This window comes from Mastacembelus armatus, chromosome 17, assembly GCF_900324485.2.
Source record: "Mastacembelus armatus chromosome 17, fMasArm1.2, whole genome shotgun sequence".
NCBI lineage: Eukaryota > Metazoa > Chordata > Actinopteri > Synbranchiformes > Mastacembelidae > Mastacembelus > Mastacembelus armatus.
Genome location: NC_046649.1, coordinates 21285838 through 21428911, shown reverse-complemented (window position 1 = coordinate 21428911; position 143074 = coordinate 21285838). Strand labels below are relative to the sequence as shown.

The window sequence follows — 143074 nt, the reverse complement described above, 5'->3', positions numbered from 1 at the left end:
ATTATATACATGTTTTACAGAACACCTTAACAAAGACTTTTCGGCGATTAATGTTTGCGTTTAGAACTCCAGGGACGCTGAAAACTGAATTTTCTGGTTCACCAGTTAACTGGTACCATTAGGGTCCAGATGGTTTCACTCAGACTTGGCCAAAGCAACGCCACGAAAATAGTAAAGCGTTCAGCAATTGAATAAACCGATCAAAACAGGCTTTTATTTGATCGAGCACTCACACAGCCATTGACTCCCAGTGGATCCCTCAGTACCATTCACAACCATTTCCTCTGCTTCTGTCAAAACTGTCCACAGAGGTATTTCTGTTTATGACCTGCCAAGTTAGCTGGTCAAAGCAGCGTCAGAATCCGAACAAGTGACTCCACTGATTCCTGTGGAGAAGCAACATGTTAATTCTGCATCACAAAGTCATCAATGAAGTGTTTTTTCCTTCGGCCTGGCAGCTTCCAAAACAGACGCTGAATGGACTTTTGAAAAACAGAGAAGAATGAGAATGAGCAGAGGGAGACGAGTGGCTGCTTTGGGGTCTCAATAAACTCAGAGTGATATGAGAGTGTGATGATTTTTAATTATGAATTGAATTATGGTTAATTTCTTAATCCCTAATTAGAGTGTCTCCATTTAGTTTGCTCTGATAATGTTCACACACTTGGTACTGTCTTTAACAGCAAATATAGAAACATTTCTACCATCATAATGAAGTAGAGCTGACTGTTCATGCATGAACATGAAGGAAAACACCGACTCAGGATCTGTTAGTAATTCGCTTTGAATCTTTAAATACACACTGTCCCTGCATTCATGGTTCACACTGTTACCGTTCATCTATCAAAGTGCCCCACGACGAAACATTCACCTGTAATGGTGAAATGGTGAAGCTGTGAAAACATTAGTGGTGAAATCAATTAATTCAAACTGCATCGCTGTCAAGTGGATCCACCCACATGGTCAGAAGCACACACACACACACACACACACACACACACACACACACACCCACACACACACACACACACACACACACACACACACACACACACTTTCTGCATAAAGTTTAATTCTGGTGAACTTTGACCAGTGAATTTTGACAGAGCTGACTTCTGAGGGAGCCAATAACTGGAAAGTGCAAAATGGATTAGGTTATTCCAACTTCCATTCAGTGTCCATCGGTATGCACTGTACAGGGTCAACTGCAGACTGAGCTCTCAGCCAAACAGTTATTAGCAGATAATGGAGCAAACCAAGACACTGAAGGCTTAAAAGTACATGATGAGTCAGTGAGCAGCTGAATAACATGGTCTGTACCTGAGCCACAGTCTCATCTTTTTGTCCAGACTTGTGTTCATGTTGAATACCAGATGGAGCGAGCTGCTAATCGATGCTCTCTGACTGTGCTTTATATTCACAGCAGCAGCTGCAGACTGTTGGAGGCCTGCTGCCTGACCGGCCGGCCAATTGGCTGCAACAGAAAAGACACTCAGAGTTTCTCTGAGAGCGGAGCAGAGATCAAGCTGCTGGGAGCCATAACACAGGGAGAGAAATCAATGAGATTCAGAGAGGAGTCAGCTCTTCTGTCCACTGTACACTGATGCTCTACATGGTGGGTAGGAAGGCTTGCTGCTGTAAATTAAAGATCCATTTAAGTCAAACGCCAGAGTTACAGTGTTTTCAGTGCAAAAATGCATCTTTGCTCTGCTTCAGCTCATAAAACACAACGGCTCCTTCTCACATAAGAAACGTTACAGCTCCCTGTGGTTGGGTACCTCTGCTTTTGAGGTAAAGGGCTTATTGAGTGGGTGCAGAGAGCACAGTGGTACTGAACCAAAGTTTAATGTGCCGACTCTCAGTAACTGGACTCTGTGCACCACTCCTGACCACTTGGATGCAGTTTCTTTTGCAAACCAAAGAAGAAGAGATTCGGTGGTTGTTATTCTTTAGGTGTTTCAGTGTGTGAGGAAAATTACCTGACAATGCTGCTGAAAACCAGGTGTGATTTGATGCTGAGAGTTACTTAGTTTGAGTTTCCTGTCTATACGAGGAGTAAAGAGGGGACCGCCCACGTGAACTAGATAATTATGCTTTTTGTAAAAGCAAAAATCTACCAGACATATTTGGTTTTACCAAAAGCAGGACAGTTAAATAAAGTAAATTCTAACTAGAAATCCTTTGTCTAGAAAATGGCACTGACCTTGCAGACCCACAGCTATAATTCTTAGGGGATGATAGCTTGGGCATGTATGGCACAGTGGCATATACTGATGATTTCACTGCTGACAGAAGCATCAGGATGAATGCAGCAGCTCATATTGAGCCAAACGCATCAAAATTCTCAGGATGAAGAGGTGAAACAGCCTTGACTGGCCGAGTCATTCATCCGATCGCAATCCAAGTGAAATGCATCAGTGAAAGTCTGCAAGAGCATCTCCGGGGAAGATATAGCGGCTCAAAGACCACAGGCTGACTGCAAAGACTTTTCTGCATCTGTCCAATTATCCTAAACTTCAGAAACTGTTTTAAAAGGGCAAACTCTCCCACATAGTTCTTTCTATACTGATAAAAACCTGCTCACACTAAACTTGATATTTGGAGCTTTAATGTAGTATCCATTATTTTATTTCAAAGAGAAAATGATGCAGCACAAAACCTGAAAAACCAAAAAAAAAAAAAAAAAAAAGGATCCAAAAACCTTTACATAACATTAGGAAACCCGGCAACCCCAAAGTCCTATCAATAAAACATCAAGGTTAAGGAGCAGGTTGTGTGTGTGTGCTAAATTCTCACAATTTCAGTGCAGTAACGTGTGTTTGATATCAGTGTCCTTGATATTTGAAGACGTGAGAAACATTCCTGCAAAGATCCACATGAAAGACTTTTAGTTTCCGATACTAAACTATGACGGTCAAAAGATTCATGTTGATTAGACAGAGACGGCACTAAACTAAAAATCACTTACTGAAGCATCCTGACATCCTGAAGATGAATTTAAAGCCTGTTTATTCATGTGAAGAAAGACAGATCTGAATATATTTCCATTTGAGCCAATTGATCCATTTTTATTTTTCGTGATTCTCTTTTGAGTTCAGTAATTTATGCATGTAGCACATTTTGTTTTGGCAGACCATCAGAGCAAGTTCCCTGCTGGGTCTCACATCACGTCATGTTGGTGGCTGCCAGCACATTCTGATAAAACCGTGTCTGTCTTCCAATTCAATGCCTTTTTTATTTTGGCGTCATTTATTGTAGCTGAACTGACGAGGTCTTTTTAAAAGGACCGATCAGCAGTTCAATTTCAACTTTCTACACCTTTTCTTTTTGAAAGCTTTTAATTGATTATGTTGCTAATAATGCAACATGTGACATAGTAATGGACTTTCACCTGGTGAAGTTGTGAGTTGAGCAGAAACACTAATATGATTCTTAAACAGCTTGACCTAATCCTTCACTGAAGCTGTGTGCTATTCAGAGAATATATGTTTTTATAGCTGCACCGTCCCATTAAATAGACATGTTCTAAATATCTCCTGCATCATTTTATAAACATTTCCATAAACTCGCCCAGACATATTAGTCTGTAATGGCTTTAGTGTGGAGTCTCAGTTAATAGAAATGTTGACATGCACCATGTAGTCACATTTAAACAGTCTGCTGTATGAAATTCAATTTAAACTGAACAATATCAGCATGAAAAAGGAAACAGTTTAAGTGTTTCACGTTGCCAGTTTCAGAGCGAGAACACAAATCGACTTGAAGGGTTTAAAAAGGGTCAGCATCTGAAATGGGACACAGGTGTATTCGCTGTGCATCATTCATGGTGAAAGGAGCAAACCTGGATTAATGTACGAGAATAAACTCATATGGGTCACAGGATAAAAATACTTAAAGAGCTACAGTGGAATATTCAGGAGACACTGATCAGGAATCAGTTATTAGCTGGTCATAAGTCTATACACTGTAATTAAACTTACTGTAGATGTGATAATATCATACATCCAAGTAAAAATACTAGGAACTTAAACACAACACTTCATTATATATGTGGAAAAAAAGAAAAAAAAGAAACGCACTAACAATTATCTTCAATCCTCTGCTGAGCGATAATTAATCAAGTCCCCATCTCAAGAGATGAAATCTACGAATATGTATTATTAATCAGGGATTGACAAAAACACCTAGCAGCCATGCACTTTACCAACTCATAATTACCACTGCTGTCTGGATTTAATGAACCTCTCTGAGAATTAATGACTGGGAAAAGTGACTCAAAAGTGCAGAAAAAGTCCTCAGCTAAGTAGATCCAGACTCACCTTTCTTCAGTGGATTTTGTGTCAGAAGGTAGAGTGTTAGTGACAGTAAGAGAGTGTCAGGTACGAGTAGTTCTGCGATGTTTAATCCTTAGCTGACAGATGGTGTGAAATACCTGCAGGCTTCCAGTCAAAAACAGCGGCGGGTTTCCTCAAGAGGCCCTTCCTTCCTGTGCTGTGTGGACAACAGGGGAGCTGCTCCTCATCTCAACTCTGAGAAGAGAGAAAAGAGGTTTTTGTTGAGCTGAAGGTTTTCAACTCTCAAGGTATCTATCGGCACCTGGAAAATAAATGAAATCATATATCTGTAACAGTTTTATGTATCTCATGATATTACTTCTTGTCTTCTTGCTCATCTTGTCAAAAGAAAATTCATACTTCGTTTCATTACAAAAACCCAGTTATCCCCTATAAAACAGATACAGACAGAGATCCTGGTCGGAAAATATATTTTAAGGTAAAATCCCGACAGACAAAAATCCATTTCAAACATGCAATCATGCAAACATGCAAAAATGCAATTGGAACAAAACCAGGAACAGCCCAGTTACTGCAGAAGATTAACATCTGAGCCAACACAGACGAAATGCAACCATCTTTTAATTTGTAATTTGTTAATGAATTAGAAAAATTAAGAAAAGCAATTTATGACCAGTGCTTACACACAGATGTGAAATAGCAGCAATGTCCCAATTCACAATCTCAGTTCTGCATGCAACATAGACTACTACTGCGGTAAGTGTATAGATCAACGAATCAGAACCAACAGAAGAGGAAAGCTAACGTTGATACCTCGTGTCTGTGTTTAATATGGGGCTTGTTTATTACTTAGCAGATTAATGTAGTTTAGCATAAAGACTGGACCTCAGAGAAATCAGACTGTTAAAGAGTAAAAACAACAACTACCTGCACCTTCTTTTTCATTTTATCTGTACAGTAATAAAAATGGGAAAATGTGGTTTGTTTTGCAGGGAGTTGTCTTAAAAAAAAATCTGCAGCTGTAAAAATAAACACAACAAAATGTTCCCTAAAAACAAGAAATTACATGAATTACCACGAGAACGTGTGTTTATTGGCAGAGAGGCTTGTTAGTGAGGGAGGCTCTATGGAAACACTGGCCTCTGCAGATCTTTCAATTATCATTAGCATGTAGAAAAATATGCCCAAAGAGTCAGTAAACTCAAGCAAACTGGAGTAGCCTGTGGAACTTCTCAACAACTAAATCCTAAGTTTGCAGACAGCAGCTTCACTAATCCTGTTGGTTTTCAGGGTAACTGGGTTTTTGTTTTCGGACGAAGCTGATCAGACTGATCAGACTGGGGAGTTGTTGGATAGCTCTCCTGACTGATTACACAGCAACAAACTGCAGCTTCGCTCTACCTCCTCTACTGTAACTACCCTCCTCTCAGAAACCATCACGTTAAATGACATATTCAACTGTCCTCTGGGAAGATCAAGGTAATGTTTTAATTAAGCTGAAAGCCAGAAAACTGGAAAGCAATAAGTTAATATTCCTGCTGCAAAACTGTTTGTGGTTAGAGAGTCACAACTTCCCTTTATCCATTTTCTGGTTTAATTTTCAAATTCAACTTTCTGATATTTTTATCTGGTGACTAATACTGAGCAATAAACCATCAGCATCACCAACCGATTCTCAGGACCAGTAGTACTCATTTGATTTATTAATTATACATGTGAGGTGCCGTTTTTACTCCTATTAATGCTTTTACTGTCCCTGACACATAAAACATCCATTTAAAGTAAGACAATATCCTCACGGCTTATACATTGATCAGTAACGGGCAGTTACCGGAGCTCACATGGCTTTAGCTCAACTGAAAATAGAGTTTGGATCTGCAGCTCTCTCTCTACAGAAAACAGAATAAATTAGCTTTTTTATGTAGATGCAAAAATCTAAATATGGAAAGTTCAGGAACTTTGAGACTTTGAAAGGAACATCTGATTGAAAATGTCAACAACACTGGAAAGAAATGAAACCGCTTGTCAATCAGAGGTCTGTGGATGCCTGTGAGGTGGTGAATGGATTCTACCAGAGCTTCACTATTCTTGTGCATTAATAGCTTCATTAAATGAACAGAGGAAAGGGAGTTTCATTAAACCTGAAAATAGCATTTCCATTCACCTCCTTCATTAAAAATATTGTTGAGAGGAAATTTGTCTGAGCCCAAATCATCAGCTCAATTATGGCGAGGAAATTAATCACATACTTCATAAATTACTTATGCAAAAAAAGTTTAATATGGATTCACACTAATTGATTTTTTTGTTGTAATGTGATGTTACTGAATGTGAAAAGGTTTGTCAGCAGCTGTCACTGCTGTCAGTGTGCAGTTCTTCCTCCCTGTCAACTGTGTAGCAGCTGAGAAGAACAGGAGATTTATTCAAAATAGCTCAATTAGCCAAAATACTGGCTGGCTAACAGAGCGCAGACATGCAGGAAGGCAGAAAGGAAGCCAGACAGACTGAACGGCGGATAGTTGGTCAGCCAGCAGAGCCACACAAAGATGAAATTATTCTGCAGGAATTCATTTCAGTGCAGTTTCATTCCCTGCCAAAATCATATTTGACACTGACTGGTTAAAGCAGAATACTTGAGATGGAGAGAGGAAGACAGAAAAATTGCAGAGTGGCTTATTAATGAGAAAGCAGAGTGTCAAAGCTCCTTTCAAATCAGCAGGCTGCTGCAGGGTCAGCAGGATCCCAGGAACCACCAACGCTGTCGGATGTAGGACTCATAAACTAGACACGGTCAGAAGAACATTCAGAAGCTCTGGTCCCACCGACTCTTAAGACCTGTGTGAAACTGATAAGTCAGCCGGGGCGATACATGGGCCAATAGTAGCTACATAAAGGATTTTAAAAAAAGGTGTAACAGTGGAAGATTTGCCCAGAGAGTTGTGTTGGCTGTGGATGAGGGTTACTGGAGGCTCCAGAGATGATGCACTGGGAGGTACCAGGCAGGGACTGGAAATGAAACAGGGCTCAGACGACACTGGGTTTGACCTTACAAGGTGGAATTTGAAAATTTTAGACTCACAGAGCTTAACCAGAGTAAATAAATCAAAACAATCCACAATTTACCCAGGCAGCTAACTAGATTATCACCATTTCTACATTTTACTGCTCAAACACCACTCAGGGCGTTCTCTAATGAATCCCCATGCCATTAGAGTGATCCATGACGTATTCCTGCCTCTTCCTGGTGGCAAAGACAACAATCTGTCATTTCATACGGTGCAGTGTGTCACTGTGCAAGACAACCAGCCCCGACTCTGATCAGAAGAAACCATGGCAGGTGTAGGCACATGTGTATAGACATCTGTCAATACTGTCAGTTTGATCATGGGTTACATTTCATAAAAGGACGATTTCATTAATAAGGACAAGAACTTAACTGATAATTGCAGGTGAGAGTGCTCTTGGTTTCTACCACATCAATGTCAAACTGCTGCCTCTTTAAGAAACCACACCTCCTCTCCCCACAGAATATTGTTCTTTTATTGACTTTCCTCTCTGCTTTTCAGTCAAGTCAGAGTCTTGCACAAAAAAAAAATGTCTCTAAGGCTTGAAATGTCTGTTGTTCTCAAAGTCTATTTTATTTCAAATGTAGATCTTTAGAAAGTGAAACATTCTGTCTCTCTTTGTGAGAGCTGTGATCGCTATTAACTTTCTACAAATTCAATTTCTTCACACAATGTCTGAGAGCAGCAAAAATATGCATGAGCAAAGAACGAATGACCTGGACATAAAAAGCTGTGTTTGCTTTATCTCCTCTGGCACAGTAACAGCCTCAGACGTGGTAATATCTCTTTCCAGATAAGGAACAGCAGATCTGCTTAAGCTTTCTGAAATATAAGAATACACAATTACTGCTAATCTCAGATCAGGTGGTGAGAAGTTGTGACACAGTATCTGGTAAATGCCTCTTGCTTCACATCTCAAGCTGATCTAAGAGCTTATCTCAGTGCGCACATATTCCTTTCATTTCTCCTGGTATATGAAAGAAACACACCCTGAATTGAGTTTAGACCGAGGCAAAGACAACAGAAAGTCGAACTCACTTATATAGTTTTAATATAAAGTAATTTTTTTGCGGCTGAGATAACTGACTTTTGTGGATGTGGAAACACACGATGACACTATCATGTTATTTCTGTTTATTGTCTGTTTTTCAGGTGAATAAATCAAACAACTGTCCTGCTTATTATGAGATGCTGAGAAAGAGCTAAAAAGAGCTGAGGTCAGTGAAGCAGCATTTGCCTGCATATATTTACCAGAGAATAAAAAAGCTGCTGCTGGAGTTTCTCTGAGGACAGTGAGACAGATACTGGTGTCAACAGAGAAGAGTTGACCTGCTGTTAAATCTGAACACCTCTGGCTGTTCAAGCGCAGGAGGAAAAGAAACTAAATGAGGCTGTAATTACATCTGCTCAGATACATTAGTGTGTTTGGTGGAGGAGGGTATGATGTAACTCAAGAAGGCCTACATGAAGGTTGAACCTCAGGAAAAAGCCTGAGGCTGGTGCAGACTGAAAATATGTCTCAGTGGGGAGTCTGTTGTTAGGAAGAATTCCTGCCACAAGCCTGACTACACCTGTTATATTGGGAAACCTGAACGTTCCGGTTATTTTCCACTTACTCTCTAAACCACTGACAGACTGAACTCACAAATGTATTTTTTATTTTATTTTTCTGATACTGAGTTTAGAAAAGGTTGGTCATATGGGATGTTGGTGAACCTGGGGAATAGGAACCAGAGATTATTTTCCCAATCACTTCATCTTAAAATCTTTTTTTTTTCAGGTCACTGTTTAACTGAGAAAGTGAAAACTGTTTGGCATTGTTTTGTTTTAAAATGACCTAAACAATTCATCAGATATTAGAACAATTCATGTTTACTTCTCTGCCAATTGACATCATGTAAGTGTTTCAGCTTTACAGACATGTAAGTCAAAATACAACAGTCCTGACAGGAGCCGGGTTTTAATTTTCCTAATGAAAGTCAAGCTCACTGACACTGTGACATGAAACAGCACAAATGTGCTGCTGTGCAGATGAAGGCACCAGCCCCCAGAGATGTAACGTGTCTGGACAGAGAATAAACATTTGTGGTCTCCACTTGTACAATTCAACAAAAAAAAAAAAAAAAAAAAAAAATCTATGTAATTTCTGAGCACAAAAGCCCAACACGTATGATGTTTTTTTTTTTTTTAGACATTTTCTAATTTGGTCTCATTCGCTCAGACGTCTGTGTTGACACAGACTAAGGCTGTGACTACATTTCATCAGATTACAGATCTCTGTGCCACCACAACAGTGGGAGGGGAAGATAAATTCGTTCTGGCTTGAAGGCAAAACTTTTCATGCAAATGTGCCTCCAACTTTTCAGAATGGTGTAGAATAAAGGCTGCTGTGTTGCATGTGCTGGTCAGGGAGCTTGTCTGCAAATTCAGAAGCGAGCGAGCAAACTTTTTATACAATACTTTTCAAAAAGCCTGAATCCATCCTGCTGAGCACCAAAGACATTTTCAGCAGGGAGAGGCCTGCAGCAAACCACCTGAGGAGGTTGGATCTGCAGCTCTCTACTAAAGGCTTTGTCCAGGGAAGCAACAGCTAATATTTCAAAAACATTTTTTACTATCGATTCAATCAACCCAGGGACCTTTACTACAGCCAGAACACACTCGCACAGTGTAAAAACATCCATATAATACATAGTGAGGAGGCTGTAACACGTATAGCTACACTAGTTCCCGTATGATCTACTGTAGAACCCACAGGTCACAGGTTTTGATCTGCCGGTGGATGTTGCTCTTCACTCTGAAATGCAACATGATGCTAAAATCCCAACAAAACCTTTGTGCTTTGGTATCAACTCCAGCTCTGCCAACAGACACTTGCTGTGCAGAGATTTAGAAGAGTTTGAGCAGGAATGTAGTTTGACGTCTACAGAGATGAAACAGCAGATGAGACCCTGAAGCTGCCATCTGAGCTGTAACATGACAACTGTGCTGCTACTGTTCTGAGATTTATCTGCAACAAACTGCTACAGGAGTTATTCCCTGTTTTGTGCATTTGCCTTGAATGGCAGTTGAATCCCTCCGTGTATGCCCACAGGACAGTGTTAACAATTAAAGATCCCTTTCACGCACGTTTTACTGCATTTAAAATACTCTGCTATAAAATAGATAGTTTTTAACAAAATAAAAGTTTAATAAATGTCTGAAAAGCATCTGAAAATACATGTCTTTCACTGTGCATTCCAATATTATGAATATTCAGAAATGCAAATGATCAGAAGTACAGTCCATTAGTTCTGCTTACCCCAGGTAGCCATATGCATATCTGTTGTGTATGTCCCTGTTTAACATTAGCTGTAGCTGGATAACAGTTTATGCAGTTAATGGGTAGGAATTTGATAGTATGTCTCTTTAGTGTCTCTTTAGGCTGATGCATTAAGACTCAAACTGAGGACTGGCCCAGGAACATCTCTACAGTCAATGACCTCACAGTTTATGTTCTTGAGTCAGTAACTTTGGGGTATTTATTACCTTACAGTAGGTTATTTATAATACTGTAAAGCTTCCTGGGCAGCACGGTGGATGAGTGGCCAGAACTGTTGCCTCATATCAAGAAGGTTCCTGGTTTGAAACCCATCAGGGGCCTTTCTGTGTGGAGTCTGCATGTTCTCCCTGTGCTTGTGTGGGTTTTCTCCAGGTACTCTGGTTTCCTCCCACAGTCCAAAAACATGTATGTCAGGTTGATTGGTGACTCTAAATTGCCCATAGGAGTGAGTGTGAGTGTGTGAGGTTGTTTGTCTCTATGTGGCCCTGTGATGGACTGGGGACCTGTCCAGGGTGGACCCCTGCCTTTCACCCAAAGAGAGCTGGGATAGGCTCCAGCTGATCCCTGTGACCCTGGTTAGGAATAAGTGGGTATAGATGATGGATGGATGTTAAAGCTTCCTGATTTACATTTTAAACCTCAGCAATTTTGGATTTAATGGGTTTGCTGTCACAAAGTGCCTGTGCGGGCAGCACATTACAGTTAGTGTGAAACACTGTGAATGTTGATTTTCACTACATTAAATTCTGTTAATAAGGTATTAATATTATTCATAGAGCAAAGCACGGTCTAAAATAAGCCTCGCATCAGAATTGTCAATCACCTGCAGCAGAAAAAGAGGAATGCAGGCCAAAGGAGAGTATCCAGAGGAAAGCAGTGATTGAACTATCACAGCGAGGCAGGAAAAGCTGCCTCCTCCTGCTGAGACTCTTCTCACAATCTGGAAACACACTGACAAGAGGTCTGATTTGGTGAAATGCAGGCAATCACTCAAAGGAGGAAATTCAACAAATCAGCACTTTTCTACATGTCCAAAAACTTTTCCAGTTTGCTTAATGTCTGTCTTATCATTTTACATTCCTCTTTTAATGCTAATAACTTCACAGGTAAAGATCACAGGACCAAAGAAGACTTGCTATAGTATAAGTACAAATTATGGGTTACTGAGGAAATGTTTTTTTTTTTTAATCTTCTGTAAGAAGATAAAATGTGCTGTGCTTTTTAATGAAATATTTAATTATATCTCTTGGAGCTCAAAAACTTAGCAGAAAAAAATTAATAAACAAAAAAATATTTAGTTATATTAAACATCTTTTTGGCATGTACTGAATCCTAAAAAACTCTGAGCACCTCTGACCTGTCAGCAACAAAACACTGCTCAAAGAGAAAAAGGTAAGCAGTGCTTTTTTAGTGCAAAAATATTGACTAGGTCAGACATAACACTGGCCCAGGACCAGTAATTTCACTATACAATCAGCAGGGAAATCTGTCTGGTCTGAGCTTTTGTATCACAGGATGGTTGGAGTCACTGACTGCTGCACTGGTTTCAGGGCTCAAACCTATAAAAAGGAAATTGCTCACATACACATTTGGACAATTATTCATTTCTAATAACCTGCTTCACACTCCTTGGTAATAACATAATTTCCTGCTCTTCACTAACTCTTACTGCATTTAGTGCTGCCTCAGGCTACGTTCTCCATTTGGCTTAAGTTTCTTCTCGTCCTCTGCTTCTTTTTCCTCGCTGCCTGTTTCTGCTCCGTCCTCTTCCCGTCTGTCTCTCTCCCGTCTGTCTCTCTTCCCATCTGTCTCTCTGTCCGTCTTATCAGCTCGTTCTCCCCCTTCGGTCTCTCGCTCCTCCTCCGTCTTTATTCCCATCAGTGTCTGTCATTTCTCTCTGTCGGGCTCCTTCCTGTCACAGCCGACTCTTGTTTCCCCTCCACCATTCTCCAGCTGACAGCAGCGGGGCTGATCTGAGCAAACTATTACTTCTCTCTGTAAGCATCCATTACCACGGGGACAGTAAAATGAATCGGGTAAAAGCTTTGACTTCAATGCCACAGTGGGTGAGGATTATTCTCCACGCAGCAAACTGAATTCAATATAAAAACCTGAAGCCTCACTACAGGAGCAAACGTCAGCACGTGACACCAAGTGAAGTGAGACGAAGGACCGACTAGAAGGTGTAAGGTCTGTAAGGTCTTCCTGCACTAAGAAACGCAGCAGAGCTTTATAAGAGTGAGGACAATGTCGGTTAAACACCATCTGTCCACCACAACAAACATCTACTCCTAAAAGCCTTTATTTGTCCCGCAATGGGGAAACTGCGTTGTTGCAACAGCAAAGTACAAGAACAGAGCAGAGTGCCATGAGTAGCAACGATGTAAGATAAATAAGAAATTAAAAATATTAAAAGTATGTAAAGGTATACCAGAAAGCTACTAAAACTATAAGTGTGCACATTATGTGCCTATATAGGTATGTACAGTATATAAATACCAGGTAAAGTGACTACAGAATATTGCACTGATGGTGATTCACCTTATAATATAGTAACTTCTGAACACAGACAGTAAATACTGTGTAATCTCTTGAGTGGGTACTATGGAGATGAGTCAGCCTGCACATATTCTCAATTTCATGTTCAACTTTTATTTTTCCCGGCAAAAAAGACAGTTTACATCCTACGTATCATGTTACCTCCCACCAAAGAAGAAGAGTTAATGACGCCTTGGATAATGAAACCTTTTACAGCAGTTTCCTTGAGGAGGAATGTGAAGCTCCTGTAATGTCAACACCCAAGAGTAAAATGAACAGATTTTTAAACCTCATGTCAGATTCCTGCTCAGGGCCATCAAAGGTCAGACTCCATTTACACTGGCACTGGCTCAGACTGGCTCCAAGAATAAGCTATGCACCTCATTTCACATCAGCACTTTCCCACAAAAAGGTCAAGCAATTAGTGAACAATTAAGCATTTTTATGGGCACACTGCACTCAGCGCTCATCATCAAAATGTCACCAATCATCTGTATCATTCAGTATCTAAATGTTTGACCTGCACAGCTTTATCTGAGCTCTGACTTTCTCTCTACGCCGAGTATCTGGGAGACCGATTCCCTCTGCTGTAATGATCTTTTCAGTAACTGTGGACGTGCTTGTTTAGTCTAGGCTGTTAAGGAGCGGTGCAGCAGCGGGTCATTTATTCATAGTTACACTCATTTATGTTCTGCCAGGACTAATTAGCTGCTTAATATTCCATTTTTGCCACGGTAGAATTAATTGATGCCCTGACCCGACCAAAGAAAGAAAAAAAAAAAAAATCTCTCACTACATCATCTGTTTTTTTCTGTAATGAATAAATATTGAAGTGATAACTGACACTGTTCCGCTGACATCCAGCAGTTCACAATCTTAATTGTGATTAAATGAAAACCGTGTACTGTAATTAGAAACTCATTTAGGTGACTTTGAAATAAACTCTGGCCTCTTATGAACCCAGAGCCTCTAGGAAATAAGCACAGTGCCAAGTTGAATTAAACTAAATGTGAATTAATGAACTCATTAGTTTGAAAAGGTCTGAACTCATAATTCTTATGTTAAACTCTTAAGACCAAAGTTTCCTTTTCTAATAAGCCACCACAGCACAGTGTTTCTGACTCTTGACCTGTACCAGGCTCCACTGGTACATTCACATTTGTCAAGCTTTCTATTTTGGAAAAGCAATATATGAAAAACTGCACCCGATTTGCAGTACATGTTATGTTTATACTACAATATTACTATTTTCAAAAAGTGCATTTTACATCTAGAAGAAATAAGTGTTTGAGAATGAATATTAATTCCAGACAATATTGTATATTAAAGTAAAACCTGACACAGCTGATGTTTTTGTACAATCGTTCATACTGAGCGTTAGATGAGAGAATCGATATCTCTCTCATCTCTGTGCATTCAGCGTGAAGCTGTAGCCAGCAGCTGCTACTTTAGTTCAGCATAACGACTGAATGAAGGAAAACAACAGTAAGAAAATCCACCCACCTTATTGAGATCACTAATGAACACATCATATCATCATAACCCTTGAGTGGACTGAAGTAAATGAAAGGATGTCTTACTGTTTGGAATAAAACTTTACTGTCTGACAAGTATGGTGCTGTTAGCAGCTTGTGCAAGAGCAGAAATCACTATCCCACTAGTGCCGCTTGTGTTTTGATGTCGGAAAGGTGGGGGAAAAGGCTCTGCAGCCCAAACTCTTTAGATACAGACTGTCACTCTTACTAAAGCCCCATGATGATAAGCCTACAGCCTGACAGACCTGCTGTGCCAAGGTGGGGTTACTAAACTATGATAAGACTGTCACCAGGAGAGAGAGGGTTCAGCTAATTGACTTTTCAGATCAACAAAAAGGGGGTTCACAGTTGCATCTGGAGAGGCTGCACTAAAACAGAGCGATGGATGGTCATCAGATCTGAACTGGGCTCAGTCACTTCACATCAGCAGTGTGAGAGGGACTCAGCTCTGGGTAATTATCGCCCATTTGACACAGTCTGAGCGTCTCGTCTGGAATACGAATGAGGGAGATAAAAATACTGAGATCACAGTGAACCGGAGTCTTGTACCTGAAAGAATTATCAACGCCTCGACTCCCATCAATGTCCTCGCAGAGGCCTCGCTAACACCCAACAATTATCTCATTTGTGGCTGCATTGCCTCCTCACATCTTCAGGCTGGTAATTTACTTCTTTTGGGAGGTAAAATTCCTGCTGTAAATCCTAAACACGAGCTGAAGTGTTGCAGGTTTGTAGAGGCTGTATGGCTCAAAGCCCAGGTCTGCTATTGATGTGTACTGCTGTTAGTGACGCAGCAAGTAAGAGCTTAACGATTTGTGAGTGTGTGTGAGTGTGTGTGTGTGTTTAGGTCTTTAGTGTGCATTTTATGTGAATGTGTCTCCCAGAGATCACAGGTCAGGTCCAGGCCTGTTGTCATCGCATCCTCTTCACTGACCTTATCCTTGTGTGTCATTCGATTAAGCGTATAGAAATAAATACAAATAAAAATATGTGTATAACTGAATGTAAGGTGCAGCTTGATGCCAACATTATGTCCCTGAGGTGGTTTATTGAAGCTTATGAGTTTAATTCAGGACTTAAATCCCCAGGATGACAACTATATGAATGACCAATAAACCAAAACAGTCTGAAGGGATCTCCCTACAGTATGTTCACTGTGTGTGTGTGTGTGTGTGTGTGTGTGTGTGAGAGCATTTTTAGCAATAACATTTTCTACAATTTCAAATGTGTTGCTGTTACCACAACTTTAAAATATATGTGTCAGAAACAGCGACAGAGGATGTTGTTTTTAGTGTTGCACTAGAAAGGTATTGCAATACCCTGCCGTTAAAAACGGTACAACACCTTGTTTAATAAGTATCAGTACTTCAAAGACCGTGCTGACCATCTTCGGTTTGTAAAAGCAGACCAAAGTGAGATGTGGCATTATTGCACCTATTGTAGCCAACAGTCAGGACAGGGCTGTGAACACAAAGCCAGTTGGTAAAAGACGTTTTAAACCAAACCATCGGAGCCAACAAGTCCAACTTTTCAAAGCACCTTGCCGACAGATGCGCCGACTCGTATCAATAATTTAAAGAGCGACAGGGCGGCGATTAGCGAATGTGATAGATAACCTTTCCCAGGTCAAAGGAGTGTGACGAACGTTTTTCAACATCGGAGTTCGAAGAAATTAAGTTCGTCTAATTAAACTTGTTAGTTGTCATTGGGATAAACAGGACTCACTTGTTTTGGAGCCTCTTATCACATTCTCCACACCAAACTATACAAGGCCTTCTCCTTCTTGTTGAATACTTGCTGGAGTATTCTGGAGGTAGTTCAACACTCAGCTTCTGTCTTCAGGCTCCGCCAGATTAAACACTTTGCTCAATCAAAGCTCTAAATATATTTTAGGCACAAAAAGTTTGTCTGACTCAGAGAGGAGATGTTCTGAGATTCTTCACCATCAGACACTTGTTGGAGAAGATTTCCAATTAAAGTCATCATAATCTCCTGGCAGATTAACACACACACACACACACACACACACACACACACACACACACACACACACACACACACACACGTTTACCCATCAGTCCCTGCCATCCCCCATTATGTGGCTATGAAATGGAAGTTAACAAACTCAGACTGTGAAATGCGACAGTCAGTTATGATACAGAGCTCTGCTGAATCATAACGATACACCCCCTGACCTGACTCTTACACATAAACCAATTATCACTTCAATAAAATCCCTCCCAAACATTTATTTGAAACTATGGTTCAAATTTAATCAAATTTATCAATAATAAATAAATAAATAAATAAATAAATAAATATCAGTGAGACCCAAAAGGAAAACCTACATTTTATTTCTTAAAGTCTATTCCTGAGTGAAAGATTAGTGCATTAAACATTTATACAAGTAATAGACCTGCCACAACTGAGAACATATATAAAATAAGTCATTCAAATGCATTGTATATAGTACATACATCTGATCATACTGGATGGACTGTGGCTAAACAGTAATACAGGAGAGTGAAGGCAACATGTAATGTGACAATGCCATGATGCTGCTGAGGAGGAAGAGAGAAACATTTAAATCAATATTTCCCTGCAAGTATTGTTTCATGTGTTATTCGAGCAAACTAAGAAGCTTTGGGTTTCTTTTAAGATGTCTATTTTGGTCCCTCTGTTGCTAAGTGATGTCTTTTTGCATCCTTCCTGCATCCAGTGATACTGCATGTCTGACAGATCAGTGTAAAATGGGAGCAACAAACCCACGGCACCTTTTAATGTCAGAAAGAGAGAAGCATTACAAAAATCAGTCATGGTATTTTAGAGCAATAGAAATTACAGGAAGTATTAAATGTAAAGTGTTAGACGTTAAACTAAATGTGCACAAGGCAGAAGATACCTCATGGACTTTTACTGAGAATAAAACAAAACAATAAAGCTTCCTACTGAAAGTGAGCTTAAGATTCACATGGGGAGAAACAAAACACGGGCCTGCTCACCGCCTGTGGAGTCTGCTGCTCTTAATAATGTCCTTTATGTGCTTCTGCTTATTCATGTGCATGATAGACTGTGATACTTGTTTACACTTCACATGTAAAGAGCTTATAGTCTTTCTTTTCTGGATTATACACTTTCGTTTTCATAGATCATTAGACATAGAACTGGATTGTTTGAAGTGTTCAACACTATGCTTTAAGAAATATAAACGACCAAGGAAGAAACTAAGATAATCCTGACACAGTAATCCTAAAATGAGCACAGTCACCAGCTCACTCTTTACTATTGATGACAATCTGCATCCCTGAAGAAGCTTTCATTTATTTCCATGACAAGGCACTTAGGCAATAAAAACTTAATGACGTGTCTTCTACAGTATGATGCAAACTTTTCATCTCTGAAACTCTGCACTCAGCAAGTAAATTGCAATCAGTCAAATTATTGCTTGGTGTTCATGCAGACATTGAATCCCTGATGGATTTAATTTAGTGGCAACTCTAATAAAATAAAAACATTTTCCCTGGGGAGAAGTTAATACCACAGAACAATACGATGATTTCTCTTTTTCACACACACAGACACACACACACACACACACACACACACACACACAAACACACACACAAACACACAGGGCTCTCTGGGAGTAGATTTGATGCATGCTTAATTAATGGTTTGATAGCTGCTGAGGCGTTAAGCAGAGCATGGGGAAATGTGAGAATCCCAGATGAAGAGTGAAAGCAGAGGGTTGAATTGTCTGGTAATTCAATGTGAAGGTTTTCTCTCCACCCCCTGAAACATACTCTCTTTCTAGCATCTGTCTCAGATTAGCGCAGCGGGACGCTGCTGGCATTACTGTAAATGTGGAGGAGGAGCACTGTCTCTGTACCGGCTTCATTAGAAAGCAACAGCACTTGTTTTATCCAGACAGAGTCTGACTAAACAAAATGAACTGGGAATCATAATCTCAAAAAATGTCTTTCTCTGTCTTTTCAGAGAAACACATTTATTCTGAAGTTTGTTTTAGCTGCAACTTCAGTCCAGTTTGTTGTCAGGGATCACTGAGGTTAGAGAACTGGTCAGCAGGGCAGCAGCTGTGCTGGTGCTCCATGTGTGTCTTACACAGGAGACCACATTATATATAGTGTTTATATACAGAGTTGATTCAGTGTAATGACTGCTGTAGCACACTAAAGTGTCAGTCCCTCACCAATTTATGTCAACCATCAACAATCACTGAATTTGCAGAGATACAGATTTTTACCCAGCTTCAGCAGAACTGCAAGAAATGCATCTATAAGTCATGTTGCAGTTTAAGTACCTCTATCATTATTAGTCTCTCTGCTGACACATTAAGACTCAGCTAAAACCACACAGGCATGTTCTCTGGAGGTTCTTTAAGGCCTTTCTGAGACATACAGGAATCCTCTAACTGATGCAGAAGCAGATACAGAAAGACGAGGGGAGGTCGGCACCATAAAGTGGGAAGTAAATTACTAGACTACATCACAAAATACCACCTGCCATGATTATATTTTTACATAGCACACGTGTGTGCTGTTCTGTGGCTAAACTATTTGTTTTAATTTGATGCCATGACAGTAGAAGCCTTCACTCACTGAGTACCTGACTGCAGCTCTGTTCTGCTCTCTGAGCCGCAGGCAAAATCAGCCAATAAAGAACCAGGACAATTACACACAATGACTACTGCCAAGAGGAGAAATTAAAATTTAAACTGAGCAAGGTGTGCTGCTGAATGTGAGAGAGAGCCACAGCCAGGTTTATGAAATTAGACAGAAGGACGAGAAGAGAAGGGACTGAATAAATAATCAAACTAAAGCGAGATGAGAATTAGTCAGAGTCCTTAGGGATTTAGATTTCTGGTCTCTTCAGTGCTGTTTTCTAATCAAACATTTGTATAAATCACTTTGGAAACTTTAGGGTTTTGTGCTTCATAAAGGCTCCTCTTGATTAAACATCTTCCATGGTTTTAAAATTGTGGAGCTGCAGACTTTTGCACATCTGACTGAAGATTAAGAACAAACTGTGTTCACTGCAGAGCTGCCTCATAACTCTGTGCCTCTCTCTCTCTCTGATGACCTTATTTTCTCCAAACTAGAATTCAGAGGTCTTGAGTTAAGCAGCCTTTTGATCTAAATGATGTTATTAATCAGCCCCTCTAGCTCCTGCTCTTTTGTCTTCTCCTCTCATTACCTTTCTCTCCCCTAATTTCAACAACTTCTCCAATTCTCTTCTTCCCCTCCTCTCCATATTCTCTTTGTGATTTGAATTTTTTCCTGTTTAAAATCTCCCTATGGGGAAAGCTGAGCAAGAAATGGCCTCAACGGAAAAAAAAAGAAACCCCTTTTTTTCTTTTTAAACACAAAAAGCATTAAGGAATGCTTTCATCCCAAGTAAAGTGGGACTATATGTGATTTGTAGAACATGTAGTCTCAGTAGAAAACAAAGCCCAAAGCCCAGGTGCCTCCCTCAACCTGCTGAACTTCTGTGCAACTGTTCAAAAATGCTGCAGCGAAAAAAAGGCCTGAAACACACAAATGACAAAGCCGCTCCCAGCCGACACAATCGCATCAATGAGGACTCTGTCAGACTGGTTCAGTCCACAAAGAGGGTAAAGCCAGACAGTTTCCATGAGCAGCAGTAAACAAAAACAGTATCCATATAGGTGTGTATGTGTGTAAAGTATAATTATGTCTATAAATAAAGACATGTTCAGTTCAGTCACTAGCATGAAGCTGTAACTACTGAAAATGAATGTGCATATTCACATTGATGTTTTCTAGATGATTTAACTAGAGTCAAAACAAAAGAGAACATGTCAGGTGTCAGAATAAAGCAAGCATTTACTGTATCTCATTAACACACACACACACACACACACACACACACACACACACACACACACACACACACACACACACACACACACACACACACACACACACACACACACACACACACACACACTTAACTATTCATCAGCAGCTTCACTGTCCTTAATCACACTAATCATCCCGCTGGATGTTTGCTTCCTGTTTGTCAGTTTGGCTGGCAGAGTGTGGGAGCATCTGTTTGCAGATGACCTTGTCCTTTAGCTGATTCTGTCTCCGTCTCCAGCAGGTCTTATTCAAATGTTTTTCACAGAACCTACACTGTGCAGACTCAGCTGGGCTGTTTCTATTTACAAATCCAGGAGACACAGAGTGAGTGCACTGTATTGAAGCCTGTGTTGTTCTGGTTCTTCATGCACTCTCTCAAGGCAGGTCATGATGCTCATTAGTTTGCTTGAGTGACAGTGTAACTGCAAGAGTTTGCAGATATAAACTAAACAAGAGATGCTTACTTTCTCAGGACTGCATTGAACACAGATCACAAAACACTATTTTACAGACCCACATTTAAGAAATGAAAATAATGACTACATATTTACATAACGCCTCTTTAATCAGAGCCCACAGTTCATCCTGTCGGTTCAGACACTGAAGGATGCCAATCTTATTCTGCAAGCTCCAGTCACAATAACAAATCCAGCTCCCATGGGACACAAACACGGCCTGTTGTTACTGTTGTTGTGATGAAATGACCTTGCACTTCTTGTGCCAGAAGAATTAGAAACTGAGCTTATGAGGAGTTGTGTTTACCACCATTCAACTGCAGCAGATCACAGGTCCTCAGAGAGCCACGGCAAGTGTGTTTGGAGCTTTTCCCTTCATGTGTAAAGCTGTTGTTTATTATGAAATAGTTTAGTGTACAGATGACTCATTAGTTGCAAGAGTTTCCCTAATGATAATTATGAGGTTAATAAGTAATGAGAGTCTGTCGTGTCTGCAGTAGCTGTGAGTTATAACGCTGGCATGGAACCTTGCTCATATTGTAGCTGAATGCTAAAGCCGCTACATGTTTTCCTGTTCGCTCACTGCAAAACCTCCAAATAATGTAAAATCTATAGCTCCATGTACACAGACCTTACTGACAGTTGTCTGCAGCACCACTCACTCAGACTTTGCAACAGTCCTGAGGAGAAATAATAATCTAAAGTGAGAGCTTTAGATTATTATTTAGTTTCATTAAAACTGCTGATTAAAGTATGCTGGATTAAAATGACTGCATGTGTGAAGAGCAGACTGCGGCTCAGTCAATTTACAAACTGTGAATTAGGCAAAACTGAATATTATTTTCAACAAACGCTCTAAACAAATTGATCTTACAGTGTGTTATTTAACAGTCACTGCTGGTAAGATTTGCTTTTTTAGCCTAAGAGACTAGACTGCACGGTTAAAACATACATTAACCCATCTCCTTTCATTAGGCTGGTGGTTCTGTCAGTGACAAAGATGGATCAGTACACTAACTTCAGCTGGGGGACTGGGTTTCCTCGTGGTATAAGGGTCTCTAGTTCCCACTGTATTCACACATTCATTTGTACAATGCAGAAAGTAGAGCTTCACAGAGTCACTTACTGACCATCACCGCACAGTGAGGCCAGATGGATTTCAGTCTGACTTAACTTAATATGCCTTTGTCACAGTAGTTTAAACTTACAGGACAAAACTGTTCATCTGCAGAAAGATCCACACAAAAGCTATCACACAAAACCTTCAGCTCATGTTTCAAAAGTCAATGAATCAATGAATAAGTCAACCATGTCAAAATGAAATTGCATTAGCATTTTGAAAGTCAAGGTTTTCAATATGCTTGGACAACTTTTGTGAAATCTGTGACAGTTGTGTTCTACATGAATATTAATTATTTCAGTTTGATGAGACAAGATCAAAACTTTTCATTTGATTCTTCCTCTGACATCTGATGTTACGCCCTGTCTAAATAGATGACATATCATTAAGTGACTAGAGAGCAAAGTGTCAGAAAACTATCAGATGTAGCTGCAGACAGCAGAAAGACACACACAAGTCCTGAGGAGCTCCACAAGTGGAGCATCTCGTCCAGTGGGACCATGTGAACTCAGTCTGTGAGCTGCTGCAGTGTCCAGTGAGCACAAATGTACATATGATGACACCGAGGTGTTGAAATCTGTCTTTGTCTGCTGCTTCTGTCTTCTCCTCATAAGCTGCGTCACCTTGTCGCAGCACAAAGAGGAAGAACCACAGCTACCAAAAAAACCCTCCTGGCTGCCTGTTTGAGCCAACACTTCATGTCTGACAACCTCCTGATAGGGTCCAGAGGAGACTGGACTCTTCCAAAGGTTTATCTGCAGCAAACAGCAGCACAACTACACCACAATCTACAATGGGAAAAGATTACTGGAAACTGTGTGTGGAAATTAACATAACTCAGAGTGACAGCCTGTCTCTCCCTCAGCATCTTGGCTTTTCTTTTCTTTGGTCTCTTCCAGTCCTGCAGTATCTCAGCATTATTCTCAGCTCCACAGTTAAACCTGTTGACTTGCATTACACAGACTGAAAGGATTCCCCCACTTTAATTCACACTGTTGTCATTTCCAGGACTGACGTCCTTTTCTGGCAGGCTCCAGTTAAACAACCATCAGTGACAGAAACATGGAGTCCTTAACAAACACCAACACCTCCAGTTTGCAACACAAAGATTGATGTTCTGCTAGAAATGAAGAGGGATGAGGAAAAGAAACTGTACTGCCCCAGATGCTCAGAGTGGCAGAGGGGGCAGCTAGTATGCAAATGAGTCCAGAAACCAAAGCGTGTGATGTTTTCCACTGGAACCTGTTGACAGCAAATGACTGGAGAGGCGGAACTTGTCGGGAGTAATCAGGCAAGACGGTGAAGCTCAAAGCCGACACGGTGGACAAACTTCATGAGCATGTAAAATCACAACGTTCCTTCTGCTTTTGTTCGACAGTGTCCCCATGGAGCAGGAAGCTCGCTGATCTAACCAAGCATGCTGTGTTAACAGATGCTGCAACATCTACAGGATTTATTTAATGATTTCAGATGAAGCTTTAGCTGCTAAAGCAAAACAAAAACAAAACAACCAATCAGCCTTGAAACCCCAAGTTTGACAGAACACGATTTTACTCCACTTATTTAATGCAGTGAATACGTTGACTGCAGACAGTGTGCAGTGGAAGTGTGGCAACAAACCCCTGAGCTGATTCTTGACACTTCATGCTAATCTGCTCTATTATTTGCCCTTGATGGAGACAGCTGCACCCTCAGGCATGTTGGAGAAACAATTTTTTAAATAATGTCTGACACACAAACACAGCTGGTGTTGATCTGACTCTGTGACTTTCATTACTAATCTGTGTCTCCATTACAGCCAGCACACACGATGAGATGTGCTATCCAAAACAAAAGAACAGTTTCTGTTAGTTAGAGAATCTGTTGGGTTTGTGGTATGACGACACCAAACTTTATTGCCATCTACTCAAACAACAAAGCTTCAAAGCTCGCTAAATATTTTCTAAAAGACGAGAGCGACACTGGCTTAAGAAATGTGTAATTACTTTTGTTACCTAATCTTTTAATGTTCCCTGAATACGCAACTTAATTAGTATTTTTGTTTGTTTTCACAACTAAAACCATGAGTTCCCATGTGCAATGTCCAACCTCATGATTTTCATTTGAAAGCAATAGATATGGCTAGAAATCACTTTGGGGCTTTCTGCTAAAGGAGAGACGATTCGGGGAGAAGACCTGGGGAGTGGAGTGTGAAATATATTTCGACAGGTTGAATTTTCAGCTCAGTCTGACACAGAAAATGTGACTATTTGCTACAGAAAGAGAGAGCAGACATTCAAAATAGAGGCTGAGAATGAGAGGCTGAACAGATTATAAGCAGATTCATCATACCAGTTAACTGGTTTTCTCCTAGTAGAGACTGGTTTACACCAGCAAACAGGTACCAAGAACTTTGGCCACTAATCTCCATTTAGATGTCTCTCTCAGCCTGCAGGAACCAGTGAGGCTCAAAGCCATGTGAAGACAAAAGTCAACCACAGGAAGCAATACCAACGGCTGCTGTGGTTGTGCTGTTTTTCAAGCCAACAACTTCACAAATTGAACACTGCCAGCAAGTCTTCATACCACACAGAACTGGATGGTTCACGGCACCTTCAAAAACAACAAATCTGCGTCTTCCAAAAATAATTCCAGTCTACCTAAGGTTCAGTTCTGCACAGCATAAATTTACTTTGTCTCAGTGAAGGAATCCACTGATCACAGCTATTGCAATGCAATGAACTGATTCATAACATATAATTATAGATTTAATGTAAACATTGGGAGTTTTTAATACTGAAAATCTGACAAAAACTGATCCTAGAGAAACCTGTTTTCTGTAGTCAAAGCATCAGTGGAATAAGAAGAGTAAATATGTTGTGGTAAGTCAGCCTTGATGCCAATTTGTCCCACTGGTCATGAGCGGTACAGTGTCCCCTGCAGTCCAAAATGTATTTTCTCCACCAAAGATTATAAAAGATAAAAAACTATCTACCAATACACACAGTCACAAATCTAGCTGTAATATCTAGCTGTCTCCCTCTCTTTCGCTCACTGGTTCCCATTCACTGGAGCCTCTAAAGTGTTGAAACACTCAGCACACCTGGCTGTTAGCATTCAGTTTGGGTTAAGAGCGCAGAGGTGGCAGCTTAAATGACTGTGGGGAACATAATCATCATGCAGAGCTGCTAGCAGGAGTCAGAGAAAAACCCTGTCAGCCTCTAAGTGACTGTGTTTGGGTTTAAATGCAAAGGAGAATGTAATTACCATGCAGGGTTGGTAGCAGCAGTCACAGAGGAGGTCTGTTCTAGATTTACATGTGTGTAGATGGGAAGGGAGTTTCTCTGAGTTGGTCACACACCCTCAAACACTGAAAATATAAATAATGATAAGCGTGTGTGTTGACCTGTCAATGTCCACCATTACTGCCGACTGCTGACGCCAGTGGCATCTCCCCATTTACTGACACCTGTTGGCCCTCAGCTGGTTAAAAAACCTGAATTAAGATGGAAATGTATTAATGAGTAAGACATCTTGTTAAGGAAACAATTAAATGAAACCAAATTGGATGTCAGGGTACAGTAAACATGACCTTAAATGTGCAGCTGTCTGCTATGATTTCTTACCCACAATCACATCACGATAACAATAAAGTGAGTATGAGTCCCTTCAAAATAACCGATAGATTAAACGACAATAAAAAAATCATTTGTTCCAATGCTAATTCTCACTGGAGTCAAGTTTGTAAAACCTATTTTCATACTACAGTTTGACTGTGAACACATCCGACTTGATTCTGCCACATGTCAATTTAACCACGTGATATAGCATTGAAACAAAGACTTAGATAATATCAGAAAAGTGGTTTAGGTAGAACTTAATTGTTCTGAGATCATGTTAATGATTAAATCCATCTACATGAGTAAGTCTAGTTTCCACTTTGTATTGTCCTGATGGAGTGGACAGCAGCACAACCTGTTTATAATTTCACATGCAGCGAGCGACTGAGCACATATTAGCTTGGCCTTATCAGCAGGAGCCACAAAGGACTGAGGGTGAAGTGGAGCGGATGCTGAGTTGGGAGAACAGCTCCTTGGGGAGGCAGCCAATGATAATCCCTGACAGAGCCCGACACCAGGTGTGCGACGCAGCCACGACTGCCTCTCTGTGGAGGGCCAACAGCAGCAGCGACCATGTAATATCAGTGCTAATATCAAAACCTCCTTATTTAAAGCACAAGTTCAGAGTACCACTATTAACTTTTAAAGTTCAGTTAATTGGAATTCAGAGGTAATACTGCAAGGTCAATGTTTGCATCCTCAGCCTGGCTGAAAATTTCAAGTAAAGAATGTAAAGCTCTCCGCATCCTCATCTGCGCCTGAAGCCTGGATTCTTGCTCTACTCCAGAATATATTTACATGAGCCGCATTAATGTGGCAACCTCAGTAGAAACCACTTTCATTGGGTGTGTATATCAGTTTAAAAGCTGTGGGAGTGCGTTGGCTTTACACTGAGAACCCCAACCCTATTGAATTTACCAAATGAAATGTGAGGAACTCCAGCTTTTCTTTTTAAACTAGTTATACATTGAGAATCTTTGTGATATGCATTGCTGGTAGAACTAATCCTCGACCTTTGAAAAAATGTGAATTTTTTTTCAATATTAACTATTATGATAGGATGTAGTAGAACCCTGAGACCCTAAATAGGAATAAGCAGGGATACATAATGGATGGATGGATGGATGGACTATTTTATGTCATTAAATTGAAACATTCAATAATTATTTCAGTTGCAGGCCTAATAACAACATTGCTACTCCTGCATATTCAAACCTATTTCTTCTTCAAGTTGAAAATCTTAACCACCAGTTTATGTAAAAAAATTCAATTCTGGTTTTATACAGGCCCTTCACACAGTTTCTTCAAAGGGCTTCACAAGCTGTACATCATATAGTAGTTATCATATACAGTCACAATACAGTGGTTTTATGAAGTCTGACTGCTGAATGTGTCCAGAAATACATTCGTCATAGACGTGTCAGTTTGATTCAAGTGTGGAAAGCACCACATGCCTGAACTGCATTTGGTTTCTCTGAAAAGGATTTTATTCAGGTTGAAGTAATTAGAAAATACTTCATAAAATTCTAACATTAACTAACTTTCATATCCAGTTTGTGACTACGAGAGGAACGGCTGTTGACCTCAAATCTCTTTGTGTAACTTTGGAAGTGGAGCAACTTAAAGTAGGACAGTCCTGAAAGAGCATGCACGCTTAGCAAAACTCCTTTCCTGGATAAATGATGGTACATTGTTGTGGGACCCTGCAGGTCATGAGATATCAGAAGTTAACTTTAGTTTGCCCTGTTGAAATGTACAAACAGTAGCAGGCTTAATGTTTTTTTTGTGGTTTCAGAAAGACTGATGTCTTGTTCCTCATGCTCCAACACCAAGTAGACTCTCATATGCTTTCAACATAAAGTAGCTTCTGTCTACCGTCTCTGACCCAAAGGGCTGATTAATGGAGTCTTGCTGAGATGATCATCTTTCCGACAGGTCCTCCCATCTCTGAGGAGGACTTTAGAAGTCCTTTTAAAGTGGCCACTGAGTTCTTGGTCGCCTCCCTGTCTGAGGCCCTGTCTGACTAGGTACTTGACCAGACAGCCGCTTAGTTTCTATATCAGTCTGTGATCTCTGTTATTTCACATCTCCCTGCATCCCTGAGTGTAGAGATGGGAGGCGTGACTGCTATTGTACTGCTGAGGAGGTCTGATGCTTTGGCTTTTAGCAGATAACCTCCCCTCAGGCCTGCTGCCATTTGGCGGTTTTCCATTATAAAACTAATCAGCATGTCCTGTCGAGGTAATCCCAAAGCCAGCTGGGAAGCAAAAGCTTATATAGCTAATAGATTAAAGGCAGGCGCCTCCTATTTTTTGGATCTGATGCACCCGAGCAGCCAGATATGAAATCAGAGGTCAAACAGCAGGTTGGGAAGTCAAAATGTTGGCAGAAAGAGATATTTCCACAACAGAATAAAAGAAAACTTTTGCCACCTGCTGAATGTTTCACATTTTTTATTAAGAAATCTTTGATAAAGGAATCTATTACCAAGGTTTAACCCAGACCAGACATCAGAGATCTCATCAAAATCCATGAACCATAGTTCTTTAGCCCTTTCAAACACCTGCATTGCAAACTTTGTGCTTTGCCTTTGCTCAATATCACCTCTTTAATAGAGTTTTGTAATATGTCTTGTGTATGTATTTTATTTTATCCATATTTGGAAATATAATTTTATATAGTTGTTTTTTCATTAATTTTTAGTTTGCTTTTCAGCTTTTCAGCTTCTCAGGGGTATTGTGAGCCTAAGATTTAGAGCTGCTTCACTCCAAATACGGTATCAGGTCCTTAAAAACAACCAGAAAACACCAGATTTAATTACAGTCACAGCTGAACCAACACTTCTATACATTATCAATCAATCTGACAGTTGTCTACTCAATTACTGTTTTGCCTGCAGAGGTCTTGTTTTGTCTGACAAACAGTCCAAGCCTGAAATCTATTCAGTTTACTATCATGTATGACAAAAAGGAAAACATCTGAATCAAGTATTTGTGACGATGGCTTTAAAAATTACTAAAATGATCGATCAGTTAATCAAAATATTGGTCTGTTAAATTCATGTTGATCAACTAATCGACTGTTGCTGCAGCTGAAATTATACTACAGCATGTAAAACCATTTACATTTAGCTCCGTGTGAACTAATTCTGATTTAGTTTTAACATAGAAACATCGAATGAAACGTTAAATCGGCGTTAACTTTGAACAACTAGATTTTAAATTGCAAACAGACGCGTTTTATTAGTAACAGTTCAAAAACGTTTTTCACTTTCTTGCTTTAACACGTAGAACAATAAACAAATACTCACCCCAGGGCCAAAAAGTCTAACAAGTTTGTAGTTTTCCGATGTTGTAGGAAACATTTGTAACTTATAATAATAGCTAATAACCTTAGCTAGCTAATAGCCTTAGCTAGCTAATAGCCTTAGCTAGCTAATAGCGTTAGCTTGGTTTCACAGCCGTAAACGGGAAAATGTTTATATAAACTTCTCAATAGGCTCAGCTACAGCACAGCCCGTTGGAGACAGTAAATATATTCCGATATTGGCTAAAACTACTACTAGTTCTTACCAAAATGTGCCGAAACAAGTCGTATGTCTTTGTGTCGACAACTAGCATTAACTCGGTTAAACTGTTAGCTTAACACATTACGTCACCACAGCCGCCATGTTGGAACGGGCCCGCCCTCTAACGCATGTAGCCATATTTGTATGAAGGCAGGAGGTTTATTTGCCATTAAAATCGTAACACACTCAGTTTACTTCTGATTTACAGCAGTTTGGTGTGATGCAAATGTCAGAACTGTATTTATAGTTTAGGACACCTAGCTACATTTAAAATGTGGATTTTTCTTCCAGAATACTTCATCTTTTGTAAATCAAGGTTCCAAAATGTTAAGTGTTATTGTCCTTGTTGCACTGTAAACAGGCCCCTTTAATAGAATTGCTTATATGTTTTTGAAATATGCAATGATTACATGAATTTCCCCAAGAGGATTAATACATTTTATCTTATTTTGTTCATGACCCCAGCAGCTTTAAGCTAATTTCATTAGCAACAAAGTTTAACCAGTGCTATATCCAGACATGTTTTTGACCCACTGGGAGACATCTCCAATATGTTCTGGTTTCCATACTTCATGATGCCCCATCTATCAGACTTCTTCTTTAGGAAACACATAAGATCACATGTTCATTTTTATATATGCCTTTGTTATAGAAGCTCACTGAAGTGTTTCACATGTCAAATCAATGCAAGCTGCTTTTTGGTTTGTCTGAAAAGGCAGTAAGGCCACTTCATTCTGCCTTTCTTCTCCAAGCTTATATATCTATTCCACTTTATAGGAAGGAGATCACTTTTATAGCTGCAGCTCTTTAGCAGTACCATCACAGGTGGATCTAATAGCCTTAATTAAGGCTGAGGTGCTTCTGTAGAAGGACCAGCCATATATTAAAAATGAAAACCCATCATCATTACAGTTTAGTCACACTCAGTCTTAAAGTCAACTGCCCAGTCTTAGCCTCTAAAAGGTGCTTAAACTATGGCACACAAAAGGATGGCTAATTCAAGCCTAAATGAATACCCACTCAACATTTATACAGCATATGATAGTTTCCATGACATACTACGTGTATTGGTATAATGATATTTCTAGGAAAGGCCTATATATATTTCAGGCATGGTTAGGAAATTTACTACCATGACTTCTGAAAATAAAACATTCTCATGCCTGACATGAAAAGTTTGAGTTGAATTTATGAAATATAGTGCCAGAAACAATCCCCATCTAAATCAAAATTATGGCATGGGAAGATTTACTGTGTCTGTAACTGCACCTTTATTCTTATTGTGACTATATCTTGGAATTTTTCTTTATACAACTCCTAACATTTTATTTGACTTTAAAACAGGGCTCATGGAAGCTCAATATTGAGAAATATTAGTATGCAGAAATACAATACCTGCAGTAATATAAAAAAAAAATCACATTCTTCACATTAAGCTATACCAAAACAAAACAAGTGAAGACTGACAGTATAAATAAGCTTAAGTACAACACAGAGAATATCTCATTTGGAATATCTCATATTTTATGTCTTTATTCCAGTTTTATAAAGCCAACAGCATTTACTCTGCAATGTCACATTCACAATCTTCCATCTAGCTGTACCTGACACACAGGTAAACCACTACATCCCCAGCTCGTTAGTTATTCCTCACATCTGTTGGTTACAGAATGATCACAAAATAGTGATTTCTCCCTTGTATCATATTTTAACACTCCAGGCATATGTAGTTAATATTCACTATTTGTACAATTACATTTTCATTAAATCCATTCATCCATCCCCCACATCCACATGCACACACAAACACTGTACAATGTATCAGTGGAGACATGTTTAAAGACTGTTGCCTTAAATCCATTAGTCAAGGACAGACACAGCTGTGTACCGTTGATGCTCCGACTGCTGGAAGATGATTTGTTCTAAAAGCCAAAGGGAGAAGGTGGCGTGCAGATATAATACAGAGTGGTGATAACCTCTTATGTGTTCAGAGGACCCTGTTCCAGTATTTCAGGTGGAAAATGAGAGGAGAGATGAGAAGCCTATTCCGAGGGTAAAAGAGAATAACACATTTAAAATAAAGAGAAAGTGTCAGTCAGAAAGAACTTAATCAGTAGAGAAACAGCCACAATGTTATTGAACAAGGTATATTCTACTTTCTAAATAATAATAATTAAAAAAAAAAACTTCCATATCCTTTTCTCCTCCTTGTTCAAGCTCCTTGTTTCTTTAAGTGTCTAAACTTTTAAAGCTGAGCCGAGGGTAGAGAGCAGTTTGGTTTCCTCTGTTGATTCACCACTGTGGTTCGTACAGGACTGATGAGTCTGTACAAATGAGATTTACATTACAGTAAACACAGGTTGAATCCAGCATCATAAACCTCCAATACTGACACCTCCTTTGTGATAGAGGCTACTGAGGCTCATTTGTCTGCTGCTCTTTTGGTCTCAGTCCATCTGTGCAGTAGCTGATAGCTTGTTTGGCCTAGGTATTATTAGTTCAAGGAATCCAGTGTCGGGACAGGACGACGTCACCTTTGCAGTAAAGTGGCACAAATGCAGCTGCTGGAGAAAATGAAATTCCGAAAAGTGCAAAGAAGCTAAACTTTTTTGGTCGCTAGTTAGTTACATCTATGTTTTGGTTCATGAAACATATTTGCGTTGGCTCTTGTTCAGAGGTTGCAAGATTTGGAGAAGCCAGTGACCGCAGGTTGGTTTGCGATGAAGAGAAGCTGCCATGGGCCGGGCCAGACTTGAGCCGGGCCGAACTGGGCTGTGTTTGGCAGGGCCTGCTAAGTTAGGAAGAGCTCTGAGTTGGGAAAGAAAAAAAAGATCTTCATCCTCTGGTGTCTCCATCTACCTGCTGAAAATCTTCTCATACTCCTGGAGTATTAGCTCCACTATCTGGTTCTGGTAGACCATGTGCACCGCCATGTTCCAGGTCTCTATTTCAGGCCGCAGCAGTGTGGGGCCAAACACAATTGCCACACTTTGGGTGTTCATACGGTTTTCCTCACCGTGGTCAGTCACCCTGAAGGGAAGAAGAAATGTTAGACAGTTAGATCAAAACCCTAAAGGCTGATCCAAAAAAAAAAAAAAAAAAAAAAAAAAAAAGACTAGAAATCATTTTACAAACAACCAACCAAGAAGATTTACTCCTTTTTTTAAGTATTTTTTTATGTTGAGTATTTTCCTGTTTTTGGCACCTCCAAGTCTGTAATTTTGACCCCTGGTTAAACATCGGTATAACACAATCCAGCAAGTGACAGATTAAGATAAAGATAATTAAAAACCAAAATAATCAATTAACACACAGACTGAACATTCTGTCATGTCTATTCATTGAGTTTGCATTGAAATTCTGAGGGAGTTTTTCTTACTTCCTGAGGTGTTTGAAGAGGGCCTGCATGGTGTCATGGTTGGGCTTCGGCAGCTGTCTGACCAGATCTTTGATGGAATCAACTCGCTGTGTGTGGGCTGAAATCTCTGAAAAACAAACAAAAAAATCATCTGAGTCAGAGTGAACAATCTACAACCATCTCAAAGTTATATGCATTTACATTAAGCTCTTAATTTAATTAAGGTTAATTTTTAGGTTTAGGGGACAGCAAAACATTTGGTATTCACTTTTCTTTGACAAAGTTATTGATGCTAAATAACTATATTAAATGTTTCCTAAGTACAATCAGTTTACAGTGTAAATGAATGTCTGAATAAATACAGATGTTTGTGGTACAGCTGTATGCAGCACATACTGATAGCATTAACAAAGTCGTGGAAGCGAGCGTAGGTGAAGAGAGGCTCTGGCAGCTCCCTGAAGTACATCTTTAAAGCTCCAGTGGTCACGTGGATGTCCTCCCACTTGGCGTCGGCCAGGTTCACCTTCTCATCTGGGCACACACACACAAACCCTTCAGTCAGGGTGCTGTTCATAGACACTTTACACAACACAACCAACAGAAAGCAGCCAGGAAATCAAGTGGGAACTGTTTTAAATAACTTCTTATTCTTCACTGTTCTCCCCATTATTTCAACCTGGATCATTTTAAGGGAACAGACACTCACCATGATTGACAGCAAAGCGTAGTTTCTGTATGACAGCCAGGTTTCCACTAACTCTGTACAACCCATCGACACATAGACCTGCAGGGAATTATGGGAGGAAAATATTTGCTCACTGTATTTGCAAATAATTGTTTTGGTTTGATTTAGTGGCTCTAAATACCAGAATGACAGTACCATGACAGTCATCCAAAACTTATCTGGTGCAGTAAAACCCCACTCTTCTTTACCACAGGTAGCTTAAAACAAATGAGAATCATATTGTCCTAAGTCAGCTCTGGTAAAGTCACGTTTATCCAGACCCACCGCTGTTCTCTACGTGGTCGATGCACATCTTGACAAAGTTCGGCACTGTGCCATTTTCTCTTTGACACAAACTGGACAAACTGCAGCCAAACACCTGATCTGAAAATACAGAAAGACAGAAAAAACTTGGTCCAACGTCAGCACTCAGATCTCACCAGTCTCGAAAATCTCCCTGCACCTTAATTCTTATTAGCCATGGTTTCTACTTCTTATATTGGCTAAACGTTTCATATAATAAACTATAACCTCTGGTGCTAATTACAAAGCTAATGGCTCCTGAAGCCAACAGGAATGTTTACATAATGCTAATGAAGGTAAGAGTCATTTAAGATGATGTGCTAATTGTTCAAACAGAATGCAGATAATATATGACTAATGCAAGAAATGTATGAGGAAAATGAAAAAATGCACAGACTTAAAAATGCAACTCTTTTGCTTCAGAAATTTAAATGTCTTATTTTCAGATTCAATAATTGCTTCTGCAAGCCATGTTTCTCCAAAAGCTTCCTGAAATTAGATACATTTGCACGTAATCAAATAGGTTTTTAAAATGGTTTAACTTAAGAAGTTGGACAATCTTCTCAGTCCTGAAAGCAACACCTTCAGTTTTTCACTAGTGGAAAAACCTGTTTTCTTTCACCAGCTACTTGAAAAATATATGATTCCGTATTGCCCTATTTTCCCGACAAATCAAAGTCCTCGATCTGCTGCTGGAACACAGAAAACAAGACAGCATGTGTTGAACATGGTGTTTTTAATTGCAGCTTGTTGCTCCCCGCTACCTTTGATGTATCCCTTGTCTCTGACAGCCTGCAGGGTCGGGCGGCGAGTGAGGAACTTCTTCAGCTTGTGTTTGGTCTTCTTGTTGTCAGAGGCGTCCATGCTGGTGGAGGTCTTAATGGCTGCAGAGGAAAGATGAGACAGGACAGCATTTTCCAGCACTCGTTTCAGCACACTGATCGCCATTACACATGAGGCTCTTAATCAAGATGACTTTTGTACTTCATGCTTTCACTTTCAGTCTTGTTTATTATGTGTGTATTTTTTTTTTTTTTTTTTTTTTGGGATAAATCACGCCACCACATTTGCCTCTTTCATTCAGCTCTTCAATATTTCACTTGACATGTGTTTAACACTCTCAAAGCACAGACCTCTGCCCTTTTTGGAGTCTCTGTGTTCTTTTTCCTTGTCATGTTTCTCTGTGCCTGGTGACTCGGGCATGTCCTCTTCTATGGCCTCATCAGACTCCCAGGCCTGTAAAACACACACACATAAAAAGGGCTTATAAAAACCTGCTGCACCTTTGGACTCTGAAGGCTGGAAAACAATAAACCCAGTACGCTGATTACAAGTGAAACCAAAGTAATTACAACAAATTGTTTTCGATGTAATTTTTTCACATTTCATTTCTGTTTTAATTTAGTCTTATTTTGACAGCAAGTTGAGCCCTTTGCCCACTCACTCTACCCCAGTGGTTAAAATGCACAGCTGGTGTTCAAAGCAAATATTCCTTATTAGCAGGAAGTAGACGTGCCCACAGCATTAAGTTAACTGTCACACAGTCTGCTCTCTCCCTGTCATTTTATGCTGCAAGTCAAGTATTTTTGTGTGAGAGCTTCATGTTTCCTAAACTAATTTTGGGAGAGGTCCGTGGTAGGTGAAACTGTCGTGCCCTCACATGGGTGCTGATGGTGTCCTGCAGAGCTCGGAGCCAGTCGTTGATGACGCCATCGTTTTCTGACTGGATCAACAGTTCTGTGCCCTGCCGAGTCTTCAGCTGAGAACCAAGAGAGAGACACTAAATCAGTCATAAAAATTTATCATGCTTATCGGTGAATTAACAGTATCAGCCGTTATTCCAACTATACTGCCAAAATCTGCTAATTTTGTTGATGATGGCAACAGAATCTATAGTTTATAGTGATTAGTCATATATATTGTTTTGAAATCAATAAACTTCATGTGAAAGACTGTTTTGCTTGTATGTGAGGGCTTTCATTGCTTACATAGAAGAGCTCATAAACCTGAACTGAGAGCTCCCCCACCTCTATAACGTGCTTCTTGCTGGACTTGTCTTTAGAAGCCCATTCCACTGAGCCACCCCTCAGGTCCACAGTGAACTCTGGTTTGGACTGACCACCTCCAAACTGAACCGATGGAAGAAAAGAGTTGAAAGAAGATTAACACAGGTTAAACAGAAACTACACTCAAATTACATTTGTGAGGATGAAACATTTGAAAAAACGTTTGACCTTACAGCATAGCTATTTAACTGGTAACTCAGTATGATATGATTGCTGTGTCACCTGCATATTGTTGTACTTGATTTTTGATTGTTGGTGATGTTGTGGAGCGTCTGCTGTTTGATGTCAGCAGGTGCTTAATGTTGTATTTGTCTCGCAACTGAAATACAATGAAGTACTAAAAAGATAATAACCAAACCTAACCAAATGAATAATCTGAGATTTTTCTCTCTTACCATTTGTCCTAGATTTAATTTGTCACGGTTAATGAAGATAACATAATCAAACCTCATTACCATTTCTTTTACCTCGAGAGCTCATTAATTGCACAGACGACTTTGCAGAAACTTAAGTTTTACATAAACAAAGGAGTGAAACTAATTCCTACCTGCACGTCACGCACATACTACACAACAGGCCTCCATCTGATGAGCGCCTGAATGACAACTTCATTTCCAGGAAAACAATTCGCTGATTAAGCCTAGTGTTTCATGAACTCTGTCTTTTATGGCATAATATGAGCCAGCTGTGTATAATCCAAAATAATGTGCTCAAAATAATATGCTGTCTAACCAGAGTCTAAAAATAATCAGTCATACTGACCCTAACTTCCGCCTCATGTCAGTGACTTACACAATACAATAAGCAATAAACAACAATACAACACCTTTGTGTAGGTCAGATAAACAACCTGTTTCTAGCAAGAAAAGGTTTCTGTCACTCACCCAGCTGGTCCCACCTCCCTGTCCTTTGGCAAAGAGCAACGTGGATCCTTGTAGGACTGTCCAGGAAGAAGCCCAGTTCTTACTGCAACCGATAGTTCATAAACTCAGTAAGCCTGAATGAACCCTAATAAAACACAACCTTAATGTGATGCTATTAAAGATAACTTTCGTTTATAGTTTAAAATGTTCGCTTCTAGTGACAGTACAGTATATAACAGTGCAAAATGTCATGCAGAGTACAAATATTGGTCACAACACTTAACCCATTCTAAGGGACCCAATAAAAATGTGTGGTTGCTTTTATTAGTATTAGAAAACAAACAACCAGCTTATACATTCTCAAATAATAAAATCAGTATCAGACTGAAGCACTGTGTTATCTGTCAAGCTCTACTAACTACTGTGTAATGCTGCATAAAGTAAACATTCATTAGTCTCAGCCAAACAGCCTGTACCACTCACCGTACTTTCTTGCCATTCTCAGTGATTTTTGTCACATTCAGGACTCCACACTTTTCAGAGGGCTGCACAGAAAAACAAGCATTAATGTAAACTATTAAAAAAAAATCATGTCCTAGGCTCTTTAATCACACAAACTATGACTGACAAGCACAGCAGGATCACGAAGAGAGAAAGCTGCTGTCAAAACAAAATAGGAGTAAACAAAAGGCATGTGTCACTCCACTGTAAAACCCCAACACCGCAAAATTCCCCACCACCAAAACAATCTCCTACTTTGGGTTGGAGGCAAAAAAGACCCACGACTGATTATTACCATACTTCCAGCTCAGGAAAGTGTCTAAATAATACAAAGTGTGCATTGTGCTGCTTAACTAGTATTATTTCTTTTTGGATTAAGACACACACAGCAAATTGGGGGGAAATGTGATTAATCCAGCTTGACAACAAACAATCAGTGACTCTTAGCAGCGCTTCTACACAGGCTCAAGTTTAAATGTCTTCTTTTTCTGCAGCTTTATTTCTGCTGTCACAGAATTCTCTGAACCGATTCTAATTTTCTATCTATTCACAAATCAGATTTTTCAACCTGTGTAGGAACCCTGCAATAAGATGCAACCTTCTGTTGCTGTCTACAATCAGGAACCAAGTTAATCCCCTGCAGGGCAGAGCCTGGCGGGTGGTGAGGAGGAGAGGTTAGGGGTGAGTACTAACAGAGGCAGGGGGCTTGGGAGACGAAGGGCAGGAGTCAGAGTCAGGAGAGGGGGGCCTGTGGCCCAGAGGAGCGTCCTAGTGAGGAGACAGGATGACAAAAAACACTGTCAATGAGCTAACAACAGAAGGTTAATGAGAGGATGATGTGAGGTTAAGAAGACAGACAGCTAAAAGAGTGTGATGGCAATTAGTGAGATTATGATGCTGCCAAGTGTGTCGAGTACCTGTGTGATGTCCACAAGGCACAGATGGATTACTAATTGGATGTGGGTGGAGAAACAAACTACTGAATACTTCATCTTTCGGGTAATCAGTATTTTTTAAAGAAAATTCATTGTTGTGGTCATAGAGGCCAAACTGGAATGCTTCATGCTTCATCTGGTTTGTGACTGGACAGAGTTTCTTGGAGAAATGATTTAGACCCAATCAAGTCAAACAATCAAGTGAAAACAGGTGAATTTAAAATTAAAATGGGGATTTATTTGTTACTCCTGTGTGATTATCATCATGCAACCTGATTGTCTGCACAGACTATGGGGCTATGCGCTGCCTGGACGGTCCGACATGCGACTGACTTGTTGTTTGTACGGGTGGAGGCGAGCAGAGCCTGCACGGAAACACCTGGTTTTTAACAGCTGCTGCAATGTGACAAGTCTACAACTGAACCTCTGGACTCATCAAACATCTTATCAGTGAACATGACACATTCTGAAACAATCTAATTATGTATAGTAAGTCGATACAAGTTAAATTGAACTGGAAGGTGATGATAAATAATTTACCTCTTTGTTGAAATTTTCCATGGAAACTTTTTTTTTTTAGTAGCAGTGAAATTAAAAGCGAAGCTACTCTTTAATGTGTAGCATAAAGATTTGGGGGTCAGACCTTGTCATTGGGCTCTTGGACGTGGGCGCTGTGTCTCCACTTGGTCAGGACGATTGGCTCCACATGTTTTCTGTCCAAACTCTGACTTTTCTGGGAGTCTCCAGATGGTTGAGGAGGGGAGAGGTTGTACTGGCAGGAGAATCATACAACTCAAATAAACATTTCATGTTACTGAATGCAAGCACACACACTGATTTTTCCAGTAATAACTGAATATGTGTGCTTTTTCTCTCTCGTATGTTTACATGAAGAGACAACTGAACGAACACTGCCTATATTAGGTCAAATCAAACTACAAAGACTCCTGAAATGTAGAGACCGATCTCTTCATCTTCAAAATGCTGCATTTTCGTGATAAAAATATGTAGCTGATAAGTTGATTTAGTAAGGTCAGCAAAATGCCAAACACTGACAAGTTCCAGCTTCTACAAGGTCACGGTTTTTCTTTCTCGTCTCATTTTGTATTGTGAGGAAAGTCCTATAAAGAAAGTTTAAATTTTAATCCTGATTTGTTGGGCTGGACTGAAAGCACACCTCATCTTCATGGCTACAAACACACATGCAGTCAATGCAGCTCATATTTTCAGAAATGTGCACAAAACAGTCATGTAGTGCTCAGACTTTCATTTCACAAACGAACATCAGGTTAATCACTGCAGCACTCGCTCTGTTTTATATCATTCCCAGTCTCTTTATGATTCCTCTGTAAAATAACCGGGCTGAAAATCGAGCACGAGGGTGGTATATTAATTTTTACAAATTTTAAGTCGCATTATTTTTATGTATAGATGTTAAAATTGTAGTGTTACGTTTTGTGTTTTACACATGCTCAGCTGCCCAGCATTAACCTTATTTTATGGCTTACTACAGTGTCTTACCTTTGGCAGCTCCCATTCTGACCTGGAGCCGTCTGCACTGTAGTAATAAGGCCTGCCCTGGTCATCAACATGTTTCAACCACTGGAGGTGCACACAGACAGACACACAGTCCTAACATTATCCAAAAATATGTGGAATAACAACCTACTGATAAACCTACATTTCAGTGTTCCTCATAATTTGAAATGTTACAAATAGTTGGTGGCAAGTTTTAAATCTTTTTCTTTTTACACGTCATTTCCAACTATTTGATTCTTTCTTTTAAAGAAAGAACTAAATTGCTTTGATTCCTTAATGAGAAAAACTGCAGAAAACAGTTAATTATTTCATCCTTTATCTTGTAGTGGTAATTATTCTCAAGCTGTGGTGTTACAACACTGCCTAATCAGCGTGGAGGAAACATTTACATATTGCACTATAGATGGAAAATTCACCACAATCAACCCAAAATCCGTTCTCCCATGCATCCCCAGAAACCAGCAGAGTAAAGAGACAGCAGCCCATACCTTCTCATTAGTATAGTCACTGACGTACAGCGTGTGGCCATGCTCATCCATCTCCTCTGACCAACCACGCGGCGGAGAGCCATACTGGCTGTCTGACTGGCTAGAGTAGGTACTGAAGCAGGTGTCCTCAGATGACAGAGGCTGGAGTCGACCGATGGAGAGCGAGAGGTAGGGAAGGAAAGAAGGCGACAGCGAGAGAGGAGTGGTCTACCATTAATGGAAGGGAGGGAGGGGGGAGATTGAAGAGGAAGAAGTCACCATATAGTTACAGAGAAGAAAAGACAGTCATGCACCAAGAACCACTAATCCATCAGAAACAGCCCTGCAGCACTTTAACAGCACAGAGAACCAGAAGACCCATCAAACAATAGAAAGAAAATCACTAAAGGTCATGCTTGATTTTGGATCTAAAGGTGGCCACTGCAGTGTCAGAGAATAAATGACAGTGAATGCTTTTCACCTGTAGGTGGCACTGTGGTACAGCCATTTAAAGAAATCATTGCTGGTTCAGAATCAGAGATGACCTGTACATGATTCAGAGTAATCTGGCATGTCACAGTGTGTGTTTTTGTCTGAGACTTTATAATACTCGCTGCAATTTCCAAACGATAAAAGTCTAAATGTGTTTTAATCATAGTTAGTCACAGGCAAATTATCCTGTGTGGGTGTTCAGTATAATCAAGATTGTCAGAGAAAAAAAAAAAAAAATCCTGACATTTCAAATCTGACAGGTGCATATATGTGTGTCTGTCTGTGTGCAGTATTGTTGATGCCAAGGCACTCATAATATAAAGTGAATTCTGACTTGTATGATGTGTCATTATCTATTTGCTACCCATCTTTACTGTTGCAGCTCTGACTAATTGCAATGTCAGGTCATTCTGACTGGACCTGGGTTGGCTCCACTGGCTATGTTCAGTTGTTTAATTAAGTGAAGTGTTGTCTATGTCACATTTTGTATTGCATCTCCTATGATTTTCATTCACTGATAATTTTTATTTTTATTTTTTTCTTTAATTTTGATCCTGGAGATCTATACACAGTATACTCCATCTCATACTGTTTTTATTACTGACGCTAAGATTGTCTCAAGTGTTTGTGATTTGTTCCCCATTCACTGTATGTTGCTGGCTTTAGCATAAAGACATGATTTCATATTGTGAATCTGATGCCTAATGAAGGTCTATGTTCAATGCATCTCTGCTAAACTCATTAAGCTACTTCAAAATTAGGATTCTGAACTAATTAAGGCTAAATGTTGATGTTTGTAACACAAGTTAAGAGCCAATGTACACCCTCTAAAAATAGCAGCTGAGACATCCTGAAAGTAATGACAACCTTGTTTCAGTCTGTGTCAAACAGCTTTCAGTCAGACCTGCAGTGATTGACCAGATGTTCATACAATTTCTGTAGCTTTTTAAAAAAAATCTCATTCCTGCGACTACCTATAGCATCATAATTTGTCTTTGTTTCTGACCTAACCTCTAAAACAGCCGCTTTTAAAACGTTTTTCGATCTGAACTTACTATGAGCGAGTCTATCCTCTCATATGCTTTTTATTTCTATATTTTTATTATATATTGTTTTTAGTTCTAATGCCAGAATTAGCTATGATACAAATCGCATTTTAAGAGTTTTTTTCTTTACTCGTGTTCTATTTGTTTTGCATGTTTTACTTGTTCATTTGTTTTCATATTATAAATAGTGTTAATCAAAGTAAAGCACTGGAGTCGTCAAGCTTCTCATTATCACTGTTACCAAAAGTTACCAGCCATTTTGAGTTTTTTGCCAAAGACGTTTTGTTTTAGTAACTGGTGCTTCTATAGCATTGTCCCGGAAGGTCTTCATATAGATACACGTAAATGTATTTTGTACATATGTTTTGTTGAACCCTCAGTACAGTACTTTGGCTATACCTCAGAGCTCTCTCCAGCGCTGTGGCTCTCTCCTCTGGAGTTCCCACTGCCGACGTCCCTGGTCCGAGGTGGCTTCCAAGTCCTCTCCTGGGTGGAGCGGTTGAAGTAAAAGTGTCTGCCAGCCTGGTCCTTATAGGTCTCCCAGTCACCCAGCACATAGAGGGGGGAGCCAGAGGGAAGAGGGGGCAGGTTGGTCTGGGTGATCTTCAGTTCCTGGAGATTGGTGTAAACAGGCGACTCAGAGCGGCCGTGGCCTGACGAAGACACAGTCTGATGGAGGGAGAGAAGGACAGAGGAAGAAATAGAACAGTGACTCATATGTGAGTGGATACAAGTCAGTTATATAATTGGAAAATGTTCCTGGACAGCCAGTGAAGGCCCATGATGTAAGAACTCCTCAGCTCTCAGGGCAGTATATGCAACCTTTCATCTACAACACCTTATAAACCCCTCGGCACTTACACCCAACACCTCACCCCCCAACAAAGATAATGATATGTTCCTTCAATCACCTAATCTTTGCAGTGGATGCACTGAACATGGTGTGGTACTGGAGCGTAAGGAAAACAGCTGAAGATCAAATAACAATCTGACAGAAGCGGAGCATTAAGTGAACTCACAGGATAAGGAGAGGAGAAGGAAGCGCTGTTTTATATAACAGAGTGGCAGGGACCCATATCAGGTAGAAATAAGGAAGTAAAACTGACTATGAAGACACATCCTGAATAATGGCACAACAGTTTGTCCAGGCTCATCCTTACAACTGTGAACAGAGAGGAACTGGAAATCCTTCCTGCAAAAAAACTGAAAGCTATACAAGCACATGGGCAAAAATGCTTCCTCTAATTTGTATGTCAAATTGCATAATTGCTCGTATTGGACTCCAACTGTACGTTCTCAATTTGTTTCATAAACATTAACTGTGAGAAAACGAGACCACACAAAATAAAAAGCAAACATGAAGAACAAGAGTTTTTAAGCAAAATGATAAAATAATCCTACAGGTCTCTGTAATCTATTAAATATTTTCTTGAATAACTAATAACTAATGATAGCTTATAAACCCTGAAACCCAAAGTGGCACCACATGACATTTTAATAAAATTCTAAATAGATATCAAAAGTTTCATATTTGTTGTTAAAAAAAGAATAAACAGCTGCCAATTAATTCTCTGTCAATAGAGATAATGTGCCTTAAGTCATGTGTAATAATGAGCATGACCAAAATAAATGCCCTTATGTTGATCTGTGAATCCAAGACTAGAGTAGATTTTCTACCAAAAGAAGAAGTTTATGCAGACAGTAATGACTGATACTGAACATAACAAAAAAAAATAATGAATTACGTTTCAGGTCCTGTTTTTACTTTAGCATGTGGCTAATGTCAGAGGTTGACAACACACTGCAGAAATGTGGAAGAGGATGGGAAGCCAGACGAACTCCTAACTAAATATTTTATGTTGCTTCTGGTAACACAGGACTTTGTCAGGTGATCAAACATGAAATATCATAGGCGAGCATGGAGTCAAGCAGGACAGCTAAGGCAAACCAAAAAGTTCGTTCATGTCCAGCTGAACATCTCCACAGCCACAGAACAACCACGATGGTGCCTCTAATGACAGAGCATCCTTCTTTAGAACCGTGATGCACAACTCATCTTGTCAATGTGCTTGTCATGATTATTTCATGCTGGTATTACAAAGAAGCTGCCTGGGTATACAGCGACAGGACAAAGAGAGTCATAAATAATGCCCGTGCCCCGAGGCCTCCTAACACTGGGCTCTGTGATGGTTTTATTGTATGAGGATCAATAGGGATGAAATATACAGTGGCTGAGGAAACAGCTGTAGGAAGCCAGAAGAATCGAATATTTAGTAGACTAGGAGTGCCCTGGTAAATAAAGTGCTACTGCATGACAAAATTATTGTGGGGAGTGTATATTTTATAGAAGTCACTGGTTGGAAATCTGTTTGTTTTGTTTTGTTTTTTTGAATAAATAACACCACGGAGCGTTTATGCTAAATACTTGATTTCCAAATACTGCTTTAACTAAAAACTCTGTACTTTAGAGATTGAGGCAAGGTTAACCTTAAAAGATAACCTGTGCTCCATAACAAAAATAAATAAAATATTACCTCTGGTGGTGAGCAGCTAATAAACACGTCTTCATCCTCATGTAAAGAGATTGCTCGCCAAAAACTTCTCAAACGGACTAATGCCATCGTCTCCTGCTTAGGATTTTGAGACTGAATAAAGCTGCCAGTCTCCTTTACTGCATGCAGCATGCAGCCCTGGTGCCACTGTTTTGTAGTCTTCCTGTATATGAACATGTGATTTAGTGCATGGATCTGTCAAAGGGGGAAGTCCTGGTAGTCAATCGACCGTTAAGCCAGTTACTGTAGGTAGTAACCCATTTAGGTGTCAGCCACAAAACCACATTTTTCTCTCAAGGATGTTATGAAATGCAGCTTCTCTAATAACACTGCAGTTATTTTTATTTTTATCATCACTGGATTTGAAATGAGGGAGAGTGTAAAAGCATCTCGGCATCACGAAAGTGCTGTTAGATCTTCCAATGAAAGCATTAATATGGGTAATTTCAAATAATAGCACTCATTATATAACTAAAGGCAGAACTGCCACATTGCTTCATTATAAATGCAGGGGGAGTCTCTTAACTCCATTAGAGCAGCAGTATATTCCAGAGCAGCTGGTGCTGGACATCTGGTGTGAACAGACTGACCACCTAATCAATACTAAACTCTAAAACCACTGAACCATAGTGGGACATTAGGATGTTGACCTCTCTTACGAGGAAGCTGCTCTACATTGACAGTACACTGATTTAAGTAAAGGCTGCCAGGTGGACAAGTGGGATGAATCATTTTTGTGTTTCTGATCTCTGTTCTGTTCATCTTCAGCGAAGGCATTAAGCTCAGATGGAAACAGAACTATCCAGTAATTGCATTAAAAATTTTAAAATATAACAGTAAATCTGTCTGAGGATATTATTAAAGTCTCTCCATCTCCATTTTCAACTTTATGATAATAAACAACCAACAGTGAGCATTTTATTAACAGACAGCACACATCTAAACATACTGGATCATCCAACTACAACCACAACACCTACTGTGCAGTCCCTGCTGTCAGGAGCCCTGAGCCTGAGGTCACACTGCACTGCAGCAGCCAATTAGCTGCTCTGATTGCAGTTCAGTATACTCTTAATTTCCTATTTCAAGCTAGAACTGGGGTTAATGTGTAGCGAATAGGAATGGATGAAGAGTGACACTGCCAATTCTAGATAGGAGACCTCTGTAGTCTTATCTGTGCCGCCTGCAGCTCTGCAGTGGAATAATAATCAACTGGTGCAGTGTCTTCAGCGGGAGATAAACCACATCAGAGCCAGAAAGAAACAAAGATAGAGAGAAACAGGAGAAGACTTAAGACTCTCCTTGAGGCACTGAACGCATCAGAGCTTATATCAGAAACGGCTGCAGATGCTTTGGCATCACTAAGTTTATATTCTGAAGTTCAGCCTGACGGGAGATTCAGAACACTGTTGATTTTATGCAAAGATGCTGAACCTATTCACATCGAGCTGGGGTCACTCTACAACGGCCGGGTTGCTTTTCAAAAACAAATACCAGCTGAAGCCTGCTGGGTCTTTTTGGTGTCTGTTTCAGTTGTGGTTTCAGTGGCTCTTTCAGTGGTTTTGAGTCATTTGATTTGACTTCTTGTCTTCAGACTGCTTATTTTGTCTGACCCCAAATATACAACATCTACCGTGATCTGAGACAGACAAGTGGTAAATCTCTTCACTGTAGTGAACTACTTAATTTGTAGTTTAGCCACAAGGTAAATGAGATAGAAAATTATTATTAATTGGATCTTACTCTTCAATTAATAAAGTGAGTGATTTACCAACATATTTCATCATTAGCCTGAAAAGTGATTTTAATACTCAGCATGCACAGAAACAAAAACTAAGGGGAACATTTTACCTCGAAACACCCATTTCTGTAAATTATTGTTTTGTGCTGAAATTAATCAGGCACACAAACCCAAACAGTTATGATAAATGATTCCTCTTTTAAGTTTTTCATAAAAGGAAAAATGCCAAACAGTTGTTGTGTGCAGGTTCTCTGTAATGAGGATTTGTTGAGCATTGATTTTTTTTTGTATCTTTGTATACTGATCAGGGCTGCAACCATTAATCAATTAAATGAATAGTTTACTGCCAGAAAATTAGAATCAGCTTTTATCAGCACTTTAGGCCTCTTCTGAGAAAAATTATGAACTGGTGGTTCCAGCTGCTAAACACATGAAGATTATATTATTTCATGGTCATGCATGAATAGTAAACTGAATATCAATAATGAGTATAACTTTAAGTTGCAAGCCGAGGAAACATGATCAAGCTGTCTGGTCATTCTTCGATAATCGCCAAACAGCTGAATCAATAAATCCCACAAACTATGCAGCATTTTTAAAGTTCCCTGACTCCATGACTGTAAGCGGAGGACCAGCTGCTGTTTTCTCAGCAGCAGAAACAGCAGAGTCAAAGGTTAGCAAAGAAGCAGGCAGTAGTGTCCTTTAGGTGGCAGCATGACAACAAAGTTTGTGAATTTTTGGAGCGCTGGAGGAGGTGTGGTTCCACATGTTCAACTCCTCTCTCCTCCCCTTTTCTGTTTGACACAGATGAACCTGCTCTGCTGCATACCTCAAGGAGCTGGGCCACGCAAACGTTTAACACACTTGTAAACATTCACACTGTGCAGTACTTTGATGCCAACCTTTAGGTGTGTGGGTTAGACTAATATACACACAGGCACATGTTTAAACATGCCCACAAACACACAGACGGCAGGTACTTCTCTTCTACTTCCTTGGTCCATTCAGTTTTTAGTTTCAATAGGACACAGTGCCACTGCAGTGGTGCACGTTAAAGACTGACGTAGTCAACTGCTATACTGCATAACACAAGTAGGAAATGTTTCTCAGTATTTCCTTCTCTTACTACACACACAATGGAGCTGATGGAGGCAGAAATTCAGACCTTTTCCTTAACAGAGCCCGGTTTGCCGAGTCAGCAAAAACCCACACTGAGCTAATTACCTCTGAATCAGGACCCTAAGTATACAAAGGACAAAATTAGATCCTGAGACAGGCAGTTCACCTACACCTATACAGTTTTTTTTTCTTTGCTGGCCAATGTTAGAATAATGAACAACATAAACCACTGCATAGAAGGTAGAGAATTAGAGAACAATTAGTTGATTAATTGATTAGTGGAATGTGGATTTAAAGTATTTTTTTTTGGGAAAACTAACTCCGAGTTCCTTCTTGTAGATCAAAGGTGCAAAACGTAGTTTCAAACACAGATGTGATGCTTTGTTTTTGCTAATAACTGGTATGACAGGGCTATTTGTTCTACCAGCAGGTAGATGTGGAACAAATGACCAATGAAACCAGTCTGAAGGCGTGATGGTGCCTGATAGAAACAGGAAGAAAGACTGAGGACTTGTGCACATGGAAAATACCCAGGCTGTCTTTCCTGACAAGATTACATCACCGATACTATAATACACTGAAAGACTAAGAACTATTATTAGCAGTTTTGCACAGTATTAGATGCATGACTTCTATATTTTGTTGTGTTGACTGGTGATCAGCAAACTCCTATTTAGTTTAAGTGTTTATTTTGTCCCTAAAAATATTTTCCATGTTGTAAAATATTATGGGTGAAGGGCTGGGTCCATAAGAAACTTGCAGAGGAAAACAAATGTAATAAACCAAGAGCCTAAAGGATGACTGAACAGCTCAGATGCAAAAAATCCTCAAGAAACCCTGAAAATCCTAAAGCCTGTAAAACACATGTCCATCACAGCTCGGTGGTTCTTTCCCTCTGGCATGAGGTCACATCAGTAAATCTGACTGAAATGAAATACAGCAAAGAAAAGCAACCCGTGGACACACTGCATGTCAACACAAAAAAGCCTCAAAACAGTGGCACCACCCAAGGCAATTACATAACTCTAGTGCAATGGCATTGAGCAGGAGAAAAAAAGAAGACAATGCAGCGCTGTGAAAATACAGTGAATAGCCTGAGGTGCGTTTTTGCTCTCAGCGACCTTACGAAGCTGTATTTTGGAAGCAGTCAGGCTGCACCAACCCAACATGCCACAGGACAGTTCACAGGCAGCTAGATCCATATTTAACCAACCATCAGCTGAACTCTGAACACACACACACACGCACGCACGCGCTCACACACACACACACGCACGCACGCACGCACACACACGCGCGCACACACACACACACACACACACACACACACACACACACACTTCAACGTGTTTGCCTTGGGACAGCATCCGTTTGTTCACACATTCCTTCACAGCACAAAAAGTGCAACAAGAGCATTACAAACTGAGAAGGTGCTTCTGAAGGATGCAGAAAAGGGCTATTATAAACTTTTGCATAAAATCTCAAGAAAAGAAAAAACAAAAACTGTTTTCCATTATTAAAATTATTGTCAATATTGCTAGTCCAGAAAATATATGTGTACATATCATTGCAGCACTAAGTTCATTACTGACCACCATTGTTTGCTGCTGTAATGAACCACTGCACAGATTATCAGGTGCATCAACCTGCCTGTATCTGATATTAAGTACACGATGTTTACCCTAACAGAGTTGCAGTGTTTGGTACAGCACGATCAGTCCCTGTGTGATATTTTGTGACATAAGCAGTGAGATCTGTCTGCTGTGTACTTTGACAAGAAGAAAAAAGGTTCTTTGTTCTTTGAGGAACAAAAGGGTCTACACAGTTACAGATCTGAAAGACGGGACGTGCATTGCCCTCTTTTGCATAACCCCGCCCAAGAGGAGCACCACTGAAATCTGTCAGGGGAGGAGGTCCAATGAGGAATCCTGGTCTTGTTCTGAATCTAACTCTGACCTGCACATGTCTCTACATGAGCTGCAAATGGGTCAAATGTAAGAAGCAGCAGGAGAGAAACTCGTGAAGAAAGTGATGGAGCCGGAAGGCAAAGAAGCTTGTTCTGGATACTTGCAGTAGAAGTCATTCATATCCTAACTTTAACAAACTGAAAACAAGGTCCAGATCCCACACAGTGAAATTTAAAAGTCTGAGACTTACTGCTGAACAATTACAGTATTTTGTGAAAGAGTTTAGAAGCACCACCTCTCTAAAGATAAATAAAAGACACCTACCAGCTCATATTTACTTCAACCCCCCGTTCCAACAAGGCACCACACTGGAGCGCTACGTGTTTTAGTGGATGGCTCAAAGCAAAAACAGCCATTTAGTATAAAAACAGGGCTGTATGGTGGGGCCATGCTGTGTTAAGTACCACTGAGACAATTTAGTACAATCAGGGAAGAAGAGCTGGAATAATAAATCTATATATTTAAAGGTTTAGCAGGTGCCATAACACAGCGCAGTAAATATTACTAATCTGGAAAGCTGTCAGTCTTTCATTGTGACATGGAGGTAAATGGTAAAAATGTGGTCATTCATGTTACAATGTACTGTTATCTACCATAAACATGTTGTTTATCGTGTCTTTGATTGGCCGGTGCAGCCGGTTGACGTTGCATTTGCTATGGTGAAAGTTGAGTTTTTTGCCAAAGCTCAGCACAGGAAATCATTCAAATGAACAACTGGGCTCAGTTTTTCATGCATCGCTAAAGTTGGTCCGATGCCCCTTTATAAACTGAAACAAAATCAGACTGAGTAACGCTGTATTGCGTGACTAAAGCTGGAGTGACACAGAAAGTAAAAAGTGATTAGTGTTGGCACTGCCCAATCGCAGGAGGAAACAAACTTTTCCAGATGTGTGTGTGTTTTTTTTAAACTGCAGCATGTATGACCATATGCTTGAGAGTCTGGAACAGCAGATGTCTGGGTGCTGCTCTGCCTTCACCACAGGGAATGGGGGGTATTCCCTGAAGGATGGGACATGAACCCACAGTCACCTTTTCTGGGAATGCACACTCACCTTACGTAACATTTCTAACCAGAGACATTTAAAACACAAAATGTCACTTCCCGGTTTTTCAGTGACATATATTCACTCTCTGGGCCTGACGCTTTTCAAAATAAATACTAAAAATAGCTTGTATAATATTCTCGGAGTTGATTCAACCATGCATATATGAACAGTCCTGTGGTGATGCAGTGAGTCAAGCTGCTGATTAATCCTCTAATTCCATCTACCTGCCTGGTCGAAGCTAATGACGCTAATTCTCCAGCGCAGGCATTGGCTTGGGGGGGGGGTTATGTAAGAAGATAGGAGGGGGCCAAGTGTGGTCACTGCTCAGGACACATAATGCAAAAGGATGTGACGTAGGAAGATGCATGCTGTGTTTATCTTTCACCTCTAATTTGAGCTCTGAGGAGGATTTAATGTTGCTCTCTAATGCGTGGACAATAAGCTTGCCAGGTCGAAAACGCACCTTTGAAATGGCAAATCTTTTTAAAGCCTTTCAAAATGAATGAATTTAGATGTTCACGTTGAGACAACGGGCTCTAATCCTAAATTAGAAAAGATTTTTGCTTACAAAATAGGAAACGCTATAACTCAGTCGGGATTATTTGTGTGCCCTGTATTTGTGTCTTTTAGAAGTAACTTCTCGACCACATCACAACAGGCTTTAAGGACACTATCTAAATCACCAGATGTTTGCATCTTTACACTTATCTCAGTCTAGCTCTGTTGGCTTAACAGAGCTGAGGAGGATGAAGATAGCAGAGATACAGACTCTTCAAATCCGTCCTGTCCTGCTACTCAGTTAATGCCAGTCTCAACACCCTCCAGTGAGATTATACATCAGTTATCTCAGTCTGTCTATACTGTGCTACAACATTTTTATTATGACAGTCCTGAGGGAAAACACCCAACTCACTCTGTGTGTTTGTTTAAACTGTCTATATATCTTGGGATAGTGTGGCTCAGCGCACAAGCTGCTTTTTCAGCAGTGCCCTATTTTACATTTATGAAGTTATAAACTCTCAACCTGAAGGAGGCGAAGTTTTTATTTTCTGATGCTAGGAAACTTCATTGGGGCAGCTGCGTGGTAGATGTCCATCTCAACATTTATGTGATCAGCCTCAGAAATAAAGTACATTTCCTTTACAGCCCCGGGTTCTCGCAGATGTGAACCACAGACTCTCTGGTCACAAGCCCACCAATGCACAGCTGATCTCTAGTGCCTGCAACTGAGCCAGCAAACTGACCCAAAAACCCAAAGCAGCAGCAGCAGCTATGTAAGGCCGAGAAACTAAAGATATTACACTTATTTCCCAAGCTGACAGAATAATTGTTAGTGCAATAGTAAGCAATTACAGATTGAATTTATAGAATTACCAGACAAATTAAATATAATGTTGTGTCTGTGTGTTAATGTTAACACTCAGCAGATAAACCCCTGAAGTACCAAAATCAAATCAAAAAAATATTTGACTCCAACATGCTGTTTAGAAATTAATTTGTAATTTGAGCAACTTCATCAATATTCTGAGGGCATAAGCTTTCACCTGCAGAAAAATCTGTGGCAACTGTGACCTTCAAATGTATATATGAAACAACAGTTTCAACTAATTTTCCACACAGTTGTCCGTCATTTAAGGTTTGACTGGCGCTCTCTTAATTCTGTCCTCTAGATGTGTAGTCTTCTGTTGTTACATGCACCTGCTCAAACTTAAGCTGACATTTACATAACACTAGAAGATGGAAATGCAGATTAACTTGCATTTCTTTGACCTACTTTCTGGTAAAAAAAAAAAAAAACCTGTCCATTGTCACTGGATAGTGAATAAGTTAAATCTGCTTAAAACAGTCTAATGCTACAAATCTGAACTGGCGACAGGAAGAGGGTAGAAGTAGCTCGCCAGTGAATTCTGGAGGCCTTACACAGTATTGAGGCGCTCAACACATTAGTTTCCTCCTCTGCTAATCTTGTCAGATCACATTACAACAAACACAGCTTCACTGTTGAGCAGCCTGACCCAGCTGGGTCCAGTCAATGAGTTAAGACCAAATCCAGCAGGGCAGAACAGGACTTTACTATTCCTTCAAACACACACACACACAAGTCCTTTAGGACCATAAGTCCAAATGTGTTGGATGTCCATTCATAGACATGAATGAGACTATATGCCCATTAACTTGGAGAACAGGGACACAACACAACCATAATGCAATGAACTCAGCCTGGTGTAACTGAAAGAGATAAAAGGAGGCTCAGTGGTGAGCTGTATTCATCAAAGTAGATTTTATTTATCTGAAAATACCAGACAGCATGAGACCACCAGCTGCAACACGGTCTGTCAAGAAATCTCCTAAGACCACTGTTAATTTTGGCACATGATTCAGATTTACTTTTAGTCTTTCAATATTTTAACGTATTTAGTCTAGTTTTCCTCAGAAACATTTAAATCTCATTTTCCATTCCCCTTCATTTAATTTTTCTATAAAAGTGAACAGAGTACAAGGGGCAAACTTCAAATGAATGAAAAACCTAACCATACACCAACAATTCAGGGCTAGGACAAAAGATGAGGACTAAACGTGAAAGGAGGAAGTTAAGGAGATGTAAACAAAAAGATAAAACGCAACCAGAGGATACAGTTTGAACTGGATTTCTATTATATATGCAAAAATAATGCTTTGGCTGCACAAACAATGGAAACATTTAGACCAACTGTGAGCTTCATAAATGAGTGGGCACTGGAAAAGAGTGAGTCACAGCTGAGACATGACACAAGTGGCCTTTTTACTGACAGCACAAACCAATGACAGAACCCAGGAATTAGAGGATTACTGTAAGTGAGAAGAATATATTACATAAGATGGAGAATAATCCTAGCACTAACCCTTACGGCTACTGGGATACAGATTTGGACCAGTTCACAAACGTACACAAGAAATTTCCATTTAAAAAAAAAAAAAAGACACACAAGTACTTGTTCATCTATAAACCATGGTATCTGGCCAATCACAACCAATTCAGCACCAACTGAAACCAGTTCACAGCTAAAACCAGCTTCAGAAACAGCTAAAATAAATGTTTTATTCCACCAGTCTCTGCCTGTAAACCAAAGTATGTGGAGATTTGTTTTGATATCACAGTTTAAAACAGAAGTTATATTTTAATATAACAGGTCTTTAGTTAGAAAGCTAACAGACAAATATGGGATGACATATGGCAATTCATCATTGTATATACTGTAAAGAAGCCGTGCAGACTACTGATGTCTTGATAACTCTCTAAAAATGCAAAGATTTAGCAAAATGACTATGACAACTGCATCACTTGATGTACCTAAGAAGTCTGACCAAGTGTTGTGACGAATCTTTCAAAAATCCCACATTTCTGCCTGCACTATCAAACCAAGCTGCCCTTTATAACTAAGTGCATTCTTTATACTTAAAAATGTTACCTCACTGACCTGCTTTAACAGGATGTGTATCAAATTTAAGAATCAATGACGTTTCTTGGGTTGTTTCACAGCAGCAGTTCTGTCACACTTCACCTTTGGCATGAAGTTTTCATGCTGGTATGCATTGCCCTTTTAGCAGCTGACATCGTGCTGCGTGTTCTCCCCCAACAATTCCACGGTAGCCAACAAAACATTTTTCCCAGTACTGTTGTGGAGCGTCACTCTGCTATTTGGCAAATTTGAGGCATGTAGTGACATTTCACAGAGAAAAGCAGGTTCCTGTGCAGTGTCCTGCCATGAACACCATGAACAGAGATATTAACCAGCTTTGATGATTACTTTAAGCCTTTAGCTGCTACACTGGGTTTCTTTTTAACCTTTCTTCAGGTGAGGCATAGCTCACTATGCCCACACTTCTCATGAACAGCGAACTCAAAATGTCTAGGTCTTTCATAGGTCACAGTAGCTCTAACCCAAACATCCACTCTGATTTCATTTGACTGGACCCCAGGTCTGTTCACTCCTGACTCCAATTAGCTTTGGTTGATGTCATTAGCCTAGGGATTCACATTCACTCTTTCCAGTCTACACTGTGAATGCATTTAATAGTCTAGAACAGATTGGAAAACACCAGCAGAGCACTACATGTCTACAGCAAGAGGGGAGGCCAATAACTGTGATACAGAAAAGTTAAACAGCAGCTTGCAACGACAAAATGACACAGCAATAAGAAAAGCTCAGTGTAATTAAGGTTGACACTGTGCCCAAATACTCCATCCAAAGCCAGTCCCCAGGTCAACAACAGTGCAGCAGAGTAACTGGCACTAAGCGATGAGAAAATTATGTATAACTAGAGCAATCCCAAAAAAATACATCATCCCTTCAAATTTGATGAAGGGGCAGAAAGAGCAAATTGCTCACTATACTCAAATCTCCATCTCTTTCAGTCCATGTAGGTAGGCCTGCTGTGTTTGCTGCCAGAGCCACATTGATCATCACATATCCCAGTTATACCACAGGACACTGCACAGAACTGCATCAAGAAAATAGGACAATGCTACAGTATTTTCTCTTAAAGAGAAACCCACAACAGGCAGATCACTTGCAGGTGTTTTACTGTCTGTTTAGTAACTTCCAAAAGCTGCATTTTATTTCATTGCGGTTTGTTTGACAAAAAAAAGTGGAGTGGTCCAGCACTGTTGTGTGCAATTGCTGGTGTGAAAATTTGAGTAGTAATATCTGCTAGTCAAATGGCAGAATCTCACTTGTCCCTTGTCCTGAAATATCTTCTTTCTCATCATCTAGATATCAGCTACACTCTCCTTCTTGGTCCATCTTCTCTTAAATGTTCATTGTGCACAGTTTTTTTTGTTCACCAGAGAATCGTGTATCAACCTGTCTCTGCACACCTTAAGGAATGTGTTAGGACACAGGAAAAAAAGAAAATGTACTCAGATACTTTTTGCCTCCTCCAGCTACAGAGAAAAGGCCACGTGTTCCAGTTTCCTTACCACCACATGCCTCAACAACTCACCTCTACATGGAATAGGAGGAGAGAAGAGGGAAGGTATGTGGAAGACAGAAAGGCAGGAAGAGAGATGCCCCTGGCTAAGGATGATCCTACAATCAGCTTGAAGCATGTCAGGACTTTTCCTTTTAAATGACTTTATGGGCTCAAGTCGAGAGACATTTTATAAAACAAAAAAAAAAAAAAAAAAAAAAAAAAAAGGAATAAGTGCATGCAAAGATTGTGTTTAACAGATTTTACACTGTTAGATTTAAGTACTATTAAACACTCTAAAAACCACACATGAGCTATCTAACTATTATCACCTTGACGTATTATCTGTTATCACTGATTAAATATTAATTATTAAATATTTATGTGACAAAAGAAGCTACTGGTTCTCTAAACCTTTGTCTCTGTGGAGCAAATATTTGTTGTTAAAGCTCTGAGTGTGTTAAACTCACAGCCTATTAGCCTAGTCCAGTATTAGCTACTGTGGCACACAAAAACCTAACACAGAAAGTCAGTCTTTTGTCAATGTTTAATAATTATTACCCATTATTTGTTGATTACAGACAACAAAAGGGGAATTGTTACTATTTGATGTTACTGTTACCCCATCCCAGCCGTGTGACTAACTACAAATCAGGAAGGGGCTGCTAAAAGTGTGCATTCAGAAAAATCATCCAAGAATGTGGAGAATGCAGCAAAAGCTGTACAAAATAGAAAAGAGCGGAAACTGCATTGACACAGATGTTGTAGCTTTTTTCCCCCAAAATGACTCTTGGCAGTTTTTGCTCCATGGAGAAAGTAATGTGGAAAGTGATAGAAAGACAGAATCTGCTGGCCGTGATTATTTCAACAACTATGTGAATGCTGCAAGGTCATTCTCAAAGGCACACAGTGAGACAGAGAGCTAGAGGTAACACAAAACGGTGCCACAGCTATGTGCTAGTGAGAACAAATCAACAGGAAGCTCAGGAAAAAAAAAAATCCTGTGGCACACCACTTTTTCGCCCAAAACATGTTTTAACCTGAACCAAAAAGTCAGAATCTGTTCACGAAGCACTCAGGGGCACTAAGGTGAAAAAAGTCCCGATTTTGTGAGTGATGACTGAGGGGAAAAAAAAAAAAAAAAAAAAATCTTCAGAAACTGAACTTGAAACTACCAACGTCTGTGAATCTATGAGTGCTACAAAAAGGTAGAAAGGTTGATATGGACAGAAACCACACATCTTCCCATTCTCACGATTTCATTTTGTCTATATAAACATCCATGTTAAGGGTGAAATGATAATTTGAAGGTCATATTCATTCTTTCATTAAAATATGAAATGATGAAATTTGGGATTTGGTCAAGTAGCAGGATCATAAAATGTTCAGAGCATTAAAAAAAAAAATTAAATGTTTGTCAGTCAATAAGCCCACCAATCATTTCAATGATGACCCTCTTGATGCCTATGGTTTTTAGGAACCTTTTATCATATCATGAACAATAAAAATAAAATCTCCTCAGCCACAGCAGGGCTACAGAGTTTTGCATATTGGTGAGATCTAATGCTTCAGTCTTAATGGGTCACTGATACATTTAATCATTATAGTGAGAAGCAGAGCAGCAAGGAGTCATATCAGACACAGCTTGCACTTTAATAAATACAAATTACCAGACTCCAGTGAGTAGAAGGCCCAGCACAGAGAGGGTTTTGTGAGAATGAGTCATAAAAACCTCAGTGATTTGACTTTGTATTCACCAAAAAGGCACACCAAAATTGTCCTTGGAAGGAATAAAACACAAAAAACAAAAAAACTTGCATCTCTCTATTCAGCATACCATCCATTCACTGGGTCTGAACCTGTAATTCTGGTCTTGAATGCAAATAAAGAAGTGTGTATCATGAATGTGGCTTCTGAAACAGCAAACCTGAACAAGGCACAGAAACAGGTTCATGTCAAACCAGTGCAATGAGGCAAAGGGGTTTAAGGGGTTCACCAGGTAGGTTTTCTTTGTGGGATTTAGGTGTATATTACTTATTAATGTGGGATGATAGTTTACATCTGCTTAACACTTACTGGTGACAGCAGGAACAGAGGAAGAGGAAAAGGAAGAAGAAAAGGGAGGCTTGTCGCCAAGAATAATCTACTAATTTAATCTGAAATGGAATTATCCCAGGGGTACAGTCCAAACCGGAAATGAAGAAGCTTTTATCCTGCAAGAGAGAAACTGCCATTAAACCTGAGGGAGCTGACTGTGTGCAGCCAATTTCCCAGCATGACTCTGCAGGTCTGTTTACTCATGCTGTAACCTTTGTTCTATCAAAAGCTATTTAATCACTGTGTCCCAGACTGTGTATTTGAAAGCTTTTTTTTTTCAGATTGCACTGAAATGTGCAATTGTTCAACAATTCCAACAGTGTAGGAGCTGGCAGACATTCAAGGTTGGACAATTGGCGGCGGTTTGACAAATATACACAAAAACTGCAGAGCTAAGTTTAAATGTGTAGCTATGCAGTTAAAGGGTGAACTATATTACACTACACTGCAAGCCGCTACCATTATGCAGAGAAGTGAATATTTATTCAAGTACATCTAATACTCGTCTAAACATGTCTTAACTCCAAATAAAGAGGCCTTGAGCTACGAAAAATAATACTGCCCTGTTCATTTCAAGAACATCAAAAGCCAGAAAAGGATCAGATAAAACCATTAAGCGGGCTCAGATGTTCAAACCGGTAGAGCTGTGTGATTTAGCTATAGCTTTAGCTTCTTCTTAATGAAAAATGTCCCTTAGAACATAAAGAGTGACACATTACTGTGAGAGATGTATGTGAATTAGCTTGGCAGGGCTTTATTCTTTATTCCTCAACCTATACTCAAGAGTCCACCACACAACTGACATAAAGAAAACTTGAAGACGCAAGGACCCAATGACATCAATGCTTCGACCTCAAATAAGAAACCAACTAAAAGCTCTGGAGAGGGAGAGACAGAGAGAGACAGAGAGAGAGAGAGAGAGAGAGAGAGAGAGAGAGAGAGACAGAGAGAGAGAGACAGAGAGAGAGAGACAGAGAGAGACAGAGAGAGGTCTTTGTTAGTGAAGAATAACTGAGCTTAAGCTTAAGCTGCAGAAATCAATCTATACAGGCACCCCTGGTTCCAGTGAATTATACAAAGCTTTCTGAATCCAACGCGTTATTCTGCATTTTTGTGGGAATGCTGCTAAACGTTCTTTGCAAAACTGCTACAGCAACTTTTGTGTCAACGAAGAATGACGTCACTTTCACCACACCTCTCCCAAACAGAAATTAGCTGGCTTGAACACAATGTCAGACTGAATAATTAAGTGAAATGAGACGTGACCTACATCTTGTCCATAATAAACTGTTCTTTCGAGCTTGAAAATCTTTTAAGATCATGTGTTTAATATTCTTCTAATTTGTGAATGATTTATTTTCAAGAAATGCTGTGCTTTCTATAAAGAAGTATGTCACAGAAAAAGAGAGAGGAGCTAGGCTTCATGTAGAAGAAGAAAAAAAACACCTCATTCCCATATTGCCAAGTACCTTTGACTCTGAGCTTCACTGGGGGTGAAGTGCACACAATCCAACACACTGGAAAGTGAGAAATTATAGTGCACACTGTCGTCAGTCACACAAGTGTAAGTACACATGGGCAGGGCCACAAGCAAACCTTTATTTATACTGGACAAGAGATTATATGGTGCAAATAGTTGTCTGTTATTTAGTGGCTGCTCACGTACCCATGGTGGTTTAGAGGGTTTGGATCTCATCACTTTAGAGAGAGCAGTCTGCAGCTGCATTAAAAAGAGTCCTCTTCCCCTGACTGTATCATGTTACCATAAGAAATGTAAGAAATCAAATGCTCAACTGCTTCTTTAGATGCTAAAGTGGAAACTGTTGAGGTTTTTTTCTGTGTCTACTGTGTTTATAATGTCTAATGTTTTCACAGAATATTTTTTTCTGTCTGCCACTCCTCCTCCTCATTCTCTGCCATCATCACTGCTGCCCTGAGCTCGTCTCACCAGCCAGCTGTCCAAACAAATATTACGTAGCCGGTGCTTATGTAATGAAGCATGGCCAGTACTTAGCACATCCTCTTAGCTACCTTGTCGCATGCTATCAGCGGTTCTCAGGATACAAACGAATCTCTCTGTTCCTTCTGGCTACTGATTTCATGGATTCAGTTTAGAAGCAGTTGGGGTTTCAACAATCAATGAAATGGATCGGAGCGAGTGCTCACGGAGAGTGAATTGTTTGTATTGAAGAAAAGCTGCAAGATCAGCTACTTTGTGTGTTCAACAGAGAACACACGAGAAGAGGCAGCAACCATGACATGAGGAAAAAAAAAATATGTGTGCATGACTTTTGTTGGTAACTTTAGGGACCAACACTCTCCGCTTGTATGATTGGGATTACTGCAATTAACCACAGCATAATTCAGTTTAAGAGACATTCTCTTTCAGCAAACACTAAATGCAACTGGGTCTATTTGCATGTGTTCACCTGTATGTTATCTGCAACACCAACAGCCTGGTGCTTTGTAATAAGCTGTATAGTGTTAGAAATACTCACAAGCGTTAGTCACTATGCAGTAAATTACTTGCGTACAGTAGAACCCCAAAAAAACTAAAGGTTTTGCTGATATGGCAAAAATGTGGGTGTAGGTGTATGAACAGATCCACTTAAAGCATCTGAAGTTGACAGTTTCTCCATTTCTGAGTGTCCCTGCTGTCTCTACACATGCACATAAAGAAGCTGTCTTACCGTCTCATTCTCATCTGGGTACATATTGTCCTTTAGCTGAGTTGCCACTGCAGAAGAATAAGTCTTGTAGCAGGCAGTGCTGACGAGGACACTGATGATGCAGAGAAACACAGCAGCCTCTGCCTATTCACAAACTCTCTCTCTCTCTCTCTCTCTCTCTGACAGACATGTCACTGTGGCAAACCAGATAATGTCACTCTGAGGCCCTACATACACTCAAACACACACACTGACTCTTATTCACACACACATTCCTTACATAAACAGAGAGAGAGCGGGAGGGAGGGAGGGAGGGAGGGAGGGAGAGAGAGAACAGATCTCAGTGGTGCTCGCTCTCCCACACATTACTTGACCTGCCCTCCCATAATGCTATAATACCAGTCAGCTCAGCACACAACACAGCTGACATGATAATCAACATCCCTACGCACTGCACTGAAGTTGTGAGGACTAGACAAAATGTCTCTATTAAAACATCATACAGACCACAGTGACACCTTCCACACAATTATTCCTCAAACTCAGTGCCAAGGATATTTAATATACTGCCAATAATTGTGTTTTTTAACCTTCCTGCTCATCAGAAGTCCAACTTCCACCTATCAGGGTAAAGCCTTCTGCTCACCCTAATAAGTTTTTTTGTGTATTAGTGTGAAAGATGTTTCATAAATCTCCCACAATCTTGTCCAAATGCAAATTAATTTAGATGCTGTCACATAACTGGAAAACAACTTATTCATAAATTAGGGGGATGATATAAATTGAGATGCACCAGACTGATCAGACCGAAACCAACCTTGACTTGACTGATCCACATGAAATACATGGTCAAAAATAAGATGAAATTTCACTATTACTTACATTTATTCACTCTCAGTGGACTGATAAGTCAGTTTATAGCAACACAGCGATCTCTGGCCTTATGTTAAAAACAACTGCAGTGAGTTTGTTTTCTGAAATCATAAAGGGTTGTATCTGAGTAAATATATTTGTCTGTAAATGTGGCAGTTTTCTTCAAAGTAAAGCTGATGATGGCAAACGATCAACAAAGGAGCAAGAAGCCATCTACAAACCATTTCTGACCTGAGTTGTCAGAACATGTGCTATATTGAGCTGCAAGAGGAATTTCAAATAAAGGCAGAAGAATAAGGAAAGGAGAGCGTGATAAACAGGCATAGAGACGGTGAGGATGTCCAACCTGGCCTTACCCCTTCCTCTGTTACACAACAGCCAAAGCCACTGCAGAGGAGTGGGTCAGCCCAACTCCCTGAAGCTCTGTGTGTCCCAGCACAGTACTATAAACACCTCAGGGCTGCTTCATAATAGTGGTGGTGAGCAAACAAACCGGCACTGCCACAGTCTGCAAACTCCATTGAGAATTTCCTGCTTTCTCCCAAATGAACCGCTGTTTGCCGACAGTGATATTCCTGAAATGATGTGTGGTGTAATTTTGAGGCTCAAATCCCAGAACACATCAGAGTCCACAACAGAACCAGAGCAATATGAGTACCTACGATTTTGCTTCACCGAAACAATCTATTAATCAAGAAAACACTGCACAGTAATGATAACAAAACAACTGCTGCAATCCTAAACACACAGCATTTGGACGGCTAAACATTAAGTCAGATGTAAAAGAAGTGGGTTTGTAACAAAAGGTCACCAGTTGTAATCCACAAACAATCTGGCAGGAAATATGACAGAGCAGGATAAGATGCAAAAAAAGAAAGAATATAAACATACAGACAGAAAAACAATCGTACGACAAGTAATTTCGGCAAATGTTAAGAAGACAGTAGGCAGCAAGTCTAGGTAAAAAATATGGCTTACTTAATTCATGTTGATGTTACACTCCTTCTGTCAACAGTCAATGTCACAATGCCCTTAAGCAAGATATCAGGTATTATTATCCTGCCAGTCATAGGCTAATATGTAAACAATGCTAAGACCAACAATTAAAAAATTGTTGCAGTTATTTGCGGCAGATAATTCATGCTTTATTTAAACGCTTCACAATTGGGAGCCCATGGTTTATTATGTTTCCATCAGCGGGTCCTCGGCATGTAAACATTTAGAACGAGCTGAAAAGAGAGGAAGGGCTAGCATCTAAATAACCCTGCAGTGAGTTCAGATCCTCCCTGCCAATATGTGATATAATAAGCCTTTTTAATAAGGCACAGAAAGAACAGTAGTGCAGATGGCCAGGCTCCCATTAACAGATCCCGGTCTGGGTGTGTGTCTGTACAAAAGTGTACGTATGTGTGTCCTCATTTGTGTCTCTGCGTAAGTGAACAGAAACGAGCACTGTTACACACACACAGACGCTACAGAATGGATCAGTTGTTGGATTAATTAATTACCCGTTTTATGTGGATGTACATTAATATGCATGGGTGTGTTCAACCACTTACTGTACAAGTGTCACAGTGCAAAGACAATAATGCCAATCCAACTTCCTGCTACACTAAGTAATCAAAGGAATGAGGAAGTGCTTCCTCTAATCAATCATCCTGCAGTGATTACAGGTTTTTTGTTGATTAGTGTTGTCAGAAAGGAAGTCTGGATGGTGTTACTGGCTCTAACAAACTTAGGGGAGTGGGTGACTCAAGAGTATTTTTGAAAGTGAGAGAGTATGATCAAATTATCTTTTTTTGTAATTACAGACCTCTGAGGCCTTTAAAAACTGTTTCTAAATTTAAGACTTAATTCTCTTGACTTGCAGACACACAGCAAACATGTAAAAAATATATACATTACACTATCAAAACCCAAGCAATAATTAGTTTGTTTTTAATATTAAATTTGTGTTAAATGTCTGTGCCAATACAATTCTAAATCATCTTTCTAAGAGATGTCACATGCACCATCTGAAGATTGTCAAACTGTGATGAGCATTTTGCATCAACTTTTCCCTCTTTTGTGCACACACTAACGTTAGGCTCGTAGCACACTCGGTGTTTCTTACAAGTGCTTATGATCCTGAAGGAAGAGAGATGATGAAAAGCAGAATGGATGAGGCAGCGCAGTGGAGCAGCAAATTAAAACACACTGAGACCTTGGCAGCAATTACATTTAGTGGCTTTAGGGAAACATCTGCTTCAGTGGACACAATGTCCAATCCAGTTTGGCCAGAGGGTTTAAAAGGTATAGCTCAGTTGGTAACTTAAACATTTTCCAACTAAGGATCAATGAACTGATGCATTAAAAGAAATAAATACAAATAACAGAAAATGCAGTTTTGTGCTGTTTTTCAAAACATGCACCATTTGTTTTATTACATTTTAGTTGTGTTGCAGGAACTGCTTTCTGCTTTGATTTCAATGGGCAGTACTCAGTGGGGTAGGTGGTAGGAACAACCGTACAACAGGCAACTTGATTCTGTTGACATTATCAAATGCCTGATGGTTTTTGTTTTTTGTTTGTTTGTTTTGTTTTTTTTTACCAACCCGTCCCCTTGCATACTGGTGCACCAGTAAGATCCAAATGCAACTTCTAACTTCCTCTCAACAGATGCTGACGTTTTAAACATGAAAACCCTAATGGGAAGTCACATGTGATGCTTTGTACAGTTCAGTGGCACAGAAAACAGCAGCAACAGGATGAAATATGATGTGTCAGCCACACAAGCTCTGTGACGGACAGTTAACTTTAATTTGCGCACAACCAAAGCTCACAAGGAAAGCTGGATATACAAAGAAAACGAGATGTGCACTTGAACAGCAAGTTTTTAAATTTCAACAAAGTTTGCCTGCATGCCTTTAAACAGCAGACAACACTACACAGCATGGCTGCATAATGTCTTTTATTTCTCAGCTCTTTGTCTCCTCACAGAGCAGCACCCGTCACAACAGCTTGCTATTAGTCCGTGGCATGGTCTATTGTGTGTGATGAGCTCGATACAAAAAGATCTGTGCAGCATTCATGCCGATGGTAACCGCATTAAAAAGAAGAGTTTGTCTTTAAATGGTAGTGTTTTAAATCTCAGTGAAACACAGACTTCAGAAAGAGAAGAAAAACCAAATGGAGATAAAATAACTCAATAAAAAGCCCATTTTCCAAATCAATCTCTAAGAGCTCATCAAAATTCAATCACCAGTGTCTGAGATACTGCCAGCGACAAAGAGATGAATGCCCATTTTGGAAGACTGAAAATACTTTGAAAAGACTAGATACAACATCGCCAAAATGTCTGAGATAACAAGAAATTGATGATACAATCACAGCCACACAATCTGCCTCACTAAAAGGGTCCAGTAGGGTAGACTGTTGAAAGTGGCCTAGTCACACAAGTACTGACAAAGTACTTCCACAATGTCAAGTCCAGCACAGCAGATAAGAGTGGGGGGTAAGGAGTCGTGAAGCTCTGCAGACACTCATCACAGCCTAAATAAGCAACTTATCAGAAGGCGCTGCATAAGCAGGCATCAAGGAACAACAGACTGAAGCTGGAGACAGAAACACATCGTTCATTTTCCATTAACACTTTTATTTTAGTTTTACAGCCAGTAAATATTTTCTGTTTCGCTTTAAAACTTATGCCGTAAGAAAGGAAACGGTCTGAGAAAATACTTTAGAAGGACCTATTTTAGAAGTTTTGACACCTGTGGAGTTGTGAACAGCAGCATTGTGCCAGAACAAAAAACAAACAGGCAAAACAAACCTGCTGAAACTGCAATAGCTTCAACATCAACAGGCTTTTTCAGGAAACACCCACCTTCTAGTTTACTCACTTCAGTGGGACCAGGCTGGGTCCACGTGACTAAATAATAATAAATCAACAAAGGAACAGCACCGTGTTAACAATTTCATTGTTTACATATCCTGATACGGGAAAACACTGGAAGAGTCAGGGGGATAATCATTTCTCCTACAGCAGGGCAGCTGACAAGTGCAATAACACCTTAGGGCTGCTTAAAATTAAAACCATTATCTGGGTTTTAAACATAACTATTTATTCTTGTGTTGACAGATAACTTTTTCAACAAAAAAAAACTAATAACTTGGATTTAATTATCTACCTAACTGTGTATCTAAAGAAAAAAAAAAAAACCTCAGACATGGCAGCAGGTATAAAACTGTTAATCATATATTTGTTTGTCCAGAAATCTAATTTTAAACAGCCAATGAAAAATTCATATTTGGTGAGAAAGTGGTTTACCAATTAAGTGGAAAAGTTCCTTTGACAGAGGAGACTTTGTAGTTGTTGTTATATCTGCATTTACCTGCAGACAAAGCTGCAGTTTGTTTTGTCCATAACCAAAACAAGCTCAACTAATCTGACCTTCCTCCTGCCATTTAAATGGCAAAGGAAGGAAGGAACACCACTGTGAATTGGACTGCTTTCAGCTTGTGTGTGTTCACCTTTAGATAACCTTTAACAAACGCATCAGCACCACATTAAGTCATTGTGTGATATATCACTGTGAAATCAGTACATTCAGGAATATCACTAAAAAAACTGAATGTGGTATTTAGCCTGACCACCTGTGGTATTGATTCTCAAAGTCCATTTCAGACACACCTTAATCTCCTACTCCCTCCTCCTCACAGACACAATAAGAGGTTTACAGCCATAGGTAAAGGTTTTCTCACTGGCTTCTGTTCCACAGCACACTGATCTAATGATTTCAGAAATCACCACTGACCAAACTCCCAAGCAAGCAGCTGCATAATCTCACACTGAGGCTTTGAGTCTGCTAACTGGCAGTGATGGATCATTCTTCCAAAACTTTCTTTATTAGGTCAAGAGGTCAGATTACCTGAAAGTGTAGAACAGGTCTGCACAGATTTAAAGGAACAACAGGGGGAAAATACTGCCTACAGCATCAAACCTGGAGTCATAGTTTTAGTGTAAAGTACCATCTAAAACTCTCACTTCTACTATTAAATATTGGGGGCACCAACAGCCAACTGCCATTATTATAATAATAATAATAGGCACAAAATGAACTGTTTGTACATTATAAGCACATACTTTATATCATATAACACCTCACGGATCGAACTGATCCTACAGTGGGCCCAGCTGTGAAACTGCTTAGAAACAAAATGAAATGTGTGACTTTACCTGCAGATGTTCGGTGGAAGAGCTGCTCAGTTCATCGCCAGACTCTGAGTCGTTGGTGTGCCTCTCTTCACCTGCAGAGTCACAGTGTTGGGTGCTGTCCACATCCAACGGGGCCCTGACCAGCTCTGGGGATCGAGCTCGGTTACGGGGAAGAGTGCCTGACCCTCCTTTCTGGGCAGGATGGGGGCCACCACCGTGGACTAGAATCTCAGCCACAGCTCTGTCGTGTTCTGCGGGGGTGCTGGGGGTGTGATGGTGGTTGATTTCCCTGTGCTGACTTGGGGGACTGAAGTGCCCTGAGGAGGCAGTTTGTGCAGAGGGCGAGCGCCGATATTTGGACTCATGTCTTTGAAGGTTCTCAGCGGAGCGATCCGGGAGTCCCAGCTCTAGATTGGTTGGCTTTACCCAGAGTGATCCTCCACTTTGTGGCGGTATGTTGCCGCTGATAGCAGGACCGTGTGATATGGGTTTCGGCGGTGGCATGAGGGCTTTGCGGACTTCTCGGACATACTGAGCAGGTACATAAAAAGCCTTAGACCTCTCATCTTTCTTCACCTGCCACCAGTCCTCATTGGTTTTCTTCACCAGCATATAGCATTCACCCTGCCGGATGGTGATGATGCGGTCCTTGGAGTTGTACTCATAGTCATACTCCACCTCAATGTAGACCTGTCCCGGGGCAATAGGCAGTTCCGCCATGGCACCGTTGACTGTCCACCAGGCAGTTCACCACAACAGGAAGAGGTTTCTTAGCATGGCTTCATGGGTTGAGCTGGAGAAAAAACAAACAAGGCTAAAAGTTAACACCCATAATATTTCCATATAAATAGCTTTTCATTATTTGGCTTTCTAATGTAATTTTATATTCACTAATGATGAGTCAACATGAGCCTTTGGTGCCATGGTTTCCTGTTGCTCTAATGCATTTATCACTTAACTGTCATGTCCACATGGGGGAATCAGGCCAGGACACTACAAACTGTGACAATCCCTGGGCACAAAGAAAGTTTCTCACAGCAAAAACTGCAGATTGGAGTAAAAAGAAACTGGGACTAAGCATTAGCTACAATATCAGCCATCAGAGAAAACGGTGTCACCTAAAAAGACTATAACATTCACTGAAAAATCCAAGGAAAATGCACTATACTAATAGAAAAGCTGCAAATTGTTATTCCCCTCCAAAGATTTAAACTCTTACACAAGACATACGGCACACGAGATATACAACAAAGACACACAACCCTGTCTTTTAATGCCTAACACCCCCCCAACCCAAGCAGAACAAATGAGAATGATAAATACTGAAGAGCTTTAATCCTCTTCAGAGGCTGAATGCACAGCCTGCTCAGGGCTCCAGGGCAGCACGTAAGATTAGACAGAGGGAGGGGACACATTAATGTGACTCACATGATGTTCATGATGTTCTTCCACTACTCTACCTCGGCTGGAGCTAACCATTTCTTTCTCCCTCTCAGTCTGCTAATGACAGCAACTGAGGCACGCTGCCGCTGAGCGGAGCGTTTTGCTGAATCACATACATAGTTTCCTGCTGAAGTCACAGTGTGCACCGAGGAGATGCTGCAGCCCACCTTGAGCAACCTCATCTTCGAAGTGTTGATTTTTTTGCAGCCATTTAAAAATAAATGCTCATAACAAACTGACAGTGACAACAAGAGGCATACGATGAAGCTTTAGTTGGAAATCAACATATTATCTGTAGTGAACACTTAATAATCCAAAGGCAAAATAATGACAAAAACAGAAGCCAAAGCTAGTGTTTCATTAAAACTAAGTAAGCAGATAAGAGTAAATAACCAAGGTAAACAACTTAAAACAATCAACACTGAAAATAACCTTTACTTGCAGTACTGAAAGTGTTGTAATTGAGTCTCATCAGGCTTAGATGAGGTGGCAGGACATTATAGCATCAGTAGCAGTTGCAGCAGGATATTGCAGTGACAGTCGTAATTGCAATGGTACAAAGTCATTGGTGAGTCACACCCACTAAGACCTTTGCCCTAAAATCATGACTTTAATGGACAATCAAGAATTGAAATCTGCCTTTCTGAGTTTATACTCACCAAGCAGCTCATGTTGACTTCTTTAATCAGAGTTCATAGTCACATCTATTTTCCAACCCAGCACCACTGCTGCTGCCAAGTCTATGTGGCCGTCACACAAACAAAATCCTGATGGATCTATTTGGGGAACATATTTACAGAGTCCAGCCTGTTCTTACCCAGCGTGTGTCCAAAGAATTAGCACAACAAGGGACGTATTACACACACATAAAGCAATGTGAACTAGAAGCCCTGAATTGTTGTCATTTTAGTGTGTCCACCATAAAGTGGCAGCAAAACTGTAAATGTGGGTTTGGCGGTTGTTATATACAATTAATTCCTATGGCATCTCAGTTTATTATCAGTGGTGCATTAGCCTAATAAAGATCTGTGATTAGGTGTGATTAGACCAGCACCACCTGCATTACTCCTGATATAGAGACTGCAGGGATAAATATCACCATGGATTACCACACTGGTTCAGACTAACAGGCTCTCACCAAATCTATCAGCTGCACAGACCATCCATTAGCTAAATGAAACAAAATCTGCCAACGATGCCAATTTATAGCTCACACATAACACAGAGGACCAGCGAAGTTTTGAATGGGTGATAGGCATATCATGACAGGAACTGGCAGCCCTCTACATGAACTCGAACTCGTGGCCTCGTAATTCAGGTGGCTGGCCTTACAGGATAAAGACTGTTTCTTCTATTTCTATCTAATCCCTGTACCCACGACATTTGGACTCCAGCAGACACAGAATCTGCCTGCTTACAACTGTCTCAATTCTCAATCAACTGCCTGATTGTTTAGTAAATACATTGTCAGAAAATAATGAAAAATGTCCACCCCAGATTTTCAGAGTCCAAGGTAATGTGGTCAAATATCTTATTTATCCAAAAGACAGTTCAAAAGCAAAGATATTAAACAGAAATAGAAAATCTGACAGCATGTTTGCTTCTGGCAATTAATTGACTCTGAGGTCTAGTAATATTTATTCAATAAAACATAAAAACAATGAGGCAGAGCAATGATACAAACACACAAAAATTAAAATCAAAGATATAACTGAAGCCTGTTGAAACAACAAAACAAAACTCAAGTGCAAAAACATTTAAGGGCAGGGAAATAATTCAAGTCCTGATAAATGCTGGAACAATAATCTAATTTCAGTCCAAACAATCAGAATTTGCATTTTTAATTAAAAATTTCAAGCGGCGTGCACTCACATCATCCACAGTAGGGGTGAGATATCTGTGCACTCAGCTGTAGCTGTAGTACTGGAGTTTCCTAACGTGGGTTTGTTCTGTAATTCTGGAAATAATAGCTAAGAGTAAACAGTGGGTCTACCTGCTCATTCTGCAAAGGCTTTAGAAGTTTTACTTGGCTGTTAAATTATTCAAAGTGGCTGAGAACATGTGAATTTCCCGTTTTCCTTGCACAACATTTCCCTGGGTTGTTTTCCTATCACTCATCTTTAACATCCTGCCAAGGTTTTTAGGTCAATAACCAACCTGTCTGACAGCTGCCGATTAACAGAAACTCTCATAATTTACCACATCTAATATCAACAACAAAAGGAGTTAAATACAGTCTTCACAAAATTTTCACTACCCTACTGTTTTAATGCGAAATAAATAAATAAATAAACAGAATTTCATAGAAAAACTGTTTTTGATATTTTCAGGTCAAAATCTAATTATGGATTTTGGACAAAACAAGACAGAAGATGGGGGCTGTCATGTCTTTCACTTATCCTGTTGAGATTAAGCTCCAGCATCACCCCTGTTATTTAGCAGACAGTACAAATCGTCTCAGAGTCCAATCAGCAAAATCAGAGGAAGCAGCGTAATTTGATGTGATAGTAATACGATTTACAGGGTGATTGTGGGGTGGATGAGTCGGTAGGAAGAATAAAACCATGTGGAGCTACAAGACATGACGGCAGGGTCTCAGCTGAAATGTTGGGAGTAATGGGAGGAGAGAGGAGATGCGTGTAGGACTGTTTGAAATATGTTGGAAAATTTCCCACTGTCGACACAAATAGAAAACACACCCTCCTATTTTCTCCTGCCTGGGCGAAACAGAAGGCACTACCTGTGAAAGGGCTTGTCCTCACCAACACGTCAACCGTTTTCACTGAAAAGTGGATAAATGAGGCAGAGGGGTAACTGCTCAGCATCGAATCTGACATGACTCTACTTAGCCGAGTTCACACTGCTTCCTTCCCGACTTCACCTTTTCAAAAGCACATCAAGGTGAATTATCAGCTGTTTTCTCGGTAAATACAATTACGCCTTAGAAAACTGTTGGGGGTGGGTTTTGTTTAACCATGACATGTGCCTTTAAAGACACCTCACCTTTAAAGTGGCTATAATCAATATCTTTCTAATACCAAAATCAAATGGCATTGTGAGAAAAGTCACTCAGTGACAAATCTACAGAGATTTAACATTTGAATTGGCAGCTTCCCTCAGCTTTAAGGAGCTTTACAGCGAGTTTCAGCTCATTGTTTCGCTGTCCAGCTGCAGTTTTATTGCTCTGGTTCACAGTGCTCATGGTGTTGCTTTTGGCAGCAGCCAGCAGCTTTTTCCAGCAAATAAGCTCTAAAAACCAACTGTAGATTACCTGCTGTCCACCGAACAGCAGAAGGATATAGTTAGAAACTAGCTGGTGACCAAAGTGGAGCATTTAGCAGCTAAACAGATATTTCCCATAGGAGTTGGAGGAGGCCAAGCACAGAGCTAAAACAAACTGGACTAATATTCACCAGGTGGCTAGAACTATTACTCCCACTGAATGATAAATAAGCTACTGTTTCACCATATCAATTTAACAGTTGATGATCTGCCAGTCTTATATATATATATATATATATATATATATATATATGTATTTATTTTAGCAGCAAAGCACACATCTCAGGGAACAAGAAATCTCACAGCACATAAAACAAAGACTCAGCACTGCTCAACAAATCCAGGCATATGAGAGAAAATGTGATTTTCTTTTTTGGGTGAATTACCTGACACTGTAATATGGAAACATTTGGAGCTATTTGCAACACTGGGAACAAGCAGAAACAGTCAAACACTGCACTGTGGCTTTTGCACGTAGCCACACCAAATATAGATCCACGTTGCCCTACACAGCTTGGATTCAGCACAGGCTGTCCCAGTTAGGCACCTCTCTACACGACTTTCTTTGAATCTCAGCTCCCTGTGGTCCCCTGTGACCACCATGAACACAATCTGTCACACTTCAACAAGCCACAGCTGCAGCTCACGTTATGTGGGCATCTTCAGAGAGGACCAAAATGTCATCACACAATGTAACTAATACACAAAAAAAGGAAATGTTTCATGACAGGTAGGTCACTTGACGAAGTGCACACTTGTCAAATCAAATTCAATAGGATTTCATTCTCTACATACAGTAAATCTACAAAATGATTTAAGACAATCAAACTATGAGAAAATTGCTTTATCGATAATATAATTATTTCAATTAACTTGTGATTATTATTATTGTAATTAATACAAAATGTGAGCAAAAAGCCCAAAGAAATAAATCTTCACAGCTCTTATGCAAATGTTTATTCCTTCATAAATCAAAAACGGATCAAAATTTATATCCAAACATATTTTTTCTGTGATTTACATTTACCTCAAGGCTGTGACCAAACGCCTGATGAAGATAGAAATACACCCTGTTATAAACAACAAATCAACTGCTGCATCCTGATACCTTAATTTTTCAGCTAATGAAGTGAACCCCTAATAGAGATTTTTTTTTTTCTGAATTTGCAGATGGACGGCGATACAAATGGTTCTCATGGGAATATAAATAACGTTACACATGCCTTTATTGTTAAAGCTCTGCAGAGCCCCAAGGCTAGTACCCCTAAAGCGATTAACTTAACAGCTCCAGGTATTTGTAAAGCGTTTCTCTGGACTTTCCTAGACAGATACCCGAGCACTTCGGTGCACTTTGAGTAAAGGTGTAAAAGTTTGGACGTTGCCTTATATCCTTGTTTTGTAATCCGAGCATTAAGCAACAGCTCCTGGCAGGGCGTACTGTTTCTGAGCTAATCTGCGGCTAACGTTAGCTGTGGCTAATTAGCTAACTGGCTAAAACAGAGTCCCAAACACCTTCACGTACCTTCTCTGCGGGTCTGGGACTGTCCTCGGGGGGACAGGAGACACTCGCCAAAGGTCCTGGCTCAGGTTAAATTCCCGTAAACCTTCCTGTCGACGGACCACCGTGTGAAGTTAGCTCTTTATTTATCACGTTTGTCAGAGAGCAGCGCTCCCGTGTCTCCTGGTCTTCCCGGGCCGGTGTGCTCGTTCCCGTGGACTCCCGCACAACTTCGGCTACCAACTCCAGCCAAAGATCGTCTAGTATCCTGACATATCACTCTACTGTTTTTTTTTTCTAAAAACAAACTTCTTCCGGCCTGCGGATACCCCCGAGTAAACTTCGGCGTTACCATAGTGACCGGAGCACGGTCTGAATCCCCATATTTAACAAAGCAAACATATTGTTTTAATTTACTTTTGTGAAAGTAACCGAAAGATAATTACCACAAAAACGCTTGTCTATAGAAACTAGCTAAGTTTAGGTAGTGTTTCCACTAATCCATTAAAAGTGGAGCGATGTTTGCAAGCGAAAAGAAAATGCTCAGAGTGAGAGCTCCCGTCTAATTTGTGCTCTATGGTCCGAGCCCTCAGGTGTTCGCGACGCAAATTGGAATTAACGCCACCTGGCGGCAATGAGACAAACCACAACTGCACCGCGCGATCCAAACTCCGCACAAACTTTAGAAATTAGATCCGTAGGTGCACATTGGTACAGACACTGCTTCTGTACAACACTCGGGTAAAAATACTATTATCACTATGTAGAAACACCCAATGAGCCTACATGTAAAAAGTACATGTTTCAAATTCTACTAAAATAAATTACAAAAGTATTTGCATCAAAATATACTTGAAGTACCAAAGTGAAATGGCCTACTTTACATCAGATTTTTATTTTTTTGCATTAATGCACATTTGCTTGTAAAGTGTTTTCAGTGATTTCTGGTTATTCCCACACAAATATCACCTCAGCAATATCTGCATAAACTGTAAACAAGGTGCAGTCACTAAACAAATCTCATTTTAATCTGTTGCTGCAGTTTTGGCTCATTCACTGTGAGAATATATAGTTTTTCTGGCTCTACAATCATGAAGTCACATGTAAGGGAGGAATCAGTGAAGCCAGTGACCTGTAAATGGAGAAATAACCTAAAATAGGATTTGGTTACAGTTTTTGTTTTATCCTAACTGTGTGTCTGGGCTGTTTGTCTTTTGGATTAGATTAGCTTTACATTAGATGACACAAATTAAGGTATTTATTATATATAATACTCATTTTTGCTGTTTGCACAAGTTATTTACTAATTTACTTGTTTTTGGAAAATCCACCTCCAGTATGAGGAGCTATAACAAACAAATGGTAAAATTTTGTCACCTATAAATGTTCATTTACAATATGACATCAAGACTACAGCTGTAATAAACTAGCCCTTTCCTGAGGGCGAGTGTCTGATGAATTATAACTGATGTATTAGTAAATATTTATTAACCAGTAAAATCACCTTTAACTATAGCTCATAAACTCCATGTGAAATCGGAAGCAGACTGCAGTTAAGTGGAAATTATGGGTTAAACCAAAGAACAGTCCCAGATCAAAAGTATACATTATATAGCCCATATACTGTATATTCATCATATAAAATCATTTTTCCATAAAAGTAACAGCTTCAGAGGCCAAAAACAAAAATTATAATCCATAATTGAGCAGCGCTATGGTATGGGATTTGAATACAAAGCCATTAGGAACCTAAACCCAACACAAAAAGGACAGAAAGATTGAGGTGTTTTCTCATAATTATTTAATCACACATACATTTACATCATGCAGTCAATTTGAAACTGATCTCATTAACTTCCCATCTCTGTCCATATCAGAGCCCTGCTATTTGTGCCCCAGTTCTCCAGGAATGATCCAGTACCTTGTCAATTAATGGATCCTCAAAACTGTCCTTTAAAAATTGACCAACTATTACACAGTAATAAAAAAGTGGATACACTTTTTTGAAAAATTTAGAGTGAATGGAAAATTCAATTAAACACCACAAGTATTCTTTGCTGTTTTTATTCACGGTTTTCCGTTACCCATTTTACATCCAGTTTTGGTGGAAGGTCAAAGAATAAACATTTTGAGGTCCATGCTGTAAAGTCTTAACTAATCTAGAAGATTACACAGAGGGAATAAATCATTTCGATAGACACTCAACACTGTCCTGTCATAGATACATGGGAGCGACTCCTCCCAGCAGCTTGTAGAAAGTAGTTATTACTACTTAACTTATTTGCTGTCAAAAGTTTCTGTTACAGGGCTTTGGAAACTTGTTTTTCCTCTAGACAAAAACAGCCACATATGGAGTGTTGCAGATATTATGAAGAAGTGCTATAAAACCCAACTTTCCTGTTACAAGTTGATTAGCCTTAGTATAATATCTTAGTAGAGAAAGACAAACTCCTGACCCCTTCCTGAAGCACATTAGTTCCACTAGTCTTAGTGAAAAATGGTTTTCCCAGTAGAGGTTTCTTTTAATCTATCTGTCTAAAAAGCTAAAACATGATGCTAAAAACCTTATTTTTTATTCTAATTTAAATATTCACCTCTATCTTGTCATCAACAGGGAGTTTACTGCCTGATACGGTAAAAGATGCCTTTTCAGATCATTTCGGTATTGGTAGAAAAACTCCCAATTTATGTTTCGGGTTTTTAGAAAGAGTGATGAAAGAATCCTTCAATGAGAAAACACATAAAATGTTAGTGAAACTGAAGAGGCAGAACTTTGGACTCTGGACTTCATACTACAGCCTGGACACCTGATCACTCCTGCCAGTCAACATCTATACAGTGTATTTTACAGTATATTGCACTTGCATGAGATATTAGTGTTCTCATGCTGGGCTTGCAATCACAACACACTCTGTCCTTGCACTGGGGCTGTATGGGATGGGAAACAAACAAAACTAAACTGTGTTGGGAATTACAAAAAAAAACAACAAAAAAACTAGAAAATACAACAAACAACAAAAATACAAAATAAATCCCACAGCCCTGACTAGATTCAGTTAAATAAACCGTTCCTCCAGATGATGACAGAAGATTGTTGTGCAATTAGTGACCCGGCTCTCCTGATTGGCTGATCAGTGGCAAGGGTCTGACCCACTGACTGACTGACACCCCTTCTCCGCTACTCCCCTTCAAATAAGCATCTACACAATCTATGAACATTGTAGGAGATACAGTACATAGAACCCAACAAAAGACACCACTTTCTGCAAATAGAACCAAAGGGGCACATACAGTAACAGGTCCTAAACCAATAACAAACGAAGAAGGAGTGGGAGGGAAGACAAAAAGTACACAGAAGAGAGGCACCCTTGAAAAGAAATCATGATCAAACAAACAGTTTCTGATGAGTCTGAATTACAACTACAAAACAAAAAAACCCAAAAGGTCCTGAATATGTGAGTGAAGAGGGATGAATGAGTGACAGCAACCCAGCTAGGACAGGACGAGCATTGCGTGTGCTATCTCAGCCTCTATACCTGCAGTCTATGTGCTCCAATGTACAGAGAGATATAAATAGCATCCATTAACACAGTATTAACCACTGAGGGGAGTGAAGACACTACGTTTAGCTACTTAGCATAGACTATGCTGGAAGGTGGAAGTTTGTTGTGTTAGCAGGATCATTCTCTTCCTCTCTGCCTTCCTTCTACATTCTTTACCACCGTCTAACGAAGTCACCAATAACGAGTATAGGTTTTATTTTAATTTAATGATAAAAACAATTGGCCTCCACAGGTATTTAGTTAAATACATCTACAGTACACTGTCGCACGTCTTGGCTTTTTGTTTTTTAATCCTTCTTTTTAGCCATTCCCAGATTATCATTCAGCTCTTGCTCCAGCAGCGAGGCGTGTGCAGTGGTGCCAATTTTACATCTGTACAACAAGATCGGACAGAACAGTAGTGCTCGACGCCATCTACTCAATTCAAAACCATACAGTTGTTTTTTTTTGTAGTTTTTTCCTTAAAGAAGCATGTAAAATCTATCCAAAGAAAAATGTGGTTAACAACCAGTAATTGTGATGAAATGTACAGAGGTTAGCCTATAGGGTCAAGCTATTTCTCGTGGTAGGGTGTCCTTTTTTTGGTCTTTTTATTTTTAGGGTTTATGCTTTTTTTTTTTTTTTTAAATCATTTTCAGGTCTTGCTACCATTACATTCAGCTTGGCACAGTGCAGAACTACTCGCACGACAACGATCGATGACAACAGACTGTGCAAAACAAAATCCAAACCAAAGCTACACATTTGAGTCTCATGTGGTTTCGCCTGCCGAGACTGCGCTCAAGACTGCGTTTGGTTCGGTGGGTAAGAAAATTATCTTGCCTTTCAGAAATGAAATTTGTTGACTCTTTTGTTACTATATCCAGTAAGAGAAAAGAGAAAATGTATGATGACAATTGGGGCCAATGGGAGATGGGTGGAGGTGATGCGGGGCTGGAGCTGTACACGCCAGGAATATTTATATATATTTATAATTCAGAAACTCCTCTGTGACTCCAAAGGAGCGACGGGGAGCCTGTGTGCTGTAATGGAATGACGGGTTGTCAGGTGAGTGGGGGGTATTGTTGGCTTCTTCTGTGGTGTCAACCTTTATGCCGCTGCTCTTTAGCTGCACGTGAAGAGAAAGAAATGGCGTTATTAGTTAAAAGGTATCCTTTCTGCTGTTGCACAAAAGCAAACATATCTATGAATCTGCTTTTTCCACTGTAGTCAGATGAAGAAACATGGAAGGGATGCATCAGTGCATCATACAGAAACCAAACATGACAAATGCTCTTAAATACAGAATCTTGCATCTTTCCCGTCACTAAAAAAAACAAGGCATCTCCTAACTGTCTTGTTAGCTACCACAAACAATGGTGGTCTACTCACTTCTTGTCTGGCTTTACACTGCCTCCTCCCCTGATGGACACCGTCTGGCTGTTCTGGTAGAAGCCGCCTCCACTGCGGTTGATGTTGGGGTGGGTGGGAGATGCCACTGGCTGCTGCCCAGGCCGGATGGGTTTGGCTGAGGACAGGATGAAGAAGGGATTTAGGATTTTTTTTTTTTTTTTTTTAACCATGTGATTCATTATAACCTTAATGTAAATAAAGCCACCTCTATATCTGGTTTGAAGACTAATGTGTGTGTAATGTATTGGTTTTTACTGCAGCTAAAAAGCAGTCTACAAAGATCCCACTAACCGATCTGGGCTGAATGTCCCCTCCTGGCCATGTTCTTGGCCCTGACTGCCTCTTTAATGCGGTCCACCTCCTGCTGGTAGCGCTTTCGGTCACGAGCGGCATTCTCCTTGGCCTCCTTCAGAGCAGATTCCAGGGCCTTGACCCGCTCAGCCGTAGCACGAAGACGCTTTTCCAGTTTTGGAAGCTCACAGCGCAGGTCTGCATTATCACGCACCAGCTGCACGACAAGTTGACATCATTTTTAATCTTTCTTGCATTTTTAAACGTCTACCATTGGACAAATACAGAACATCCACTTTAAACAATGGCTGAGAAATGAAGAGAATGAAATGAAGGAAAAAGCTAAACTGAACACAGTAAGAACATCCGTCACATGTGGTTTATATGATCCTAGAGAGCACCAGTCATCTATGAAATGTTCCTGCATGTGAATGTTCAACTCCTACCTGTTTGTGAACCTTGGTGAGTTGCTCAAGATTGTTCTCAAGAAAGGAGATCTTCTGTTTCTGTGCAGCACTACCACCGGTGTCATCAGAGTCCATCTCAGCACTCTGCACAATACAATCATTAAAAAGGGATTAGATTAAAAAGTAGGAGGACTTGATTATTCAGCTGATCAATTAAAACAAAGTTAACCTTTTTCACTCTGGTGGCCAGGTCCTGGACAAAGAGTTTCCTCAGGTTGTGTAGGGTCTGTAGCTCCTTGGCCTGGAGTGGGAAAGGGCAACTCATTTATGTATACATTTATTTATAGATATGAGCATTTAAACGACTTTAACATAAACACACTCTTAAGCAAAGGAATGTAACCCCACAGTTTAAACGCTTATAAAACGAGGTCTTTGCCCTTTACAGTTGTTCACATTTCAGTGTATTATCAGTTAATTTTGATGAACTCACCACAGTCTCTTCAAGACCCTTCAGGTCCTGTCTGGCCTGTTCCCTTCTGTCCTGCATCACCCTGAATATCAACAATAAGACAGTTAACTGGCTGCCTGTTGATTGTCTCCAGCCAGTAAATTAAACCAAGCTCCATCAACAAATGTGTATTAGTGTGCGTGAGTGCGTGCGTGCGTGCGTGAGCGTGCGGGAGAGGAACATACGTGAGCTCATGCAGCTTGCGGCTCTTCTCCTGGTCAGTGGATTTGAGTTTCTCATGTTCCACTCGGAGCCTCTCCTGCTCCAGCATGATCTTCTGGTTCAGACTGGAAGAAACCAAATAACAATGTTCATATAAATCTACTAACTGAATCTGTCTCAGTCAGCATTTCTTTATTAGACATGATGGACTATTTTCTTTTTACCTAGCTATGTTTCCATTTTGTTCCTTCTAATTTATGCATTAAAAAAAATCCATGTCTTCATGAGAAGGAGTGTGGTAACTATATATAAATCAATTCAACATAACACATTCTAGCCTCACATTTGTTCTGTCCCAAAAAACATTTTAAATTGAAAACAGGTAATGAGTAAGCATTACTTCCTTCTAATTTTAAATGTCACTGTCTATTTTGAGATGTGTCCCTGCTGCATTTATTCCTTTAGTGCTAAGGCAGAACTGACTGCCAACAACAGCAGTAACATAAAACTACAGACAGACACTTGTCTTACTCCTGCAGCTCAGTGATGAGTTTCTCCTTGTTGTCCAGTTCATCTCTCAGGCTGCTGATCTGCTTCTGGTGAGCTTCACGGTGCGAGTGGATCTGTTTCTCCACCGCCTCCTGAACACATACACAGAAGCACAATTCACATACTCATCAATGACAAGAGTAAAAGTATAAAAACACAATGAAGGTAGAGCTAAGCAAAGTTCTTTTTAGGATGTACATTTTTCTGTCAGAGTTTTTAAACTGTTAACGGCAACAATCAGATGTAAAAAGCACTTGAATAAAAATGTGTCTACTGTTTAATGTGTCTGAGGAACACACCTTGACTTCATTGGCAGTTTGGATCTCATTCTCCTTCTCCATAGCATGGACTTTCTCTGTAAAACAGAAAAACAGGATTCACTGTAATGAGACTGCAGCAGAGAAATAAACAGTGATATAAACTGTATCTCCTGCTCTGTCCTAGAGTAGTGACATACCCTGAGCGCTGAGCTTCACAAGTTCTTCATTGAGAGAGTCCACATTCTCCTCCAGCTGCCTCTTCTTCTGTTCCACGTTCTGCAGGTACTCAGTCAGGGACTTGATCTTAGCCTCGTGCTGGAGACACAAGATATAATTATAGAAGGTTTTGTGTGTAGCTGTGGTTCGTACCTTGAAATAAAACAACTAGCACTCAATGTTTTCTGGTCATGAACCATTTGAGCTTAGGTTCTGCATACCTGGGAGATGCGCAGCTGGCAAGCAGCCAGCTCCTTTTCATTCTCATCCATCTTCTTGTTGCTCTCTGACTGGGTGCTCTCCAGCTGTTTACAGCGTTTCACCATGCTCTTCACCTCTGACTTCATCTTACTGATGTAGAGACGAGCCACCGTGAACTCCTCGTCTATCAGACCACTGCCGCCCTCGTGTTGCTAGAAGGACCAAAGTGGAAAACCCAACACGGGAGGAGGAGGAGGGGAAAGAGGAAGAGCAACAAACACCAATAACATGGTCAACTTAGACAGAAATGTGGGTTCTGTGGTGATAGTGTTGCTATGAAAACAGGACAGAAATGAATCCTAACAGGAGCTGTTATGTAAAAGCTACCTTGATGTCATTGCTGCCCATGGCGATGCCAATCTCAGCTAAATCTTTGAGCAGTGACGACATCATCTCTGTCACCCTCTTCCTCTGGTGGTTGGACATCTCCTTCAGCTTCTGGAGCTCAGAGTCCAGAGACGACAGGATGGACTGCAAAAAAAAAAAAAATTAAAAAACAAGATCATTCGTTTACCCTTTATTTTACTCCTACTGGTTTCACACAGGCACAGTGTTCATCTAATTACATGTTTCTCCTTTGTCTTGTCACTTGTATTAATTAATGACTGAAGCTACAAGTGGTGTTGGTTTACACAATCCCTTATTACTGTGTTACTAATGCAAATGCTTTCAAATATCACATATTGTACTTAAGGCACTTCCTGAGAGAGAAATTAAAATGAAGCCTTGGACATGCTGATATCTGTGCCCAACTCACTGATTTCTGACTGAGCTCCTCGCTGATGCTCTCAAACTCCTTGGTCTTATCCTCCACCTCCTGACTCTTCTGGTCATAGTTCACGGCCAGCTCCTCCAGAGCCTGCAGCACCTCCTTCACTTCCTCTTTGGAGGCCTCATTCTCAGCCTGCAGGCGGTTCAGCTCTGCCTGGAGATTCTCATGATCACGACGGGAAGAGGCAAGAAGCTGCAGCATGCAGAGGAGAGAGATGTAGTTTCTAATTATTCTCAAATGTATTAGAGCAGCAGCAGTTTAGTGACACCTTATCCAACACATAATTTGTTGACTTTCCTGTGGTGTTTTTAGATGCATGCAGCACTTCTAAAGCTCAATTATCAATCATGTTTTGAAACAAGGGCTTCAGTACATTGTAGGAATTCAAGAGGCACGTATTGACATGTAAAGATTAGTTGTTATATGACAGAAAGAGCAAACTCCATTTTTATAGTAATTATTGTCTGTAATTCTGGAGGAGACAAAAGGACAGAAAGAAGTAAAACAGAAATACGACTCTCATCCCACACCTCTGACACTACAAAGGTCAAAGGTTTACGCTCTACCTGTGACCCTTCGCCCCTCATGTTGGACTCACCTCCTCCTGGTCCAGCATCTGCTGCTTCAGCTTCTCTGCCAGCTGGCTCTGCTGGTTGATCTCCTCATCCTGTAAAGTGCAAAGACACACTGCAACATTAGCATTCACAGAGAGAACACAGGTCTCACTGTAGACAGACGGTACAAAATAAAAACACCATATTTGTATCATCCAGGCTGCTATGTCACCTTATCATCCAGCTGTTTGTAAAGCTTGGCCAGCTCAGCCTCACACTTATCCTTCTCCACGTCGGTGAGGCGGACACCGGGCACGTTGGGCGTGGAAGCCGGCTTGTCGTTGAGGATGTTGTCCAGGGCCAGAACCTCAGCGTTGGCCTTCTCCTTGTCAAACTGCTCCTCCACAGGCACACTCTCACCTGAGGTGGGAGAACATGTTCAGTAATGTTAGCGTGAGTTAGTGTAAGTGTGTATGACTAAGATGAAGAGACAGTCTGCTGCCTCACCACTCCTCCATCGGTTGAGCTCGTTCTCCAACCAGGTGACGGTGTTCCTCAGGGTCTTATTCTTTTCTTTCTCCCTCTCATACTTCTGTTTCCACTGTTCTGCTGTCAGTTCGATGTTCACTGTAACAGTGTTCTTAATAGTCTTTGCTCTGGATGCAGGAAAAAAAAAAAAAAGGTTTTATTTCACTAAAACAACTTTAAGGCTATTTTATGCTCCATTGTTTCACCAAAAAGTACCTAAAAGTACCAATAAACAGGTTCACTGGCCAACAATGATTATGAAAACATTCCCATTCTTTCATAACTTTTCTACACTTATACATAAAGTTCTGACATTTTAAATCATTTTCTAAAATAAGCATTTCCGACAAGCTAAAGAAATTACACAGAGCAGTACAACTTGTTTTTCTGCTACTGGCCTACCAACCTTTGTCCAAACATGAGAGTGGATTTGGTTTCAGCCTCATTAAAGGAGGAAGGTGAGCAGCAGATAACAATGGTGGTTCGACAGTTACCACCCAGTGAGTCTTGCAGGATACGGGTCATCTTACTGTCTCGGTAGGGGATGTAAGCCTGGTAAAAACACAAAGAAAAAACTGAAAATGGAACAGGAAGAATGCATACTTCATACAATTAAACATAATAAGCTGAACTAAAGCAGAATATAAAATAGGGAATTTGCCAGAAACTCTTGACTTTCTATATTCATCATTAAAACACATGTACTGAATGTAAAATCCATGATCAAGATGAAAAATATGAGGGTTTTGCACAGTTTTATAGTGGGGGTGGGCCATAATTAGAAAAGCAGAGGTGCTATTATACACAACAAACACCATATATTTAGACAAATAGATGTATTATTTAATACGTGTGGCCCCTGTTGTGATGGCTTACGTTACAATTTTAATAGATGCCAGTTAAACAGCTTAAGTTGTTATTCATATAAATGAATGAGCTGCAGCAGTCTGCTATAATTCTTCACACAGCACTATGCTCTGTCAGGAGGAAGACATCCCTGGACAATAGCTCATTTGTTTTAGATCATCACAGATATAAGAGAAGCTGTCTGCCCCAGGTTGTTTACAGAGTGAAGGGGCACTAGAACAAACCAGTGGTTGATCAAAGTGAAAAATGTATGAACCAGCTCAAGACAAACATTGCTTGAAGGAAAGTTTTTATCTCTTAGTTATTTCTGCAGTACAAAGGACCTGTAGATGACTGAAAATTGTACTTTCACGGTGAGACTGCAGAAAAGCACACCGATTTTCCAGATGCACACCTCTGGGCTGTGCAGCTGGTACACAGTACAGACTTCCCTTCTCTCTGGTACATTAACAGTAATGTCTATAATTTCAAAACGTTATAAAAACATCACCTGAGGTTATAACGGATCTAAAAACTGTTCTGCTGAGAAAGCTAATTGATGATGCCCCAAACTATATTAGGCCTCATTATGTTCTCTAGTACTGATTAAATCTTAACTGTGATAGTAACCTTAATTAGGAAGCACATTTACCTGAATACACAACTCACTTTTACTTAGAACAAATCAAATGGCTAAAACCAACATAAAAACACCATAATGTATTCAATAAATCAATTTCCATAGGAAACAAAAAAGCCTTCAGTCGATAAAGCTGGAGTAGAGTTACTGACCGATCCTTCAGCCAAAGCAGAGATGACATTTCCCAGAGACGACAGAGACTTGTTAATGTTCTTGGCTTCATCCAGCACAGCTCCTTCTGCTCCTGTCTTACTGACCTGAGAATCACAGAGCCAGCAACCTCAGCAAGCACAAAGAATGGGCTGTACTTTGAGCCTAAATTACAAGCAGCCAAGGAAATAAACTGACCAACATTACAAAAATTAACATGCTAAATTAAAGAATTCAGCTGATGTGTTTAACAGATGGTTGAGTCCCTGTACCTTTTCACTACCAGCCAGATCCACCAGGTAGAGTTTGCCGCTGAGTTTTTGCTCTGTCTGAGTGTTCTCTTGCTTGACGTTTATCAGGAAGATACTGTGACTCCTGGAGCTGTGTTCGTTCATGTCTGTGGAAGAAATAACACCCATGTGATGACAAACAGCCTGACAAACGCAGGAACCCTGTGAGTTTTTGACACCGATTGCAGGATAACAATAAGACAGTATCTTACTTGTGACTGCTACATGTCTGTTGGATTTGCCTTCATCAATTGTATCCATGACCTCTTCCGGGCTGCAGACAAATCTCTCAGTGCAACCCTTAAAAAAAGAAGGTTGAGGTTGGATTATCAGCCTGCTCTAACAGGTTTTACCAGACCTTTGACATGCGACAGGATGTTAGGTCTCACCTTGACATAGGGTACTCTGTTTTTGTCTTCATGAACGGACAAATTGGTCTTTGACACTAAAGATGAGAGGAAAATGGATGAGAGGCAAATTTACTTTTTAATATAAAATACTCTTTTGAGCTTTTGATGATCATTAGTTAACATGTCAAATGGACTTGGACTCGAGTGGCTCCCATTAGAAAATAACTTCTAAAATCCTTTCACTCCAGCCAGTTTTGAGTTTTTTAACTTTTCCTTTAAATGCATTTTAGCTGCAAGCAAATGCAGGACAATGTTCTTTGAAAATAAATAGTGGGAACTGGGTGATGTAGGAACTTTTCAAAATAAACTGCAATGACAAGATAACCATTTGTACTTTCCTGTAGCTAATTCTGGCACCAGTCTACTCTAGATGATAATCACTGTTAAGTAAACTCAGTTTAGATTATCAGGTGCTTTAATGTTTCCATGCAGAAATTTATAATCAGTGTGTACACAGCACCAGCATCCACAGTGTTCCTGACAAAGACGCTCATTAATTTTCTGCATGTCTCACAGGCTTTAATAGCTTGTTCTATCATGCCTGCTAATACTGCGTAGTACAATTTAGACAGATGAGAGGTCCAGTGTTTGCTCCATCACAGCCACTTACCATCCAAAAGGTCCCGGATCTTATCTAGGTAAATTTCAAAATACGAAACCTGTGAAAAGATAAAGAATCTCAGTTTTTGTCAATGCAGATCAAAAAAATAAATGTTTTATTCTTCTCTTGATTGACTAAATTTGCTTATTCAATCTTCAAAGACATTCAAACACTTACACAGTATTTGCTGCTCAGTCAGCTCAATTCTCATATACTCAAACAGTCAAAACAAGTTTAACATAAACACATATAAAATACTCCTGATTAAACTGCCTCAAGTAAAAAAGTCACCACTTTTATCATTGCTCTAATTTCCAACACAACACCACCATATATGTTGCAACATAGGCATAGAGTAAGAAAAAAGTGCAGTGCAGTCTGCCAGGAAACATGACGCAGCAGTGCCAGGTTCTCTACCCAGCAACATTAACACCGTCTCTACGTAACAGCAAACAGGAAGCAAATAGCTTGTCAGTAACATACATATTACACTTTAAACACATTGTATGAGACTTGAAATGAAATGACACTTCCTGTCTAGAGGACATGATCTCTCTCACTGATGTAACGCTCAGTTACTGGTGGCACTGTTCATCAGCTTTTCTAACTACTTACTTTGATATGAAACTCCAAGTTTTCATCCATGGAATAAATGTAATTGAAGATGTCTTGCACTATCCTGGGGATGATGCCCATTGCATCTGTGTCGTGGAGATTCCCCTAAAAAATAGAGAAGAAATCATGTAATGTACTGATGTGAAATGAAAGTGTCCACTCAGAAACAGTACGCACATCATATGAAATTAAACAACTTCCTAGACTTCACCTCCATAGTGTGTGTTTTGCCAGATGACGTCTGTCCGTATGCAAAGATAGTTCCATTGTAGCCCTCCAGAACATCTAGAAGACACCACACAGAACTTGAAGCAAGAACCCAAAGGATATTTTTGTATTTCCAAAGGCTGGGCTGGAGTCATTTTTATTTGGAGTGTACATGTCTCTACATAAAAAGTCTGACGTTTGAATACAAAAGTGAGATCTCACCTTTTACAATCTTTTGGGCGCAGGCGTTGTACACTTGTTCCTGTGTTGTGCTGGACTGAAACACTCTGTCAAACATGTATGGCTTGCCCTGGAAAAAACAGAAGAGTGAGTGACCACTGTTGTACAACATCATTAAAAATAATTGGTAATACATTTTGTTAACTGATTAGTGTTTATAATTTTTTATAACCAACCGGCAAACAACTGTAATTCAACAAGAACTGTTTGATTAAAAAAAAAATCCTCAAGCAGCGAGAAAATTATCCAGACCTGTCCAGAAACAGCAGTTTGTTTTGAATCAATATAGTGTAATCAGCAACAGCCACTATGCCTGAGGTGACAAAGCCAAGAAATCTACCTACAGACTATAAACAAAAGGGAAACAGGGCTGCAACTAACAATTACACTTATTACTGCATGATCTGCTGATTATTTCCTGAAGTACAGATTCCTTGCTTTGGTTATAAATGTCATAAAATGATTTAAAATGCACATTTTCATTTACCATAGCCCATGTGACATTTGTTTCTTATTTTTAATAGAACAAATGTTCAAATTACAAAGATTTTCAGTTTTCCAGCTCAATCAATTATTTTAAAAACTGACAGCTTCACAAATGATAGCTTGAGATATTACAGATGTTACACTGTGCTCTGCAAACCTGATGGGCATTGTATCACTTTTTTTTTTTAACCTTTTTTTAAGTGAACTGTTTACTGAAAAAAAGGACCCACAGATTAATCAATAACAAAAATCGATGTGTCGTTGAAAAAGAAGAAAAGCACCAACTGCTTAAAACTGAGAAGATGGATCCTGCTTGGCTTTCTTCCATGATAAATAGCTTTAAGAGATTAAAATTGCTGCTGATTAAGTTCCTTAGTGTTTCACTTTTACACAATATTATGCAAACATGCATCCAAATTCTCAAAACAAATGAGTTTCTTTAATTGACAGGCTGTCACAGTTCTCAAGCTGAGTCAACTTTCTGAGTCTTTCACCTCTCGAAGTTAGGATTCCTGTCCTGAAATTTCTCTCATTCCAGTCAAACTTTTCACCTACAATCTCAGAAAAGCAATTATAATAAACTAACCCTAGCCCTGAGCTTTTAGCGTTGGCTTAGGAGCCATCCTGCTTCAGACGAGCACACTGTAGCTAATTATGATATCCGACAGGCTGGGCTGAACCTCAAAGCACAATTCTAGTGAGATAGCAATCAATAACTGGACTTAAGAAGGCAACCGCAGGGTAATAAAAACTGATGCTACAAGCAATTCCGAGGTTAAACTGAGATGACACACTGTCTCTGAAAGTTTAAAGTCCCATTTAATTCACCTCATCCACAGCCTCATGGTTCAGGGCTCAATGCTTTAAGAGTTTACGAACAAGACAGACCCCATTCGCATGATGCCGCAAGCTGCAGGACATACATGTTTTAATGGCAGTAGATGAGTTATTGTCAGGTTCAATGTTACAACCTGAAAGAGAAGAAGGCAGGTGACAAGCAGCTGGTGTCACTGTGGAGATGTTACTGATTAGTTGTTTAGAACATATGAACACATTCATAGCTCAAGGGGAAACCACAAATATTTTGCTGTGTGGCATTAAAAGCTTTAACACCTTAACTAGTGCAACAGTTATTCAGAGTACTACAGCAGGCATGTCCTTAATTTGCACCCCTGCAAATAATCCCCCTAATAATCTAAGCCACATCTAAAGCTCAGTACAACACAGACCAGCAGCATCTTACCACACTGATAATTTACTCCAGCTAGCCACATCCTGGCAATTAACCCAGTCTGGAACAAGAGCGCTTTGGCACTATCGGGCCTGCCAGACGCTGTCAGCAAACAATGGCACAGCCCGATTTTAAAGTCTTCATTGTCTCTGCTCCGACTGCCCTTGTTACCTATACTGCTCTCTAATGGGATTGCTTGCTGAAAATGTCATTACAATAAAAAGCATGGTTAGGATATTCATAAGTGCTCTTTCACATTCCTGCTTCTTGATGGCTTTGTTACGACACTGCCCAGAGTAAACTATTCAGGATAGACAGTCACAGAGTTCAAGGTTATTCTACAGCCTCAGATTTGTGATGCTTGGTAAAACAGGTTGGAATTCAACAATTTATCAACCTGAGTTCATATGAACCCTTGTTTGCTGCTGTTGTTTTTATATAGACGTAAGCAGCACTTTTACTTATCTCTCTGATCCCTTACTTCCCACCACTACATTATTAAAATAGCTCAGCATCCCATATGAGTGTAAGTAAATATAAAATGTGACAGAAAACATTGGGGGAAAAACTGATCTTTTATGTGCACAATTGACAGGGAAGTAATGGATGTATGAATTATTCACCTGCTGCACATTCCCATTACACTGGCAAAGCTAGCCTGGCAAACTGAGCTAGCTACAACACCCATACAATCTAATCTGGAAACTTCCTCTCCCTCCCTTTCCAGCACATGACTGACAAGACTTTAACGGGAGCCAGGGCATACTGCGGGAATACAGTATGCTCTAGGAAACAAACAAACTGCTGCTGCTTCTCTGGTGAAGCAGCAGATCAGACTTCTTTACAACAGGTCATCCTCACAAGAGACTGAACAATTAAACACTGCCGCTGAGGCTTCAGCCATAATGTAGGACCCACACCCTAGGTTGTTTCAAAACAGAAATAAATATGGGCAAACTGAGTACGTCACCCTAGATAGCAGTAACTGCAAAACAAAGCACATCACCATAATAGTTACCCTCCCCACCTGGAGAGATCACCAGCTGCGTGTTCTGATTGGTCAAACAGCTGGTAACCAGGAGAAAAAACACAGGGGGATTAACCCAGGAGTCCTGAGCTGCTGCTCATGGGCACTGTTAAGTGCTGTATCTCTCAAAGCACATGTACCAGCAGAGGGTACTAGGCTCTGGCCTGACACAGTTGTGGCTCCTACAGTGCGCACTGGTATTTTGGCACTCTGAACTGGGCAGGGCCACATCATGCCTGAAGGACACAGACAGCACGCTTACCGGTAGTTACAACGCCTGAAGCAAAACCATTCAAGAAGTCACCGTGACTATAACAGTCCTTTAAGTGAAAAAAACTAACTCTTGAATTCTAAATTTACCATCTAAATCAGTACAGAGATGACTTATATCCACTTGGACCATAACAAACGGAATTTAAGATGAGTTTCTACAGCCTTGTAAACTTTTTGAAACTGATTTTACACATGTAAGCAAATCACAAAGACACCAAAGTCCAATGAGTCTTGCTCAGGGATCCTAATGTTTAACCGTGACTTTTTTCAAAGGAAACTCCAGTGGACTTTGCATGAGTTTAGCATAATGTGTCAGCCTGACTTTTATAATTACTACTGTCATAACGCACAGAAAAAGACTAACCTTTTGCCTGTTGAGTATAATTTTCAATCCTGCCACAGAGCTATTTAACAGAGACACGCAATGGGAACAGGGCCTTGTAAAGACAGACCGTACAGTCCTGTGATGACAAAACACGAAGTGCTCAACATTTGCAAAGTTTCTTTTGATTCAGTGAAGAGGAGACAACATGACACTGTATTAGTAATTTCCTTATTCTGTCATTGTTGAAACTGTGCCCATGCAATTCTCCTTATCAAGTGCTGGACGGGTCTTTATGACAAAGACAGCAGAAACACAAACAACAACAATAAACTGGATTACAAACAATCCAAGGGTCTTTTTGAACATGTAGTTGAACTTGTTGGGATATTAAAGTGTCCAGTCACTGGAGGCCAACAGATACCTGCATATAATTTAACATTTCCACTGCCACTGGTGTTGTTCTGATAACCCTCTATGGTTCCTGCTCTTTAATGAGAGAATATATTTAATCCTAGCTATAGTCTGAGTATTGTCAGCTAGCTGACGTTAGCTTTAATTAAGCCTCAGTATTAAAACTAGCTAGCCAAGGCCAGCTAATCTGTCACCTAGCCTGCTAGTTAGCCACCACCAACTGTCCCTAACCAACAGCTTTACCGTTTCAGTCGCACAGCCGTTTATTAATTCATGTTTTGGTTGTGGAGCAGCGAATATCGTCAGGCTAAATGTGGCGACATGTCAGCCCGTGCCAGGCGATCTGTTTGCGGCTTTGTTGAATGACAGCTCGCTAACTGTTAGCCGTGACAGGGCGAATACTGACATTTTCCTGCAGCACCAATTGGACTGTCTACTTATTTTTTTTAAATGAGAAACTGCATCCTGCTGGAGCTGGAGACAGACGAGGTGACAAGTGGACTGTTTGTTTAGGTGGCCACGGTGAACGGTCAACCGATGCTAACGGCGGCTAACGAGCTAAGGTGCTAGCCGCCGCGGCCAAAGACAATCAAAAATGGCGTTGAGCTGACTGCGCCCCAGGGCCCCGTCACACCGGCAGCCAGGGCCCCTGCACACACCGCCACTCACCCCGATAACTACGGTCTCCTCCCCCTGGAACTTGGGGATGTATTTGTCGCCTCTGGTCACCTCCGAGCTGTTCAGGGGCCTAAAACGGCACATCACTTTGATGGTGCACTCCGCCGGGTCGGCCATCTTCCGCGGTCCACGAAGGGAAATTCACCGATGAAATTAAAGTGTGTCCCGGATCCCGGGGGAGGCCGTGGGGGGCGAAAAGGGAGGCCGAGCCCCTCTGTGCCAACCTCAGGTTCTGGAAAGGGCGATTATCTGTCGGGCATTCAAGAGAAATCCTTGTTTTCCTCTCAATCGGTTCCCTGTCCGGTTAGGAAGCCATGACGCCGGTGGATCAGCACCTCACCCCTCCTGCCTCTGTGGATGTGGATCACCATGACGTCACCCGGCGCTCCCCTCCTCAGGGTGCTGGTGTTGTGCTGCTGACCAGCGCGCTGCAAAAAAAAAAATCCACAAATATATATGTTTTATTATCATTGTTTACAATAAATAAATACATGAAATTCGGTTTAGCAGCTCTTTTATTTAGAGGCATAAAAACAAAAACAACCAAACAATGAAAACAAACAGAAAATAGACAAAATATATACAAAAGAAAATAATATATGTATAAAAGCAGAAAAAAACACACTGGAATGTAAAATAAAGGCAATGGTATGACTGATACAAGTAACAGTAAATGGAAAAACATTACAGTAACCCCACATGAGTAAATGGTGCACAGAAACTAGTTTGTTTATTTTGTTCATTTGTGTGTTGTTGAGATTGACAGCTGTGGGAAGTAAAAGAGCATTTGGGCATGGACAAGCTCAGTACAGACATAATCTAAAAGTGACCCAAAATCTATGCAAACAGCACAATGATTTTAATCTCTTTGCTGTCATTTAGTGTCTGTAATTGTTTTGCATGTTATTTAGTATTTGTATATAAGATAAACTTTAGTTATCCTCAAAGGGTTTGTTAATTAGTAACTCAGTAGTGAGAGTGGTGGTTTTTATATTGTTATTATATTATCTGTGTTCAGTGACCAGTCCAACTTATTGTCCAGGTACACGCCTAAACATTTGCAGGCTGGCACCACTTCAGTGTCTCCACCACAGATGTTGACTGGATAAGGAGCAAACTTAGACCCTGAAAATATTTAACTGTATATATTTTAGTTTTGTATATTTTTTAAACAGGCCCAAAACCTGCTACTGAGGTTACTGTGGTTGTTTTCATCAAATTGTTGTTGCTTTGAGTCTTTGTGGTGATTTTGCATGTCTTTTTGGTCATTCTTGGCCTTTCGCATGTCTTTGCAATGTCTTTGTCCGTCTGTGTGGTTCTCATGCATCTCTTTACTCTGCATCTGTTGTTTTTCAGGTCTTTGTAGTAGTTATTTTGAAGCCTTTCTTTCTTAAGACTTTCCAACAAGAAATGTTAGTCATTCCAAAGAAAGGGTCTGGGCCAGAGGATGAATAAATCCTTGCATCCTTTGGCCTGTGCTCATTTATTAATCTATGACTTCATAACCTCCACAGCTCTCACTTGCCATTTTGTGTGGACAAGCTTTGTTAAAATGAATAAGACAAATCTCTTTTCAGGATCCCAGGGGTTTCAAGGATATCAAATATGCTACTGTGAAATGTGTGTGGAATGAAACATGTTATAAATATTCAATATAACGCTGGAGCAGGCTGATACGCTTTCGGCTGTCACATTGTAGGAGGCATGTTTTTGTCTAATCTAAGGGAAATACAATGAACACTTTGTTACACCCAGACAGGATAACTGTGGCCTGAGACTCACTTGTCTTTGAAAACCAAATGCTGTGGGAGCTGCAGCTGTGAGACCTCCTCCTAGATAAAATTTCATCATGTCTGACTTCACGCAACAGATGCCATAATGGAGCAAAAGCCCTGGCAAATCTCTAGTGGCTGAACACATTTTCTGGCCACTCCCAGACACAGTGAGGGATATCCTTTTTAGTGAGTGCTTAGCTAATCCAAATACCAGTTCTACTAACCCCACTGTGTTCACTGAGGGAGTGACAGGGTGTGGCACTGCTGTGTGAGCTAACAGGGAAGTCTGGTTGTCAATGAGCAACAAGAACGTGTTGGGATAGGATAGGCAGGGTAGGATCACATTGTCTACTGTTCATCATTAAAAGGACTGGAAGAATAATAGCATGGGTTTCTCAGTAACATGAGCTGGTTTCATATTTACCGTTCTTTACACTTTCTGCCACTGTGCTTTATAATGGGAAAACAGGTGTTAATTTATGGTACTGAATTACATATTTGATATCTCCAACCCCACCCTCACTGTGTGCCAAAGGGCTAGCATCTATGTAAGCCTATTATTTGACAGCTGTGTCTTGGTCATTAACATCAGCTTAGCATCTAGATTGGATTCACTTGTATTCATGTGTTAGTCTGCAGGCATTGTCTGCAATGCTTAATTAGGGCTTGTAAATGAGAATATAACCTTTTATTTTTGTTATTTGTTTTATTTCCACAATGATTTACATGTATTTCAGAAAGAAAACCCACAAAATCTCTGGTCAGTATTTAAAATATGAATGTGGTATGACTTCATCAAAAATAGTTCTCAGCGAGGTTAGAGAGGAAGCAGAAAGGAGCAACATTCAAGAGGATATAATCAGAGAAGTGGCAAAATATACTTAAAATAAATAAAAAAAATACTAAAGCTAAAAGCAATCATTATGCAAATCTTCAGAATAATATACTGTAGAATTGTTCCATAATTATTGATGCATAATATTTAAGCATTTTTTTAATGAGGCAGCAGGTAAATGTGGGGCTAATTTTCAGTATTTCTGACTAGCCTAATCTATAATAATGGATTATAATTTATTTTGAATAATAATTTGCTTTAAAATATATTAAAATGCTAAATAATGAAGTCGTCAAATGAATAAAGGTTAGCCACAGTAAAACAGAGTACATGTGTGTAAATGAGAGGGACTCAAGTAGAACGGTGAGGTTACAGGGAGTAGAGGTGAAGAAGGTGGAGGATTTTAAGGACCTAGGGTCAACAGTCCAGAGCAACGGAGAGTGTGGAAAAGAAGTGAAGAGACGTGTGCAAGCAGGTTGGAACAGGTGGAGGAAAGTGTCAGGTGTGATGTGTGACAAAAGAGTGTCAGCAAGAATGAAAGGAAAGGTGGACAAGACAGTGGTGAGAGCAGCAATGTTGTCTGGTTTAGAGACAGTGGCACTGAGACAAAGACAGGAGGCAGAGCTGGAGGTAGCAGAGCTGAAGATGTTGAGGTTCTCTCTGGGAGTGACGAGGATGGATAGGATCAGGAATGAGGACATCAGAGGGACAGCTCATGTTAGATGTTGTGGAGAAAAAGCCAGGGAAGCCAGATTGAGATGGTTTGGACATGTTCAGAGGAGGGACAGTGAATACATTGGTAAAAGGATGCTGAGGTTAGAGCTGCCAGGAAGGAGGCCTAGAGGAAGACCAAAGAGGAGGTTCTTGGATGTAGTGAAGGAGGACATGAGGATAGTTGGTGTGGGTGAGGAGGATACAGAGGATAGGGTTTAAATGGAGGCAGATGATTGGCTGTGGAGACCCCTGAAGGGAGCAGCCCAAAGGAGAAGAAGAGGATGTAAATTAGCAGAAACTAGTAAATGGTGGAAAGTTTTTAAAAAAAAGTTAATTCAAATTTCTAAAAAATCAGTAAGATAGCTTGCAATACGATTCACAGAGATGCAAAGTTAATAAGCTGAAACATACAAAAACACTGTAAGGTCACTATACATACAAAATGCCCAATTCATGTAGTCACCATATGCAGATGTGTTACTTGTGAAACCTTGAAAAACTTTGTCAGACCTTTGTGGTTAGAAAACATGAGCTATCACATCATCACAATGTGTCCTGTCTGAGAAGTTTTTCAATATGAATAAAATTTAAATTGAAATATAAATTCATATCAGAAGAGCAACAAAATCAACATATGACTGATTGTCAGTCTGCAGGAGACAGAGAAAAACAAAAGGACACAATTAACTTTTCTTTTGTCAGGATGGATAAAGCCACTATCGCTCCCTAACTTCAGGCTGAGCGAGAACCAGTTTGAACTTATATCTGTAGCTGAGGGCACAGTAGCTGAGTGGGAACAAAGTGGTAAAATTGTGTTCCAGACAAAAATGCAAAATAAGGACAAACAGTTTCAGCAAGATTTATACAAAAAAAAATTTCCATTACACCCCCAAAACTGGAATAACTGGTCATGTGTTTAAACATCACTGACTGACAGAGGGAAGGGTTGAGTCAAGTAAAAAAAAAATCATTTTAAAAGCAGAAAACTGTAGGTTTTTAGTACTTTGGACAAACAGAATAGATGAACAGATTGGAAGATGAACAGAGAAAGAAGACAAACAGAACATCAGAGCAGGGCTGGAGACAGAGGACAGTGGGCCAGCAAAACTGAATATATTCTGGTTGTTGCAGGAAATGTGGTCGGCCTGGGCAATGTGTGGAGATTTCCTTATCTCTGCTACAAGTATGGTGGAGGTGAATATTATTAACTCAGTTAATGACATTATGTGGATGCAGAGCACTGAACAAATGATGACACTGATGACTGGATGTGGACTGTAATGGTCTAATGTGTCTAACACCTACAGGTGCCTTTCTGGTGCCATATGGTCTGTTGGCTGTGGTGTGTGGGATACCTCTGTTCCTGCTGGAGACTTCAAGTGGTCAGTACACCCAGGAAGGATTCATCACCTGTTGGAGGAAACTCTGTCCGCTGGCCCAAGGTGAGATAATCGGGGTCAAGATAAATGATCCAGTTAAACTCTTTAGAAATTAAATGGTGTTTGACCAAAACTAAAATAGCTCTGAAAATGTGGCCAAACATATTTAAACTGGACACAAACATTTGTAGGAAAAAAACAAAATTTCTTTCTGTATTTTAGGAATCGGATGTGGACATTTGGTGATCAAACTATATGGGTTCAGCTACATAATAGTCGAAGTCTGGGCTCTCTTTTCCCTGATGTTCTCATTCAGATCCCAGCTCCCCTGGATCAGCTGTGACGACAATTGGAACACAGGTAAGGCTTTTAATTTTGAAAAGCTTGAAAGAAGGTTATACAAATATAGAATTAGTATGCCCAATTTGCGAATTACGTATTACGTTGTTCATCTGTCTACATTTGGAAAAGCAGAAATGATGAGCATAATGGATGTGTTAGGACATGGGACTTTGACATGGGACTTTTGTGGGCAGTAGCTCTCTTTTATGACAGATTTTTACAACATTCATCCATCCATCCATCCATTATCTATACCCGCTTATTCCTAACCAGGGTCACAGGGATCTGCTGGAGCCTATCCCAGCTCTCTTTGGGTGAAAGGCAGGGGTCCACCCTGGACAGGTCACCAGTCCATCACAGATTGTTACAACAATTTTCTCATTTGTGCACTTCCAGTTGTTCCATTAACATTTATAAAATGTGAAAATGTTTTTGAGAGATTCAGTCTTAAACAAATAACTGAGAAGGTAACTTGAACACTTTCAAAAAATCTGAAGGTCTAGGATCATGCACGCTGTAATTTCTGTTAGCTTGACTGTTCAGCTACAAACATCTGAGTAGTTTCTCTAAAAGAAACCATGTTTACAAATTTAATTTTGAAAACTTTGTTCCCTATACCAGCTAACTGTGTTGGTCTTCAGATGTTGAACTCATCTTCACCAAATGTGACAGCAAATCAGACCATGTTGACCAACACCACCTCTGCTGCTGTTGAGTTCTGGGAGTGAGTCTAAAATGTTTTTGGTTAATTATGTTTTATGCATTAGAGATCAATATTGTGGAAGGAAAGACAGGACTCACTGTTTATGAAAGTAGAACCAACTTTATACAAGCACAATACTACATTATTGTAGTACTACTACTCAAGGATTTCTGGCTGTGAGACAGAACGAAGAATTACAGTAAAATATACCAGACTGTAAACTGTACTTTTAGTTGACCAGCACCACCAGTTAGTGCAGTAAAACGTCATCATGTTTCTTATGTGTTTCTCTTAATAAACACCCCCTCACCTCAGGCGGAGGCTGTTAGGCATGTCTGGAGGCATTGAGGAGCTGGGCAGTGTGAGATGGGAGCTGGCCTTGTGTCTTCTGGTCTGCTGGATGCTCTGCTACTTCAGCATCTGGAAAGGTGTCAGATCCTCTGGAAAGGTCCTGTGGGAATATTTTATTTAATTTATTTTTATTAAACCACATCTTAAAACATGTGTTAACTTATTTTGATTAATGATACCCATTTAAAATTCCATTTTTCTAGTTATGACAAAAACAGTGTACATGTTTGTTTAAAGGTAGCATACTTCACAGCCACTTTCCCCTATGTGCTGCTCCTGATACTGCTCATCAGGGGTCTGACTTTACCTGGAGCATCAGAAGGGATCTATTTCTACCTGTATCCAGACCTAAAACGCCTGGCTAACCTGGAGGTATTTTATTATTTGTTGCACAGTATACTAGCACTCACAGACAACTTCTATCTCAAACTGGAGTTAGAAAAACAAACTTTTAAGTTGACCACGGTCATTGGTGATTGAATCCAGTTCAAAATGGTTTTAAATATTTTATTTAGTTTCTAAAATCAAAAACACAAAAGAGTTTTGTGTGTAAAACTATCCAAAGTGAATAGCCTACACTATAAGGTCCAAGTCTGAAGAAAAGGACACATGTACAGAACTACTTTTACTACAGTAATGCAATACTCCCTGCTACACAGCAGTGTATAATTTCCCTTTTGTGACATGACAGGTCTGGATAGAGGCAGGATCTCAAATTTGCTTCTCCTACAGTGTGGCTGTAGGAACTCTGGGTGTGTTGGGCAGCTATAACAGGCACAACAACAACTGTTACAAGTAAGTACAACCTACAAAACACAGAACTAATGCTAAGTACAAAGTCTGCTCTTCTCTAATGCAGAGGATGCTTGTGTTTGTGTGACCTCTAGGGACTGCTTTTGGCTCTGTCTGCTCAACAGTGGGACCAGTTTTGTTGCTGGATTTGTCGTCTTCTCTGTACTTGGATTCATGGCTCAGAAACAGGGTGTTGGTGTTGATGCTGTAGTTGAGTCAGGTATATTTAAAGATGTGGAACAACATGCAGCCAAAGTTCAGTTTGAAACCCAAATACAGATACATTAACCTCATACTTTTCTACTTTGTCTTTTTGGTTTAATACACAGGTCCAGGTTTGGCCTTCATTACTTACCCTCAGGCAACAGCTATGATGCCTTTACCACAGTTCTGGACTGTCTGCTTCTTCCTCATGCTTATCCTGCTGGCTACTGACACACATGTAAGATATACTGTAGTTGTTTTTACTGTCCTATTGCATTGTGGGCAGAAAAAATTCTTCTTTACCTTTTTATATTTTGTCCTCAGTTTGTGTCAGTAGAATGTCTTGTCACCTCAGTAAGTGACTTGTTTCCGAAGCTGTTTCATAAACCTGGAAGACGTGAGATCTTTGTTCTCCTCATCTGTTTGTTCTTCTATCTCACACATTTGACCCTGGTTACTGAGGTGAACAAAATATTTCCCTGAAAACACCTTTTACACAAATATTTTGCCAAAAACCATTTATTAATCTCTCATTCAAATCTTTCTCTGCTGCAGGGAGGAATTTACATCTTCGAGCTTATTGATTATTATGGTTGTACCAGAGCTTGTCATTATTTCATGGCATTATCTCAGTGTCTGGCTCTGGCCTGGGGCTTTGGTGAGTCCAAAGCATTTACATATTTATGTCTCATTTTCATATGATACGTGTCACGGTTGGTTTGAATGTTTTTGTATTTTGGTGCGTAGATGTTTCATTACAAATGATCCAAGTCAAAATCTGAATTAATGGAAATATGCCCCAGACTAACCAAATATTTTAATTAGATTCTTTATCCCATCACTCTTATTATAATCTCATATCAATTTCCTTTCTGTATTACACTAATAAAAAAAGACTCTATGTGACTTTTTAAACTGATCTAATGGACCATAAATAACTGTCTATCAGGTGCTGACCGTGTTATTAACATCGTTGAGGACATGACAGGACAGAGACCATCTATTTTCTTCAAACTGTGCTGGAAATACATCATTCCTCTGTTGTCACTGGTGAGTCAGAAAAGTTTGATGACAGTGAAAATTTGGTCCCATTAAATTAGTAAAGTTGAAGGCAGACACCGATAAACTTTCTGTTGAAGTCTGTTGAAAAATATTCTTTACTTTTCATTTAATAATAAAAAAGCCACTTGGAAGTGTTTTAAACATCTTAATAATTTATTTTTCCAAAACAACTCTTCTTACCTTCACAGATTTCCTTCATCCTGTATCTGGTTAATTTCACACACCTCAGGATTAACAACTGGTACCTTTACCCAGACTGGGCGTATGCACTGGGATGGACCATGACACTCTCGTCTCTTACTATGGTTCCACTGTGGGCAGCTGGACAGATGTGTTTGACATCAGGCACATTCAGACAGGTCAGTGTTCAAAGAACACTATACAGAGAACAGCAATAAGTGTGCTGCATGATGCAAACATAATCTGAAGACTGTGTTTACAGTGTGTTGGCTGGCATTGAAGTTCATGCACTGACATTCTGGCATGGTCCACTGCATGATACCAATGCATCCAAATCCTTTGGTGTTGTCTGAGAAATATTAGTGTCCTAGACTCATTGTTACTCACTCATCTTGTTCTTGTCTGTGTTGCAGCGTTTGTCCATCCTTTGTCGTCCTGCTGAAGACCCAGCCTGAAGACAGAGGAGAAAAATGGAAGAAGAGAGGTTAAAGGTGTTATCCCTGTCATAGGCTATATTTGACTGCATTACTTTTCCATATCTCTTTGTCCATACTATATATGTGAGTATTGTCAATAAACCTCTGTATAAATATGTTTGACTGCTCTGACTTTTTTGTGTGTATAAACACATTTAATGTATTTCAAACCTTCATCACTGCACAATACTCTAATAATCGACCCTTTTCTGACCCCTGTCTTTGCTAACGGGTCATCAGTCAGCAGTGTGACAAAAACAAAAGAACACAGTGAACTTTTCAATTGTCAAGACGGATAAAGCTGCTATCGCTCGGTAACTTCAGGCTGAGTGAGAACCAGTTCAAGCCAGTGTCTATAGCTGAGGGCACAGTAGCTGAGTGGGAACAAAAAGTTTTATAGCTATTTGAGTTTGTGTGTTCCAAACAAAAATGCTAAACAAAGACAAACAGTTTCAACAAAGTTCATGCTAAAAAAATCTTCTATTACACCCCCAAAACTGGAATAACTAGTCATGTGTTGTCAACATAAGGGGATAGGGGAGGGTGGAGTCAAATTAAAAAAAGAGATTGGCAAAGCAGTGAGTTTTTATTGCTTTGGAGTAAGACAAACAGAATAGATGAACAGACTGAAAGATGAACAGAGAAAGAAGACAAACAGAACATCAGAGCAGGGCTGGAGACAGAGGACAGTGGGCCAGCAAAACTGAATATATTCTGGTTGTTGCAGGAAATGTGGTCGGCCTGGGCAATGTGTGGAGATTTCCTTATCTCTGCTACAAGTATGGTGGAGGTGAATATTATTAACTCAGTTAATGACATTATGTGGATGCAGAGCACTGAACAAATGATGACACTGATGACTGGATGTGGACTGTAGTGGTCTAATGTGTCTAACACCTACAGGTGCCTTTCTGGTGCCATATGGTCTGTTGGTTGTGGTGTGTGGGATACCTCTGTTCCTGCTGGAGACTTCAAGTGGTCAGTACACCCAGGAAGGATTCATCACCTGTTGGAGGAAACTCTGTCCACTGGCCCAAGGTGAGATAATCGGGGTCAAGATAAATGATCCAGTTAAACTCTTTAGAAATTAAATGGTGTTTGACCAAAACTAAAATAGCTCTGAAAATGTGGCCAAACATATTTAAACTGGACACAAACATTCAACACTTTTTTTCTGTCTTTCAGGAATTGGATATGGACATTTTGTGATGTCATTTTATTCATTTAGCTACATTATAGTCCAGGTCTGGGCTCTCTTCTACCTGGTGTTCTCATTCAGATCCCAGCTCCCCTGGATCAGCTGTGAGAACACCTGGAATACAGGTAGGTTCAATGGAGATTACTTTTAAAGTTTTTAAGAAAGTAGTTTGGAAAAGCAGAAGTGAAGAAGAGACTGGATACTTTGGGCAGGATATAATAAAATTTACAAATAATAATTTTGCTATAAATTCAGATCAGTTTTTTGTTCATTGTTTTGCAAAAGATGCAAGTAAAAGTAAAAGAAAAAAAGACTGCAAATCTGAAAACACATACAAAATTTAGAAACACTTGCACAAAGAAAAATGCTGCAAATATGGATTTGCTACACTGGAAGTGCTCTAGGCACCAGGGGTTGATGAGCTTGATTAGGACAAGCAGGAGAAATATCTCTCATTTTAACATCTGAGCATCTAATGTTCCACAGTATGTTTCTGAATTTGCAGTGCGTTTCCTTAATGTTTGTTCTTTAACTTTTGCATGTGCTTTAGCTGCCACTATATTTAAATATTATAAGAAAATTGTTCACAGTATCATGTTTATCACATCCATACATTTACTATTTTACTTTTAAAAACTTCCTAAACAGCTTACTGTATTAGTCTTCAGACATTGGAGTCTTCATCAAATGTGACAGCAAATCAGACCATGTTAACAAACACAACTTCTGCTGCTATTGAATTTTGGGAGTGAGTAAAATTTTTTTTTTTATGACTTTTTATGTTTTGAAAATCATTACAAGGCAGAACAAACAAAGGAATTAAGTTCTTTTGGCGTCTGTAGTAAAACGTCATCATGTTTCTTATGTGTTTCTCTTAATAAACACCCCCTCACCTCAGGCGGAGGCTGTTAGCCATGTCTGGAGGCATTGAGGAGCTGGGCAGTGTGAGATGGGAGCTGGCCTTGTGTCTTCTGGTCTGCTGGATGTTCTGCTACTTCAGCATCTGGAAAGGTGTCAGATCCTCTGGAAAGGTCCTGTGGGAATATTTTATTTAATTTATTTTTATTAAACCACATCTCAAAACGTGTTAACTTATTTTGATTAATGATACGCATGTAAAATCCTCTTTTTTCTAGTTATGACAAAAACAGTGTACATGTTTGTTTAAAGGTAGCATACTTCACAGCCACTTTCCCCTATGTGCTGCTCCTGATACTGCTCATCAGGGGTCTGACTTTACCTGGAGCATCAGAAGGGATCTATTTCTACCTGTATCCAGACCTTAACAGCCTGGCTAACCTGGAGGTATTTCAGAATAATATGTTACTCTATATACTGTATATTATCTTGCCCCCAGTCATTAGTGATCATTTGAATCCATTTCAAAATGGTTTTAAACATTTTATTTAGTTTACTTTTATATTCATCCAGTTAGTCAACTGCCCATCCTGATCTGATGAAGACATGTAGAGTACAACTTTCACTTCAGTAAATATTTTCTGTGACATTACAGGTCTGGATAGAGGCAGGATCTCAAATTTGCTTCTCATACAGTGTGGCTGCAGGAACTCTGGGTGTGTTGGGCAGCTATAATAGATACAACAACAACTGTTACAAGTAAGTTGCAAAACAATAAATTTATGACATACTGTAAATGTTTTGTGCTACTTGTACAAAGGTCAAGAAGCACACTGCCCAACGCAGTAATGATTTGACAAAAATCTTGACTCTAATGCAGAGGATGCTTGTGTTTGTGTGACCTCTAGGGACTGCTTTTGGCTCTGTCTGCTCAACAGTGGGACCAGTTTTGTTGCTGGATTTGTCGTCTTCTCTGTACTTGGATTCATGGCTCAGAAACAGGGTGTTAGTGTTGACAGTGTGGCTGAGTCAGGTATAACGCTTACAAAACCTAAACATAAACATAGTTATGGAGAATATCACATAAGTATAAGCTCTTGTGTTATTCTAACCCACAGGTCCAGGTTTGGCCTTCATTACTTACCCACAGGCAACAGCTCTGATGCCTTTACCACAGTTCTGGACTGTCTGCTTCTTCCTGATGCTCGTCTTGCTGGCTGTTGACACACATGTGAGATTGCTGTACTAACAATTCAATTGCTGATGAAGGCACTCTTAACGGTAGACACAGAACTCATGCTACTTGCGTCTTTCATTTTATCCCCAGTATGTAATGGTAGAGAGTTTTATCACCTCTGTGAGTGACTTGTTTCCGAAGCTATTTCATGCACCAGTGAGACACGAGATCTTTGTCCTTGTCATCTGCTCATCGTTCTTCCTCATACATCTAATTTTCGTCACAGAGGTAAAGAAAATATTGAAAGAAAAACATCTCCAAGTTTAAACACACAGATATTTCTCAAAATTATGGCTGCTATTCAGTTTTTTGTATCTGTTCTAGGGAGGAATTTATGTATTCCAACTGATTGATTATTACGGCTGCACCAGAGCTTGCCAGGACTTTATGACAGTATGTCAATGCCTAGCTTTAGGCTGGATGTTTGGTGAGTAAAAATAATTTAGCAAACTAAATAATTAAATGAATGATGTCTTTTTGATCATGTGACTTGACCCTTTAGGGAAAGAACTCATTGAACTCAATGGTCAAACAGCCAAATATTGACTGAATCATTGCTCGTCATCATCATCTGATGAACCACAAATATGCGATAATGTGTCATTTGCGTAACTGTGGTAACTACCATTATAATGACTTCACACTCAAATGCAATAAAAAAGGTGACGTCCAAATAAATAAAACAGGTGTTTATTTAGACATCATGTGCGTCAAGACTAAACATAGAAAGTAAAGTTAGCTCACTTTGGAAAAAGTAAAGTGATTGTAGCTCAGCAAACCATCACTTTAACCAACATCAATGGAAATACATTTGCATCACAAACTCCCCCCAACAACAAAAACTATTCAGATCTGCACAAATTGCCGCATTTTTTATTTCATGACAGTGTCTATATGTTGCCCCAAGGGAACATGTGAATTGAAAACTGAGCGGGCCCAGAATGCTTCCTTGGGATGCTCCGTACTTGTTATCAAGTAGTTACTGCCTTCAATAGGGCTGTTTAGTATATTTACTATTATTATAAATATCCAAAATACAGTGGAGTAACTTTGAGTAATGCAATAATTTCAAGTATTTGCTATATTTAGTTAAATGATCCAATTGCTTTATTAAGACAATCTAAACAAATGTCTTCACATTATTGTCTTAATATCAGTATTTTTCAGTGTATGTCAAATTTTACATATAGAATGAAAATAAACTGTATGAACAGTCTGAGCTTCCATCAGGTGCTGAGCGCTTTTTTGTCATCATTGAGGACATGACAAGCCAGAGACCATCGGTTTTCTTCAAACTGTGCTGGAAGTACATCATTCCCCTGCTGTCTATGGTGAGACAGAAAATATTTGTTTAGCTATCCCCACTGACTGTCAATGACTTTAATTTTAGCAGTTTCCTCACTGAGTAAATGTTGTCATTTTGAGTTAACATACACTTGAATATCGTTAATTTGCATTTCAACTTTACATACCCCCTATGTATGCTTCTATGTATGCTCCAGTTCCAACTGGGGAACTGTCACTGTAACTTCCAATATTATTCCAAACAAATCTCATGCTAATATTCTGAATTTTATATAGTTATAAGATGATTAAGATGATTTCAAGTCCACTGCTAATTTCCTCAATGGGTTCACTGACATATTTTTGTATTTTTTCATGCATGTCTCTCCATGGATGTTGCTTAGTAATTCTCCCCTTCACTAGATTTCTTTCACCCTGTACCTCGTGGATTACCAACACTTGAGGATTAATGACTGGTACATATACCCTGACTGGGCATACACACTGGGATGGGCCATGACACTGTCCTCTGTTCTTATGGTGCCTCTGTGGGCAGCTGGACAGATGTGTTTGACATCAGGAACCTTCAGACAGGTCAGTGTTCAAAGAACAAACCATCTGTGATTTGTAAAACTAGTGGAGCCTCTCTTTACTGTAGAAATGATCCGAGCCTATTTTTTTCACATTCATGCTTATCCTTAGTCTGATTTACCACACACCTCAATCACTACTTTAAGTTGAACCTTAAAAGTATTTTCCCATTTCAGATGATACTGGTTTTCATCTATCACTCACCCTGGTTTTTCACATGTTGCAGCGTTTGTCCATCCTTTGTCGTCCTGTGGAAAATCCATCCTGGAAGACAGAAACTGAAGACCTGAGAGAGGAGCAGACAACTGTGGAACTGAGGACGTCTGCAGTGAGAGCTTAATATGACCTACCATGTCACATTCATTACTGTACAATAAATACATAAAAATGCCAAAGTTTCTGTGGTAGATTTGAAGCAGCTATTGTTTTAACACAAACATTTATTAAGTTATGGAATAGATAGACAAGCATTTAAGCACTTGAAAGTAGTCACTTTGACATGTCAGGGTTTAGACAAATCACATTACAGCCAATAAGTAGTGTAAGTTTAATATGCAAAGTGAAGGGATCCAGGACTGCAAGTTAAAATGACTCAAATATCAGTGTTTCTACCTCTGACAATGAAGTGGACTGAAAAAGGATGTAGAAAGCGGATGTATTTTTTATGTAATTAGATTTTTAGATCATATTGCAAAATTGCAAATCTGTCTTTTGCCTATTTTGAGCCAAGACATTGAATTTGTTTTTGTTTTCAGCATCTTTTAGGTTGGAATACTGAGGTCCAAACCTAAATTTGGTTTGGGATTCATCCATATGGTGGTCAACAAAGCTAGGGAGGTCTTCACAATTCCAAAAGTTTAGCCTCTAGCGAAGTCTTTTCATTTCTGTATTCTAATAACCTAACGACTCGAAGGGCCAGTCTGCCAGGGGTGGGCAATCCATGTTCCTCAAGGGCCACTATCCTGCTTGTTTTCCAACTATCCCTGCCCTACACACTGCTGATTAGCTGGATCAGGTGTGCTTAGCCAATCACAAGTTGGAAGATACCATCTCAGATGAGGGTGGAAGTGGGGGAAAACAAAATAAATTGGTATCTTCCAGCTTCTGATTGGCAGAACACACCTGACCCACGTAATCAGCATTGGTAGGGCAGGGATAGTTGGAAAACAAGCAGGGTTTTTGCCCTCAGTGCCCACCCCTGAGTTAAACCCTGTTCTTCTTTCGGTTCGGCGTTGCCAGATCTCGAGAGAGAAACAAGTACCCAGACCTATGAAAACAAGCTCAAAATAGGCGACTGCAGCCTTTCACAAACCCAAGCCCAAAACAAGCATCATTCATCTAACAAAAATATTATACATGTATTTATTGTTGCTTTTGAAATGATCTTTGAATAAATCCTCTTTTTTTTTCTCCGTGTTTTCCCACATATTTTCATTTAAATGTTTGTCTGCTTCGCTGCTTCGCTTTAGCCAAGTAACCAGTAGAAAACAGACCAACCTACTCTGCCTCTGATTGGCTAATGTGTGGATGGTTCCTGCAAGAGGACAAACTACTCTTCTGGGGGCTGGAAAAAAAACATATGGAGCTAGAAACCTGGCAAGCCCAAATAAGCAGCTACACTTTAGAAACAAGCCCAAATAAGTAAATAAATAAATAAAAACCCATGACGATCGAAATATGTAATCGACTTTCCAGAAAAAGAAGCCCAAAGTTGCTTATAATAAGCGGATTTGGCAACTATGTTTAGGGTTTTCATAAAGCAATGAATCCGGAGGCTGCTGAGATTAAGAAATGTACCAGCAGTCAGTTAATAAAGTCCATTATCTTGACTCAGTACAATGTATTTACAGCACCCAAATAAAGATATTTTAGGCAATTATTTCACGACTATTGTTATATGTGCCTTGGAAAAAATACCGAGGTCAGGACCTCGGGGACCTCAATGGTGGGAAGTCTATATCAATTCACCAGTGTCTGATACTTGCTGTTTTTTTTTCCATAACAGATACATACACATGCCCTAAATACCTTTGCAGTTTTGACAGTCTGGGGATGTCAAATTGTGCATTGGGAAATTATACATTTCCATTAGACATTCCATTCCATTTTTCAGGTTTTCTGAGGATTTATACAAAAACAAATAACTGTTCACTACCACCCATAAAACTGGAATGACTGGTCATGTATTCAAACATGAATGACTGAGGACAGGGTGGAGCCACATTAAGAAAAGAGATTATAAAAGCAGAAATTGGTAAATTTTTAGTACTTTGGAGTAACAGGAAAACAACAGATGAACAGATCATAAGATGATGAGTGAAAATGGACAAACAGAACAGCAGAGCAGGGCTGGAGACAGAAGACAGTGGGCCAGCAAAACTGAATATATTCTGGTTGTTGCAGGAAATGTGGTCGGCCTGGGCAATGTGTGGAGATTTCCTTATCTCTGCTACAAGTATGGTGGAGGTGAATATTATTAACTCAGTTAATGACATTATGTGGATGCAGAGCACTGAATAAATGATGACACTGATGACTGGATGTGGACTGTAATGGTCTAATGTGTCTAACACCTACAGGTGCCTTTCTGGTGCCATATGGTCTGTTGGCTGTGGTGTGTGGGATACCTCTGTTCCTGCTGGAGACTTCAAGTGGTCAGTACACCCAGGAAGGATTCATCACCTGTTGGAGGAAACTCTGTCCACTGGCCCAAGGTGAGATAGTAAAGCAGTTTTTGCCCTTGTAGTGCAAAAGATTCATCAAAACTAGATTTAAAAAATTTTACTTGATAGAAAAACAAATCATATTTTCTGTGTTTCAGGAATCGGATATGGACATTTTGTGATTAAACTTTATGCCTTTAGCTACATAATAGTCGAAGTCTGGGCTCTCTTTTCCCTGATGTTCTCATTCAGATCCCAGCTCCCCTGGGCCAGCTGTGACAACACCTGGAACACAGGTAAGGTCTATTTAGATTTCCTTTAATTTTATAAAATTGAGAAAAGGTTAAATAAACATTACATTTGTCTGTGAAACTACAAACCTACAAAGAATAAATCTGCATACTTACAATTGTCCATCTGAAATTTTCGTTCCCTATAACAGCTAACTGTGTTGGTCTTCAGATGTTGAACTCATCTTCACCAAATGTGACAGCAAATCAGACCATGTTGACCAACACCACCTCTGCTGCTGTTGAGTTCTGGGAGTGAGTCTAAATTTATTATTCTAAAATTAAACTGTATTTATTGAAGATCATTACAGTTTAGGGAAAGACTGAACAATATGTTTTTGGAGTTTGATCCATACTGACTGAAATTGGGATCTCAGACTCTGCTGCTTCAGGTTAGTTTGTTGTCAGTCCATTTTTTCCATCTTAAAAAATCTGTTAAGATGGAAAGACACTGTCAGGCTGTGAAAAAGAAAGAATAAGTGATATCATGTATGACACATCTATATAACATTACACTATTATACTATACTAAACACACGTTTTATTATTTGTTGACCAGCACCAATAGTTAGTGCAGTAAAACCTCATCATGTTTCTTATGTGTTTCTCTTAATAAACACCCCCTCACCTCAGGCGGAGGCTGTTAGCCATGTCTGGAGGCATTGAGGAGCTGGGCAGTGTGAGATGGGAGCTGGCCTTGTGTCTTCTGGTCTGCTGGATGTTCTGCTACTTCAGCATCTGGAAAGGTGTCAGATCCTCTGGAAAGGTCCTGTGGGAATATTTAATTTAATTTATTTTTATTAAACCACATCTTAAAACATATGTTAACTTATTTTGATTAATGATACCCATTTAAAATTCCATTTTTCTAGTTATGACAAAAACAGTGTACATGTTTGTTTAAAGGTAGCATACTTCACAGCCACTTTCCCCTATGTGCTGCTCCTGATACTGCTCATCAGGGGTCTGACTTTACCTGGAGCATCAGAAGGGATCTATTTCTACCTGTATCCAGACCTAAAACGCCTGGCTAACCTGGAGGTATTTTATTATTTGTTCTACTGTATATTAGCATACAGAGTTAATATATGTAATGTTAAACAAAGACAATCCAGAATAGTTGGTAATCTGTCAGTTTCACAGGAAACATCTATCTCAAACTTTTAAGCTGCCCCTGGTCATTGTGTTGGTTTGAACCCAGTTCAAAATGGTTTTAAACATTTTATTTAGTTTATTGTAACTTTGCATTCATCCAGTGAGTTAAATGTTAGTCAAAGATATTTCAGGCTGTGATGAGAGCTTCAGGGCAGCTGACAACTCCTGCAATCCACAGGAAGGAGGGAAGTGAAGCTCTCTTTAGAAAATGACATAAAGGAATTGACTCCATGTTAAAATGTTTCAATAATCTTTCGCTTTGCTTCAATAATCCTGAGAAAAGAGATAAAATATTGTGTAAAATAGGGAAAAAATCTACACTTTTGAGTTTGAGAAACAAAACTGCCCATCCTGATCTGATGAAGACATGTACAGTACAACTTTCACTTCAGTAAAAATATTTTCTGTGACATGACAGGTCTGGATAGAGGCAGGATCTCAAATTTGCTTCTCCTACAGTGTGGCTGTAGGAACTCTGGGTGTGTTGGGCAGCTATAACAGGCACAACAACAATTGTTACAAGTAAGTTGCAAAAAAACAGAATTTATGAGAACAAATTCATCATAAAATGTTTTGCAAAATTTATATAGAAGTTACACTGCAAACTACACAAAACAGTATTAATATAACATAATATAAAATACCTCTAATGCAGAGGATGCTTGTGTTTGTGTGACCTCTAGGGACTGCTTTTGGCTCTGTCTGCTCAACAGTGGGACCAGTTTTGTTGCTGGATTTGTCGTCTTCTCTGTACTTGGATTCATGGCTCAGAAACAGGGTGTTGGTGTTGATGCTGTAGTTGAGTCAGGTATATTTAAAGATGTGGAACAACATGCAGCCAAAGTTCAGTTTGAAACCCAAATACAGATACATTAACCTCATACTTTTCTACTTTGTCTTTTTGGTTTAATACACAGGTCCAGGTTTGGCCTTCATTACTTACCCTCAGGCAACAGCTATGATGCCTTTACCACAGTTCTGGACTGTCTGCTTCTTCCTCATGCTTATTCTCCTAACTGTTGACACACATGTAAGAAAATGTGTTGCATTAACTGATAAGTAATAAGGTAGTGCATTGTGAAATAAAAACATGTTATAATTTCCTCGATTTATTTCACCCTCCAGTTTGTGATCGTCGAATCTTTTATCACCTCAGTAAGTGACTTGTTTCCGAAGCTGTTTCATAAACCTGGAAGACGTGAGATCTTTGTTCTCCTCATCTGTTTGTTCTTCTATCTCACACATTTGACCCTGGTTACTGAGGTGAACAAAATATTTCCCTGAAAACACCTTTTACACAAATTTTTCCCACAAACCATTTATTAATCTCTCATTCAAATCTTTCTCTGCTGCAGGGAGGAATTTACATCTTCGAGCTTATTGATTATTATGGTTGTACCAGAGCTTGTCATTATTTCATGGCATTATCTCAGTGTCTGGCTCTGGCCTGGGGCTTTGGTGAGTCCAAAGCATTTACATATTTATGTCTCATTTTCATATGATACGTGTCACGGTTGGTTTGAATGTTTTTGTATTTTGGTGCGTAGATGTTTCATTACAAATGATCCAAGTCAAAATCTGAATTAATGGAAATATGCACCAGACTAACCAAATATTTTAATTAGATTCTTTATCCCATCACTCTTATTATAATCTCATATCAATTTCCTTTCTGTATTACACTAATAAAAAAAGACTATGTGACTTTTTAAACTGATCTAATGGACCATAAATAACTGTCTATCAGGTGCTGACCGTGTTATTAACATCATTGAGGACATGACAGGACAGAGACCATCTATTTTCTTCAAACTGTGCTGGAAATACATCATTCCTCTGTTGTCACTGGTGAGTCAGAAAAGTTTGATGACAGTGAAAATTTGGTCCCATTAAATTAGTAAAGTTGAATGCAGACACCGATAAACTTTCTGTTGAAGTCTGTTGAAAAATATTCTTTACTTTTCATTTAATAATAAAAAAGCCACTTGGAAGTGTTTTAAACATCTTAATAATTTATTTTTCCAAAACAACTCTTCTTACCTTCACAGATTTCCTTCATCCTGTATCTGGTTAATTTCACACACCTCAGGATTAATAACTGGTACCTTTACCCAGACTGGGCGTATGCACTGGGATGGACCATGACACTCTCGTCTCTTACTATGGTTCCACTGTGGGCAGCTGGACAGATGTGTTTGACATCAGGCACATTCAGACAGGTCAGTGTTCAAAGAACACTATACAGAGAACAGCAATAAGTGTGCTGCATGATGCAAACATAATCTGAAGACTGTGTTTACAGTGTGTTGGCTGGCATTGAAGTTCATGCACTGACATTCTGGCATGGTCCACTGCATGATACCAATGCATCCAAATCCTTTGGTGTTGTCTGAGAAATATTAATGTCCTAGACTCATTGTTACTCACTCATCTTGTTCTTGTCTGTGTTCCAGCGTTTGTCCATCCTTTGTCGTCCAGCTGAAGACCCAGCCTGGCAGAGGAGAAAAATGGGAGAAGACAGAACAACTGTAGAGCTCTAGTGATAATTTAATATGAACCATATCACATGTTGACAAACAACACCTCTCCTGCTATTGAGTTCTGGGAGTGAATCAAAATAAATTAGCTAAGAACTACAATCCGCATATCTCAGCCTCTGGTGCTTCAAAGTTAATTTTTTCTCAGTTTACAACTATACTAAAAAAATGGAGTAGGCTACTCCTATATGTGGAAACACCTTTCGATCTTAATAAAGCTTTCAGTGTGTTGAAGACTTAACTCAGTTAATTCCATAATATTCATCAGATGTTTCCTATAGCTGCCATAAGATGACCATAAATGAATCTTCTACTACAGTAGCTCTTAAATCATCTGTAAGACCTCAGTTATGTTTAGACTGCTTCTCTCCAACAGATCTCTCTGAATTCACATCAGCAGTTGCTTCATCTAAATCATCAACATGTCTCTTAGACTGGACTTGTTTCTACACTTGTCCTGCTAGACCTTAGTGCTGCATTTAACACCATCAACCACAGCATCTTAGTACAGACACTGGATCATGTGAATGAAATCAAAGGGACAGCGTTAAAATGGTTTCAATCTTATTTATCGGACAGATGCCAATTTGTTCATGATGAACCTTCCACGCACACAAAAGTTAGTTATGGAGTTCCACAAGGTTCTGTGCTAGGACCAATTCTGTTCACCTTATACATGCTTCCTTTAGGCAATGTTATCAGAAAGCGCTTTATTAATTACCACTGCTATGCAGATGACACTCAGCTGTATCTATCTATGAAACCTGATAACACAAACCAGTTAGCCAGACTTCAAGCATGTCTAAAGGACATAAGGGCCTGAATGACCAGTAACTTACTACTTTTAAACTCAGAGAAAACAGAAGTTATTGTATTTGGGCCTATAAACCTCTGAAACAGCTTTTCGAACAATATAGCTACTATAGATGGCATAGCCTACTGTGCTGGAGGCCTACTACTACAGTTATTTTTGACCAGGATATGTCCTTTAATTCACACAAAACAAATCTCTAGAACTGCCTTCTTTCACTTCTGCAATATTGCAGAAATTAGGACCATCCTTTCTCAAAATGATGCAGAAAAACTAGTTCATGTAACTTAAGAACTTAAAGTTCACTTAATCCAGAATGGTGCAGCCAGAGTTCTGACAGGAACTAGCAAGAGAGATCATATTTCTTCTATACTAGCTTCCCTTCATTGGCTCCCTGCAAAATCCAGAATAGAATTTAAAATCCTATATCCCACATTTTTCCTCTCCACTGTTGCCAAGTGCTACTCATAAGGGATTTGTTGGGTTTTTTTGTTTTTTGTAAAATGCCTTGAGATGATTGCATTGTGATTTGGCGCTATACAAATAAAACTGAACTGAACTGAATTGAATTGAATTCACTGGCCAGGGGTCTGCTCAATAACAGAACATGAAGGGATTTCTGGTGAGACAAGAATAACTGATATAGGTTTTTTTTTCAGTCCAGAAAGAGTCATTTAATGTATAATACCTGGAGTACCCCATTATGTAGCACATCTAACAGCATCTTTATTTAAAATATCGTTCACTGTATCATCAAACTGATTTTAGCCTGGCTGTGAAACAGGATAAATAACTGCTATAATATATGATACATCTACGGTATATATTTACACAGGTGCCTTTCTGGTGCCATATAGCTTGTTAGCTGTGTGCGGGTGGGATACCTGCAGTATATTCAGTTGGTCAGTCACACAGGAAGGATTCATCCTGTCTCAGTAAACTCTGTCAATTGGCACAAAGTGGGATGTTGACCTAAAGTGTACTGTCAACAAAAAGAGAGACAAGAACTTATATCTTCCTGAACAGCACTCTTGTTTTACAGCTAATTGTACCCACAGCTACAATAAGTATAGCAGCGATTGATGCAAGTATAAGTAAGCCAGAATCCCCACAGCTTTGTCAATATCTTTTTGAATGGTTTTATAAAACATTTTTCTTGTTAAAATTGCTGTGTGAATAAGCAAAACTGGAGTTAAAAAGGACAGATCAAGACACTATGCAATATCATAATAAATACAAAATAAACAGCTACATTTTTCATAGTTATTTACATTAACATTGCTTTATAATCTATCCAGAATCATTTAAATGGGATAATTTCACTTTCATTTGACCTCTATGGAGTAGGAAAATCTTCAGTAAATATTAGTTTAACAGGGTTATTGTACTGCATATTTTTAATAAGTATATTAAAGTGAGTGGAGTGACTGGTCATGTGTTACATATGACTGATTGATAGAGACCATGATTGCTTTTCAAATTATACATTAGTATTAATTATCTCTGCCAATAAGTCATCAGTCAATAAGGAATACAAGGCAGTCTGCAGGAGTGTGACAAAAACAAAAGAGCACAGTGAACTTTAATGTTGTCAGGATGGATAAAGCTGATATCCTCCTAAAATCAGGCTGAACTAGAACGACTTCAAACCAGTGTCTGTAGCTGTGTGGGAACAAAGTGATAAGTGACATGGCTGCTTGAGTTCAAGTGTTTTAGACAAAAATGCAAATCATGGACAAACAGTGAAACTGTATGACAAAGTTCATACTAAAAAAATCTTCCATTAAACCCCCAAAACTGGAATAACTGGTCATGTGTTCAAACATGGGAGAGACACAGAGGATAGGGTGGAGCCAAATTCAGAAAAGAGATTGAAAAAGCAGTACTGCTAAGTTTTTATTGCTTGGGAGTAAGACAAACAGAATAGATGAACAGACTGAAAGATGAACAGAGAAAGAAGACAAACAGAACATCAGAGCAGGGCTGGAGACAGAGGACAGTGGGCCAGCAAAACTGAATATATTCTGGTTGTTGCAGGAAATGTGGTCGGCCTGGGCAATGTGTGGAGATTTCCTTATCTCTGCTACAAGTATGGTGGAGGTGAATATTATTAACTCAGTTAATGACATTATGTGGATGCAGAGCACTGAATAAATGATGACACTGATGACTGGATGTGGACTGTAATGGTCTAATGTGTCTAACACCTACAGGTGCCTTTCTGGTGCCATATGGTCTGTTGGTTGTGGTGTGTGGGATACCTCTGTTCCTGCTGGAGACTTCAAGTGGTCAGTACACCCAGGAAGGATTCATCACCTGTTGGAGGAAACTCTGTCCACTGGCCCAAGGTGAGATAATCGGGGTCAAGATAAATGATCCAGTTAAACTCTTTAGAAATTAAATGGTGTTTGACCAAAACTAAAATAGCTCTGAAAATGTGGCCAAACATATTTAAACTGGACACAAACATTTGTAGGAAAAAAACAAAATTTCTTTCTGTATTTTAGGAATCGGATGTGGACATTTGGTGATCAAACTATATGGGTTCAGCTACATAATAGTCGAAGTCTGGGCTCTCTTTTCCCTGATGTTCTCATTCAGATCCCAGCTCCCCTGGGCCAGCTGTGACAACACGTGGAACACAGGTAAGGTCTATTTAGATTTCCTTTAATTTTATAAAATTGAGAAAAGGTTAAATAAACATTACATTTGTCTGTGAAACTACAAACCTACAAAGAATAAATCTACAAAACTTACAATTGTCCATCTGAAATTTTCGTTCCCTATAACAGCTAACTGTGTTGGTCTTCAGATGTTGAACTCATCTTCACCAAATGTGACAGCAAATCAGACCATGTTGACCAACACCACCTCTGCTGCTGTTGAGTTCTGGGAGTGAGTCTAAATTTATTATTCTAAAATTAAACTGTATTTATTGAAGATCATTACAGTTTAGGGAAAGACTGAACAATATGTTTTTGGAGTTTGATCCATACTGACTGAAATTGGGATCTCAGACTCTGCTGCTTCAGGTTAGTTTGTTGTCAGCCCATTTTTTCCATCTTAAAAAATCTGTTAAGATGGAAAGACACTGTCAGGCTGTGAAAAAGAAAGAATAAGTGATATCATGTATGACACATCTATATAACATTACACTATTATACTATACTAAACACACGTTTTATTATTTGTTGACCAGCACCAATAGTTAGTGCAGTAAAACGTCATCATGTTTCTTATGTGTTTCTCTTAATAAACACCCCCTCACCTCAGGCGGAGGCTGTTAGGCATGTCTGGAGGCATTGAGGAGCTGGGCAGTGTGAGATGGGAGCTGGCCTTGTGTCTTCTGGTCTGCTGGATGTTCTGCTACTTCAGCATCTGGAAAGGTGTCAGATCCTCTGGAAAGGTCCTGTGGGAATATTACAAACCTTAAACTTGTATATACTGCAAAAACCACCTTTATTCATTTTACTACAAACATATTTGAACATATTTCTAATTATCTATCAATGTCATTTTTTTGTTATTTTGTGTTATTTTTTTGTTTGTTTGTTTAAAGGTAGCATACTTCACAGCCACTTTCCCCTATGTGCTGCTCCTGATACTGCTCATCAGGGGTCTGACTTTACCTGGAGCATCAGAAGGGATCTATTTCTACCTGTATCCAGACCTTAACAGCCTGGCTAACCTGGAGGTATTTTATTATTTGTTCTACTGTATATTAGCATACAGAGTTATATGTAATGTTAAACAAAGACAATCCAGAATCTGTTAGCCACAAGCAACATCTATCTCAAACTGGAGTTAGAAAAACAAACCTCAAAGTTGCCCGTGGTCATTGGTTTTGGTTTGAATCCAGTTCAAAGTGTTTTCTTAACATTTTGTTTAGTTTACTTTTGCAACTATCCAGTTACTGTAGCAGGATCTGAGACTGAGACAAGAGAATACTTCAGGCCACATGACAATTACTTATGAACGGCGTCACCTGAATGAAAGGTGCTTTTTAAATAAACCTCAATTGATTGATTGCTTAATTGGATTGCTGCCATCATCAGGAGGGAGACACGTGAAACTTCCCCCTGACTCATAAGACAATTATCTCCATGTTGAAATGTCAGTGTTCACAGTATTTACATAAAATCAAAGACAAAATAATTTTGTGTGAAACTATCAGCAGCAAAAACCCTACACCATAAGTCAGAGTCTGAACAAAACCACCCATTGTGATTTGCTTTGGACACATGTACAGAACTACTTTTACTACAGTAATGCAATACTCCCTGCTGCACAGCAGTGTATAATTTCCCTTTTGTGACATGACAGGTCTGGATAGAGGCAGGATCTCAAATTTGCTTCTCCTACAGTGTGGCTGTAGGAACTCTGGGTGTGTTGGGCAGCTATAATAGATACAACAACAACTGTTACAAGTAAGTACAACCTACAAAGCACAGAACTAATGCTAAGTACAAAGTCTGCTCTTCTCTAATGCAGGGGATGCTTGTGTTTGTGTGACCTCTAGGGACTGCTTTTGGCTCTGTCTGCTGAACAGTGGGACCAGTTTTGTTGCTGGATTTGTCGTCTTCTCTGTACTTGGATTCATGGCTCAGAAACAGGGTGTTGGTGTTGATGCTGTAGTTGAGTCAGGTATATTTAAAGATGTGGAACAACATGCAGCCAAAGTTCAGTTTGAAACCCAAATACAGATACATTAACCTCATACTTTTCTACTTTGTCTTTTTTGTTTAATACACAGGTCCAGGTTTGGCCTTCATTACTTACCCTCAGGCAACAGCTATGATGCCTTTACCACAGTTCTGGACTGTCTGCTTCTTCCTCATGCTTATTCTCCTAACTGTTGACACAAATGTAAGATATACTGTAGTTGTTTTTACTGTCCTATTGCATTGTGGGCAGAAAAAAATTAATCTTTACCTTTTTATATTTTGTCCTCAGTTTGTGTCAGTAGAATGTCTTGTCACCTCAGTAAGTGACTTGTTTCCGAAGCTGTTTCATAAACCTGGAAGACGTGAGATCTTTGTTCTCCTCATCTGTTTGTTCTTCTATCTCACACATTTGACCCTGGTTACTGAGGTGAACAAAATATTTCCCTGAAAACACCTTTTACACAAATTTTTCCCACAAACCATTTATTAATCTCTCATTCAAATCTTTCTCTGCTGCAGGGAGGAATTTACATCTTCCAGCTTATTGATTATTATGGTTGTACCAGAGCTTGTCATTATTTCATGGCTCTAAATGAATGTCTGGCTCTGGCCTGGGGTTTTGGTAAGTCCAAGAGTATTTACATATTTATATCTAATTTTCATGTGTCATGAATTGTATGAATGACACATATTGTCATATTGTTGATATTGTCAGGTTTCGTTTTTCCTAAACAGCCTATATCAGAACTTGGATGAGTGGAAGTTATACCCATAGGCGTCCTATCAGTGATTTTATTAGATTGATTTGGTGTGACTCCAAAATAATCTGAATCTGACCAAATGTGTTAAACAGATTTTTTTTAATCCAGCAACCTCAGTTTCATCTGAGTTTTCCTTTAAAACCTGCCAGGACTTGTAAACTGGTTCTAAGGGACCATCTATGATTGTCTATCAGGTGCTGACCGTATTATTAACATCATCGAGGACATGACAGGACAGAGACCATCTATTTTCTTCAAACTGTGCTGGAAATACATCATTCCTCTGTTGTCACTGGTGAGTTAAACAGTTTTGATAATTCACTGCTAATTTAGCTGGTTAATGCACATTGAATTCTACAGAATGAAAAACCTCTTACGCTACAAAATGTATCTTACCAACAAGCCTTATTTTAAATAAAACAACAAAAGAAGACTTGTAGTACCTTCCTGTAGTTTTTATATTTTGTCAGAGATAATACATCGGATTTTGTGCTGAAATATTTTGGCCACTGGGAAGTGTTTTAAACATCTTAATAATTTATTTTTCACGAGTCTTCTGTCTTTCCAAACCAACTCTTCTTACCTTGACAGATTTCCTTCATCCTGTATCTAGTTAATTACACACACCTGAAGATTAACAACTGGTACATTTACCCCGACTGGGCGTATGCACTGGGATGGACCATGACACTCTCGTCTCTTACGATGGTTCCACTGTGGGCAGCTGGACAGATGTGTTTGACATCGGGCACATTCAGACAGGTCAGTGTTCAAAGAATTGAGTCCAACAAGGACCTTTTGTTTTCTTATGACTGAATAATATGATTTCACATTATAAACCATGACATTAGTGGGTGGTCTGTAAGATTAATTAACACACTATGTCTACAGCAGATGTATATATTTGAAACATCTGGATGGCTTTTTAAAATTGTGTGAAACTCATGTAGTCATAATTAGTGGAGTGGGTAGTCAGACATGGGACGCTGAACAATACCATCGTTTGTCGCAAGAATTAATGTTTATCTTACTCACTCAGCTTCTTCTTTCCTGTGTTCCAGCGTTTGTCCATTCTTTGTCGTCCTGCTGAAGACCTAGTCAGGTAGAGGAGAATTATAGAAGAGGAGAAGACAACTGTGGAACTCTAGCGACAGTTTATATGACCTGTAAAGTCAATAAAGTAACAATACACTTCATTTGGTCATTTAGAAAATAAATTAAAAAAATAGTATTTTCCACATCTAAGTAGCAACACCTGCAAACCATGAATTGTCAAGTATTTCTGTGTACGTTCATATGTACTAATGTCATCATATCATTAGTCCTTGACCTCTTGCTTGCTCTCCAACTATTAGGCCTCTTTGTCATGTTGTAAACATCTTAGTGCAATAAATGGTTTAGTTTACCTGATGAAATCCCACTCACATGATGTTTTTTGTTATCTTAAACCCAAGATTGTATCCATGTTTACTACAATACATGGACTTCATTGTAGGTTTACTGTGAAAGTTTGTTCAAATATATATTTCCAGTCAAAAGGTTGGACACACTTTACCACTCAATTGAATGTGAAACCGTGTCCGAACTTTTTCACTGGTACTGTATCTATCCATGTCATGCTATCAGCACTCAAGCAAGCCTCAATGAAAAACCTCTTACGCTACAAAATGTATCTTACCAACAAGCCTTATTTTAAATAAAACAACAAAAGAAGACATGTAGTACCTTCCTGTAGTTTTTATATTTTGTCAGAGATAATACATTAGAGCTAATTGACTTCCTCATTAAGTCAATGTGCCCCCCACATTAGCTCCACGTCACCCCTGTGGTCCCAGTGTTCACTTTGGGAACTACTGTGATGAGTGTAATGAGTGATAGTACAATAACTAGGCCCATTCAAACAAACATAAATGTTTGAGTGACAATACGTTTAAGATGGTTATTGTAACCTGGCTATCATTGCTTTTTAAATTATAATGACAGACTATTGAAAGAGGAGCAAACTTACTCTTTACCTGGATTTTGCAAAACAAAAGCCCAGCATCATTTGACTGACCAGTTTTGTATTTAAATATGATTGGCTAAGGGCAAGAAGGAGTCAAATTAGGAGAAGACTTATAAAAGCAGAAACATTATGGTTTTAGTGCTTGGGAGTAATAGAAACACATAACAGATCAACAGAGCTGGAGATGATGAGAGAAAGAAGACAAACAGAACATCAGAGCAGGGCTGGAGACCGAGGACAGTGGGCCAGCAAAACTGAATATATTCTGGTTGTTGCAGGAAATGTGGTGGGCCTGGGCAATGTGTGGAGATTTCCTTATCTCTGCTACAAGTATGGTGGAGGTGAATATTATTAACTCAGTTAATGACATTATGTGGATGCAGAGCACTGAATAAATGATGACACTGATGACTGGATGTGGACTGTAATGGTCTAATGTGTCTAACACCTACAGGTGCCTTTCTGGTGCCATATGGTCTGTTGGCTGTGGTGTGTGGGACACCTCTGTTCCTGCTGGAGACTTCAAGTGGTCAGTACACCCAGGAAGGATTCATCACCTGTTGGAGGAAACTCTGTCCGCTGGCCCAAGGTGAGATGTATGTTGAACTAAAATCTAAAATTACAGTTGTGCTAATAAATTTACAAACCCCTAGCGGATTTTAGAAATGCTGGCCATTTGTAAAAAATATGAATGATTATGCTGAAAACTATTCTTTATAAAGACAGTCATCAGATATAATCTTTAGTATTGTAATTGCACTTGTCAGTATGATTTTTAAAAAGACATGTTCTGCATGTTTAACTATGTATTTCAAATTCATGTATTTCTCAAATTGTGCTAGAGGCCTGTACATTTTCGAGCACCATGTAATATCACAAAACAAGAACTGGCAGTCTGCTGTGTATTTTTCAGGAATTGGATATGGATACTTCATGATGAAACTATACGACTTTAGCTACATTATAGTCCAAGTCTGGGCTCTCGTCTACCTGGCATTCTCATTCAGATCCCAGCTCCCATGGGCCAGCTGTGACAACACCTGGAACACAGGTAAGGTCTTTGGACATTGTTGGTAATAAATTTAGACTTTGAAAATAAGACGCTTTGCCTGCAGTGTTTTTGTTTGTCAAACAGTATTGTTTCGGAAAGATATAATTATTATACAACTTTTTACGTGTGTATATTTGTCATAATGTGTAATAAATCAGTCAAGCCTCCATCGTTGTAGTATGATATTGTTTGGCCAATTGTGCTCATGTTAACTATAAAATCTTTTTGGTTTGCTCCCCAAACCAGCGAACTGTCTTGGTCTTCAGACTTTAAATCTGACTCTTGCAAAAAACCATACCAACGCCACCTCTGCTGCAACTGAATTCTGGGAGTGAGTCTAATTTTATGTACTGTAAATTACTGTATCATGTATCACTTTTTAATACATGCTAAATAACTACACTCCTGCTGTTTGTGCTATATCACTGTATTGTTCATTTTCTGTAATCTTTGTTAAAACAATATTTGTTTTTGCCTTCCCCTAAGTCATTATCAAATATTCAGAATTTCAAATCTTTTGCCGTGGCTGGGAATGTTCAACAGTACAACCCAAGAAAAGAAGATAATTGCCAGCAGATAGATGAGCTAATGAATAAAACATCTACCTCATTTTGACAATGAAAAAAATTCAGCAAACTGAGAAAACAAATTATGGAACAGCTATAGAAGTACGCTAGGCTCTTGAGACCACTTCACTTTTTGCTCTACACAGGCAGAGAACATACATACATACATTATTTTCAGCTCGTCTTGGCCTGGTCTATTTTGATTTTTTATTTTGGCATTTTTGCTTTTGTGTGACTATTGCCGCTACAAAGAATGCTTGAAAATACAAATATCTCAGACTAGGAGTGAACTTTGCATAATAGCAAATTAGAATTATGTTTTGTTTATGAGTATAAGTCTCCAGAGCTGTTTTCTGCAACAGCTATGAAATAAGTGGAAGATGCATCGTATGTCTTCGTATTCCGTAAGTTAAGATAAAGTGTGTTTTACCATATTTCTCCTCTTTTCAGGCGGCGGGTGTTGGGAATGTCTGGAGGCATTGAGGAGCTGGGCAGTGTGAGATGGGAGCTGGCTTTGTGTCTCCTGGTCAGCTGGATGTTCTGCTACTTCAGTATTTGGAAAGGTGTCAGATCCTCTGGAAAGGTCCTGTGAGAATATTTTTTTTAAAAGGTATTGTTTATTGGAAACATTTTGGGGAAAAAAAATCATTTAAAATACCTGTTTCTTTTCAGGTTGCATATTTCACAGCCACATTCCCATATGTGATGCTCCTGATACTGCTCATCAGGGGCCTGACTCTGCCTGGAGCGTGGGAAGGGATCTATTTTTACCTATATCCAGATTTACACCACCTGGCTAACCTGGAGGTGACAAGTGTGATACTAACTTTAGAAGTACTAAGGTACCACTTTGGAAGACAGTATAAACCATTCTTGAAGTTTCCATTCAGATTACTTCTATTTAGGTGCTTGGCTGACTGAATGACTGATCAACAGACCATCAAACCAGCATTGCCATCCCCAGATTCATGCTGTCAACAGGACTAAAGACAAAATTTCAATCAGTTGAGGAGTCATGAAGAGTCATTTTTTTGGCATTACAGGTCTGGATTGAGGCAGGATCTCAAATATTCTTCTCTTATAGCCTCACAATAGGGACTCTAAATGTCCTGGGCAGCTACAATCACTACAACAACAACTGTTACAAGTAAGTATAGGTTACAGAATATATCACATGAACTTTCTCCAAAATTCAGATTAGAAGTAGGTTTAACCGTCACATACCCTGTTTCTGTCCTGTTTGTTTAGACAGCTACTTAAATGTCAAAACAAAATTAACAAGGGCCTCTTACCTGTCTTACCTGGACCTCTAGGGACTGCTTTTGGCTCTGTCTGCTCAACAGTGGGACCAGTTTTGTTGCTGGATTTGTCGTCTTCTCTGTACTTGGATTCATGGCTCAGAAACAGGGTGTTGGTGTTGACAGTGTGGCTGAGTCAGGTATAACGCTTACAAAATCAAAACATAAACATATTAATACACACATAAGTATAAGCTCTTGTGTTATTCTAACCCACAGGTCCAGGTTTGGCCTTCATTACTTACCCACAGGCAACAGCTCTGATGCCTTTACCACAGTTTTGGACTGTCTGCTTCTTCCTGATGCTCGTCTTGCTGGCTGTTGACACACATGTGAGATTGCTGTACTAACAATTCAATTGCTGATGAAGGCACTCTTAACGGTAGACACAGAGCTCATGCTACTTGCGTCTTTCATTTTATCCCCAGTTTGTAACGGTAGAGAGTGTTATCACCTCTGTGAGTGACTTGTTTCCGAAGCTATTTCATGCACCAGTGAGACACGAGATCTTTGTCCTTGTCATCTGCTCATCGTTCTTCCTCATACATCTAATTTTCGTCACAGAGGTAAAGAAAATATTGAAAGAAAAACATCTCCAAGTTTAAACACACAGATATTTCTCAAAATTATGGCTGCTATTCAGTTTTTTGTATCTGTTCTAGGGAGGAATTTATGTATTCCAACTGATTGATTATTACGGCTGCACCAGAGCTTGCCAGGACTTTATGACAGTATGTCAATGCCTAGCTTTAGGCTGGATGTTTGGTGAGTAAAAATAATTTAGCAAACTAAATAATTAAATTAATGTCTTTTTGATCATGTGACTTGACCCTTTAGGGAAAGAACTCATTGAACTCAATGGTCAAACAGCCAAATATTGACTGAATCATTGCTCGTCATCATCATCTGATGAACCAGAAATATGCAATAATGTGTCATTTGCGTAACTATGGTAACTACAATTATAATCACCTCACACTCAAATGCAATAAAAAAGGTGACGTCCAAATAAATAAAACAGGTGTTTATTTAGACATCATATGCGTCAAGACTAAACATAGAAAGTAAAGTTAGCTCACTTTGGAAAAAGTAAATTGTAGCTCAGCAAACCAGCAGCATCACTTTAACCAACATCAATGGAAATACATTTGCATCACAAACTCCCCCCAACAACAAAAACTATTCAGATCTGCACAAATTGCCGCATTTTTTATGTCATTACAGTGTCTATGTTGCCCCAAGGGAACATGTGAAATGAAAACTGAGCGGGCCCAGAATGCTTCCTTGGGGTGCTCCATATTCATTATCAAGTGGGGCTGTTTAGTATAGTAACTATTATAAGTATCTAAAACACAATGGAGTAACTTTGAGTAATAGCAATAATTTGAAGTATTTGCTATATTTAATTAAATGATCCAATTGCTTTACTAAAACAGTATCTAAACAAATGTCTCCACATTATTGTCTTAATAGTATTTTGCAGTGTATGTCAAATTTTACATATAGAATGAAAATAAACTGCATGAACAGTCTGAGCTTCCATCAGGTGCTGAGCGCTTTTTTGTCATCATTGAGGACATGACAAGCCAGAGACCATCGGTTTTCTTCAAACTGTGCTGGAAGTACATCATTCCCCTGCTGTCTATGGTGAGACAGAAAATATTTATTTAGCTATCCTCACTGACTGTCAATGACTTTAGCAGTTTCCCCACTGAGTAAAGTTTTTGGTCTTGTGTCAACATACACTTGAATTTGGTTAATTTGCATGTGAACTTTACATAACCCCTATGTATGCTTCAGTTCCAACTAGGGAACTGTCACTGTAACTTCCAATATTATTCCAAACAAATCTCATGCTAATATTCTGAATTTTATATAGTTATAAGATGATTAAGATGATTTCAAGTCCACTGCTAATTTCCTTAACGGGTTCACTGACATATTTTTGTATTTTTTCATGCATGTCTGTCCATGGATGTTGCTTAGTAATTCTCCCCTTCACTAGATTTCCTTCATCCTGTACCTCGTGGATTACCAACACCTGAGGATTAATGACTGGTACATATACCCTGACTGGGCGTACACACTGGGATGGGCCATGACACTGTCCTCTGTTCTTATGGTGCCTCTGTGGGCAGCTGGACAGATGTGTTTGACATCAGGAACCTTCAGACAGGTCAGTGTTCAAAGAAGAAACCATTTGTGGTGTGTAAAACTAGTGGAGCCTCTCTTTATCTGTAGAAATGATCAGAGCCCGTTTTTCATTTAGATGATACTGGTTTTCATCTATCACATACCCTAGTTTTTCCACATGTTGCAGCGTTTGTCCATCCTTTGTCGTCCTGTGGAAGATCCATCCTGGAAGACAGAAACTGAAGACCTGAGAGAGGAGCAGACAACTGTGGAACTGAGGACGTCTGCAGTGAGAGCTTAATATGACCTACCATGTCACGTTCGCTATTTGGTATAGTATGTAAAGTGGTAGTATCCAGGACTCCAAGTTGAAATGACTCAAATATCAGTACATTCCTACCTCTGAGAATGACATAGACTAAGTATGCAGAATTGTAAAGATGCCATTGTTTCTAGAAATTTTTCAAGATTGCAAAATGCAACAAGATGCAAATGCAACCAGAATGCAGCGTGTTCTCAAATTCTATTGCTGTCCATTTCCAACACTGACTTTTGTCTATTATGAGTCAAGACACTGGTTTAATTTTGATTCTCAACATTTATTAAATTGGTGCACATGCACGTCTCAAACTGGCAACAGTATGTTCAAAAATGAAAATGTTTCATCCTGAACTGGACATGTCAACGTCTTTTTGAAAGGGGATTTTTAAACTGTCCTTTTGATGTGTCAGCTGACAGTAGGTTAAGATCATTACTGAAGTCTATACAGTGCTCATTGGTCCCCAGTGCAGATCAAAATGTCTGATATTGTCTTCCGTTATTTCTTCTGAAAAAATCCTGTAATTGAGGCCTGTTTAGTTCCTTTATTTGTGTTTGCTGAAGTTTTCTTCTGACTTTTCTTGCCATCTTCTTTATTTGCTGGTAGTTTTGATGGGATGGGCTCCTTTGGAGCTTGTTTGGTGGCTTTAACCTCATCCTCTGCTTCAGAGTATGATTCACTCTCATAGCCTTTCTCTGTCACTGTAAGAATGAAAAGATTAAGAGTTAATTAGTGGAAAAATAACTAAACTAACAATCCTTCTGCAAGAATGAAAGATATGTTAAACTACAACAACAGCAAACTAAATATTTTGTATCTGGGATTGTCAGTTGGACAAAACAGGTCTGATGATGTCAACTTGTGCTTTGAGAAATTCAATTGGGAATTTTTGTTTTTCTGATATTTAAAAAAACAAACAAACAAATAATAGAAAATATTTGGCAGAGTAATCAGTGTCATATATGATTGATGACCTGTATACATTTTAAAATGGAATTAATATAATGATTTGGGGTAAATTATTTACATTTGGTATAAATTCACCAAATGTGAAACAACTATAAAACTAGTTTTCACTCTTCTGTCATACCGATGCATCCTTCGTCATCTACAAAGGTACGAGATTTCAGGACTCGTCTCCTCTTCCTCGTCTTTGTTTCAGAGTGACCCTAACACCACAAACAGATGTGAATGTTAAATCACATATTCAGGGTTAAACAAATTAAGGACTTTCATCAAACACTATTAGAAGTATAAATAGATTTGGCAGTTCTTAGAACTTTGCCTTAAAGTCTTTACAGCAACTATAGACCTGAGTACTTCCATCCAGCCATCCATCCATCCATCCATCCATCATCTATACCTGCTTATTCCTTAACCAGGGTCACGGGGATCTGCTGGAGCCTATCCCAGCAGACCTGAGCACTTACATGTGAATGTGAAACAGACTCGATCTCCTTTTTAGGTCTTGGTGATGGTTCTCTTTCTTCCATCTGCAGTGGAGACTCTGGAACAACTGAAGATGTGAATTAATATTAGTTTTACTTCATTTCCTAATTTTGCACATTTTTTATATTGTGGTATTTTCATAAATATTATGTTTTATAATAATGATTTAGGCCAAATGACATTATAAAAGACAGTAAAACTCCTGTACATGAAATGATAAGAAATAATATGTATTGAGACTAAGGAACCTTGCAAATCAAGCATTTCAAACCTACTCAAGTAGCAATTTTATATGTATATGTGAAAGGCTTACAATCATCGTCACTGCTTTCTGGTTCAGGATTCTTAATCCTTCGCCTCTTTTTCTTCTCCATTTTCTCCCCTTCACTGTCAGAATCGTCTTTTCGCTTGGATTTGCTTCAAAAAGAAAATGACTTGTCACTACATTTCAATTATTGCTAGCTTCAAAATATTAAATATGTAAAGAAAATGTGTTTTTAAATCTGAGTACAAATCTCTACTGTTTAACTTTTTATATATCCACAGTCAAAGTTGAAGCTTTTCCATGAAGTTGTAAAAAAAAACAGACACAGACCTGGAGTCTTTCCTTGTGTCTTTTGGCAGCTCCACTGCAGTGATGTATTGCTTTTCTTCAGGTTGTGAACTTTGTTGCTGCTGTGCTGCAGATGTTGATGGAGCAGCTTCCTCTTCTTTCACTGTTTTGTCTGGTTTTTCTGAAGAAATAAAAACATATATATATATTTCAGAGGCAAAATTTAGCTTGATTGCTAATAACTAACATTATTAAAAACATTAACAGTCCATACCTAGGACTTTTTTTATTCCTGCACGCATTTGCTTCAACAAATTAATAAGCAAGATTAGCCCTTCATTTTTACATTTCATTAAAAGCCTTATATGGGCTATAAATACTGATAAGACGAAAAGTCACTGCTAATTTAATGCATCTCTCACAGCAATAATTAAACCATTGGTCTGGTACATGTCTGTATCTATATACAAATATAAAAAATTAGTAAAATGTTACTGTAAATAACTGCTAATGTTACTTACTTGCTGATTGGTTTCCAAAGAAGTTCATCATTGGACTGGCCTTTCCAGCTGGCTTGCTTTTGGGGCCACCAGCCTAAAATAGAAAGCACCATCAGGACCATGTGCAAAAATCATTCCTGCTATTTATTTTCTGCCAAGGAACAAGTCATACCAGAGGCGTATCTTCTTTTTGCTCCAACTTAATCTCTTTGCCACTGTCTTGGTTCTTAGGAGTAGCCTTATTTGCAAACATTCCCATGATGCCTTTTTGAGGCTTGGTGGAAGGTTTTGATGCCAGACCAGCGTCTCCATTCATGCCAGGCTTTTTATTTTCAGGCTCTGGTGTGGGAGCCCGTTGCATTTCTCTCACCTGCTGCAGCTCCAAAGAGGACATGGGCACTGCACTGGTGCAGCGAATCGCGCTGTACCTACAGACCAAAAAGCCAAAAAGATGTCAATTTAATACTTTCCTGACTGGCAGTACAACAGCTCAACCAATTCATTTTTCTAAACAATGTGACTGCTGCTGGATTGCAGCTACCACTACAGTAACATAAGCAAAAATGTAGAAGAAAGGACGCGTGGCATGGGAGTCCTTTCAATCAATTATTGCTCTGGAGCGACACAAATGGTCAAAACCTTGGATTTTAACAGAATAGTTTTCCTCACTTGTGTAAAGACACTGATTACTTTTGTTTGCCCAACAGTATTACAGACATACCTGCTGCAGTTCTTCAGATTGTCTTTAACTGCATCATAGTCGACACTGTAGAGGGGACCGCTGTCTTTCAGTAAAGCCTTCTGGACACTGTAGACATGGACGCTGACTATCAAGCTCATCTTGGATTTAAAATCTTCAAAGGAAAAAAAACAAAAAACAAAACAGAAACAAATAGCTTAGCAGTGATGACTATTAAAGGAAATTGCCACAAAAATGAACATAGTTATAGTTTGCAGATCAAACACTGGGAAACACATGTACGCACCTTCCAACTGCTCCTCTCTGACAACTGACACCTTGTGACTCTGAAATGAAACACAAAAGATTAGCAACACAAAACAAGAACCGCTGCAGAAGAAAAATATGCAAACATTTTTTTTTTTTTGTTACTCACGGTTTGGCCATTGTCCAGACACTTCCCTGAAACAAGATAGGTGGCATGGAGCTGAACCGAACTTTCCTTCCTCTTGTGATCCAGGTAATGGAACAGCATTCTGAAAACAAGGCACACTGTTACTCTCCAGGAGTCAGTAGGAAAATAAACAATATTATTGAACACGTCTTTATACTTATTCTTGCACTTTACATCAGCTCTTACAACAGTTAATTTACAACACATCAGCACAAAATATTAAAATCTACAGTATAAAATGCCTGTACACCTGATTTTACCTCAGGATTGGTATCAAAGTTAATACTTTTTGGTTACTGACACAGGCAGTATCAACATTTGAAACCTAATCACATTCTTAGCCTTGTTTTCTTCTAAACAGCGTTTTAATTAGACAAAGTGTTTGTAAAGTTAAAACTTTATTTTAGATTAGAAGTTTATTTTAGACAGGTCTGAATGGCTGACATGCCAAAAGCCTTAAGAGCAGCAGTAATACTTACTGTTTTGCTGTGTTGACATGAACTCCCAAGGTTAGACTCAACCATTTATAGGTCACCTATCACACAGAACAAATGGTTTAGGTTCACATTTTGATTATTACATGCATGTGGAAAACTATAAATACGTTATAAAAGACTTTACATTTATATTTATACAAATTATGCACAAATATTTTCAGTTTAAATTAACTTTTCATTTGCCAGAATACTTTTATTGTACAACAACCAAGTCCAGCGAGCTAACCTGCCTTTATCCCAAAAACACATCTGTTGGCGGCTGACAGCAGTAACAAAGGCTAACGCCAAACTACAAAATTGAGATTTAACTAAATTTAGGTTCTATTAGCTAAGATCACTGAGAAGCCGAATTAATCACAAGACCCAAATAAATCAGAGGAAGTTGTAAAATATCTTCTGCTACATAAATGTACAACCCCGTAACCTTGTCAACATTAAATAGGAGGTTTGCTGAACATAACTCAATGGCTAATTATAAAGAGGCTAGCCCGGATCGAGCGTTTGTACGATGCTACCAGCTCGCCCAGAATAGCGTTTAGACGAGATACCCCAAAGTTCACTCACTATCTTGTTGTGATCATTGACAAACTCGTCGATATTATCCAGATAAAGCTCGTCCATTTCGTCCGATTACGCGTGAATTTGAACCAATGTTGAACCAATTCAACTGCGCGGGAATGCTGTTTATTTACTTCCTGTTACATGTCACGTGTCTGTGGCTCCTTCCTGCGGGATTCGAAGCTGCAGACTGCCCTCTACAGGCCACCCCAGGCCACAGCTTCTGCTTCTTCAGGTACAAATATTATTTACCTGTAGTTTTGGGGAGCTAGTTTCTGTGTAAAACTATAAACTACTTCAGATGCTCTCTTTGAGTAACTGCAGCTCAGTAAATGTTTGATTTCTTACTTCATCTCTGGGCACAGAGTGCTGCAGCCAGAGGCAAAGAAAAGAAAACAAAAAAAACAAGACAAGAAATCAATTTTTTTTCAATGTTAAAACATATCCTTCCTCCTCTTTTCTTAATGAAAACGCTTAAAAGTGTTTCACACATATAAGTGGGATTTCATCACCCCAGCTGTGTGTGTACTGAAATATCTCTGCTTTTATTTTAACACTTCTGGAAAACATGGCAGCCACTGTTAAGAGCTCATTTCTGTAGGCAGAGGGTTGGAATTAACAAAACAAACAAACTATTATCATTAAACATACACTACATTCCTGCTCTTATTTTCATTATTTTCTTCCACACTGAAAAGCAACAACCAGGAAACACACTTAACCTTTAGTCCCAAATATTCACTATTTATTCATTCACCATATGGGATTCATACGATAGCATCTTAGCATTTGGAACAGAAGAACAAAAAATGAAGCATTCATGTTTTCAGTAGGTGCTGCTTTCACCGAAACATTTCTATCATCAATATTTCAGCATAACAGGAAAGCGAAATGTTGGACAATTTATATTATAATAGTTATATCATGTCAACTAGTGACACACAACTTACATTTATTGAAACTGAGTTCATCATTTGAGACATTGCATTAACGCAGCTACTACTCAAATACACTTTTTACAGTGTAGAATATTTTCTCTATTTAACATTTTAAACAAAATGCATTTGCCTGATTTGTAAAACGTTTCAGCCTCACTAGAGTTGCACTGTACATCATCTCAGCAAAGTAACTCAAGGGTCGTGTGTGGCTTTGCTGAGTTACAGCAAAACAGACTACCCAAGAAACAGAAACCATTATGAGTATTATTTATGTTTGTGCACCTGAGCATCTTTCTACTTTCCTGCTAAGGCCAGGCAATTTTATTTGATGTGTCAACACATCACTTTGAGATAGTTTAGGTTGTGTTGTCACTGGATCGTGATGTTACTTTTCACATACAAACTGACTCCTCCAAAGAAAAATGCTTACTGTGTAATCAGGCACAACAGATAAAGATTATCAAATGGTTCATGGGTAATTATAAGGGATTTAAATGTCTTTCAGTAGATAAACCAACAGGGCAGAAAATACAAATAAGTGTATTTCCATCAGAAGGAACTTACAAATGGAGAAAGACAGGTTTCTCCGCAGGCTGACGGGAAGAGCCCAGCAATACATACTAGTGCATCACAACACCGGCAGTATAAATTTAGCATTTTATTGAGCTGCTGTGACAGAAATATTCACTGTTGATATATTAAACAGTGGCCTCACCATCATTTCTGGGTTTTCAACATGATGGCAAACTTCCTCCCAGCTTTAATGTTTGTTGCCATTTGTCTATATCAGGTGAAGCTCATTATGATGGGGAATGAGATCAATGGCTCACACATCACTTGTTCAGATGAATCCTTTTTTCTAGCTTCTGCAATATGAATCAGATAGTGGAGAAAGACATACATTTTGATGATGTACATTATTCGTTTCTACAAAAGAGTTAACTGTGCCAAGAAAAAGCAACATCCTGCAGCTAAAACCAGTGTCTGGAAAATAACAATGAGGATATTAATGCTACCTGTTACTGTAGTAACAATATGTAGTGATGTTTCCGTAGCACCTCACTCTTGATACATGATTCCTGGAAAATTAAAACAACCTTTTCAACCTGCATCATATCAGAGAAGAATTGCAACAACTGCCCAACCACAACACATCAGAGCCGTCACCCGAGGATCTGAATGCCATTTGCTGCCAAAACAATAATGTCACCACTGTTAAGTGAAAGCACAATTAAAATGTTGGACCAGAGCACCGATGGCTGTGGTTAAAAAAAAAAAAACAAAAAAACAAAACGTTGCAGGGCCCAGAACATATGTGAGAACATAATTTATAATACAATAGAAAAAACATTATGCCAAGAAATTACAAATTGTCCAGATGTCAAAAAGCAGGGCCAACATCAAGAGTCATTTAAAAGATCAGTTTGTCCAAATCACAAATAAATAAAGTAAATAAAAATGTGTGCAGACACGGCACTGTTTTTTAATATGCAAACCTATCAAAGAAATGGTCTCTGAGCAAACTGTGACATCTGCAAGTTGAGTTTTTACTCAGATTATGGAGGGCCACAAAGTTTGTTTCTACTGCTGCACGACAGTCTGTCCATACTGTAGCTTAGTTTGTTATTTACTCATGAGACAAATAATATCCATGTAAATAGACAAAACACCTTATCAACACCCCAAAATCTGCATAAACAGATAAGTAAGCCAGTCAAAGTCTGACAACTGCACTCTCCTCAGACTGCAGCTCTTTAAAGGTTCAATATTATTAATATTTGAGCAGGTGAGAGAAAAAAATACAATGATACCTTGAGGACTAAACCACTAGCAAATTCAACACATGACACATGTGCATGTTCTTACAGAAAGATATAGTCTAACGCTGTGATACACTCTACATAAAATGATTAATTCATCTCACTGTTTTTGAACTCGCATGAACTTATACAATATTTAGAGAGAAGCAGCTCTAAATTCTCAGTTCACTGCTGAGAAACTGGTTAGCACAGGACAACTTCTAATGTCAAACAGAAGGGCAGCAACATGCAGCAGGGAAGGAAAACATATTCCCCAGTGGTGACAAAGCAGAATAATCATCATCTCATTCTTAAGATGCAAAACAAACCACAGCTATGGATCACAAAGACAAAGCCAGGTTTGCTGGCAGTACATACTTTTCCTGAAGACTCAGCTAAGGAAGCATTTCAGTTTTAATTCTGTGTTAGAAAACTGAAGCTAAATAGATGTTATCAGGTGTCTGAAAGGATTTGGATTTGGTAGGGACATTTGATAGGCTATTCAGATGAAGTGAAATGCTATCAAACCCTGTTGTAAACCTACTAATGTCCCACCAAAATGGTACTTGAGCGGCCCAGTGGCCCCTCTGGTGAGCTTGAGTTCTTTTCTGGTGTGATCTAATGTGGCAGAAGTAAACCTTGGCTGTAAACCCAAACCCGCTCATGAAAGAGACACCGCTTTTCATTTTTGTTCCTGACAGTCCTGAGAGCATGCCACTACTTCTAGGAAAACTGATTTACTGTATTTGATGTTACTTTATTGTTCATTTTGCACAAGGAAATAATGCAACTTCTCCTTCACACAGAACTTGATATGCATGTTTGGATTTCTGTATTTCTAAATCACTCTCTGATCAAATCAGACAGGTTTTATTTTACACGTTGTTTTAAAATACCTTTCACTCTGGACTGGAAATTTAGTGCAAAGTTTTAAATTAAAGATCTAACTCAGAGTGACATTCTGTCATATAGAGTTGACTACTTATCACACATGAAAGTGGTGATTGGAGTCAGTGGTAGATGCAGGTGTCACACAATGTCACACCACTAATATGTAATTTACCTTTCACATCTTATACAATTTCTGGTCCTCAGTGAACTTTTCAATAATGTATCTCCTGAGTTTTTTTTTTGATGTTCTACTAGTTCATCATAGTAGATGTTTTGCCCTTTAGCATGATCACCTTTGCTTTGAGTTTTAACCCACCAATCTAAAATCTAAGGCCCACACTGAGATTAGCAAATCCTTATTTCAGTGCAGACAAACATCACAGAATGATTTCCAAATGAGAATTAGAACTAAAACCACATTGAAGCAAAGCACAAAGTCCAATTTCACAAAGGGGGATGCTTAAGAAGAAAGCAACATCTTAGAAATGAATCAGATGAGCTGTTTGATGTCTGATCTGGGTTAAACCTTGGTAATGTTTTGTTCTTTTTTTATTACTGAAGCTGTAAGAATACCAATGCAAAGCAAAGTGGCAGAGGATAAAAGGTTTTCTTTTATTCTGCTGTGAAAATATCAACATTTTGATTTTTTTCCCTGCTGTTTTCTGCACCTTGATATCCCATTTTGACTGCTTCATTGCACCCATTTCCCAGAAAAATAGCTGCTCTAAGAGAAACGCATAGGGAATGTATTAAATATCTCTCGGACTACCTGAAGATGCATTTCAGAGGCCTCTTCAAGAGGGTTTAAGGTTCAATAAACATAAAATTCTGACTGGTTTCATGATTTAAAAAAATCAAACATCCACAACTCCCATCAGCATTCAGGGAGGCAGACACGTGAAATAACATGTAGGGATCAGACAGATTCATGCAGTGACACAGCAAACAGGTGACATGCTGCCATGACATGTCTTCATAATCTGAAAACCTGTAAATCAAAGTGCACAATTTGTTTTACAGAGAGAAGCTATGACATTCTGAGAGAGACAAAATAATGAATTCTAATTTACAGCCACCAATGATCGCTATCCAGCTTTTTTTTTTCTTTAAAATAAAAAACTTTATTGTAATTCTTGTACATAGGGGAATCAAAAGGTCAGAGACGATAAGGGAAAACTGAGATCAATCGAAGTAACTTGACTGTATTTGTTGTCTGCTCTCAGTTCCTCCTTTTCTGCCTCTACATCTTCCCCAGTCAGCTGACTTCATATTGTTGATTGTAAACTGACTGTAATGTCAACAGGGTTTGACAAAAAAAAAAGATATCTCTAATAATCTGGTTTGCATATAGTAGCAGTGGTTGCCCAGGGTTGAAATCAGAAATTATTATTAATGTTGGCATCTCTGCTGTTTCCAGCCAATCTGATCCAGTGACCTTGCAGCCATCGGCCTCATTTTCCAACCACTCAGCTGCTTCCACTCTGAATAATAATCAACCAGTTTGGGTGTCATGGACTCTGTGTGCTCAGGTTTTATTAGATGAGAAGATTTCTCTCTTTACATGACAATGACATGTTACCTGCTGCTGTCGCTGTTGTTCCTCCATAGAGATGCTGTTGTGGCGGTGCCTCAGGCCTTGTGTTGGGCTTCATCAGTGGGGGCGATCATTAGCTGACTCCCTGAGGAGCCTGTCCTCCCACAGCATCCACTCTAGCTCATCCATGGCCCTTTGTGCCTCCTGGTGATAAGGCCAAGCTAATATGTGCTCAGTCGAGCATGGAAAATGATAAACAGGCTGAGCTGCTGTCCACTCCATCAGAACAATAGAAACTGGAACCTAGCCCCGAGGCTAATATTATTCTACAATAGAACAAAGTGTATGTACAGTCAAAATCCTGACCAAATGCTTGAAACAAAACATGCAGCAGTGGAAGGAAGAGAGATTGACTCAGCGGTTACAGTGAACGAAATGTCATGGTTCAAATCTCTAATAGTCAAAGTCCATACTGGTGAATGTCCATATAGAAGATAAGGAAACTGTCACTCTGGATACCAGCAGCTGAAAATCAAACATGAGCAGCAGTGAAACACACCAGTCCTGTCCATGATTTCACAGTATCTGTAAGTGCATGGACGTAATAGACCTTAAAATTTCAGTCATGTCTGATTTGGTGACACCTGCGGTGTACCAACCACTTGTGGCAGCAAAAACACATTTGAGTGGCTACTCTGCCAGAAATGTTTTAATGAGAAAGAAAACTGAAGAGGGCAATTAACAATCTTTCCCACCACGATAAAAATTAACTCATGATTGAAAGCCGTGACACGTGCCCGGCCCTGGCTCTCGTCTTTCACATCACGTCCAATTCGTACAACTGTTCCTGTGAATTGTCAGCCGAGGCACGCTCCACCATTAACAATGAAACTTAACAATACAAGGATTTGAGATTCATGCAGACACTTGAAAGATGAGAGATCAACTCAGACACCCTTCACCCCTTCTGTAGTCACTGCACTTAGACAGCATTTTTAAATGTGCATGAGTAAAATGCAGAAAGGGATTTAGGGCCATAAAACAGAGGAGAGATGTTGACAACTTAACACAGAATAAAAGAAAGGGATTTATGAGGAACTGCTATGCTCGCATTCATGAACTGGTTGTTTGATACACTCATCTCCCTGGTAATCCTGACATTGCTTAGGTTGTTTATATATTTGTATAAAGTAATGAGAACCCTTTTAAAAAAATATGTGACGTTTCTGTCTTTGCCCATTCACTTTTCATTTTACCGCTAAGCTACCTCACAGGGCCTCAACCAGGATTTTACAAACACTACGGTAATGGATCTGGAGTGTCTTAGCTTTTTAAAGTGTATGGGTTTTTATTTTATCCACTTGTAGGTGAAAATGGAGGAATGTTTTTGCTAAGTCAAATGGATGGGAACCTGCCAACAAAGCAGCAGAGTTTGAAAACATCCTCAGAGAGACAAGAATGAAAGAGAAAAGATCATCTTAATAGGACAGTAAAGTACAAAACACACTTCCCAGAGTGTGTGTGGGTTCCCGCCTGCACAGGAAGTCGTACACACAAGAGACAAGACCTTGTCTCTGACTCTTGCTACCAAGTCTGCATGGTAATCATACTCTCCCTAACGTTCCAACACACTAATACACACTTTGAGCCTGACAGGCTGCTCTGCTGACTCCTGCAACCAGATCTGCATTATGATTATACTCCCCACAGAGAGCGTGCATGCCGACATGCAGCTCGCTCCTTTAGCAGCAGCACCAAATGAAACAGAGAATCTGAGTCTTCCTGCACACAGCGCAGTATGGCTGCAACTGCTTCATACCACTAGTACAAAGCACCATGGGAGGTCACATCTGCCATGTTCTGTCTGTGTAAAGCTCTTACTCTACGTCACAGTCACATCACATGGCATGAGGGGAGTAGTGGGGAAGTATGGCAGACTTGTAGTATTTTATAACACCTAGAGAAAATTCATGTTTTTAAGAAAAACTTCAAATTTTATAACAAATGGATTCATTTTTTTATTTAGGGTGAACCCCTGCCTTCCAGCTGAAGAGACCTGTGACAGGCTGCAGCCGATCCCCTGAATAAGAATATGCAGGTATAGATAATGAATGGATGGATGAATGAATCAACAGGGAGAGTTTCATGGCCTTGTAGAGAACCTCAACTGTATTTCACCAACATTTTCCATGCAGAAATGATTTAAAAACACAAGCTTTGTAATTTAAATTAAATGAGAATATTTAATACTTAAAATTACTGTATATAATAGTTACTGTATTCAACGCTATAAGAATATATTATCTTTATTCGCAACAAACGTGTAGAATATAAAAGTGTAAGTCTTCTTCAGACGGGCTGGCTGGACAGTGCTTCACACTATCTTTAACTAATTTCACATTAGCAACGTTTAACTTTGAAATTCCCTCATTTGAATATTTATTTTCTGAGTGGATTAATAAAGACTAAATTGACCCTGACTAAACTGACCCCGAGTCTTTGAAATTCATGGTCTCAGTTCTCTCTTTAATAAATGGTAATTTAATGCTCAGCCTAGCGTCCCTCTTCCGTCTTTGCTAACTGAACTTACTTCACCGTGAAATCCAGTGACCTCTGATTCAATGGTTGTATCTCCATGTGTGGATGTGTAAATGTCCTTGGTAGTCACATTTGTCTCATAAAGCTTTGCTTCCAGAAAAGATGGAAGCAGATCAGAGATCTCTGTTGATTTCTTATCCTGAAATGTTTGTGAAATGTCAGTGTTTCTCTGTAATTCAGCATTTTTACACCTTGTTATTTTTCCTGCCTAAATTGCATTAAATATTTCAATTGAACCAGTTTGGTTGTGGATGAGATTCTAATTAGACTAATTCATCAATAAGGAGGTGGGTCAGAAGCAGAGACGTACAAGGAAAAGGCAGGAAATTTTTGGAGGCTGTGACTTATTTTGGTTTATTCAAGAGTGAGTCAGTGTTGGTGCCTGTTCCAGTTCTAAGGCTCAGTGGATATTAAATCCCCTAAACCTTCTGTTTAATCATGCTGTCAGTATTACACATTATACATGTAGCGCAAACATTTCTCTGGCACAGAGCTGCTCTAATACTGTATTATCTCACACTGTATTATTATTCAAACAAACATTTATCTGAGTTGCTGAAGATCACTGGCACTACTGAATTACTTATTAAAAATGTAAGCAATATCTATTCATCGTCCACAGGGATAGAGGAGCCAATCCCAGCATGCAGTGGGTGAGAGGCGAGTCCACCCTGGACAGATGAGCAGCCTGTCACAGGGCGGACACACAGAGACAACACACTCACATTCACACCTACAGGCAATTAGAGTCAACAGGTAACCTAACCTGCACGCCCACGCAGACACGGGAACCTCAATCCTGGTGCGAGGAGACAGTGCTAACCACCACACCACAGTGCCACCCTGTTTAGCAACATCATACTCAGAAAATAAAGAGACATCATAAAGTAATTTCAAGCTTTCCCACTTGTTCCCTGAGCCCACTATTGCATAATCTGTTCTCTGACACTCATTGCAACCTGTAGCGTGCACATAGCTGCCCTACATTATCTCGCTCATTCTCTCTCTCACACATGAGTACTATTTTGTACTCACAAATTGGTACTTAAAAGCTTTTCGGAATCCACATGCAGCTAGCAACTGAATGTGCCGACTGTGCGGCCGTGTAGGTTGCAGAGATAAAAAACATTCCCAATCACATTCAGATGTTCTTATCCACATAAACTATCAATGATAGCACTGTGTTATTCTGTTGTTTTGCATGGCAGAGCTCATAAATGTCTGCTGGCTGCACAGCTCAGTGCTGGAAGGCACAGTATCAGAAGAAAGCTAACGTTTCTCCAACATGCCTGAGGGTGCAGCTGTCTCCATCAAGGGCAAATAATAGAGCAGATTAGCATGAAGTGTCAAGAATCAGCTCAGGGGTTTGTTGCCACACTTCCACTGCACACTGTCTGCAGTCAACGTATTCACTGCATTAAATAAGTGGAGTAAAATCGTGTTCTCTCAAACTTGGGGTTTCAAGGCTGATTGGTTGTTTTGTTTTTGTTTTGCTTTAGCAGCTAAAGCTTCATCTGAAATCATTAAATAAATCCTGTAGATGTTGCAGCATCTGTTAACACAGCATGCTTGGTTAGATCAGCGAGCTTCCTGCTCCATGGGGACACTGTCGAACAAAAGCAGAAGGAACGTTGTGATTTTACATGCTCATGAAGTTTGTCCACCGTGTCGGCTTTGAGCTTCACCGTCTTGCCTGATTACTCCCGACAAGTTCCGCCTCTCCAGTCATTTGCTGTCAACAGGTTCCAGTGGAAAACATCACACACTTTGGTTTCTGGACTCATTTGCATACTAGCTGCCCCCTCTGCCACTCTGAGCATCTGGGGCAGTACAGTTTCTTTTCCTCATCCCTCTTCATTTCTAACAGAACATCAATCTTTGTGTTGCAAACTGGAGGTGTTGGTGTTTGTTAAGGACTCCATGTTTCTGTCACTGATGGTTGTTTAACTGGAGCCTGCCAGAAAAGGACGCCAGTCCTGGAAATGACAACAGTGTGAATTAAAGTGGGGGAATCCTTTCAGTCTGTGTAATGCAAGTCAACAGGTTTAACTGTGGAGCTGAGAATAATGCTGAGATACTGCAGGACTGGAAGAGACCAAAGAAAAGAAAAGCCAAGATGCTGAGGGAGAGACAGGCTGTCACTCTGAGTTATGTTAATTTCCACACACAGTTTCCAGTAATCTTTTCCCATTGTAGATTGTGGCGTAGTTGTGCTGCTGTTTGCTGCAGATAAACCTTTGGAAGAGTCCAGTCTCCTCTGGACCCTATCAGGAGGTTGTCAGACATGAAGTGTTGGCTCAAACAGGCAGCCAGGAGGGTTTTTTGGTAGCTGTGGTTCTTCCTCTTTGTGCTGCGACAAGGTGACGCAGCTTATGAGGAGAAGACAGAAGCAGCAGACAAAGACAGATTTCAGCACCTCAGTGTCATCATATGTACATTTGTGCTCACTGGACACGGCAGCAGCTCACAGACTGAGTTCACATGGTCCCAGTGGAAATAAAAGCACTGAGCGTGGACAAGATGCTCCACTTGCTGAGCTGTTTCTCTGATGTCAGAAACTCTGCTGACAGTTTGCTCTTCAGTCACATTTAGTTTTAACAAAGAGGGTCTGAAAGGAGCCAAAGAGGGGAAGAATACAGAATTATGGCTGATGAATTTATTGATGTCTAAAATTAAATTACACATGCCAGTAGAGCAGTTTTAGAAATATCAGTCAACATGTATAATAGTGACGTTCATATTAATAAGTCCACTGAAAATTGTCACCCGACTCTGCAACATTCTCATCTCTCATCTGTTTTATTTTATTGTACTCATGAAATCCCTTGTTGAAAGGTGCTGCACAAATACAATGACCTTGGCTTATATCACTGTGCAGAGCTTATTGATTTCTGGCAAATAAATAATCAAACAACATCAAACATCCTCAAAAATGCTAAAAAAAACAAAAGCTATTAAATCATCACACCATTACAGGGCCAAACATGTTTTTATATATTCTAGGTGCTTTAGGATCCTGCATAATGACATGGTGCTTGGTCCCAGTCACCTGCATGTATGTGCATGTCAGCAGAAACTGTGTAACTTCCAAAAAAATCCTCATGTGCCTGAGGCTGTTTGGGTGAAGACCAAGTTCGAGGATTTCCTTCCTTCATTTTCATTTTAAGAACAAATAATTTATTCACTATATTTTTGTGTTCACTTTAAGCTTAATAAACTTAGCTCACCCACTGCAACAAATTGAACATGTTGTCATAAATGTTAATTAACTGGTAGCCTCTTCTTGAGCTCTTTATGCATTCAATAACTTTACAATCCAGTGTGCTCTAATCAGTGGTTTTAAAGGAAATCCTCCTCACTAAATAAGTTTCTGTTCAGTGTACTCAGGCGTAGTGCAGAGGACAGAGCTGTTTGATGACTTGGTAGCTTTAAGCCATTCAGAATGAAGATTTATAATTACTCCAAAAGACTATGTGAAGGTCTCTGAGTGACCTGAGGTAGAGAAAGAATTTGTGGAGGAATTATGAGATAATAACCTCTGAAAGGTGGATAATCACAGAAAGAAAGAAAGTTTTCAGCCAGAGGGTTTTCTTCACTTTTTTAAAGTTGATGCAGCTCAGTGAATTAAAATGTTGTAAAATAGTTTACACATAAAAATTTAAAACAAAAAGAAAAGGAAGATTAGCCATTTTCAGTAATAAAGAATGAAACACTAGGAGTAAAACTTATTTCCAGAGGCAACATAATGTGTCCTACATAATATATAAAGGATTTTGGATCAGAAACAGCAAATGTTTAAAACAGAAATGAAAAAAAAGAAATTTGATGTCACCTAAAATAAGGCCAACAATTAAAAATCCTACTCAGGTCATAAAGGAGTATCATGCTCACAGTATTTAGGAAAAGATGCTTTTAGTAAAGGAGGTTTGTTTCAGTTTGCTGCTGTGTTGAAACGGTCTTGGCATTGACAGGTCGTAGACAGGTGCTTATATTGAGCTGCTCTCGCTCAAAGGTCCGTCAGTCATTCCACAAAGTAACAGAGAATTTATTGGAGAGGATCAAAGTTGTCACTCCTGCAGTGCAGATGCTACAATAACATGAGCCAACTCTCAGTGTCATTGAGGATAATTAATGTGAACTACATAAATCCCCTCATCACCTCAGGTAAATCTATTTTACTGTCTATATGTGTCTACAGTTGCAGAAATCTGGACCGGTTAGTTAAAATGTGCATAGTGACAACATGTTCAGCAATATTTGCTGTGTGCTATTCGTAATGTATGTCTGATCCCTTGTTATTGCTAAGTCTGGATGTGTTTATATCACCACCATTGATACCTCGACATTCGGTGCACTTTGTGAGGGATTTTCAGATATTACGGTAAAACTGCCAAAGCAGCCATCTGACAGCTGCGGATTTATGGAGGTTTATTATCACACTACGTTGGATTACCACTGTGGACCTATCAATAATATTACACTTCGATCAATATTTACTTATTACCTGCATCGGAAATATGACATCGAGCCCCTTCATCAAATTTCATCTTAATGTAATGCGATGGGACCTCAAAGAATCAACTCTGAAGTAACATTGGGGTTGATATCAGTTTCTTTGCTGATCACAGCATTGGTCAGTGATGCACATGTGAGCGTTCATGGAAGAGGTTACTTTATTGGTGTGTGGTGCAGCCAGAAAACTGCATGTTTTATGACCTTTTCTCCATGAAATATTTACATATTTCACTGATTTTGCACATTAAAATCATGGAGCACTGCTGTGTACTAAATAAAATAAAACTGTATTATGCCTTCTGTGGGTTGTGAATCTAAAAGGCTGAAAACAAAAGTAGATGTCAGAGATGCTTCAGCACCAACATAGTTTTTTAACAACTGACTGTTAAAGTCTGCAGAAATACCTGCCTCTCATTACTCATTAACCAGATAATGATGTCATTAGGGAGACTGATTGAAAGCTAATGAGGCAACTTTTTCACCCAAATACTAAATAATAAAGCAGCAGCTTTCCTGCTAAAAGCAAGATGTCCAAACAAACGTGTTAGGCTTGTGGATGTCTGGCTCCCTGAGGTGTCCTTAGCTGCGGCGAATGAATGTTGGTAAAAACAACAATCCTCATAGGCATCAGTCGGCTTTGCTTCCCAGCACAACAAGTCCAAGGTCATTTCATCCTAGCATCAACAACAACGACGACAACAACAGGAGGTGTTGCTATCCAATGGGACTTGGATCTGTTCTGTGACTGGAGCTTGGCTAAACTCCAGTTTCAGTGTGTGAACAGACACGATGATCCGTGAGCTTTGATTAGAGAAGTTGTTAAAACTCTGACTGGATTTAGAGGCTCCAGGGGGTCATTTAGCATTCATATGAGCTCTGTGTCACTGAAACCTTGGGGGAAGAAATATATTCTGAACACAAGATCACTTTAATCTATATTCAATGTGTTTTTTAGAACTTTTGTAGTCCAGAGCTGTTTCTCCATTTTAATGTGCTGCAGAACCAAACAGAGTGTGTAGCTCTGGAGAACAGAAGGGGGGCGGGAACATCTCCCAGACCTGCTGTCTGCCTAAAGGAAGCCAGAGGCATCTTACTGTTTACTGCAGGGGAAGATCATTACCTCATAATTAGGTAATGTGTAAAACTACTGCTGTTATCTGAGAACAGCTACATACAAAAAGGGCAAATTGTGATTAAAAACCTGCGCTACAGTTTAAAACCAAAACAAAACCACACTTCTGTCAGAGACCATTTCTCAATTTATGGTGAGATTTGGTGGAAAACACTCTCACGAGCTCTCAAGGAACAAGGGTTCTGGGGGCTAATCTCCTTAACACATCCATGAACATCCAATCTTGAAAAAGTAAAAAATACAAAACTTCGATGTAATAAGAGGAGATTGGGTGAAAGAGCGAGTGGCAGCAGCACACAGTGTGCCCGTAGGTTTTAGGTTATCCAGGTCGTCTTGTAAACGTAAGAATTCGATGTTACTAATAAGCTCCTGGCCCAGCAGGTGATGAATGAGCCTGTTGCTCTGTCTGAACTAATGCAATGCTTTCAGCCATGCTGCACAGCTCTAGCCATGTCACTGTCAGAGACTTTGTCTGCCAGTTAGGTTCAGACTGAAATATCTTAAAACCTACTGCCTTAAATTTTTGTGCACTTCCCCAGAAGAATCTTACTGACTTGGTTTTCCCTTTTAAACCACCAGTCACTCAAAGCTTTTACATAAAATATCTTCAAATCAACCGGGCATGTTTGCACAGAACAGTTCACAGACGCAGACTCCAAATTTCTCTGGCGATGCCTTGACCTTTCTTCTACCAGCACTATGAGGCTGACATTTGGGGTTTTCAG

The 143074-nt window shown here is 39.5% G+C and overlaps 8 protein-coding genes across 16 annotated transcripts; 5 read left to right on the top strand and 3 right to left on the bottom strand.

Annotated features, from left to right (window-relative positions):
• Nucleotides 1-30900: 30900 nt before the first annotated feature.
• Nucleotides 30901-72364, bottom strand: LOC113134528 (rho GTPase-activating protein 12). Of its 8 annotated transcripts, none has more exons than XM_026313948.2 (18): nucleotides 72147-72364; nucleotides 65921-66692; nucleotides 42091-42360; nucleotides 40175-40381; nucleotides 39669-39749; nucleotides 38791-38919; nucleotides 37906-37980; nucleotides 37195-37256; nucleotides 36733-36814; nucleotides 35810-35911; nucleotides 35443-35541; nucleotides 34916-35018; nucleotides 34547-34666; nucleotides 33765-33863; nucleotides 33462-33539; nucleotides 33152-33286; nucleotides 32777-32882; nucleotides 30901-32427 (listed from the first exon to the last, which is right to left on the bottom strand). In XM_026313948.2, exons 2-18 carry the CDS (start codon nucleotides 66617-66619, stop codon nucleotides 32253-32255), a joined length of 2622 nt encoding a protein of 873 aa, XP_026169733.1. In that variant the 5' UTR covers nucleotides 66620-66692; nucleotides 72147-72364; the 3' UTR covers nucleotides 30901-32252. The 8 variants fall into 8 exon arrangements, with proteins under 8 accessions (XP_026169733.1, XP_026169734.1, XP_026169735.1 ...); XM_026313949.2 differs by having other exon boundaries at nucleotides 40175-40315; XM_026313950.2 differs by lacking the exon at nucleotides 37906-37980.
• Nucleotides 72365-73905: 1541 nt separating this feature from the next.
• On the bottom strand, nucleotides 73906-90376 carry LOC113134020 (kinesin-1 heavy chain). Its single transcript, XM_026313196.2, has 26 exons — nucleotides 90010-90376; nucleotides 85570-85657; nucleotides 85352-85425; nucleotides 85141-85245; nucleotides 84535-84583; nucleotides 83904-83959; nucleotides 83727-83814; nucleotides 83497-83621; nucleotides 83227-83331; nucleotides 81995-82140; nucleotides 81568-81716; nucleotides 81293-81480; nucleotides 81105-81173; nucleotides 80492-80698; nucleotides 80062-80205; nucleotides 79695-79886; nucleotides 79455-79572; nucleotides 79297-79352; nucleotides 78980-79089; nucleotides 78472-78573; nucleotides 78269-78329; nucleotides 78005-78076; nucleotides 77815-77919; nucleotides 77369-77585; nucleotides 77057-77192; nucleotides 73906-76793 (listed from the first exon to the last, which is right to left on the bottom strand). Exons 1-26 carry the CDS (start codon nucleotides 90133-90135, stop codon nucleotides 76790-76792), a joined length of 2892 nt encoding a protein of 963 aa, XP_026168981.1. The 5' UTR covers nucleotides 90136-90376; the 3' UTR covers nucleotides 73906-76789.
• A 4003-nt stretch (nucleotides 90377-94379) lies between these two features.
• Nucleotides 94380-98810, top strand: LOC113134187 (sodium- and chloride-dependent betaine transporter-like). The gene is made up of 14 exons (XM_026313423.1): nucleotides 94380-94536; nucleotides 94650-94784; nucleotides 94944-95081; nucleotides 95685-95787; nucleotides 96082-96214; nucleotides 96355-96489; nucleotides 96809-96912; nucleotides 97005-97129; nucleotides 97239-97351; nucleotides 97438-97575; nucleotides 97669-97771; nucleotides 98063-98163; nucleotides 98364-98534; nucleotides 98769-98810. The coding sequence occupies exons 1-14, from the start codon at nucleotides 94380-94382 to the stop codon at nucleotides 98808-98810; spliced, it is 1698 nt and encodes a 565-aa protein (XP_026169208.1).
• Nucleotides 98811-99438: 628 nt separating this feature from the next.
• LOC113134627 (sodium- and chloride-dependent GABA transporter 3-like) lies at nucleotides 99439-104356 on the top strand. Its single transcript, XM_026314089.1, has 14 exons — nucleotides 99439-99621; nucleotides 99735-99869; nucleotides 100017-100154; nucleotides 100678-100777; nucleotides 100928-101060; nucleotides 101200-101334; nucleotides 101543-101646; nucleotides 101796-101920; nucleotides 102006-102118; nucleotides 102215-102352; nucleotides 102449-102551; nucleotides 103355-103455; nucleotides 103832-104002; nucleotides 104226-104356. The coding sequence occupies exons 1-14, from the start codon at nucleotides 99465-99467 to the stop codon at nucleotides 104337-104339; spliced, it is 1767 nt and encodes a 588-aa protein (XP_026169874.1). The 5' UTR covers nucleotides 99439-99464; the 3' UTR covers nucleotides 104340-104356.
• Nucleotides 104357-106308: 1952 nt separating this feature from the next.
• On the top strand, nucleotides 106309-110647 carry LOC113134186 (sodium- and chloride-dependent GABA transporter 3-like). Its single transcript, XM_026313422.1, has 14 exons — nucleotides 106309-106465; nucleotides 106579-106713; nucleotides 106821-106958; nucleotides 107105-107207; nucleotides 107586-107718; nucleotides 107859-107993; nucleotides 108526-108629; nucleotides 108791-108915; nucleotides 109025-109137; nucleotides 109233-109370; nucleotides 109463-109565; nucleotides 109855-109955; nucleotides 110156-110326; nucleotides 110561-110647. Exons 1-14 carry the CDS (start codon nucleotides 106309-106311, stop codon nucleotides 110645-110647), a joined length of 1743 nt encoding a protein of 580 aa, XP_026169207.1.
• A 2725-nt stretch (nucleotides 110648-113372) lies between these two features.
• LOC113134546 (sodium- and chloride-dependent betaine transporter-like) lies at nucleotides 113373-118233 on the top strand. 2 transcript variants are annotated; one of them, XM_026313987.1, is made up of 14 exons: nucleotides 113373-113555; nucleotides 113669-113803; nucleotides 113963-114100; nucleotides 114248-114350; nucleotides 114729-114861; nucleotides 115015-115149; nucleotides 115779-115882; nucleotides 115975-116099; nucleotides 116209-116321; nucleotides 116409-116546; nucleotides 116639-116741; nucleotides 117075-117175; nucleotides 117472-117642; nucleotides 117942-118233. In XM_026313987.1, exons 1-14 carry the CDS (start codon nucleotides 113399-113401, stop codon nucleotides 117984-117986), a joined length of 1701 nt encoding a protein of 566 aa, XP_026169772.1. In that variant the 5' UTR covers nucleotides 113373-113398; the 3' UTR covers nucleotides 117987-118233. The 2 variants fall into 2 exon arrangements, with proteins under 2 accessions (XP_026169772.1, XP_026169773.1); XM_026313988.1 differs by lacking the exon at nucleotides 117942-118233 and having other exon boundaries at nucleotides 117494-117624.
• An 816-nt stretch (nucleotides 118234-119049) lies between these two features.
• Nucleotides 119050-123526, top strand: LOC113134566 (sodium- and chloride-dependent GABA transporter 3-like). Its single transcript, XM_026314014.1, has 12 exons — nucleotides 119050-119226; nucleotides 119340-119474; nucleotides 119799-119936; nucleotides 120183-120267; nucleotides 120953-121085; nucleotides 121175-121309; nucleotides 121546-121649; nucleotides 121816-121940; nucleotides 122020-122132; nucleotides 122229-122366; nucleotides 122463-122565; nucleotides 123347-123526. Exons 1-12 carry the CDS (start codon nucleotides 119070-119072, stop codon nucleotides 123469-123471), a joined length of 1491 nt encoding a protein of 496 aa, XP_026169799.1. The 5' UTR covers nucleotides 119050-119069; the 3' UTR covers nucleotides 123472-123526.
• A 1011-nt stretch (nucleotides 123527-124537) lies between these two features.
• On the bottom strand, nucleotides 124538-129104 carry pold3 (polymerase (DNA-directed), delta 3, accessory subunit). Its single transcript, XM_026314018.2, has 12 exons — nucleotides 128949-129104; nucleotides 128367-128422; nucleotides 127870-127969; nucleotides 127741-127780; nucleotides 127476-127608; nucleotides 126927-127182; nucleotides 126776-126848; nucleotides 126297-126435; nucleotides 126015-126118; nucleotides 125683-125768; nucleotides 125343-125421; nucleotides 124538-124953 (listed from the first exon to the last, which is right to left on the bottom strand). The coding sequence occupies exons 1-12, from the start codon at nucleotides 129003-129005 to the stop codon at nucleotides 124751-124753; spliced, it is 1326 nt and encodes a 441-aa protein (XP_026169803.1). The 5' UTR covers nucleotides 129006-129104; the 3' UTR covers nucleotides 124538-124750.
• Between the last annotated feature and the right edge of the window lie 13970 nt (nucleotides 129105-143074).

Excerpts from the sequence above, each read along its gene's own strand:
- LOC113134186 (XM_026313422.1), top strand. The coding sequence starts at position 106,309 with ATGATGAGTGAAAATGGACAAACAGAACAGCAGAGCAGGGCTGGAGAC. Across the intron at positions 107,719-107,858 it reads GTGTCAGATCCTCTGGAAAG|GTAGCATACTTCACAGCCAC; the intron begins GTCCTGTGGGAA and ends GTTTGTTTAAAG. Across the intron at positions 109,956-110,155 it reads TCATTCCTCTGTTGTCACTG|ATTTCCTTCATCCTGTATCT; the intron begins GTGAGTCAGAAA and ends TTACCTTCACAG.
- LOC113134020 (XM_026313196.2), bottom strand. The coding sequence starts at position 90,135 with ATGGCCGACCCGGCGGAGTGCACCATCAAAGTGATGTGCCGTTTTAGG. Across the intron at positions 85,426-85,569 it reads CGCCCAAAAGATTGTAAAAG|ATGTTCTGGAGGGCTACAAT; the intron begins GTGAGATCTCAC and ends GGTGTCTTCTAG. Across the intron at positions 79,573-79,694 it reads GCCAGCTGCGCATCTCCCAG|CACGAGGCTAAGATCAAGTC; the intron begins GTATGCAGAACC and ends TTGTGTCTCCAG.
- LOC113134627 (XM_026314089.1), top strand. The coding sequence starts at position 99,465 with ATGAACAGAGAAAGAAGACAAACAGAACATCAGAGCAGGGCTGGAGAC. Across the intron at positions 101,335-101,542 it reads ACAGCCTGGCTAACCTGGAG|GTCTGGATAGAGGCAGGATC; the intron begins GTATTTCAGAAT and ends GTGACATTACAG. Across the intron at positions 102,353-102,448 it reads ATCTAATTTTCGTCACAGAG|GGAGGAATTTATGTATTCCA; the intron begins GTAAAGAAAATA and ends TATCTGTTCTAG.
- LOC113134187 (XM_026313423.1), top strand. The coding sequence starts at position 94,380 with ATGAACAGAGAAAGAAGACAAACAGAACATCAGAGCAGGGCTGGAGAC. Across the intron at positions 94,537-94,649 it reads CTGCTACAAGTATGGTGGAG|GTGCCTTTCTGGTGCCATAT; the intron begins GTGAATATTATT and ends TAACACCTACAG. Across the intron at positions 97,130-97,238 it reads TGATGCTGTAGTTGAGTCAG|GTCCAGGTTTGGCCTTCATT; the intron begins GTATATTTAAAG and ends TTTAATACACAG.
- LOC113134528 (XM_026313948.2), bottom strand. The coding sequence starts at position 66,619 with ATGGCGGAACTGCCTATTGCCCCGGGACAGGTCTACATTGAGGTGGAG. Across the intron at positions 38,920-39,668 it reads CAGAATGGGAGCTGCCAAAG|TACAACCTCTCCCCTCCTCA; the intron begins GTAAGACACTGT and ends TTCTCCTGCCAG. Across the intron at positions 32,883-33,151 it reads CGACTTTGTTAATGCTATCA|AGATTTCAGCCCACACACAG; the intron begins GTATGTGCTGCA and ends TTTGTTTTTCAG.
- LOC113134566 (XM_026314014.1), top strand. The coding sequence starts at position 119,070 with ATGATGAGAGAAAGAAGACAAACAGAACATCAGAGCAGGGCTGGAGAC. Across the intron at positions 119,227-119,339 it reads CTGCTACAAGTATGGTGGAG|GTGCCTTTCTGGTGCCATAT; the intron begins GTGAATATTATT and ends TAACACCTACAG. Across the intron at positions 121,650-121,815 it reads TACAACAACAACTGTTACAA|GGACTGCTTTTGGCTCTGTC; the intron begins GTAAGTATAGGT and ends CTGGACCTCTAG.
- pold3 (XM_026314018.2), bottom strand. The coding sequence starts at position 129,005 with ATGGACGAGCTTTATCTGGATAATATCGACGAGTTTGTCAATGATCAC. Across the intron at positions 125,769-126,014 it reads AGAAAGCAGTGACGATGATT|TTGTTCCAGAGTCTCCACTG; the intron begins GTAAGCCTTTCA and ends TCACATCTTCAG. Across the intron at positions 124,954-125,342 it reads AGATGACGAAGGATGCATCG|TGACAGAGAAAGGCTATGAG; the intron begins GTATGACAGAAG and ends TCATTCTTACAG.
- LOC113134546 (XM_026313987.1), top strand. The coding sequence starts at position 113,399 with ATGAACAGAGAAAGAAGACAAACAGAACATCAGAGCAGGGCTGGAGAC. Across the intron at positions 115,883-115,974 it reads TACAACAACAACTGTTACAA|GGACTGCTTTTGGCTCTGTC; the intron begins GTAAGTACAACC and ends TGTGACCTCTAG. Across the intron at positions 117,176-117,471 it reads TCATTCCTCTGTTGTCACTG|ATTTCCTTCATCCTGTATCT; the intron begins GTGAGTTAAACA and ends TTACCTTGACAG.